At 49.0% G+C, this 143,767-nt stretch overlaps 1 protein-coding gene across 1 annotated transcript; it reads right to left on the bottom strand.

Moving 5' to 3' along the window:
* Window positions 1–10,712: 10,712 nt before the first annotated feature.
* DAP (death associated protein) lies at window positions 10,713–76,745 on the bottom strand. Its single transcript, XM_059173662.1, has 4 exons — window positions 76,562–76,745; window positions 66,221–66,317; window positions 14,207–14,249; window positions 10,713–12,682 (listed from the first exon to the last, which is right to left on the bottom strand). The coding sequence occupies exons 1-4, from the start codon at window positions 76,614–76,616 to the stop codon at window positions 12,569–12,571; spliced, it is 309 nt and encodes a 102-aa protein (XP_059029645.1). The 5' UTR covers window positions 76,617–76,745; the 3' UTR covers window positions 10,713–12,568.
* Between the last annotated feature and the right edge of the window lie 67,022 nt (window positions 76,746–143,767).

Genomic DNA, 143,767 nt, shown 5'->3' on the forward strand with positions numbered 1-143,767 from the left:
AAACCCTTTCCCCACACTCACTGTCCAGCTCCCCCACCTTGCTGGCCACTGGTGTCACCAGCCCCTTCTCACTCCAGGCCTGAAGGCCACGAGTGTAGAGGCCTTGTCTTTGTGGTTCACGGCCGCCTTCCAGCATCTGGAACAGGGCTTGGCTCCCGGCCGTCGTTCTGGTGGTATCTGCGGGCTGAGGGGCTGCACCGGGGCTTCCTGACTTGGGACTGAGGCCCTTGAGCATGGGGAGTAGGCGGAGTCCTGCTCTGTCCTCTGGGAGACAGCACAGAGGAGCCGGGAAAGCCCAGATACTGGGTCCGCTCTGCCCAACTCCAGCTGCCGAGCTCTGGGCAACTGGGACATGAGATATAACGCCTGCGCCGAGCCTGCTTGAGATTCCCTCTCTCCTTCTCCCTCTGCCCCTCCACCCCCAAATCCACTCTCTTCTCTCTAAAAAATAAAATAAAATAAAGTGGGGCTTTTTCTGGTTTGCAGGGTTTTCATGAAGATCCAATTAAAGGACACAGAAACTGTACCGAGATCTGTAACGAGGTTGACAGAGATGCAGCCGCTAACAAGTTGTTTCCTCCCTGTCTCTCCCTTTCTTTTTTGCTGTACTCCAGACTAAAACCTAAGGACCGTCCCAGGGACAGCTGCTTCCTATCTTTAGACCAGACTCCCAGGCGGGGAGTGCAGCTCTAACCCCCACCTGCCCCCGCACCATCTCCCACTTACACCTGCTCTCTTCCCGCTGGCTCGGAAAGCTCCTTTTTATCCCAGTGCCCAAAGAGTGGTCACGGCGGGAGCCTGCACCAAATGCCCTTGGTATCCCCCAGACAAAAGTCCCTCCATCCCACAGAGGCAGGAGCGAGAAGAAAGGGGCATCACTTCCCTCTCTGGTCCTGGTCCTGGGACAGCCTCGAGGGCTGAGCTGGAGCTTCCGACTGTGGGTCTTTTGGGATCTTGTGGCTTCCTTCCCCATCTCAGCTGCTGTCTGTACGCATCTCCTGGGGTCCCTCATGGGGCCTGCCCTCTGTGCTGGGAGGTGAGCAGGAGCTGGAGGGGGCCCCAAGCACAGCTGGGGCAGCCACCAACTTCCTCTCTTCACCTGCCGAGGTGGAGGGAAAGAACTGACTTGCCCCTGGCTGAGGGGGCAGTGGTGGTTCTCTGGGTACCAAATGCCTCTAGGGATACTGTCGATCAGGCCGTGTTGATGAGGGCACTGGTGTTCGACAAAAGCAATGTTAAATGACAGTTGAAACTAGCTCAATCGGCTTGGCAGAAACAGCAATGTGGGGAGTACCCTGCCTTATTAGATTCAACCTGGCTTTTCTCCCAGAAAAGCATACGGGATAGAAGATGCTTGGCTTGCTTAATTAAATGAAATGACAATATACATATTCTAGGCTGTGTGGGGAAAGGTCTTTGGAGACAGACAGACAGGGGTCTAGTCCTGGCTTTGCTCTATGTTTTCCTTTTGACCCTGGCAGGGCTCGTCATTTCCTTAGAGAACGAGCGTCTGAATGAACTCTGCACACCCTGCCTGTTGCCGGTCCTGGACAGAGTGCTGGGGGGCCACTCTGAACATAGACTCTTTGTTGATTACCTTGGTTGATAGTCCTCAGGGGTTCTCCATCTCTTCTCTGCCTCCATGACCTCCAAGTGATCAGGAATGCCTCTCAAGAACTCTTGTGATTCCCAGTGGGAGGTAGGTCAGCATAATCATTAATGGCTTACAGTGGGGGTGAGGACAGACATGTTTTACGTAAATGCTCAGTAAATGTGAGGCAGAGGAGAATGGTGGTGACGATGATGAAGATGCTGGTGGCGAGGGGGTGGGAAATACATCTACTTGGATGCCTTTGGGATTCTTGGAAAACTGTAAGTCTGGTAAGCTTGCATGGTTGAAACAAAGCATTACTTAATAAGTGCCCATTTATCCTTTTCTTATTATGTTCCAGGTCACCTACTTGTCCTCGAAGACAACGCTCGTTTATCACGCTGATGCACATTCTCTTCCTTAGCGCAGTGCTTTGTGCCCGCAATACCCCTTCGGTTTTGTTGTTGTTTCCTAGGATAACGTTTTTGGGGGCTCCTTTTAATATTCTAAGAGCCTCGATGAGGAGAGTAGAATCACCTGTGAAGCTGAAAACAACATTCCTTATTTTAAGGCAGGAAAAAAGCTTTAGCTCCGAAGGCAAACAACAGATGTGCGGAGGATTCCATCCGTTGTCTTACCTGGCGGGACGGGCTCAGCGTCGTGCTGGGGCTGGGAAACGTACGCGATGGGACAGCAGCCGTCTCTGAGGGGGTTTCCTGATTTTGCTTGAAGGAATTCTGACTCATTGTGACTCCAAACCCTGTTGCTTAGGTTGGTTTGTTTGTTTTGGATGTAACTTGTTCAGAGGTCCTTCCGACTAAAAATCTCCCTTCTCAGGCCCACGAAGAGGTGATGCGCGCCAGGGTGTGGTCTTCTCGCCTTGATCCCGCAGACGAGGACGGGGACTCGCCCACGGTGCTCTGATGTGGCGGGCACAGGAGGCCTGGGGACCACTTTCCGGGCTCAGGCCTGACACCGCCTCTGATGTTTGGCGATTCCAGGGGCCAGAATCAGCTCAAGTGCTATTCCTTTGTACCGCATGACTCCCGTAGCCACACGGGGCTTCGCCGGTGAGTGATGACTCCCTGACACACGCTGTTTCTAGAAGTGACCGAACCCGAGAGTTTCTAGCCAACTGACGTACAGAGGTCGAGGCCTCATTGGCCTTGACGGGGGAGAGTTCTGTGATGAAGCACGGGACTTCAGCAAACTGCTGTTCCGTCTCGTGCCCTGAAATGTGGTTCCTGTGTACCTTGGAGTGTGGTCTAGTTGCACGCGTTGCTGCTCCACGTCGAGCTCATTGGACGTCCTCCTCGTGGAAGGGTGGAGAGGATGTCACCTCTCCCAGTGCGTCACCCAGGTAGAAAGTGTTGCATGTCAGAAGCGGCCACCTCCTCCAAAAGGTCACAGATGACCTTAGTCCTTCTGTGGCCGAAAGCAGCGTTTGTGGAGGGGCTGTTGCTGGGGAGCTGGGGAGCTGGGGACTCTGCCAGGACGCAGGGGTACAAGGTGCCGCCAAAGTCCCTGCCTGAAGGAGATCTCCACCCACACAGCTTTCTCCTCCCCCTCATCACGCCTGGCTGCGGGCTGTGGCTCAGAGATGCCCCTTTGCCCATTTCACTCCTCACTCCTCTCCCACACGCACTAGGTCCAGGGTTAATCAGCTTGAGATGTACACGGTCCCTTTTGGAAAACAGGATGCAGTCATTGGGAAAGAGGTTTCTAGATCTTCCTAGGAGAATAGGAAATAGCTGAGTCAAAAGCCTGGGTGTCTGTCCTGTCTGTCCCGGCGAGTGTGCTGGGGAAGCCGCGGAGGGCACACTTGTCTCCTCTGCTCCTTGCCTCGGGGACCGGGGATGTCACTCTCACGCAACGTCACTCTCACGTTGCATGCTCTCCCTGAAGGAAAGCCGTGCTTTCTCGAAAAAATTCCATCCCAGCCGGGAGCCGAGCTGCATCCGGGCAATCTGCTGTTCGCTGCTGTGGGGACTGAAGGGCGTACCCAAGTTCGAGCTACTCTAGCTGCTCGTACCTAATGTGCCCTCGTCACTGAAACACAGGTACCCTTTTTTTTCAAGATTCTAGGATGCAGGCAATTCATCCCTAATGATGTAGTTGTTTTGCCAGATGGCATGGAGTTCTAGAACAGGACCATGACGGCTTCTCAGCTTTGCTGTTGTTGACACTTGGTCTGGATAATTCCTCATTGTCAGGGCTGTGCTGGGCATTGTGGGATTTTGGGTTGCACCCCGGCCTCCGCTCACCGGATGCTGCCGCCAGCTCCTCTCTCTTCCTCCCCAAAGCCCAGCTGGGACAATGAAAAATGCCTCCAGATATTGCCAAACGTTCTCTGGGGATAAAACCGCCCCCAGGTGAACACCACAGTCCCAGAGAAAACGACGATTGCATCGACTCTCCGAATACATCCCATGCTCTCGGCACATCTCCATTTGAAGAACGGCGCCAACAGGTTTCTGGTCAATCGCATGGAAACCGAGCCCTTGTGCGGCTTGTTGGACTCTCTCTTTCAGGGGACCCTCGGCAGCACGGGCTGGCAGTGCTGAAAGGTGCTGAAAGGCTCATTCCGGGCTTCTGGGGGCAAGTCCCGAATCTTCCTCACAAACCAGTTCATTAGATCCCATCATGTTGGGTCTTTTTCAGTTGACAAATCTGATTTTTTTTTTTTTTTTTTTTGAAGTGTAGCACTTGGATTTGTAAGAATATTTAGAATTAAAGGGGAGGGAGAGGGAGAAATCGTTTTCTCTTGTCCTGGAGACCTTACATGCATTTCAGACAGTCTGTTCAGAAGGGCCGCTCAGCTGCTCGACACCACGTTGGGAAGAGCTGCAAATGCTTCCGCGTGGCCAAGGCGGAAACAGGTTCGAGATGCTGTGAGGGGCCCCGGCACCGTGAGCGGCAATGAACGGTCAGGATGGTTTTTATGTTTTTGTTTTTTTTTTTTTTTTAAGATTTTATTTATTTATTTGGCAGACAGAGATCACAAGCAAGCAGAGAGGCAGAGAGGTGAATGGTCAGGACAGTTCATTTTACGTGTCCCCTTGGCTGGTCCACGGGGCCGTGGTATTTGGCCGAACATGATTCTGGATGTTTCTGTGACGCTCTGGCTGAGATTTACCTCGAAGCTGGTGGACTTCGAGGGAAGCAGGAGCTCTCCGTGCTGCAGTGCTCCTCACCCGGGCACGCGAAGGCCTGAAGAGAACGAAAGACGGACCTCCCCCAGCAAGAGGGAGTCCGGCCAGCGGACAGCCGTGGGGCTTGAACTTGGGCTTGAACTCTTCTCTGGGTGTCGCCCCTGCCGGCCCACCCTGCAGATTTCGTCAGCCTTCGTAAACGGAGGAGCCGATTCTTTAAAATGAATCTTTATTTCTCCAGCTAGCGATCAGTGAACTCTGGCTAATGCAACAATTGAGGACATTTCAAATACTCGAGTTTCACGGTGACCCAGCACCACCCACTCAGCCCCGGTCCACTCCAGAAGCATACGGCCGTCGATGCTTCCTGGGATGGTTATGAAACGCAAAAAAAAAAAAAAAAAAAAAAAAAGTTCTGTTTTGTTTTTGTTTTTCTGCTGCAGAGCCAGCAGGATACCAAGTCTCAGGGGAAAAAAAAATTTTACTTTGGGGTTTGTAAAAAGAAGCATTTAACCAGCACAGCAGCTGTGAAGTTAGAAAAAACTGCAGAGTGGCAGAACAGCACCGGCCACCGAGGCAGGAGACAGATGTCTTAAAAATAATTCATTAATTAAAAACCTGCTGGGTCTGGCAGTATCTTTCCTTTCCTTCTAGGTCCTCCCTCTAGCCCTGTGCCTTCTCGGGGGGCCCCCTCCCAGGAAGGGCCGTGCCGTCCACTTCACTGGTAGTCATTCCACGGTCTCTGGGGGTTCCCACCGTTTCTGGCTGGTTTTGGTGAAGCTGTGGGTACACATTGGCTCTCTGCCTCCCTCCCTAGTCTCTGGAAGCACCAGGACCGAGGATGGGGACCCATATTGTCTGGGTTGGGCATTGCTTGGGTGCCCTGGAGTCAGGCTATGAGATCCCAGTGCCTGAGGGTGGTTGAAAGGCCCGTTGCTGGCGCCCCACTGCCTTTGCCCTGTGTTTGCTTGAATTGGGCAGAATCTCATGGTGTCTCTGGTCTTGCATCATAAATGAATAACCATCACGATGATGAAGATAAATTAAGATCGACCGAATGCTCACCACCTCTGGAAAGTTCAGGAAGGTTCCTTTTGGCAGCGAGAAAGCAGAGGCCCAGAGGAGAAAAGCTAGGTGTCCGGCTCTGCAGGTTCTGAGTGAGAGTGGACCGTGACCTTGGAGGGCCTTCCCTGGCTTTGAGCTCTAACACAGCTCCATCAGGGGCTGGCCCTGGCTTGAAGAGGGGAGCTGAGGCCATCCCCTGTGGTGGGTGGGCATGGGTGCCACAGGTGTGGACCTGAAGGCCAGGAGAGCTTGGTTGTACGGCCCCTGTCTTTCTCCCGGACCCAGGGAAGGAATGGCCCAGGTGGAGACTTGTTGAGCGTAGGGACCCAGTGTCCCCAGACCAGGCCAGGGTGGCAGCAGTCCTCACAGTTGATCCAGCCTGGAGAGGGGGTCTGCTTCTCAGTCTACCCCAGGGCAGAGCACAGGGCTCTGGCTCCATGGGCAGCAGCAGCTGGATGAGGCGGCAGGAAGACCACGTGTGTCTCCCCATAACTGCCCAAGTCTCCCAACAACCAAGAACCCTTGTAAACGTTACCAGGGGGTTTCTTGGTGAAATCAGTCGAGGGGGTGAGCTTTGTACTGGGGCGACAGGACCCCCAGTTCACAGCATGTGGAAGCCAGGGGCGAAGGCAAGCCTTGTTGTCCTCCGGGTGACTTCTGTCCTAGGGGGCCCCTTGGGTCCCCAGGGTCCTAAGGATCTGCCTATCCCTGCTCTGCTGATCTTTACCTGGGCCCCTCTGGCCTTCTGTCCGGTCCCATGCTGTTGTTCCAGGACACAGCCTGGACCGGCATCGAGGCGGCCCTCCCTGTCCGCACGCTTCAGTGCCCGCTATCCCACATCTCTGCGCCCCACCCCTGCCACCGCCCAGGCTGGGGGCTCTGTTCCTGTGAAACTGGTATCAACCAGGGAGTTAATATGCACAATTGTTTCCATCCTTGCAAACCCTCTTTCTCTGCGTGCATAATGGCCCAGTCAGGCAGGTGGCGAACAGAGGACCAGAGATGCTAATTGAAGAGCCAGCCTCAGCAGGGGCGAGGTTGGCACCAGCTGGGTAAGCCGGTCTCCCCTCCCCAGTGCATGGCCCCCTGCCCAGGCCTTGCTGCAAGGCCCCCTTACCACCTCCCCCGTCACGGGGCATGTCTGGGCGTGTCTGCCCAAGACCCGGCTTCTGCTTAAGGCTCAGCTCCGCCCAGGGCAGCCCAGCCCACGCCTGCCCTGCCCTCCCCTTTCAAAGGTAGCCGCTAAGCCGAGCTTTTAGTCCCTGTGAGGTTTTCAGATCAGCAGTGGTCCTCATCGCAGAGCTTCTTTCTCTGTGCTTTGTGCCTTCTGCTTACCCTCACCCTGTGCCTGTCCAGACTGCTGGCACCCGGCCACCCTGGGACTCCCTGTCTCCCCCAGGGCTTCAGCGTCCAAGTCCTAATCCTCGGGGGCTCAGCACCTGGACTGCCCCTTCCAGGCCATCTCGTCTCCTTGCCTCCTCTCACTTGATCTTTGCCATCTCGCTGCCTGGCTTCCCCGCATTCCTTGGCCTGCCCAACCCTTGGCCATCTCCCGAGCCCCATGGGGCCCCCCACGGCATCGCCCTTCCCGGCTAGCAGGCCGTGGGGCGTCTCACTGAGCTCGCACTCTGTAGCCAGACAGCCTGCCTGCAAGTCCAAGTGCCCGAGCCTCCCTGGCCTTGCGAGCGGGTGCGATGATGCGGCGAGCCATCTCCGCCCTCCGGGACGGTCGAGAGGCTTGTGGTGGACAGTGCAGGGACAGCGCTCAGCGCAGGGACGGGTGGACGCCTGGCCCAGCACGAACACGCAGCAGGGGTGGCGGCCACCTTCCCCGGGGCGGCCCCCGTCTCCGCCAGCTCACGCTGCACCTGCGCCCGGAGTCGCCGCACCCAGTTCCACCGCCCATCCCTGTGCTCGAGTGCAGGGTAAGCTCTTCCTTCCCCAACTCCTCCCATCAGGGCTGGCGGAAGCCCCAGGATGTGATGGAATAATCCCACTAGAGACCCCGGCCTCTCTCTGGGTGTCCCAGCCATCCTTTCTGAGGCTCGGCAGCAGGTTCGACCCCCTTTCCTGGGTCCCGACGACCACCACCCCGGCTCTTCACCGCCCTGATCTGCAGCCAACAGGCTCGTGGGAGGCCGAGCACCTGCGTGGGCCGAGTGCGCCCGCTGTCCTCCTGACCTTGGTGTGATCGTCCTGGGCCCACATCGACTCTGTTCCATCCTCCCCGAGCGGGAGTTCCCGCTCTGGCTCACGGTCCCCCGTACCTGGGCTCCAGCACCTTTGCCACCAGCGCTCAGGACTCCTCCTGTCCTCAGTGCTCTGCGGCGCCCCCGCCAGCTAGGTCAAGGGAGTCTCTCGTTGGCTGATTCGTTGCTGATTCTCCTTCAAACCCCCTCTCCCCGAGGGCTGGGGTCTTAGCAGGCTGCTCCACTTCGACTCCTGGGAATTCTGGCTCTCCACTTCCCAGAAACCCCTGCTCTCAGGTCCCCGAGGGTGACAGAATCTGTCCCCTCCTCCTGTAGCTCCTGGTCCTCCCCAGTCTCTGGGTTCTGTCAGCAGAACTCTCAGGAACCCATGCCCGTGCAAGCCCCTGGCTTGCTTTCTCCCCTTGGCCTGGCACCCTGGGTTCCCATCTTCAGTGTGTCCCCAAGGGCCCCACAGTCTCTGCCTCCCCGAGCCCCCACCCCCCCACGGATGGGTGCAGGCCGCCCCCTCCGGCCCCAACACCAGTCCACGCCTTGGCCTCGGAAGAAATCCAGTTCCTATTCTCCCTTCCCCCCTGACCAGCCTGAGCAGCTGCTGTCTTTAGATAGTCTGGGTTCTGGACATTTCCCAGGAACAGAAACTTATACTACGTGGACTTTTGTGCCTGGCGTCTTTCACTGAGCATTAATGTGTTCAAGGTTCGTCTGTCTTGTGCTTGATGTTAGAGCTTCACTCCTTTTTAGGGCCACATAACAGACCCTTGGATAGATACACTACACTTAGTCAATCCATCCTTCAGCTGATGGACATTTAGATTTTCTGGGCCTTCGGGCCATTGTGCATACTGCTGCTACAAAGGACTGCGTGTGAGTTTTTGTGTCGACACGTGTTTTCATTGCTCTCCGTGGCTGCCCTGCATTTTACGCTCCGAATACCATGGCGTGGGGGTTCTGATTTCTCCATTATCTCTGTCAACACTTGTTATTATCTGACTTTCTGATTTTAGCCATCGTAGTGGGTGGGAAGTGATTGTGATCGACATTTCTCTGGTGACTGAGAATACTGAGCATCTTTTCACGTGCTTAAGGGGTACCTGTAGATCCCCTTGGACAAACGTTTGCTGACAGCAACTTCTGCCACCGGGCACTTGGTTTTAGTCTTTCCATCTGTAAAATGGGATCATCGTCACCGAAAGAACTCTTACAGAAAGGTGGGGTCTAGAAATGTGTGACTCTGGATGAAAACAGATACAGCTGAGAGCTGCAGCCCCATAAGCTGCAGGGACAGGGGACAGACACCTGGCTGGAGGCCCCAAGCATGCTCAAATCTCTCCCACATGTCTCCCCGTCTCCTGCAAGGCTGTGGCCGTTCCCGCTTATCTGCAGCCAGGAAAGCATTCTTACAGCCAGGTTTATTCAGAAAAGTGACATTCAGAACAAACAGTGCGTGAAACAGAGTGAGCAGGGAAGGAGGTTCTTGGCTTTTCAGCACGTGATTGATGCTCTGGGTTGAATTACGTTTCCCCAAATGACATGTCAGGTCCTAATCCCCGCTCTCTGTGAACATGGCCTTATTTGGAAATAGGGTCTTTGTAGATCTAATTCCTTAACGTGAGGTCATAGGGGATTAGGGTGAGCACTAGTCCAATGAGGGTGTCCTTAGATGAAGAAGAGGAGGTGGACACAGATGCAGGCAAAGACAGCTGTTGGATTTATCTTGCAGCCATCAGTAAACACTGAGGAATGCCAGCAGCCATCAGAAGGGTATGAGCCTCATCCAGAGCCTTCCCAGAGAGCAGGGCCCCGCTGATACTTTGATTGCAAGCCTCTAGACTCCAGAACCATGAAAGGATACATTTCCACTGGTGTAAGCTGGCCGCTTAGGGGTCCTTTATTATGGCAACAGTGGGGGAACAATGCAGGTGACCATCACATAAATAATAAAGCTCTTGGGGCAATTCTTTTCCACGTTGGTTGCATGTTTGGCATTTCTGGACTCCAGCATTTATTTATGGAAACTGCCTCTCCACCCAGTGGTACTAAAAATGACAGTCCCTCGTTTAGGATTCAGCGGAGTACCGCCAAGGTGCTTGCACAAACAGCGGCCCCAGAGAGGACACCAGGGACGAGGAACGGCCAGGTTTGTTGGGAGATGCTGACTCTGGCTTGTCGCCCCCCCTTGTCGCTTCCCCCCCTCCCCCAGTGACACCCAGGTCCTCAGTCGACGAGGGAGTCCCTGTGGGGGAAACCTCAAGGGACCCTCCCAGTCCGAGCCTACAATCTGGCTGGATCTGGAGGTCTGACAGTTGTACTCACCTTCTCCTCCCAGCCCTGGGGCTCCTGGACAGCTTTGGATAAAAGCAAATGTGTTTTCCATCAAAAGCTGCTTGCGGCACTCCTGGGCTTACTACTAATTCCTTCTTAAGTCTGTCCCAAAGCACCTATCTAGCGTAGGGCCAGCTGCTGGGCACAAGTAATATGTTTTAATCAGCCACATTAAGCTCTTCCATTTTAAGACATTTTAAAGTAGATGATGAGACTCAAAGTGTCAGGTGTCCAGCAGCTCGACTTTGTGGCTGGGCAACAATTTGTGAAAATATCCATCACACAGGCATGTTTGTGACTCTACTGAAACCATCTGGGAACCCCTGTAAAATGTAAAAGAAAAATCTCTGAAATATAAGAAAACACATGCCATGAGAAGAAATGCAAGTTTTATTACAATCATTATTATTCTCGAGGTTCACAACAGATGAACTCGTTCAGGAAAATATTTTGCACGTAAGGATTTAGAGCCCAGGGACACGTCTGAAGCAGCGAAAGGATGTGAACCATGTACCTTGGAAAACAGCGCAGAGCTTCGGGTTGCAAAACCAGAAAGTAACAAGGACGCATTTGAATTTCTGAATTTCCTAGGGGAGGGTATGGTGGTCCGCACAGGCCTGACCTAGCTCCAGGAGGTAGCTGGCTGGGGGCGGCTGCTGGCTTGCTGTGCTCCCAGGGCACGCTGTTCCCCCACGCCCAGTTCGCATCTCTGCAAGCCAGGTAGCCGGGTCATACCAACATCTCCCCATTTAAGGAATCCCAGGTGTGACCACAGGGTGCCTTGATGGTTCGACCCTGCTCCCGGAGAATCAATGAGAAGGGAAAGCAAACACTGCCTTTAGCATGTGAAACAGCGCTGTGTTGCTCCCTCGGGGAAGGGCGAGAGGTGGCTCTGATGAGGTCTGCATCGTTTTTACCAGTGGGCAGACGCGGCTTTGATCATGACGTGAGGCGGCCCGGCGGGACTCACGCTGCTGACCCGCAGCAGGTCGGGCTGTTGGCCAGTGGGACGTGGGAGCCCTACCTGCTCCAGAAGCACCTGCTCTGGAAGACGGCTACGTCTGAGGAGGGCAGCCCTTCGGCTTTTCAGAAAAGTAAAAGCACTCTCCAGCCGTGAGCCGGGGCGCAGTCTAGGGCAGCTCCGGGTAGGAAAGATGGGCTGAAAGCGTAGGACAATCGGACTCGCCCAGGTGGTCGCGGACCCGGGCAGACCTGCGCTTGCGCAGAAGGATTTCGGGGCATCTGGATGGACGGGGTTTTCCTAGCTGAAACGGAACACAGGGTTTCCACCTTTCTCGGTGGAGACAACGGACAGGTTCTTGTCTGGTCTTTCGCTGAGCAAATGCCCGAGCTTTAGTGTTCCAGAACTAGCCTTGTGTCTGTTCGGGGGTCACTTCTAGAACTCAGGAGCAGCTCTAGACGGGATTCGGAACCCCGCGGCTCTGCCTGATGGCCCCGCTGGAGGCTGTCTGCGTCAGGAGGCAGCGCCAGACTCCGGACGCGCACTGCGATCTCCTCCCGGAGATGCTTCTTCCGAGCAGACTGCCTGGATTCCAATTTTCCAGGAGGGGGCTCCTGAGGCTCAAGAGCCTTTCAACGATGGGCGCCTCTCTTTCGCTTCCCGGGACCACCTGGTACACCCCCACCCCCGCCCTGTGCAGTGACCCCCGTCACGGGGAGGGGAATCTGGGGATGCTGGTGTCACTGCCACCAAAAACCTTCCCTGCCCTGCCTTCCTGCAACCCGCCCTTAATTACTGTCCCGTTCTCCCCTAGCTGTGAAGCCACAGTGTCCTGTCACTGAACAGCATGGTACCGGCGACAGCATGCTGCGGGCGACGTTTCCTCTGGCCTTTATCTATCCTGTCCTCCCAAAATGTGGCCCTCTTGTTTCTGGGACCACACGCAGGGCCTTCGATGACTGCTGACAGAGATGTAAAACTGAGCTCTGGAAACTTCCCTGGCTTAGGTCTGGGCAAAGTTCAGCTTCTGGCCCTTACAGGGAAACCAAAGGCCACCAATCAGGGCCTCTGTGGACACAAGGCTAGGGGGTCAGATCCTTTGTAGGTTCAGATACAGAAATTTAAGGCAAAGGCAGGGGCACTTGGCTTGGTCTTAGATTTCCCAGAGGAGCAGTATTGTTGAAGAAAATGCTGGTTTTCTCTGCTGAGGAAACACGAAAGATTGGGAAACTGAGGCACTGCTGCTGGACGCGCTGGGTCCCGCTGCTCACTTGCGAGGCTGCTGGATGTGCTGGGTTCTCGGGGACGGGTGCTTGTCTATGGAGGCGTGGGGCTTCTGGTGAGCCACCTGCGCGGCCGCCGGAGGGAAGTCCTTGTCGCCCTGTCAGGAGACAGAAGGCATGCACTCACCCAGGGCAGACAGGGCGGGGTGACAGGGAGGCCCCCAACACCACGTCTACCAGCTTCCCTGCAGGGTGGCTGATGACAGGGGGGGGACCTGCCGGTGGGCAGCAGGAGGTCTCCTGGCACTTCAGGGGTCCAGAAGCTCTCTGGGGAGCAGAAGGGGGCATGAGGCTCGGGCACCACCCTGAGGGGGAGAAGGCTCACGCTCTCTGCCCCCTCGTCTTGAGCTCAGGTCACCATGGGGCTCCCTCAGAAGTAAGCTGGGCTTGGGTGGCCTTCCTCTGCTGGCGCTGACCTCATGACCCTTCCAACTGGGGCAAGACAGAGCCAACTCCAGTCTTCGATTCTAATTTGCTGTCATAGCCGAGTCAGGGCACTGGGGAAGGAGACACCCACGGTGGGGTGGAAAGTTGGGAAGTGACGCCAGAGCCAACCCCCTCCAGTTGCAAAGGTGGCGCCGGGATCTGTCAGGAGAAGTGCCTTCCAGTGCCACCATGCAAGTGTGGTGGTGGCCGGGCCGGGCCGCCGCGAGCTGGCTGGAGCCGCGGCGTGCTGCGGCCGAGTCAAGCGACCCTGGGCTGACTTTGGACTTGGACTGCCATGCAGTTCTCTCTCATGTAACAGGTGTGCCACCCGTCTGTCCCCGGGGCCCTGGGGCGAGCTGTTCTGAGCAACCGCAGGGTCTAACTCATCACACGCTGAGGGCGCGATTGGACCGAGAGCCCCAGGGCTGTGGGCGGACGCACCCGGGGCCTCCCTCAAACGCACGTTTGCTGACGGGCGTTAAAAAAAATATGTTGTGGGGGGTGCCTGGGTGGTGCAGTCGGCCAAGCATCTGAATCTTGGTTTTGGCAGGTCCTGATCTCAGGATCGTGAGATCGAGCCCCACCTCGGGCTCCGCACTCAGCAGAGCTGGCTTGAGAGTCTCTCTCTGCCTGCCCTTCTCGTGCTCGCGCGTGCTCTAAATACATAAATAAATCAATCTTGGGAAAAAAAAAAAAAAAGAAGTTGGGTCTCACCAGAAAAAGGGGCTCCTAAAAGGTAAAGGGCGTGGCAAATACCCGTGAGTTTAGTCCAGGGGTTGGCGAGCATTTTCTGTGACGGGCCGGGTCACAAACATGGCTCTGCGGGTCACTCCCTGCCACTGCGGCAGGAAGCAGCCACAGACGCACCGGCCCGAGCAGCCGAGGCTGGGTGCGCTAAGACCTCACCTGTGGACACCGGGATGTGAATGGCATGTAATTTTCACGTGTCACAACCTATACTTCTCATTTTGAGTTTTCAACCATTTAAAGATGCAGAAACATGCTGAGCTCACAGGTCACCCAGAAACTGCGGGCTTGGGGGTGCCCAGCAGCTCCGGCTCCTGGGAGCACGCCACGCGGTCACCGTTCCACACGGGCGCTCGCGACAGACGCGACACAGCACGGGGACCCCTGGGTCCCCGACAGGACGGGAGGAATCCAATCCCGCGCCAAGGGTTTGCCAGAACGGCTCTTACCCGGGCAATGACACCAGAGATGAACACGGTCGGCTTGGGCGGGCTGCAAAGACAAGAAGAGAAAAGGCGACGTCAGGGAACAGAAGAGCAAGGAGACAGGCAGAGGGAGCGAGCGCGGGGCAGGCAGGTCCACGGGGACGGAGGAGACGGAGGAAGGGGAGCAAACCTCCTCTCCTGAATGATTTCTTCTCCCCTGGACCAGTGGGGTCCATCTCCTGAGGTGAGTTCAGGCAGGAGCCAGGACTAGCAGGCAGCAGGTGGGTCTGTGTTTTCTTTGTGTTTTTGGCGGGGGGAGGGGTGTCATCCTCAAACAGTGGCTGTTAGAGCAGTTTTTGTTTCACGAGATTATGGACAAGGATGCCTCCCGAAGCAGGGAAGACGTGAGGTCGCGGAACCGGGAGGCGCCCACCCCAGACGGATTCTCGTCCCCACCCTCGCCGCGGCTTCTAGCAGCTTCTAACAGGGGGAAAGCCCTGGGTCGGTTCAAAGCTCCTGGCCCTTAGGAGACCCAGGTATTAAAAATGTAGGGTCCTCGTGAGGCTACTGTCATTTCTTACCACCTGAAATCCTATGAAGCTACCCGCGTGTCAACCTCCCCGGGAGGTGGGAGAAAGGGCCCAAGTCACACGCGTCCCTTGCCGGAAAGCACAGAAGTGCAAACATGGTCAAGTCAGCTGCCACCGCACCACATGGAAATAATCAGTTAATACACGGTTCTCTGTCCAGCCTATTTCTGGACAGATGGACGCACTTGTTTTCACATCAAACTTTTTTCTTACAGTAGACTCATACTGTTTAGTGCATTTAGGAGATGCTGACCACACTTTCACGTTCGTGTACACTCGCCTCTGCGTGTTTTCAAATGGCTGCGTGTGCACCGTTTTAAGAACATCAGAACACCGATCTGGGGGGTACGCAGACGCACACCCCTGTGAAACGCCCCCATCAGAGCTAAGGGGACCTGGGAGCAACAGGTGAATAATACAAGGCCAGCCTGGCAGGGAGAGGGCCACGGGGTGGGGGGGCAGCTCCAGGAGGCATTAGGTTGTGGTCAAGGCCAGTGCTGCTGGGCAGATGGGGGGCGGGGAATCCGTCCTGCTGCTGCCCAGCCCCTCCCACCTGCTCTGCTGCTCTGCTCTGCTGCTGGGCATCAGGGAGGGAAACCACTTGTCTTTGTTTTGCTCCGGGCAAACGCCCCAGGATTCACTAAGTTCACTGTTCATCTCCCCAACAGTTTCGCTAAAATACCTGAAATTCTCCCAAGTGATTTCTGTTACTCTGGGAGATTAAGAAACTTCAAGTCTTACTAAGCAGTAGAGAGATGTCCCTACATGACTGGTTTTATTTTTGCTTTTGTCGCGCAGTGAACCGAGTTGGATTTTTTTCTTCAATTACAAATATGATTTGGCTACAAGGTCAATAGCGCAACGGCCGGCCAGAGACGAGTAGGTTCAGCTCGAGGGGAAGTCCCCCACGTGGTAGATTTGGAAGCATTTGCCATCCAGACACTTCCTGCTGCGAGGGCTCCCGACCACCCACAGGGTGGGCCCCCAGGGTGTTCACGTCCAAGGGTTTTGCATCCCAAGCTGCGGAACCGTGTTCCGGATTCTAACATTTCACGAATGTTTTAGAGAGGACTATGGAAATGGTACCCCAAGACTTTCTTACATTTTGCATGTTCCTTTAAAAATCTAGGGAAAGCCTGAAGTAGGGAGGGCTCTGTTTTGTGGACTGATTATGTAGCATCTCCTTCCAGGCCATCGTTTGGTGCCCAGACGGCAGGATTGCTTGCATTGTGTCCACTGCTTTTAGTTTTGTAACCTGAGTCAAGGCATTCAAAGGCAGTAAAGACAGCCCCCCACACCTCCACCACCCCCAGCAAGTACTTGATAAGAAAGTCACCCACAGAGAGTGAATCTAGTCAAAATAACAGTCGAGTGACTCCCTGCCCAAAGGGAACCCTAAAAGGTGTCCCAGGAAGCCCGAGCCATTATATATGTAAAACACGCATGCTTGCTTCCCCTCCTGGTGTGTCTGTATACATGTATGTACACCTTCATTGCTGAAAAGCAGACAAGCAAAAACAATGTCAAAATCACTATATGGCTGTGTGTAGGAAACACACAAACGCACATTTTTCACAGAGAACTGGACTGTGGGAATACGGCGGCCCAACCGGCAGAGAGCGAGCGCACCTGGGCGAGGCGGCGTCCGACTCTGGAGAAAGAAGGCCGAGGCGGCCGACAGCAGGCAGGGAGGAGCAGAGGCCAGCCTGCCGCAGGTCCCTGCGTCCTGAACCCCTCTGGCCCCCAGCGCCCTTCCTGCCGTTCCCCGGTGCACCTAACCCTGCCGGTCGGCAGCCCCTGCCCCTGACTTCCAGGAATCTGGTTCTCGGGGGGCTGGGGCAGCACCCGCTCCCCTCCGTGTGCAGGGAGGGAGGGTTCCCAGACCCCAGGAGCCCCATCGGGTCCCACGCTTCCAGCCCGTGGCCGCCACCGCCTCCTCACAGGTGACCCTTCAAAGCCTGGCTATTTCCGTCCAGGTCAGGCCCTGGGCCCCTCCCACATTAAACATGAATGTGGGTTCCAGGCCTCGCTTTCAGAAGGTCTTGGGAAGTGTGTGCAAATGGTCACGATCAGAGGCCATTACTGACCTGGGTCCAGCCCCAGCGCCACAGAATGCACGTGCAGGGGGACGGCCGCTAGAATCCAACTCCCAGAGCCTCCCCCGACATGAGCCTCTCAAGGACACCTCACCACACGACCGCGGGGGCGGCCGTGGAGACTCTGGGGACTGAAGGAGACGCTAAGATGAGAACGTTCCAGCCCGGCTCATTCCCTGAGGGGTGTCCGGGGACTCTGGGTGCAGAACTTAAGGCTCCCCGCAGGGACAGGGCTGCAAGATGGTCCTCCCCTCACTGACCCCGTCCTCCTGAGCAACCTACGCTTTGACGTACAGGCCTTAAGCTTTCGGATTTTCACGGCTTACTGGATCCTGCTCACAGTGGAAAAGCGTGTCGGTGAAAAGCAAGTTGGGTTCAGAGTACAGACATATGCTCTGACACCCGCTGGGGTGGCGGGGGGGCGGAAAGCTGGGTGCTGGGGCTCTGAACCAGATGTTCCATGGCCTGTGTATTCTGTCCAAAGGGGCTCCTTAGGTTTGAGATGGTGGTGGGGGAGGTTTCTGATACCTTCTCCTGCAATTCATGAACCACTGCTTGGTTAGCGGTGAGAAGAGGGACACACGGCAAAGCTCCTGGGGCAAACCCTGCAGATATACGCACAGGGCACGTGTGTCCCACGGTCCCTCGGGAAAGGAATACAGATGTGGGAAATAATACAAATGACAGAAGTAGGTACTAAAATATCGTATTAGTATAAATATTAAAAAATAAGTAAATACTAAATAGGGATTAAAAGTCCAAATAACCTCTTATCCAATCTTTGTTCTTGTTGTTGTATGAAAAAGTACATAGTGCTTTATCGGTGCCTGCCCATACCACGTGTTCACGGATGGGTGCACAGCTGGACCCTCACTAAGATGCTGGCCCACTGGGGCATCGAGGGACCCGTGCAGGGATGGGGTGCGGCCTAAGGAGCCACCGAGGCCACACCAACCCCATCTCTTGGCCATGGCAGGCCCCATCCCCGCTACCAGGTATGGTGTTTGTGACTCATCCTTGGTCAAAGAGACACAAAGTAGCCCTTTGCGTACTGCAGAGGGCTGATTCTGGACCCAGGAGCAGGCGCAGTCAGTGGCCTTCAGGTCACAGCAGACTTCAGGACCCAACCAAAACAATGCATATGCTGTCCTTACGCTGGGGGATGGGAGCGACAGTAAAGGTCCCAAGGACTTGACCCGCATCCTCGTTCTCCAGGGCCTCCATCTCTAGGTGCAGGCAAAACACAACAAAACAAAATGAACACAAACAAACAAAAAAACAAAAACAAAAAAAAAACCAAACCCCACAAATAACAAAAATGGCACTGAAAGGAGTAAGGCTAAGGCCCTGTAGATCCAACACATTTTGGGGGAGGTTCTTGCTTTAAGATTGCACTTTCTAATTAAAAAAAAAAAATTCAGATCAAGTAGGATTTATTCCTGGGCTCCCGGGGTGGTTTAATATTCACAAATCAATCAACGTGATACACCACATTAATAAAGGCAAGGATAAGAACCACATGATCCTCCCAAGAGATGCAGAAAAAGCATCTGACAAATTAGAGCACCCATTTTGATAAAAACCCTCAACAACACAGGGATAGAGGGAACATATCTAAACATCATAAGGGTCATACACGAAAGACCCACAGTTGACAACATCCTCAATGGGGAAAAACTGAGAGCCTGTCCCCCAAGATCAGGAACAAGACAGGGATGTCCATGCTCACCAGTACTATTTAACGTAGTACTGGAAGTCCTAGTGTCATCGATGAGATAACAGAAAGAAATAAAAGGAATCCAGATCAGCAAGGAAGAAGTCAAACTTCCATTATTTCCAGATGACATGACACTCTACATAGAAAATCTGAAAGACTAAAATTGCTGTAACTAATATAGGAATTTAGCAAAGTTGTAAGATTTAAAATCAATGTACAGAAACCTGTTGCATTTCTATACAGCAATAATGGAGCAGCAGAAAAAAAAATCAAGAATCAATCTCACTTACAACTGTACCGAAACCAGTAAGATACCTAGGGGTAAACCTAACCAAAGGAGTAAAAGATCTGTACCCTGAAAACTATACAACATTTATGAAAGAAATTGGAGAGGACACGAAGAAATGGACTGGAAGAATAAACAGTGTTAAAAAGTCTATACTACCCAAAGCAATCTACACATTTAAAGCAAATGCTATCAAAATACCATCAGCATTTTTCACAGAGCTAGAACAAACAATCCTAATATTTGTACAGAACCACAAAAGATCCCAATCGCCAAAGCATCCTGAAAAAGAAAAGCAGAGCTGGAGACATCACGATTCTGAATTTTAAGCTCTATGACAAAGCTTTAGTCACCAAAACAGTATGGTACTGTCTCAAAAACAGACAAATAGACCAGTGGAACAGAGTAGAAAACCCAGAAATGGACTCACAAATAGAGGGTTCTCTAATCTTTGACAAAGCAGGAAAGAATACCCAGTGGAAAAAAGACAGTCACTTCAACAAATGGAGTTGGGAAAATGGATGGCCACATGAAGAATGAAACTAGACCGCTTCCTCAGAGCATACACAAAAATAAATTCAAAATGGAGGAAGGGCCTAAATGTGAGGCAAGAAACCATCAAAATCCTAGAGGAGAACACAGGCAGCAAACTCTCTGACCTTAGCCACAGCAGCTTCTTCCTAGACATGTCAACGTGGCAAGGGACACAAAAGCAAAAATGAACTATGGGGACTTCATCAGGATAAAAAGCTTCTGCGCAGCAAAGGAAACAGTCGGCAAAACTAAAAGGCAGTTTGTGGAATGGGAGAAGATATTTGCAAATGACATATCCGATAAAGGATTAGTATCCAAAATCCATGAAGAACTTACCAAAGTCAACACCCAAAACTCAAATAATCGAGTTAAGAAATGGGCAGAAGACATGAATAGTCAATTTCCCAAAGAAGACCTCCAGATGACTAGCAGACACATGAAAAGATACCGAAGATGACTCATCATCAGGGAAATGCAAATCAAAACCACAATGAGATACCATCTCACACCTCTCAGAACGGCTAATATTAACCACACAGGAAACAGAAGATGTTGGCGGGGATGCGGAGAAAGGGGAACCTGTTTCCACAGCTGGTGGGAATGCAAGCTGGTGCAGCCACTCTGGAGAACAGCATGCGGGTTCCTCAGAAAGTTAAAAATAGAGCTACCCTAGGATTCAGCAATTGCATGAGTAGGTATTTACCCAAAGGACACAAAAATACCAATTTGAAGGGGGTACACACATCCTGATGCGCTGTTTGTAGCAATATTACCAGCGACAGCCAAACTATGAAAAGAGCCCAAGTGTCCATTGAATGATGAATGGATAAAGAAGATGTGGTATCTTTCTCTCTCTCTCTCTCTCTCTCTAGATATATATAATGGAATATTACTCAGCCATAAAAAAGAATGAAATCTTGCCATACGCAGTGACGTGGCTAGAGCCAGAGGGTATTATGTTAAGTGAAATAAGTCAGAGAAAGACAAATACCACGTGATCTCACTCATAGGTGGAATTTAGGAAACAAAACAGATGAACATAGAGCAAAAGGAAAGAAAGAAGAAAGTAAACCATAAAAAGACTCTTAATGGCAGGGAACCAACTGAGGGTTGCCGGCGGGGGGTGGGGAGCCGGCTGGGGGACAGGCTACAGGGGGGATCAGGAAGGTGCTTGCGATGAGCGCGGGCTGTTACACGGAAGTGCTGAACCACTGACTTCTGCCTCTGACACCAGTATAACTCTATATGTTAACTAGAATCTAAATAAAAACTTGGAGAAAAAGTATTAAAAAAACAGAAATCATTCAAGGACTGTGCGGCACGTGCGAGCTCTTAGCTGGCCGGGAGAGAACCGGTGTCTGCTAGCTCCACCTGCCCGCCCCACGTCAGCAGGCTCCCGAGATTGGAGGGCCTTCTCCCCTCCTTGCCGGCTCTGCTCTAAACCCTAGCTAGCTCAGCAACGAATTCAAAAAATCCTTGACCATTTTAACCGTTTTTATTTATTTATTTTTTAAAGATTTTTATCTATTTGAGAGAGGGAGAGCAAGCGAGCATGAGCGGGGAGGGGGAGAGGGAGTCTCAGGCAGACTCTGCACTGAGCACGGAGCCCAATGTGGGGCTCGATCTCATGACCCTGAGATGGGGCCTTGAGCTGAAACTGAGAGTCGGCAGCCTGACGGCACCATCACCACTTCAGCGATTTTTAACTGCTCGGTGGTAGACCTGGTGGCAGCAAGTACACGCACGATGTTATCCAGCCATCGCCGTTGTCCGTCTGCAGAGCTTTTCAGCAACCTTAGGAGAAACAATTACACAGCAACGCCAGTGCCTCCAGGACCCCCTCCTCCAGCCTCTCCCACAGCCCCCAGTCCTCTCCTCAGCCGCTGGCAACTGCCGTTCTTCCTTCTGTCCTAATAACTGGACGACTTGGGCACCTCAGACCTCAGATGAATGGAATCTTGCTTATTTCCTTTAAAACACAAGTTTCACCCATGTTGTAGCATACGTTAGAACTCCCTTCTTTTGGGGCACCTGGGTGGCTCAGTCGGTTAAGCGTCTGCCTTCGGCTAAGGTCATAGACTCAGGATCCTAGGATGGAGTCCCCCTTCGGGCTCCTTTCTCAGCGGGGAGCCTGCTTCTCCCTCTGCCTGCCTCTCTGCCTACTTGTGCTCGCTCTCTGACAAACAAATAAATTAAAAAAAAAAAATCTTTGCAAAAAATAAAAAAAAAGAATTCCCTTCTTTCTCAGGTTGAATTATGTGCCATTATAGGGGTAGGCCACATTCTTTTTATCCACTTGTCGCTGATGGACACATGGGTTCTTTCCACCTTTTGGCCACTGTGACAAACGACACGGTGGACACTGATGTCACAGGACCTGTTTGTGTCCCTGCTGTCAAGTCTCTCGTGTATTCACTCACAAGGGGACCCCTGGGTCCTGTGGTCGGTAAGCCCACATTCAGGTCTGAGGAACCACTGAACGGTTTGCCACGGAAGCTCCACCATTTGAGATTCCCATCAGCAAAGCCCGGGGTCCCATTTCTGCACGTCGCCCATTTTTATCATCGTCCGGGGCTTTTTGATAGCAGGCATCTCAATGTGTGAAATGTGCTATATCGTCATTGTTTAGACTTAGCAACTGAAGTTTAGGAATAAGGTTCCTTGGGGCGCCTGGGTGGCTCAGTCAGTGAAGCGTCTGCCTTCGGTTCAGGTCATGGTCCTAGGGTCCTGGGATCGAGCCCCGCATCTGGATCCCTGCTCAGCGGGGGTCTGCTTCCCCCCCTCCTTCCTCCCCACTGCTCCTATACGTATGAACTCTCTCTCTCTCAAATAAATAAATTAAATCTTGGGGGGAAAAAAGAGCTTCCTTGCAGCAGGGAATAAAACGTATCAGTGCGCACTGATCATCGGCCACGGTCTTTAGGACACCACGCCCCCCCCCCCCCCCCAAGTGCTCTCCCCTCTGAAAGGGAAAAGCCTGTCATCGGCTGCAAGGACATCAAGGGAGCCGCCAGTGACAAGGTGACGGGAGGCTGACCTCTCGTCGCAGAGAGACACGGATCTGCACGGAGCTCCTGCTCGGCCCAGGCCGCGTGGGGGTGGGGTTTTCATCAGGCTTGGCCAAAGCGCCCCTGGTTCCATGCCCTTCTCCACCTGCCGCGCACAGCCCCTCCCGCTGGGAACCGTCTGTTCTGTTTGTCGAGCAGAAACCCAGCCCGAACTCCTCGAGCTCCGGCAGCCGCGACAGAAACTCAAACGAGAACCGTGGCGACGAGTCTGCTTACCAAGCTGTGTTTGCAGAAACACACAGATTTTAGACTGCATTAGGGTTCCGCGCAAAGCATAACCTACATTTCCAAGATTCTATAAACTGTGATCGTGGCTTTGAGGATTTAATTATTCCGATGGAAATTGCTCTGACAGATGTTGTGTTGAAGATCCAACACTCCTGTCTCTCAGGAAACAGAGACGGGGAAAAAACCAGCCCTGCCCTCCCCACTTCCTCAGGCTTTTCCAGTTTCTAAAACCCGCACTTCTCTAAACTTCAAGGGACAGCAGCGAGGCGGAATCAGTGGGGATTAGTGCCCCAGCAAGGGCTTCTTCACATGTCCGCAGCCCTGCACCTGTCACACCCGCCCCAGGCAGCGGCCGAGTGTCTGAGGCACGGAGTGCTCCAGGCTCCCCTGTTCGGGACCTCACAGTCGCAGCAGGGTCCTCTGGCCCAAACTACATTTTCTTAGTATTTATTCTGTAAGTTTCCTTGATGGATAACGTTTATGCTTTCCTGGCACTCCAGACAGGCGGGATCAAATGCTTAGGGAATGAGTGACCCAGCAGAATGGAGATGGCTCTCGGGACTGGGTTTGCTGGTCTCATCTTTATTTCCTTTATTTTTTAAAAGATTTATTTATTATAGAGACCGAGAGTGAGAATAGGAGTGGAGGCAGAGGGAAGGAATCTCAAGCAGACTCCCTGATGGGCGCCGAGCCCGACTCGGGACTTGAACCCACGACACCAAGATCATGTCCTGAGCCGAAACCAAGAGTTGAACGCTCAACAGACTGAGCCACCCAGGAGCCCCGGTGATCTCATCTTTAAAAAAAAAAGAAAAAGAAAAAGAAAAAAAGTCCCCAGGGCCGAGAAAACAATTCACGTTCTTAAAACTCTTCTCAAATCGAAAATAGCAACTACTGAAATAAATATCGGTGTTTTTAATTTAACTCAACCTACCCCAGTGACTAGTAGGCCAACATGGGATCAACAGAAAAACCATCGAGGTCCCTTGATGGCCTGAGGTCTCCCTACCTGGACTGTCACAGTGTGGGTCCCCTACGACGGGCCATTTTCTGCCCAGCTCTGGGGGGTGCAGCTCGGCCGCTGGGCTGTGAAGGAGCCTATAGCCACGACTTGGTCCAGTTTCCCTTCATGGGGATGGCTGCCTGGCCTGTGCTGTGGTGGCCCTGGCAGGCGAGGACCTCCAGGGCCCTCAGGGTGGCCTCTGCGCTGTCTCCAACCCCTGGCATTTTGCCAAGGGGCTCCAACCTAAGATGATGGCCTCTTCTAACTCCCTCTTGTGGGACAGGACTGCGATGTTTGCGGAAGCTACCACAGGCCTCTGGGACACCCCCTTCTTGGACTCCGGAACCTGACTGCAAATTCGCTCACTTTCTGGGGCCCTCCTCCCACTCCGATTCCAGTGTAGTTTCTAGAGTTTTGCCCAGAACGGCATGCACCGTCCACATGTGCCCCAGCAGCCCAGGGCTGTGCAGCATGCCGACCTGGTCCAGGACGGTGAAGCCTGTTCTTGCTCAAAGCTAAGCCTGGGGACAGGATTCTGGGCTCCCTGGCAGGGGCCGAAATGCTCCCCTTCCCAGGACTGCTAGTGACAGGAAACAGGGTCAGCGTGTGTTTGTATCAACCCTGCTTTCCCAGCAAGTTCTATGGGGTCCTTTCTCTTCCTGCTTTTACCTCGGGTCGGGGGGTGGAGAGCCGTTCCACTCTCATCCAAAAACAGGCTTCTAGGAATGGGAGGAGGAGTTCAAGGCCACTGGAGCCGTGGGCCTCTGCTTCCCGAGTGTCTCACAGAGATCAGGGTTCTGAGCTGCTGTGTAGGAGCACGCCGGGACGGACACACACACACACACACACACACACACTGATCAGTAGGACTGGGGATCCAGTCAAGTCACCCCATCGCACTGCAAGTAGTCAAAATGGCAGCAAAGACATTACTGGAAAGTTTTAGTTAACAGAATCATTTCCATGTGAGTGCTTTTGATCTGAGTTCCAGTAAGTCCACCAAATTACCCTCTGCAAATACTTTCTCCTCTTCACGAAAATGCACTCTGAAAATATCAGAGGGAAGTGTTCATACAGAGATGGGGCCATGGGCCTTTAATGCATTGTTTCTTTATTTCTCAAAAGGATGGGAATAGCCTCAGATGATAACAGCCCTCTGTGTACGCATCACTCACCAGGGGCCAGGCACTGAGTTGGGTGCTTTACCTAGAATTATTGTACTAACCCCCTCAAACTTGTGAAGTAGGATTATGTCCACTTTATAAATGAAGGAATGGTAAATCAGAGAGGCTAAGTAATTTGCCTGAAGGTTGCCCAGCAGAGAAGTGCTCAGAGTCAGACTTGGAACAAAGGCAGGCCACAGCACTAGCCTAATGCCCTCCTTTTAGGGCTGAGAAGTGGGTCACTTGGTGGCCTCTATTTCCAGACTGTCTTTTATGTACAATTTAAAGATGCAGATTTTTAAAGTAAGCAAGCTCACTGTAGTCACAGAGTCCCTTACTTAACCAGACAGATTGGAACAGATTCACATCTGCCTTTCTGAGCTGATAATGGATTTTTATTTTCCTTGAAAACTATCATTTATGTCTACAGCCCCTCACTAGGGTACAGAGCACGTCCCCGTAAATGAACTCATCCGATTCTCTTCTGTAGGGTTGTCTTTATTCTACGGACGAAGCAATGGCAGATGCAACAGGCTGAAATTTGTTCGCGGTCCTAGAGGCAGAGCCGGGAGGGGCGTGGGCCCCCTAGCTCTCAGCTCAATGCTCTTTGCTGGGTCATTGCTGGCTCTGCCCCAGAGAAGGTTTCAAACTCTCAAGCCAGAACACAGTTGACATGGTCCACGAAGGCGGCCAGGAGGAGAGGGGGCAGGTGGGCCCAGCCAAGCATGGGTTCTGAACCCCGATGTCCATGTTCGCCTCCTGGCTCTGCCCATGACCGGTTTGGTGGATGGTGTGTGAGGGCCTCTGGGTTTAGCATCCTCCTCTGGGCTATGGGACGGCTGCGGACCCGACCCCGTCAGGTGATCGGCCATATGCACGGTGCTCAGACTCTCTGCCAATGTCACGTGTTGAGACAGTGACACATCCCTCCCCCTGACTTCCCCCCTCCCTCTAAACCCTGCCTTTGGTTTCCACTGCCAAGTCACACCCGGTTCAGTTCTATTTCATCCGCCACGTAGAACAACACTGGCCTTGTCTGGGACACGAGGGCTTCCGAAGTGAGTGGAATGGCCTGTGATAACACAGACATCCCCAGCCCATACGCTGGACTCGGAGAAAAACTCTCTAGTTCCTCTAGAGTAACACAACTCTCTAGTCCTGCCCTTCATCTATTCCGTTTCCATGCTGACACGACCCGGGCGGCTTGTTTAGCTTCTCAGCCCAAGGAAGCCAGGAGGGAACGGTCGCGAGGCAGCCAGGGACCATGATGGGGCCACTGGCGCTTCCAGCGGAGGCTGGCATCTCTGTGGCATAAGGCTGGGGAGGAAGGGGTTCCAAGTGCTTGTGCTGGGGCCGCCAGCCCCTCCTGCACCCACAGCTCCTGGCCCCAGCCCACAGGTGAGGATGGACGGAGGCCTGGCTGGGATGCTGGCAGGGGCTGGCAGAGGCCGGCCGCCACCCAGAAAAGGCGCCATCAGGACTGGGAGGGTGTCATCGGGTGACAGCCCCCCCTTCCTGGTAAGAAAGCAGTGTGTGCTCAGGAGGGGATTCCCCGCACCCCCCCAAATCTCCCTAACTGTCAGATCATCTGGTGAGTCAGCGAGCGGTGCTCACATAAACTCTCGGGCCCAAAAGCCTGTGTCAAAGTTTCGATTTCATTTTCCCACAAGCAGCTAACATTTCCACGAGGCCTCCCTCCCCATGAGGCCACGTGACAGAAGCACTGCCCCATGTAACCTGCCGCCCATCACAAGGGGCACCGAGCTGGTCCCAGACCACAGCCTTTCAGGGGTGTCGTGCGTGGTCCGAGGGGGAGGAAGAGGCAGGATCTCTCCAGACGCAGCCCCGCAACTGGAAACACGGGCTGTGAGGGCTTCGCTGAGCCCTGCCTGAGGCCAGAGCGAGAACATGGCTGCCCCCTCAGGGGGTGACCCAGCCCGGGAGGCCGGGTGCAAGCCCAGAATTAGACCTGGTGGCCAGCTCCGGGAGAACGTCCAACAGGGTCTCTCCAAAGGGCGGGTGGGGTGGGGGGGGTCAACGCAGACCCTGCCAAGGCGATGTCTAAGTTGGGGCCCGCAGGTGTGAAGGGAAGGACACGTGCTGGGCCGCAGTGAGCAGAAGGAAGGGGCACAGCTGGATTTGCTTTTGCCGGCACGAAGTCACAAAGTGGGTGAGGTCCGAGGGGGCCTCTTCTTGGTCTTCTGCAACGATGGAGGTGGGGTGAGGTGGGTGCAGCCCAGCTCGCGGGACGGGCCTCCCGGTGAGAGGGTAGAGCTCTTCAGCCATCTGGAAGCAGATTCTGTCACTGTCTTTTGACTTTGCTCTAAATCCACGGATTCATGTTTTCACGGCGTTTACAGAAAAACAGATTCCCACCTGCGGTGATGTGTATGTATGTCCTGAAAACAGACGGAAAACAAATCCTCCCTAGCTACTTTTTCTTGACATATCTTCCTGGCTGGCTGTTCATTTATTTGGGTTATTAATTTTCTAGACACCAAAATAACAATTAGCGTGGCTGGTGACCGCAGGGAAACCGCTCACTTGACTGCACCCAGACATTCCTTTGTCACCGTAGTTCCTCACAGACGTGTTGGCTACCGGCAGCCGGAGCGCAGGGCCCAGAACATTCCCACAAGATGGCGCTGCGGGTCCTCTCAGCTGCTGGCGGTCGGGTGGCCGAGCTTTGGCAGGTGCCCGGTGCACAGGGCGGCTGGAGGCTGGGTGTCCCTGGTGGGCCAGGGTCACTGGCACCTCAGGACAGGTGTGTCCCCCTGTCCTGTGAGTCTGACTAAGGGCAAATAAAACACAACCCCTGGGCTTTCTTTCTTTCTTTTTTTTAACCCCCGTGCTTTCAATAAAATGCTCAACCTGAGAGAAAATCCTCTGGAAGCCAGTTCCTCCCCAGTGTGGTACATGGAGTTTGTAAAACCATTTTCAAAGGGGCCTGAGCAAAGGTCCTTAACCGGTCTCCTCACTTTCAAGGCGAGGACGGAGGCTCAGGGTCAGCAATGGGGTCCTCTCCCTTCCTGGTTCAGGCCTTGGGACAGGCCCTGCGCCCGGCCTGCTCCTCGGAGTCTGTCCTGGAGACGAGTGGGGTCCAGTCCCCACGTGGGAGGGCTTCTCGACAGGCTTCTCCAGCGGGCACCCACGCGTACGCGGCTCACCGCTGGCCCAGACGCCAGCACTCTGCCCGCTGTTAGTCTAGTGTGAGGAGGTGGGGACCCCCCAAATCCCGAGAGCAGGGCCAGCGCAGCTTCTGCATAAACCATGTGTCCCACCAACACACAGGCCCCTGGCAAGAGCTGCGGACGGTCTACCCAGGGCCTGGAAATGCCACTTGACCCCTCAACCCGTGTTTCCAGAAAGCTCCTCTAAGCTTAGTGCTTGTTCCGTACAGAGACATCCTGGTGTGGCTTATGACCTTCCTCTTTTCTTCCTTCGTCCCTCCCCCTGGCCCTCTCCCCCGCAGGCAAAGGCAGCAGCGACTCTGACTGTTAGCTCGCATCCTACGGGCTTAACACACAGGGGTCGTCCTGGCCAGAGACGGTCTCTGCGTTCATGGCAACAGAGGGGCGACCACACTGGATGACAGAAACCCGTGCCACGCTTCCTGCCGGGTGTGCACGGGCGCTGCCCGGTGCTGGGCACCTGCACGGTGGAGAAAGCCCACCTCGTGTCCGCATAGAGCTCGGGGAAGATCCAGAAGCAACGCGAGCAGGGTGTCCTGGAGCATCTGGGGTCCCCGGGCTTTGGAGACAAACAGCTCTGGGTTCCAATCTCCCCTGAGGTGAGCAGCCCCTCCGAGCCTCCGCGTCCACCTGTGTCATGGGTGGACAGAACAGCTGCTACCTGGAGCAGAATAATGTACCTATACTGTGCGCAGGGGGCCGCCTCCACCGACAAAATTATGTTTAGTGGCAAAAGACAATGAATTGATTTCCTATATAAAGACGGGACCCCTCGTTGCTATTTTGTTTTCTAAAGTTGTCATTTAAAAATTCTTTCCTTCTCCCTCCCCTGCCCCCCCGCCCCGTAATAAAAAGTTCCAGGGTTTCTCGAGCTTTTTTTTTTTTTTTTTTTTTTAAAGATTTTATTTATTTACTTGAGACAGAGACAGTGAGAGAGAGCATGAATGAGGAGAAGGTCAGAGAGAGAGGCAGAGAGGCAGGCAGAGAGAGAGAGAGAGAGAGAGGGAAGCAGGCTTCCTGCGGAGCAGAGAGCCTGATGCGGGGCTCGATCCCAGGACCCTGAGATCATGACCCGAGCCGAAGGCAGCAGCCCAAACCACTGAGCCACCCAGGCGCCCCTCTCGAGCTTCTTTGAACCTTGTTTTCTCATTCCTTGTTCTGAGCACATACGGTGCCGTGGGGGGTAGGACTGGAGGGTTTTGACAGAGAGGAAAGGTCCCAGAGCTGAAGAATTTGAGCCCCTGCTGGCCCCACTCCCAGCACCCTGTGTTGTTCAAACAACACAGGGAAGGGGGAAAAAACAAAACAAAAAACAACAAGACCCCTTCATGTCACTAAGTGTTCTAGGGAAGATACGTCTTAGGAAGGATGTAGATGACCATTAAAGGCAACGGCTAAGTTTTAAAATTTAAAAAAAAAAAAAATCTGTTTTACCACGTGGTAATGTAAGGGAAGCTGGAAAACAAGGTTTGTCTGTGGGTTAGCTCCAAAGCTACACTGTCGGGTGCGGTCTGCAGGGGTGACCTGTCACTCGCAAGTACGTGAAATCAACGACAGGGACAGGCAGTGCAGAGCGGGCGGCCGCTCGAGTTAAAGTACTTACTGCCTGTAGTGTGAAATCGGATCTAGTCGGCTGTTTCAGGGTCATGGGTCATGTTCACGATGATATGAGCTTGGGAGGAGGGTGTCCCTGGTTCAAAGCACAAAGTAGTATTTTCTAGAGCGCTACAGCTTTAAATAGGAAAATGACTGTGTAAGAAGAAAATCTGACAACTGCTCACAGAACTTCCATCAGAATGAAGTAACACGGACGTTAAATCAAATACAGGCGCCAACAACGCATCTGGCCTGGGTCTCCTTCCATTTCCAGATGCACAGGTGGTCGACCCCGCACGGGGCCAGCCAGCGCCAGGCGGTTTTTCGTGGAGAACCTAACAATAAAAGAGGAGAGATGCCAGATTTCACTTGCTCTCAGGAGACTTTCGGCCATGAGAGCTTTGCATCTAGCAAAAGTCAAAACACGCCGTGGGAGGACTGAGCACGGCTTAGGTTAAAGTCAAGTACACGGCATGATGGACAAGAGCTTTTGGATTGCTCTGTTGCTGGATTCGCCTGTAATTATATCCTTAATCCACCCTCCAAACTCCTGGCAGGGAGGGATTTGGTAAGCCGCGAGCGGCAGTCCCAGCCCCGCCAGCCGGGCGGACGCGATAAGCTGCTGCCTTCAAAGGTCTCCAGATCTGCAACGGCAGCACTGAAAACACGAGCTCTTGGTCCCTCTTCGGGTCGCAGCACGCGCTCATGCATTTTCAGGAATTAACAGATAAAGAGGAGCAAGGTCAAATGCACAGAAACCTAAACCCACCTCTAATTCGGCTTTACTCTTACAAGCCAGGGAGGGAGCGAGTGCATTCAATCCAAGAACCCCACCCTCGAACATCTGTTTCGAGCAGATGCTCCAGAAATACCCGAACGGCTCGGCTGAGCGACAGGGACGGACTGTGCCATGGCCCAACACAGAGTCCCTTCCGGGCGGGAGAAGAGCACTCTGGGCCGTGACTCAAGTCCTCATTCATTCCCCGACAGGGAAGAGTCATGACTCTTCATGGCACTGGTCTTGGCAACCAGGTCCCTACCTGGGAAAATTGATAGATTCGGGGCCCTAAGGTTTATCTGTGGTTTATCTGTCGGCATCACCTGTTTACTCCCGCAACAGACAGATGTCTGAAAGCACCAAGCATGCCTCAAAATGAGGCAGCGTCCAGTTTTCTATCTGGCACATCTCCCGCGTCCTGCTGTCCAGTAGCGGGGGGAGACACGGGGCTCGCCGCCGCTCCCCGTCACCATCTCTTTTCCACTAATGAGAGTTTGGGGCTCCTCTGTTGTCCAGAACCCCGCACTAGGGTCTGGCTAGGATGAAAGATGACAGAGCGCTGGACCCAGGGCCCCCTGAATGTCATCAAGAGGCCCACAGGGCACGCCTGTGAGGTTTGTCAGAAGCTAAAGTGGGACACAGATCATAGTGATTTTCCAGAAACGAGTCATCCCTGTTTCGAGGCGGCGGGTCTCTGTGGCAACCAGAAGAAAACAGAGCGCGCCCTTGTCCTTAACGATGGGAAGAACTTCCATGGGCTGATCTCTGTCAAGGATGCCCGAGGCCCCGGGGGCTGCTCCCGAGGACGCGAGGGGAGTCAGAGAAACTCCCTGAACTTGGCGAATAAGGGCTTCAGGCGGCAAAAGGAAGAGCTGGGGCCCGAGACAGAGCCAGCGGCCAACGTGTGCTGCCCTGGGCCCCCTGCCCGAAGCTCCCCTTACCGCCTCCTCCTCCCAAATGCTCCCTCTGAGCCCCTGCTTCCTTTCCTTCCACGGAGACAGCCAGATAACTTGCTTTCCCCACCAACGACGCGCTCACCGTGCCTCGTCGTAAAAAGTGAAGCAGGTAACTGGACGGCGAGCCGGCTCCAAGGGGCGGAGAGAGAACCGGGCGGCAGAGGGAAAGCACACATCCGAACTGACAGCCGGGGCCAGCAGGCACCCGAGACTCAGTTTCCTTACCAGAAATAAGCGGCTAACTACCCCCTCCGGAGCTCATGGGAATTGGGGGAAGGTCAAGTGAGCTCCCCCCAGTAGGCACACTGTGCACACAAGGAGTGCCTCAAGGAGGGAGCCATTACTAGGTAGTGTGGGGACCCAAGCGGGTCTTTCTAGGCCACGTGACAGTGGGGACGGAGGCCTGGGTGGCTGCTATCCCACGTGTAAGCAAGAGCGGAGGAACAATCCTGGTGCCTGGAGGACGGCTCCTGGCAAGCCGAGGCTGGGCTCGAGGACCACGGTGTGGATGTGGCCAGGTGGGGTCAGGATGGGGACCAAGGAGACACGGTGCCATGGCCATAGCCCTAAAGAGAGAGGCCCCAGCCGAGACACCCTGGTTGACCTATCGGCAGGCTAGATGTGACGTGTTTCGAGGGGGTAGAGGGAAGTGCAGGGGGGTCAAAGGGAGAGTTTATAAGGCTCGCGTGGAGATGGCATGCCTGAACAGAGCCTCATACCAGAGCCTGCCTTCTCCCACCACGGACGGGCAAGTAAATCCCCACCTAAGGCCCACCTCTGCTGAGGGAGTGAGGCAGCGTGTAGGAGCAGCCTGGTTCCGGTTCACAGCAGCGTAAGCACTTCCGGGTCAATGACAGTGGGGGTCACTGACAGCGGCGGATCACAACAAACGTGAAAGGTCTAGAACGCAATACAAACGAGGCTGGGAAAAGGAAGGTGGGGCCTTTCTCTCTTCTTCCTCTAACCCTGCTGGCTCCGCAGGAAGGGGAGTTTGTTAGGGTTGAGAGAGGTGGACATTTCAGTTGAAGAGTCGGTGCTGTCTGGGGAACTCAACTGGATGCAGCTGGGGTCAGAGGCCGCACAGAAGCCAGGGGCATGGCGGGTCTGTGACTGCGGGTCTCTCCACGCTCCTGCTGTGCCTGGGCCCCTGCACTGAAGAAGCATTTTCTGAGCAACCACTGGTGCCAGCCACAGAGCTGGGTACTCAGACACAGATGGGGCCCAAATGCATGAGGGCCCCCAGGTCTGCACAGTGGACTGCAACTCCAGACTTGACCTCTTTGCCAGTGAACCCAGGGCCCTTACCCTATAGGCAGGATAACCCACTTGCTTTGCATTTTGTTATCCAAAACCAGAACACACTGCCTGATGAATGGAAATCCTCGTGGACAGTGGGAGAGAATATTTGAAAGCAGGACTATTCCAGAAACTTTGTGGCCCCTGGGGTAGCGGGTGGAAATCCCGTGTGTTCACACGGCTCCAGGGCCTCAGGGAAGCATCTGATGATCAAGCCGTCACCCTGGAAACCAAAGGGAAGGACCCCAAGGAAAGGTGACACCCAGGCAGAGCAGGGAGCCCGCCGGGGTGAGTGGAGGCATGGCAGGGACCTAAAGCAGCCAAGGAAACAAAGGTGCAGTATTTTAAATGAGCTACGTGGCCGTGAGCGAAGCACCCAGATCAAAACCATTTGCATCGATGGTGCCTGTTTCACAAAGGCAGGTGCAGAGGGAGTGGGAGCACTAACCTGGAGCACCACCTTAAAGAAGGAAGTTCCATCGGGTATAAAGAACCGCAAAGGCGAGTTCTTCTCCAGCTCAAGATAGAGTTCGTCCCTGTCCCTCAGCATTTGCCTCGAAAGAGTGCTGAGCGGGGTGGAAAGGAAAAGACAGCATCTTTGTGGTGCGGTAACACGGCTGTGAGACAGTCCTGAGCCACTCTCGGGGACATAAGTACAAACATTTTCTGCAATGCAGTCTTCAAAAATGATACAGAGGCTGATGGCATGATGTTTGCCTTCCTATCCTTTTCTAGGAAAAAAAAAGGGCAGCTAACCACCTGCTGTCTCCTTCTTGACCAGTAGAGGGGAGGTGGAATCCACCCCGGTTATCACTGGGATACTGGTGTGTGTGTGTGTGTGTGTGCGTGCGTGCGTGTGTCCCTGACTTCTGGGTTGGCTGTCTGGCTCCGCCCCCGTCCTAATGTAATTACAGGGAGCAGCACCACCTCGCACCCTCAAAACACCCGTCCAAACATGCTGCATCGTCACTCCTTTTTTTTTTTTTTCCTTTTTAAAGATTTTTTTGGGGGTTCCTGGGTGGCTCAGTCGTTAAGCATCTTGTCTTCAGCTCAGCTATGATCCCAAGGTCCCGGGTTCAAGCCCGGCACAGGCCTCCCTGCTCAAGCAGGAAGCCTGCTTCTCCCTCTCTCACTCCCCCTGCTCGTGTTCCCTCTCTCACTGTGTCTCTTTCTGTCAAATAAATTAAAAATCATCTTTTTTTAAAAAAAGATTTTAAAATTTATTTGATAGAGAGAGAGAGAGAGCACCAGCAGGGTAAGTGGCAGGCAGAGGGAGAAGGAGAAGCAGGCTTCCCACCGGGCAGGGAGCCCGACACGGAACTCGATCCTGGGATCCTAGCAACCGAGCCGCCCAGCCGCCCTTGCCTGTATGATCTTGACACTGAGCCTGATGGTAAATACTGCCTCAAGGGCCTGCTCCCATGTTCTCTCTCCCTTGCCTTCCGCGATCCACTGGCCGTAGCGGGTTCTCAGCAGTGTTCCCACAAAGACTGCCCACTGCTCTGTGCAGCCCAGGCTCTCGCATGCCCAGCTCCCCTTCGAGGTCGAGGACAGTGGTGGGACTTTGCTGATTACAGTGCCTGCAGTGTCCAGTGCACACAGAGCCCGGCGGATGCCGTTCGTGCCCCACGCGTGGCCGGCCGGGTCTGCAGGAGCGCGTGAACCAGGCGGATTAACTGTGGCTGTAGGCTGCTCCCGCCTCAGAAATGCGCGGAGCTCCTGGTGTGGGGAGAGCCTCCAAGGCTCCCAAGGGAGCGATTAGAGAGCAGGTGGCTTTATTTTTGTTACCTCCCAAGGTAGCTGCGTCAGACCAGCAGCTGATGGGTCGGAAACCTGGGGTTCCTGAGCAAGTGGGCCAGACTAATCTCGAGCTTGCACGCGGTTTTCTCCCTAGTAAGAAAGCACTCGGGCCAAGAGGCACTTCTTCAGATCACGGCACGCCAGCCCTGAGAACGGGGTTGGGACCATCTGCTGAATCTTCAAGCATCAGCGTGCTGGGGCAGGATGAGGAGGACGGAGTGTACGTCCTCCTCACAGGGTCCGTCCGTTTTTGGGATCTGAATTAGGAAATTATCAGAAAACGCCCACCATCTTCCTATACGGTGATTCCTGGCAACAAAGCCTCGATTTCTTTGCAGGACTCCTGCCATACTTCCCTAAAAATCGAGAATGGTTCAGAATGAACACGTGACCAGACTGAGGCCCAGGCTCAGAGGCAGCCGACCGTGGAAAGAAACCAGCGTCTTCTTTATGAAGTGTGACTTCAGTCCTGGCAAAAGCCCAGCTCTGTGCCCTAGAGACTCTACTGTCCTAGGCGCTGTCTCGGGAGCTTGGAGAAGATAAAGATGTGTGACCACCATCCTTCCCCTCAACATGGACAGTCTGGCTGACTCTGCCTCCACAGCTGGGCTCTCGAATGCCTGGAGGACCCAGGGCCTTCTCCCTTCCCTACAGCTGTCCCCCAGCGACCAGGTTTTCTCACCCTTGAGTCTGTAGTAGGACACACAGCTGGCTTCTACTGACTTCCTGTCATCACCAAGCACTGATGGGCATTAGGGGCATGGGGGCTCTGCCCACTGTAGGGCAGCAGCTCGCACCTCACGAAGGAGAGGGCTTCATGTGCAGAGTGGGCATGTCTTTGCACATGGGAAGAATTTTTTTCCCCTTAGAAACAGTATTCGTGATGTCACACCCTTGTAACCATGTAACCCAAGTGTTGGATGCTCGATGCCAGTGACCCACGTCTTGGCACTGGGAGGAGCCGGGCTGGCTGGCTTCTGCAGTGTGGCAGCCCCAGGGGCAGGCAAAGGGAGGTAAGCGCTGCCCTCCAAGTGGTTGGGGAGATCTGCTGTGTTCCAGAAGCATCACCGAGGGAGGAGCCCAGTGAAGTCAGCTCTAAAAGGACTCTCTTTCCCACCAATTGAAAGAAATCTACCAAAGGCTCCATAAGGGATGAGTAAATTATTCAACCATCAAGAAGCTGCTATAAATATGCAGTGTTAATTCAATAATTTATAATGGACGGGTGCACCGAGATTTCTGGGGCTCGGGAAATACCGCTGGCCTTTGGCGGTAGCCAGCTTCCCGGGGCGTGTGCCAACTGCTTCTTTACTGAACAGCCTGGGTGAGCGGGTCCCAAGAAGCCTTCTTCCCGGTGGCCCCGGTGGAGGAGAGCTGGGTCCCCACCACCCTGTTCCAAGGCCTGGCACCACCTGGTCTACGGCTTCAGGAGGGAAGCCACAGGAGGGAGGAGTAAGGCATCTCACCAGGGCTACAATGGTGACGGGCGTTCCTTCGGGTGTGGCTGCCTGTCACCTCCAACCAGCAACAGTGTGACCTGCCCCTGCCCGGCGAGAGTGCCATTCGTTTTCCAATGTGCTTCTGAGCTCAAGTTTCCATGACAGCCCCTGACCTCTTACCTGGAACCCTTGGGGCCAGACAGGTTTCAGAATTCAAAGTCCCCCCGCAAATTTTATAAAGACAACATGTTACAGAGATCCTGTATAATGACCACTCCCAGAGGGCTCTGAGGCAACACCCCGTATTTAAACCCATTAATATCTTCTACAGCAGAATGTATGCATGTTACACGAAGTAGGATGAATAAGGGCTTAAAATAGCCTCTTGTCACTTCAATTTTTTCCACTGTAGGAGTTTTAGCATGAAGACAGAAAACGTTTGCAGTTTCCCGAGGCCTCTGGACTGTGCAATTTGCCTGTCCTGGGGACACCTGGCCACTTTCTGATGAGGGCTTCCCACCGAGCTCTGGCTACCGCTCCTTCCAGCACCAAGAAAGAGAAATGGATTTGGAAGAAACAAGACAGCGCATCTGTCAAGGGGTAAGAAACATTACAGGCCTTACTCCGGATGGCACGGAGCAGCTGTGGGCAGCTCTATACATTTATCTCTACAGAGCAAGCATGATCCACGTGCGGAAGCAAAACCTTCTGCCAGGCAGAAAACAAACGCCAGCAGAGACTTCCCCACAGTGGGTCAGCTCCTGCAGGGCTTTCCTGGCGGAGGGAATGGTGTACAAACACTCCGACTTCTACCTGCAGGCCTTTTGCTGATCACAGAACCCATTCTGCTGCGTCCAGCGTCTTCACTGCGGGGTGTGCAGGGCAGCCGGCACAGGGGAAACTCTGGCCTCCTGATTTCACACGAGAAAGTAGCAGAGAGGCAGAGGCGGCCACGTCCCCCCATGGTCAGGGGGCTGGGGAGCTGGGACAAGAACCTGGGTCCTCAAATTCTCTAGCAAACTGTTTCCCTGCCACCTGCCACACGCACGGCCCTCGGGACTGTGGTCCCGCGTCTCATCAGCCCGTCTCCAGTCCTGCAGCGTGATTTGCATGACCTTGGTTGAAGGAGTTCTGGCTCCATCATGCCTGTATCTTCTTCCCGGGAATTAGATGCCCTTGAGATACTAGGGCCCGGAGACAACTTACAGAAAGAGGATTACTTCACTGAACCCGTGTTTCCTGGATGCATTCAAGTCTGGAACCCTTTGGGGGCAGACTAGCGCACTCTGGAACACTGATTAAAGGCCCGATCTGCTGTTGAATCCAGATTTGATGCAGAGTCCAGAGCAGCTTATCCGTTTGGGAAAGTGTTCTACCTCGAAGGCTGCGACGGAACCATGGGGTGATCAGGAGACCCTGTCCGAGGAGCCGAGTTCCCCGTCTTCCTCCCTTTCCTCCGGCACCAGCGCCGGCTCCCTCCGAGCCACGGGCCAGGGGTCCCTGGATGGGCGAGGCTGAGCAGGCGCCGCTGCTGTCTGAGAGCGGGCCCCGCGCCTTGTCATCGCTGGTGGGACGAGAGCGTCACCTCCAGGGCCGATGCCCTCGCCGGCCTGCACGGTTTGTGCGAAACCTGGTGGACAGCAGGCATTCTTAGTGAAGTTAGGAAAACTCCGCTTCGGTCTAAAAACGCTTTCTGCTCTCCTCCGATTTTCCTGTCCAACTCAGTACAGCTTTTTATGAGCAAGGGGATGGGAAGGCAGACTTAAAAGTCAGGGGACGTCAGACCTCTGCACTCTGACTCCCCTCTGCAGTTCTTCAATAGACGCACATGTTAGGAAATTCCAGAAGTTCTGAAATCCTTGGTCAGGTGGGACAGCGAGCTGCCCATAGTGCCCCTGGTGGTAGATCCGTTTCGGGAGCCAGCCCTAAGTGACATAGTTTGGGCAACGACTGGATTGAAATCCCGTGAGCTCCCTGCAAACAAAGCATTTCTGAGACGTGCATCGTGAGGGGGGACGAGGGAGTAGCCACAGTCATCCCGGACGGCGCCCTGGGAGCTGGAGCTCGGCATCGGCAACTGCATGAAACTTGCAGACACGCTGGGCCTTCAACATTCTAGCCTCTTACAGCCGGTGAGGTTACCTTAGTTCCAGGGTTTTGACTGTAAAATGAGAGACTGAGTCATAACGGATTACTACTGGCGAGAGCTAATATTTCTCTCTTGCTCTGTGCCTCCAGGTGCCGTCAACGCAGTGACTGAAGTCATCTTCACGACAGCTGCTCAGGTAAGTGCTGTCATCACTCGAAATTTACAGGTGAGGACACCAAGGCACAGGGAGGGTTAGCGAGCTGCCCACGGCGACACAGCCAGTAAGAGAGGGAGCCCGGATCCCAGCTCAGGAGCGTGGGCCCCTAACGGCAGCCGGTGCCCTTCGCAGCCTAAACTCTGAACACCCTGGAGGCCTTTTGCGGCTAAGGCACAGCTGTGTGAATTCACCCAAACATTGCTGGGTTTACAAGAAAGTCAGACAGGCTGGTTAAGACTGACTTTACTAATCAAGGACTAGGCAGATAAAAAGAACATTTTTTTCCAAGGAGAATCTCTTTTAACAGTTTGTGAGACAAAACCATCAGAGAATTTTATCCAGAAAATTAAAAGTAAAAGTATTTTTTCCAACCTGAGAACAGCCGCCAGGAGCACGAGGTACTTGTCCGAATTTAGTACATTAGATTGCATCTAAGAGGTGGCCGGCTGTGTGACATCAGCCCCACACTGAAGGTCACAGGGCAGGTGTGGGGAAAAGCACCGCGAGGTCAGGAACCCCGCGCACGGACGGCATTCTGGTCTTTCTTCGGCAACAACAGGGTGCAAACCACCCCATCTTCCCCTAACCACGGAACCTCGACCACACGATTTCTCTTTTCCTGATCGGGATTCCCACAACTGTAAGATGCAAAGGGGTAGGCTAAGTCCGAAACCTACACAGAGAGGTCAAAGGGGGCTTTAAAGGGCAGCCAGTGATGGGCCTGGGCAGTGGGCCGGGCTGCGCACGTCTTCTGAGGCAGGTGGGGGCCAACGCGGAGCAGACAACGTGGACTTGGAGGCCTACATTCATTCAGGCAGAGCGGGGCCGGAAGGACAAGGTGCCACAGGAATGTGAGCAGCAGGGGGCGCTGGTTTGGAAGACAGTGACATTCCGCAGAGCTCTGAAAGGAGAGGACTTCGACGAGTGAGGGGGGTCTAGGTCCAGGTGAGCAGCACACACGGGGTGGGCGGGGCCAGGGAAAGAGGACTGCAGGCGGCTCTGTCTTCTCGGGTCCTGAGAGCTGGACGCGGCCCCGAAGCACGCATCAGCCTTCCGTGGTGGGAAGGTATTCCACGCACGGCACCAGCCTGGAGCTGCTGGAGCTCTTTCAGCAGGTGGGTCACCAAGCGTGGCACTGCCAAAGCCCAGAGAGGATGCAGGGCGTGGGGGCCCCAGCATGACATTGAGGAGGACACGTGTCATCTTACGTTAGTCACCGTCCTCTATCCGGAGCTGCTTGAGCTGTGTTCTTTCAAACGGCTGTCCCGTATTTTGACCATGACCCACAATAAAAATTTGCGTCTTTTAACGCTGTGACCCAGTGCACGGACAGACACACATACATAAAACACAGTCTGACGCTTATAGCCTGGAACGCACTCTGATCTTTTCTGCTCAATCCTAGTCCATTAAAAAAAAAAAATGCTGGTCTCCACCTACTGACCTGATTTCATGATTCACCCACAGTTTGGAAAACAGTTTTCTCTGATGAAATGCATTAAAAGATAAAGCCTCCCATGCTTCCATTTTTTCCCTGTAACTGTAACCAATGAGCGAAAGGCACAGCAGGCTCACACAGGCTGCCCTCGTGTTACAGGTCAGCTGAAGGAACAGGGTTTCGAGACAAACAGCTAAGGCTCTGATCACAGTCACACGTCCTCAGACCATAGATGCAGGACAGCGGCTGGTGGGCGCTGGGGCTGCTTGTGTGTGTTCGTGTGAGTGGTTTTCCCAGTAGTTGGGCTTCACAAGGTGACATCTGTGTTCATCAGAAGAAAGGGGGCAGACACACAGGCAACAGAGACGAGATGGCAGGGAGAATATTAACCCCTTAAGCAAATAAGATTTTGGGAAGAAACCCAAAACACCCTACAGTGAAAGCTTATACACCAATAATTGATATGTTTGTTGCAAATAATCTCACTTAGGCATTAAGTCATGTCTCTGTGATGAGAATTTATTGGCAGCACTAATTAGACATGTCCGAGTTATGGGATGATGACGAAAGTAACAATACCCAGTTCTTTTAAATAAATGTTTTATAATTTGGAAATTTAAAAAAACCTATCACACGACCACTTGCTAGAATTAACACAGACGGGTGAGTTTCCTTAGGTTTGCTACTCAGACTGGGCACACACGTGCCTATGAAGTTGGCAAATCACGGGGTAGGACCGATGACCAAAGCCTAGTTTCATGAGCTTCCACAACAGTCTGGTTAAGACACAGTAACGGCTGCTCGAGGCTGAAGAGCCACACAGGATGTACGCCCAGAGAGGAAGGGATAAAGAGCTAATGTGCTCGAGAAATCCCACCACTGGGGAAGGTTTCCTCTCCCACCCCGCTGGCCAGCTGTCTTCACAGACGGGCCATGGCGCAGTTCACAGCAGAGCATGTGGGGTTGCGTGGCCCTCTCCAGCCTGGTCATAGGTTCCCAGTCGGGGACCACAGATGGATGACAGCCTGACCTCTCCGACCATGGGACCCGTGATCCGAGTATTTATAGGACGGGCACGCTAGGAAGCAGGCTTTGAACAATGCCGCCTGCACTGTTCCAGAGCTCACACTGCCGCTGATGACGTGGCTGACAACATCAGCTGACATTTAGCTACTTGTGACAAGTCCCAGGTGAGGCCTTCAAAAGGGAAGAGTGGTGTCTCCAGGCAATGCACAGACGTGCTGCTGGCGTCCTGGAGGGCTGGGGTTCCAAGTGTGGTCCCTACCCAGAGGTGTCGGTGTGCCTGAGCGTTGACCGGAAATGCATGCTCTCGGGGCCCCCCCAGACCTACTCAATCTAAACCTGGGGGGGGCATGCTGGCGAGCTGAGTCTCAACCCCCTCCCCCAAGAGGTGCTGGCAGGACTCAAGGCTATGCCTGAAGGTGGGAGGGTTGTGGGAGGGCCAGCCCAGGAGACCTGCTCACGTCCCCTTCAGAACAACCTCGGGGCGGGGCGCCTGGGTGGCTCAGTGGGTTAAAACCTCTGCCTTCAGCTCAGGTCATGATCCCAGGGTCTTGGGATCAAGCCCCGCATCAGGGGTCTCTGCTCAGTGGGGAGCCTGCTTCCCCCCATCTCTCTGCCTGCCTCTCTACCTACTTGTGATCTCTGTCAAATAAATAAATAAAATCTTAAAAAAAAAAAAAAAAAAAGAAACAACCTCCGGAAAACTCATGACCATATGCTGAGGCAATTCAGACAGGCAAGGCAATGGTTTTTAATTTGCATTCACACACACACACACACACACACACAGTGCAAAAACTACGCCCCATGCCCATCTGGAACAATTCAGTCAGAGGTCTTAGGGGGAGCAAAGCACATTGGTATTTCCCGAGTGCTGCGACTGGCCAGCACCACGTGGAAACCATTCCCCAGCCTCTAGGACATGAAATCCTGTAAAAAATCCTCTGAACGAGGTGTTGCTGCCCCTTCTCCAAGATGGGAAACTGAGGCTCAGGACGCCACAGGTACGTGGCCAAAGCCACAGGGTGACCCTGGCCGAACCAGGTTTAACCATCCCTCCTCCGATCCTGAATGCCACTCACGGCACCAAGATGCTTCCGGGAAACCGGTCCCCACAGCCACAACACAGAACCCTGAGTCATAAGGGTCTGCTAAGGGGTTCACAGGTGACAGGAGGTTCTTGGTGAGATCAAGCTGACTTTTACTTCAGGTCTTAAAGCCTCGTGGGGGTGGGGATGCTTGGGAGAGGGTGGGGGGGAGGGAAGCGAGACCACGACCTGGCGGTCAGGGGCAGTGGCGAGTGCAGGTGGAGGGAACACAGCCTGGGAAGGCCGCATGGAGGAACACTTTGGCCGAGGAATGTGCACTGTCCCCTGGAGGTGATGGGGGGCCCTTGACAGCCATAGGGCTCTGCCCCTGGTGGGTCAGAGACATGGCGGACGGTGCCCTCCTACTTCGCCTGCTGGGGAAAATGCCCAGACTCGGCTACCTTCCTGCACGCGCTCAGCCTGTCCCAGCCGCCGCGCCTCCGCAGGGACTGACTGCCCGCAATGCCCATAACGCCCGCAACGCCCGCAACGCCGCCCTCTGGGCTTCCCCCCGCAGCCCAGCACACGGAGTATTTGAAGGAGGGGGGAGAGATCTTAAAAACACAACCTCAACACTCTGTGGCCTTAAGGGGTAGAAGCAGGGGCGCCCCACCCCAGGCACAGGCGTGAGCAGGAGCTGGTCTGAAGAGGGAGAGGGGGTTGCCAAATGCCCCTCTGCACCAGTGCCCAGGAGAGAGGAATGCACAGGTGGCAGAGGCCCGCCTTTCCTGGGGGGGCTCTCACCCTCCTGAGGGGCTCAGACCGTGAATCACACAGAGCTCTGCCATGAAATCAGGAGTGGGTCACGTCATCTAGGCTGTGTGATTTTTCTCTAGAAACATCCAGACTCTTGCCGATGGGCACAGAGTGGAGGTGAGCGCAGCCTGCCTGCTGTGTTCATGCTGGGTGCGGGGCGGGGGCAATAATAAAGCCACCCTCTCGGGCTTTCCCGTACAGGAAGGGGACGGGCCGATGGAATTTTGTTTGTCTCGGACATCCAAATGGAGATGCCCAGCTGGCGGCGAGGGCTACAGAGCTGGACCGGAGCTTAGCGGTGGATGCGCGGGCGGAACATCTGTGAGTGGGGACGAGCTAATCCTGGGCACACGCTGAATGAGGAAACAAGGGACAGAGGAAAAATCGAATGGAGCTGATAACAATTGTGACTTTCACTTAAATGGGAGAGGATGTGAAACGCGACGTCTTTAAGTATTTGAAATTGTCAAACATGACGTAACCGCTGCCGGGGGTACACACTTCTAGGTTCTGGAATGGGGGAGCGGAAGGCTTAGACTCGATGTTTGCTGTAAGGGGAAAGGTGAGGGCAGGAGGGGCCGGGGATCCATCCGGGGGCCCAACGACACTCGTGGCTCCCAGCTGGCTGGCCACCCGGCCAGCCTCTCACCCAGCTGAGGCCTGAAGCCTTTTTTCTTTAGAAATGGGGGCTCTGGGGGAGGGACTTGGCCTCCTCTCGGGTTTCCTTCAGCACTGCAAATTCTCAGCACCCTACGGCACTTTCCCTTCTCTATTCTTGGCGCTTCTCCCTGCCCTGCCCTATAGCGGTTAGGCCCTGTCTTCCCGGATTAATCCTTATGGAGCTGATTTGGGGCGAGGTCCCTGTTTACATGTTTCTCACGCTATACTCCGGGTGAGGCCTCCTGCAGGGCTGCGGGAGTGATCCAGGCCCTGATGCTCCCTCATGAGAAGACTGTCTTTGGGAAACACAGAGCACGGGCAGGCAGGAAGGACGCGGCCGGTGACGACCACACATGCTAAGGGAGGGGCTGTTGCTGGCTGCACAGTGTCCCCCAGTCCTAACCCCAGAACCTCAGAATATGACCGATGTCCCCCAGTCCTAACCCCAGGACCTCAGAATGTGAGAATATGACCATGTTGGAAGACAGGGTGCTTCCAGAGACCCTCTGGTTAAAATGAGGTCATTAGGGTGAGTCTCAATCCACCAGGACTGATTTCAGAAGAAGAGAGAAAACTACTTGGACATAGGCATGCACAGAGGGAAGACCGTGGGGAGACACAAGGGGAAGACAGCCATCCACAAGCCAAGGAGAGGGGCCTCGAGAGAAACCAGCCCTGCCGACACCTTGATCTGGGACTTCCAGCCTCTTGAACTCTGACATGACTGGTGTCAGAGTTGTTTGAGCCCCGTGCCTGGGGCACTGTGTCAGCCCTGGCAGACTGAAGCAGAAGCACACGGAGCTCATGTGTGAAGAAGTCAGGTGGGGGGCAGTCCCCGGGGGCTGCAGCAGTGAGGGAAAGCTCTGTGGAAGAGCTCATGTGGGTCTTGAAGGCCCGGTCCGGCTCCAGTGAGCGAATGGACAGGGCCGGCTTGGGCCCGGGGTTCAGGGAAACGTGGGGGGAGAGGTCTGCAAGCAGGGTCCGATGCAGTGAGGCTGGGTGGGGCTACACAGAGGAGGGGCCCACAAGGCCCCAGGAGCCCCCGGCCAGGGCCAGGTAAGCGTGAGGGTCTATAAATGAGCCTCGAAATCTTGGCTGAAGCAGCCCTTGGCTTTCCCAATGATCAACCAGTAGCCGTCACTCAAAAAGTGCCTTGTCGTGTGAGAGCTGGCATCTTTTCACCCTGTGAAAGCGGTGGGGGGGTCATCATTTTTACCCCCATAGTATCCCCAAGGAGCCAAGGCTCTAAGAATTTAAGTATGTTTTCCACAATCACACAGGCAGCAGGTCACAAAGCTAAGTGAAACCCAAGTTTTCTACCCCAAACTGAGTTCCCTGTGCTCTGTGCCACTGCAGAGATGAGCAGAAGCCCGCCACCCTCCAGGGCTGGCCCCCAGCCAGGAGGCAGCTCGGGGCAGGCAGCCAAGCTGAGGCGAGCCGTTCAGAGGGCAGCCATCATCAGGGCTCAGGCTCGGGCGGAGGATATGTATGTTCCCCAGTGGGGAACAGGAAACAGCACCAAGGTCCGAGGGCTGAGCGTCAGGAACATTCCTTGAAGGAGGTGAAATTTCATGGGTCTGCCCATGCGTGTTCTCGCTGTGAGAACGAAAACGGTGACGGGGACTGGCAGCAGGGCACGCGCAGCCCAATCACCCCAACTAAGCCTGGGGCTCTTTCCCAGTGAAGCCACAGACTATGGGATCTCCCTGTGGGGGGCCAGGGATCCCCCCCGCCCCCTGCGGGGACTTCCTGCAGTGCAGCCTTAGCTCACACCAGTAGTGAAGGGAATGGCAAGCACGGGAGCTGAGCTGGCCATGGGGCTGTGAGGTTGGGGGGGCTCAGTGGCAAAGGCTGCAGAGACTTAAGCCACCGTAGCCTGCGTGGTGTCCCCGGTTTGCTCCGTAGAAGGATGCTGCTGCATCCAACAGGACAGAGCATTGGAAGGCACCGGAAGGGCTCTAAAGCCACCAGGAGTAACTCCCCCCGAACCCCACCATGTGCTGTTAATGTCTCCTCCCGCCTGCAGGGGGCGCTCAGCCAGCTGAGGCCTGGCCCTGTTCCACTCTCGGAGACCTGGGGCAGAAGCCCCCGTGAGTTTGTGGGTTCCCAGAGCTACAGCCTCTGAGTCTGACAAAGTCCGGCAGCTGACGCTTGTTTGCCGGACTTGTGGGCTGACACGCAGCGCCCGAGGGCCGGCGTATAAAGCCAGTGCTGGGTGAAGGGCGCCCCTCCGGAGCAATTCCCCAGAGTTCATCTGGGGAGCGGGCAGAAGGAAAATGCTGGGAATTGACACACCCGCCAGCAGGTAAATGGGTTAAGGAAGGTTTCCAGGCAAACAGGCCGGGAAAGCAACAGGGCAGGCTGCTGGAGGAGGGGCTCTCCCTGTCCCGTCCATCCTCCGAGCCGCCGGCCGGCCGCGAAAGCTCCAGCGAAATTCTAACCGTGGGGCTGCACCGAGGTGCTGATCACCTTACACGTCAGGGTGTCGCATGCAACGATTAACTGCATGATCCCAAATCGGACCCGACAGGAACGTTCTTGCGGAGGCAGCGGGCCCGGATTCAGCAGAGATGGACACGGCTGTTCATTCCTCCCGCAGAGGATGCAGGACGGCGGGGGTCGCTCTCGGACATTTCCATCCCGCTCGACCCCGCGCCCGCCCCACAGTGACCGCGCCCCTCTGCCTGCCAGCTGCGGCCAGTTTTCGGAAGCGCGGCGTCCCAGCGTGCCTACCGGCCATTCAGTTGTCAGAGACGACAGCGTGAACGGGAGCAGGAGAAAGCGAGTGCCCTCAGCGGAGAGTCAGGGCAAATGCGGCTCAAAGCCTCCCGAAGTCATGTCCGTAGGGAAATCAAGTTTGATTAAGAGAAGTGGTGATTTATGATGAATATTTCAGAACACATCAACTGCGCCGAGTAAACTGCTTCTGAAGCCTGTATGTCCCCGGACAGCAGCAAGAAATCTTTTCTGCTCCCTCCCCCATCCCTCGCACAAGCAGCTGTCAGCTCTAAATCCGGGCCCGGCTGCCAGGGGACCGGCTGCTGGCTGCCACACCCCACCAGGCCCAGAGGCCAAGAGGGCGCACCAGTCACCCTAAGGAAAGCCACTGGGAAGATGTTGACGTCTACATGGCAACACTTACCCCCGCACAGCGGTACCCTGCTTCCAGCCGCCACCCAGCAGCTGAGGCTCATGGTGATTCCTTCCTGCAGTGACTATCCCCCACCACCCTTTACGCTGCGGTTAGAAAGCCCACAGAACTGAGTAGCTATCCCAAGCTGCGAGACAAGACACCCAGTAATCAACGTTCCGAAAAATCCTCTTTGCACATCTTCACGCTTCTGGCCATTGGGGCGACAAAGTCCTGGCCACTACAAGGCATGGTCATCCTTCAGAGCCAAGTCCCTTGATCAAACATCAATGCCCAAGACACACAGACAGATACACTGTACATACCTGCAGCCTCGCCGGCCTCCACCGCCACAGTCCCCTTGAAAGGGTAAGCATTTTACGAAAGAAAGCAAGCTAAACTCTCAGTCCCTTGAAAACAGCATTTATGGACACCAACTCTTAAGCCGAGAGGAGAGGGAAGATATAGTACTAACAGCCCATTAGTTGCAAACAGACGACAAAAATGTTAAAAACTATGGAAAAGAATTCAGTCACCCTTCTACATACGTATGGATCTCCTCTCCTAGAGATATAACTTGAGTTGTGAAGCTCGCTCAGCTAGGGAGCAGTGCAGCTGGCCCAGCTCAGGTCTCCCGCCTGGGTCCTTCTCACGCATCCTGGTGTTTCGTAAGAACAAGCCCGTGGCTACGGAACGCTGGAAATATACTTGGTGCCTCAGGGGCCTCCTAGCGTGAGTCCTGTGAAGCCCATGTCCTGGGGACTCTTGGGAAGAATGAACAGATGATGGATGGAGGCACATATAGGAATGATCCTTAAGAATACCCAGGCAAGAAATAAAACAAAGCAGTTCTCAAGCAATTTTAGTAAAGAAAAGCACAGCATGCTACCGTCCCTAATTAACACACGGATGGCGGGCTCTGGGCCAGACACAAAGGTAAAGAATAAATGTGCGAAACCAAGCTCCTTCCTCATTAAAAATCTTGGTCTGAGTTGGCCATCCATTTTATTGTATGCCATTATCTTTCTCCTCATTATACTGTGACACCTTCAGCAGCGACAGAGCTCGCAAGGAAATATGAAAAGGAGACTCGTCCCTCTTGCTCTGCATCTTTGTCGGGACTGTGTGTTATCTGAGAGCATTTCCAGGGTGTTCATTTGGAAGATTACTGAAGCAAATACTGAAATACAAAGGATGCATTGTTTGGGTGCAGGAAAAAAACCCAGAGAGTACAAAAGAAAACCCAAGAGATTTTTTTTCCACGAACCACAGCGCACCGGCAGTCCATTTCCTTGTGCTGTCCTAAAAATGTCATACAGTAATTCTTAGTAAAAACTCTAAAAAGATTTACAGGCGCAGCACCTTTAATCCTGTTTAAGTCTGAAATGAGTCATTACCTACCCAGGAGCCACGCTACCACCAACAGAGTGCAGATGGGCCTCACTGAGGGCAGGTCCATCTGCCTAGGGGTCTCGAGGGCTGACTTGTGTTTCCTCATCTCCTCCATTGTCCAGTGAGGTCCCAGCCACGTAACAGGAATTCCATCAGCGCACGACTGTTATTAATTCACGTGTGCTTTTCATTATCTCCAAAGCCTACAGATACTCATTCTCCCTCATTCGGTTTTCATCATCAAGGTCCCATTAGAGAAAAGGCTTATCTACAAATGTCACGCTACAGATAAGAGCCAGGTCCCAAAGGTGAGTGCTGTGCCTGGGACCACCAGGAGCCCTGGGCCAGGACTCAGGGAGCCCAGGCTCCATCCCCAGCAGGAGGCTTTTCCCGGCCAAGCTGCTTCATGTCCATTTCAGGCAGGCAGTGGAAGGCTGAGTTTAGGGGACTCCATGTCCCTACACTTGTGTTTGGTGTAGGTGTCACAGTCTGCCTGGTATCACAGTCCTAAATATGGCCTAAGATTAAAAAAGAAAGCTACCAAGGCCAACAGATAAACTACCAGATAAAAAGCCCGGCTGAGTTGGATCAAGCTCAAGCTTCGGGTGGAAACATTTCTCTTTCCTGGTTCTGTTGTCGCCTAAGGGAGGCCGGCTCAGTGACTCAGTGACTCAGTGACTCAGAGGGAGGAGCCCTCATGCTCACCGCATACCCCCTTCCTGCCCCGGCGGGTGTGGGTTTCCAACACCTCCCATTCAGGGACCTCAGCCAGACCCGCACAGTCTCGAGCTCCCGGTGCCCAGAAGATGCTGGAGGGTTGATGGACTCTTGCTGCCCTGAGCCTCCTTCCCCTCAGACTATTGGCTTCGGGGTCCCCGCGGACCCAACAGAGGCAACCAAGGCATTTCTCGTGGAAACCCACCCCACAGGCTCGGCCGTGCCAGAGCGGGAAAGGGTTTGCCTTCGTTTCTATCTATAATCGCATTCCGGACCTCTGGCAAGATGCAAACAGACCCTCCCATTCTTTAGCAGTATTTTTTTCTGGGCCCATGCGGCACCACCCATTTAAGACTTTTTATTTCTTTTTTCCACTTAAAGTCATAATGAATTCAGTAGCCATGAGTCATCGGTTTTACCTCGATGCCAACTTCCTCTGATTTGAGCTTTTCGGGTCTGATTTCCTCTCTTTGCTGACTTTAGGAGTCTGTAATCTATGGCTTGTGACATTGAGGTGGACCCAATCCTCGGGCTCTGTGTCTCCGTTCCAAGGCCGGCGGTCAGACTCCCAGCTCTGCGGGTCCCATCACACAGATGTCAGCACTTGCAGGAGCAGAGCCACCATCCTGCCACCCGAGGGAGTGGGGGACGCCCCCGTGGGCAGCCCGGCACTGGGCTTGGACAAGAGCAAAGCCTGAGCTGACAATGGGGCTCGAAGGAAAAAGAAATGACAAGAACTCTTCCATCTTAAAGGAGCTTGGATGGAAACCAGTGTCCAGCAAGATAACCCTCAGGCTACAGTTTACATCTCTGAACTTTAAAATTCAAAGTAACATTTTAGGCTGTCATTTCAGTACTCCCTCCCAAGCACTTTGGGAAAAGAGGGCTGGTTGCTACAATGTAAGCAGTGGGCCACAGAGTGGCCAGTCTTTGGAATCAGACAGATTTGGGTTCAAATCTTCCTTGTGTCACTTCCTACGGGAAAGACACCAGGCATGGCATCGGCCTTTCTTGGCAGACTTCCTCATCCTTAAAATGAGGGACCACTGCCTCCCTTTGTAGGTGGTGAGGACAAAGTAAGACTAAGGATATAAAGCACCTGGTCTAACGTGGCTTGTACCTGTCATCCTCTGGCTGTTAGACTTGATCTGGCAGGAGACTTTCTGAACGATGCTGATCATTGTTTGACAGCCGGGCCAATCACCTGAGCATCTTCCTCCCCAAGGCCCAATTAGGACGAGACAGATCAGAGACTCAACAGGTGGAATGGCGCTCACATTCCAAATAGATTAAAGTCCCATAAAAAAGTCCTATACACAGGTCTCACTTTTCCAGTCTCCCTTCTCCTCCCTCGAGTACTGACAATACGGGGTCAATTAGGAAGTTAAGTTTATAGAGAGCTAAAGGGTCAATTATTCATGTAACATTCTCTACATTTTACATAGTGTTGATACATTTCTGAAAGCACATGGATGTCATTAGCATTACAGAGCCTGGGACAGAGTCTCTGTACTCAGTGTGGTAGGAGCACGCAGTGCCAAGCCCTGGGAGCCTCTGAGAAATGGAGTCTCAGCTGTTCCCGACCCCCCCCCCCCCAACCGCCGCCTGGGTGATTTGCAAACACACTGAAGCTGGAGGGGCTCTGCTCACTCCTTGGGCACTCACAGGCTGTGGGATGGGACAAGCACTGGCTGGGGACTTGGGAGACCGGGAGCTTGCTGACTGCTACGTAGACCCTGCCACTTCTGCTTAGCAGAGTGCCACTGGGCAATCACATCACTTTATGTACTTCTCTCTTCCATCCCCCTGCTAAATCAGGAACTGGAAAGGGTCGGAGCTTTTATCTCACCTGTCATTTAACCAGGTAGCCTGCCCCTGTGTGTGTGTGTGTGTGTGTGTGTGTGTACACGTACGTGCACGTGCATGCATGCCCCCACTCCCAGACACAGACCTCTGGGATAATTCCAATTCCACAGCTAACATAAGATTCAACAGTGAAAGACTAAAGGCTTTCCTGCTAAGATCAGAAGCAAGACAAGGACACCCACTCTCAAAATTCCTAGTCAACAGTACTGGAAGTCCTAGCCAGAGCAATTAATTAGTCACGAAACACAAATAACAGGCATGTAAGTCAGCAAGGATGTATACAGATGATATGATCTTAAGAAATACTAAAGGCTTTACCAAAAACTGTTGGAACTAATAAACAAATTCAGTAAGGTTGCAGGATACAAAATCAACATGCAGAAATGGATTACTTTTCTAGACACAAACAGCAAACTAGCTGAAAAAGAATTTTTTAAAAAATTCCCCCTTACAAGAGCATCAAAAATAAAATACTTAGGAATACATTTAGCCAAGGAGGTTAAAGATCTTTACAGGAAAAACTATGAAAAGTTGATGAAAGAAACTGAAGATGCAAATAAATGGAAAGATAGCCTGTGCCCATGGATTGGAAGAATTAATACTGTTAAAATGTCCAGACTGCTCAGAGCAATCCACAGGTTCAATGCAATCCTTATCGAAATTCCAATAGCACTTTTCGCAGGAACAGAAAAACATGATCCTAAACTTGGCATGGACCCAGAGAGACCCCAAAGAGCGAAAGTGACCTAAGGAAGAACAAAGCTGGAGTCATCACTCTTCCTGACTTCAAGCCACAATCCAAAGCTACGGTCATCAGAACAGTATGGTACCGACATTAAGAACATACACAGACCAATGGGACAGAATCAAGAGTCCAGAAATCCGCCGCCTCCCACACCCTTAAGATGCCGGGGAGCAAATTCAGACTTAGCCCAAGGGACTGGCAGAAAAGACAATGAAGAGCTTTGCCTTGTTTTCCAGCGCCGCAGGGACATGAGATAGAAAGAGATGATGTATGGAGTGGAAGATTCTGCGGTCAAGAAATTGAAACAGTGACACTGGTGTGTAGTCTTACTGATTTACGAATGTTCAAGGTTTCCCTGACCTGCCGTAAGCCCAGGTAAATGGGTATCAACACCACACCCCCAGGTTCCAATTAGTGGCAACTCGGGAGAAACCTATCTTGCCCGAAGACAGAAGTCCAGGGCCATGGCCCACCGCACTGGGCATGCGCGCCCCGGCACGCCTTGATGCCGCCTTGGAGAGATGGAGCCCTTGTGCCCAAGTCTGTGCGAGAGAGAGGGATGCCGAGAGGACGAGGCGGGGGCGGGGTGCGGAGAGCGAGCGCAGCCCTCCCTCCAGCGTCGGCCAGCTCATCACTTCCTTTACCTTTCTCCAAATGCTCATTCACATCGTCCCCCTGACTCAGACTCCCCGTATTTCTGCTTATCACATTTCTGTATGTGCTTCTAGGTTCAAAGAATAGCATCTCTTCCCTGTTAATGGAACAGCATGTTAATTAACAGCATGCATGTGGTTAACAGTCCTAGTTTTTCTGTCAACTTGCAGAGTGACCCAGTATCGCAGGGGAGCAAACACCCTCTCCCCGCAAAGGGGGGGGCTTCGAAGGTCCCAGATACCCCCTCGTGTCCACTTCCTCCAGAATCCTCGTGCGCGAAGAGCTGAGCTCAGCAGCAGAGGTCAAGCTACGCCGAAGAAAGGGCTGTTGTTCCATCAGTGGAACGGATTAGTACTTCCAGAACCAAACTTCCACTTCACACTCAACTGTCATCCTGGGAAGGAGGCGCCCACGTCAGGACGTCGTGTTTCTATGCTGCCGTCCTAGCTGTCCTTCCCTTCCTTCCCACCTCCCACGACACCCCCCAAAACAGAAAACAGCAATTACTCCTCTAAATTTAGTCAGACTGGCCGAAGACGCTCTAGATCCCACTGTCATCGCGCTTCGAGAACCTGCTCTACGAAGGAACCTTAACAGATGTCATTTATCATCTTTGCTCACCCAGTTCTCAGCTTTCGTCCTGACATGCATATTCAAAGTTACCTAGAATAAGTCAGTGGTGGCAGTCTCGCTTTTGGACACATTCTGGGACTACCCCAGACACACTCTTTTCTCCAGTGCTATGGAGTTGTCCTGGGGAAGGGTATACTTTGCAGAAAGCCAGGGAGGCCACAGAACGTCACCTCTCAACCAGCACACCCAAGAACCCACCACTGTGCCTTATTTGCAAAATCCTTAACCACAAGCTCGACCATAATTCTTTAAAAAAATTAAAAAAAAATTTTTATAAACATATAATGTATTATTAGCCCCCAGGGTACAGGTCTGTGAATCGCCAGGTTTACACACTTCACAGCACTCACCATAGCACATACCCTCCCCAATGTCCATAACCCAGCCACCCTCTCCCCCTCCCCCAGCAACCCTCAGTTTGCTTTGTGAGATTAAGAGTCTCTTATGACTTGTCTCCCTCCCTTCCTACCCGCAAAACCCCCCACGTTGCATCTCCACTTTCTCATATCAGGAAGATCATATGATAGTTGTCCTTCTCCGACTGACTTACTTTGCAAAGCATAATACCCTCTAGTTCCATCCATGTCATTGCAAATGGCAAGATTTCTTTTGATGGCTGCACAGTATTCCATTGTATATATACACCATATCTTCTTTATCCATTCATTTGTTAATGGACATCTAGGTTCTTTCCATAGTTTGGCTATTGTGGACATTGCTGCCATAAACATTCGGGTGCACGTGCCCCTTTGGATCACTACATTTGTATCTTTAGAGTAAATACCCAGTAGTGCAATTGCTGGGTTGTAGGTAGCTCTATTTTCAACTTTTTGAGGAACCTCCATGCTGTTTTCCAGAGAGGTTGCACCAGCTTGCATTCCCACCAACAGTGTAGGAGGGTTCCCCTTTCTCCGCATCCTCGCCAGCATCTGTCATTTCCTGACTTGTTAATTTTAGCCATTCTGACTGGTGTGAGGTGGTATCTCATTGTGGTTTTGATTTGTATTTTCCTGATGCTGAGTGATGCGGAGCACTTTTTCAAATGTCTGTTGGCCATCTGGATGCCTTCTTTGCAGAAATGTCTGTTCATGTCCTCTGCCCATTTCTTGATTGGATTATTTGTTCTTTGGGTGTTGAGTTTGCTAAGCTTTTTATAGATTTTGGATACAAGCCCTTTATCTGATATGTCATTTGCAAATATCTTCTCCCATTCTGTCAGTTGTCTTTTGGTTTTGTTAACTGTTTCCTTTGCTGTGCAAAAGCTTTTGATCTTGATGAAGTCCCTTCATTTTTTGCCCTTGCTTCCCTTCGACCAAAATTCTTGAAGCAATTTCTATCAAGATCCTGCTCTGGCTTCCCCTTAGGAGAAAACTCATCCTTCCAGAAATGCCATGACAACAGTGCCTGGTATCTTGGTGACGAGCAGGGGACTGAGTGAGCTCAGACCCACTCATGAGCTCACGGGGACAGTCTGAGCAGCTGGGTCCTGGGACAGAGATACAGTGTTGATCTCCACGTCCTCTCTCCTCTCCGTGAACACCTCAAGCCCACTGATTCTGAGAGGGCTCTGGCTGCCATTAATGGTGGCCGAGAACATCCCCTGAGCTGTCCTCCAGGACAGGGGATGAAGGACGCTTGAGGCCCTCCTCCTGCTTTTTCTTCCTAGCACTGGTGACTCCACCTGCTATAGTTTCTGCTCAACTGTGTGTGTGCAAATTGTCTGACACTCCCACTTGAATGTGAGCTCTGTGAGAAGAGGGTTCTGCCTTGTTCACTGATGTATCCCAACCTGGCACACAGCAGGAACTTATAGGTATCCAGTGCACAAATGAATGCTGCCAGCAGGAAAGTGCACTACTTGGATGTGTGTGCACTGGGAAACCAGCTCATGGCTGCCATTTTGAAAAACAACTGCACACAAATTCTCTGCCTCACAGAAATCTGCTAGAAGAATGGGGGCCAGTGCAACTCTAGTAATTTAGCCAGTGTCCTCTGGTAGTCTGGATGGTGTCTGTAGATTATTCACAATAAGACAATCCCTCAGGTTTTATGCTAAATGTGTATATCCACGACTTGTGCCAACTTCCAGGTTCAAAGACACAAGCTCTGGGGACTGGATGTGGCTTTAAGAGGGGGCTCTACTGACAGCTCTTGGGGCTGGCTGGGTGCCAGTCCTCACTCAGACCCTGGGCCTGGCTCTGACCTCCTGCCACCAGCCTTGCTGGCCTAGGACCCTGCTGCCTTGTCCTCCAGGCTCTAGGCTGAGGTCCTGACCTCAGGTTCTGCCAGCTTCCCTGGCCTTCCCTCCTCTTCTGTGTAGACCTGGGGCACCTGTTTGCCTGTGTGCTGGCCACAGCAGGTCCAGCACTCACGTCTGGAGGTGAAGGCATCTCCCCCCTTCTGTGGGGGGATGCTGTTCCAGGAGGAAGGTGGAGTAACGAGATGGGGCACAGAAGCCCGGGGGGCCTCTCCCCAACCTGCAGCTCTTCTTCACAAGAGATCACGTGTGTCCTAGCTGCCCAATCTGGTCTGGGCTGGTTTTGCTGCTGCTGTTTGCAGGGGAAAGCATCCCATAATGCCTCCCTCCCTGGCTCCCCCAGAAGCATCCGGGTGTCCCACAAATATCACAGGCACAACCCCCCTGTGGGCTCCTTGACTCATCACTTCTCTACATTCCCAGCTACAAAAACGTGGGAGTTGGATTTCAGTCCTGGTTCCCAACCTTTCCTGCGTGGGGACTATTTTTTTTTCTGTAAGTGAGACAAAATTCACGCATTACAAAATTCACCATTTTAACCATTTTGATGTACAATTCAGTGGTTTGTCTGATCCACTGACTATGTCATGCTATTATTCCTTTCTAATTTCAGAACACGTTCACCATCCCCTAAAGAAAGCCCATACCCATTAGGCAGGCACTCCCTCCTGCCCCCTCTAGTCCCCAGCCCCTGGCCACCAGGAATCTGCTTCTGTCTCTTGGGATCCACTTATTCTGGACATTCCATAGAAATGGATGGAATCACAGAATCTGTGGTTTTTCATGTCTGACTTCTTTCACTCAGCATCGTGCTTCCAAGGTTCACTCAGTGTTGTAACATGTGTCAGCACTTTGCTCCTCTTTATGGCTGAATAATATTCCACAGTATGGCCAGGCCATGTTTCCTTTATCCATTCCTCATCTGGCAGACATCTGGGTGGTTTCTACTCTTTGACTGTGGTAGATAATGATGTGATGAACGTTCATGGACTCGTTTCCATGTGAACACCTTCCGTGTGAACACCTGTTTCAGTTCTCCCAGGGAGAACTGCCGGGTCAGATGGCATGGCCACATTTAATCTTCTGAGGGGCCACCAGACTGTTTTCCGCAGCACCAAGGTCTAAATGTTTTGTTTATTCTTTATTTTTTTAAATTATGTTATGTTAATCACCATAAAAGACATCATTAGTTTTTGATGCAGTGTTCCAAGATTGTTTATATTATTGTGGTAAAAAACATACATGATAAAACTGACCGTCTTCACCATTCTTAGGCGCATAGTTCAATGGTGTTCGGGATATCTACACTGCTGTGAAACAGATCTCCACAACCTTTTCATCTTCCAGAATCAAAACTCTATGCCCACTGAACAGCAACTCCCTTTTCCTCTTCCCCCAGCCCTGCAACTCTGTTCTTTACCATCTCTGCATCTGCCTGCATTAGACACCGTGTACAAGTGGAACCACACAGTTTTGTCTATGTAGTTTTGTTTTTGTGGCTGGTTTATTTCACTTAGTGTTATGCCCTCCAGGTTCCTCCATGTTGTAGTGTGGGACAGGACTTCTGTCCCTTTTTAAGATTGCATAGTAATCCACTGTACGGACAGACCACATTCTGTTTCTCCATTCATCTGTCGATGGACATCTGGGTCTCTTTCACTTGCTGGATATTGGGAATAGTCCTGTTGTGAACCTGAGTGTGCAAATATCTCTTTGAGACCTTGTTTTCAACTCTTCTGGAGATACACCCAGAAGATGGCATGGGTTTCTTTTTAACATAAAAAGTTTTATGAGTCCCTATCCCACAGATGTTTTGCTTTTGGTATCTAGACCCTTGTAGATCTTTACTCAAATCTGACATCTTCCCTAGATTAGGTGACCTATCAGGTCATATCCAGCTCGAACTCTGACAATTCTGAGAATTTCTGTATTAAACACCATCCCTATGATTCCAGTCCACATTCATTTTACATTAACGCCTTAGAAGGTGTACACAGCCAAAAACCAAAGTAAATCAAAAGAAGTCCACAAGTATAAAGAATTTTCTTCCTCCACACTGACCTTACCTCACTGACCTCTTTCTCTAGCTGGGAAGTAAGAAGCAATTAAGTTAATAAAGTTGGCTAACTCTTTTGCCTTTAAAGAATCAAAGTCTAAGCTGTTTATTACTGATTTCACTGACGTATTTTCCGAGTGCTGTGCGTTTGAGAGAGTTGAAGTCAACAGAGTTGATGTAAACAGAAGGCTTAAGAATTTTAAGTGTAATCATTGTAACACAATAAACTCAATAAAGAGCTCTTGTTTCTATACAGTTATTCTTACGTGTAACCTTTAGAATGAAGTTACCGTTACACCTTTCATCCTATAGAACCCAAGCACTGGAGAGTTGACTTAAATTCAGTTCATATGTTTATGTAATAAGAAAACACTCTTGATAAACAGCACAACCCTTTGAGTAATACCATAAAAACAAGAGAGTCATCCATTCCGAGAGGCTGACTCCGGCGCTGATGCACGGCGCGGTGTCTGGAGGGGAAACTGATAGCTCGACTTCCTTGCTTCCGTCCTTCCATCTGATAAGAAGCGCTCCTCCAGCGTGGGGGGGAGCATGACAGCCTCGTAAGGAGCTGGAGGCCCGTGGAGGGAGAGGGAGCAGGATCGGGGCGCCCAGAAGCGAATCCATCACACCTGGTTTCTGCACGGGCGGGAGAACAGGACGCAGTGGAAGCATCACCCAAGAGTGCATCCAGGCGCTGGAGGAAAGCCGGGTCTCGAGCACCTTCCTTCTCGTCCCCAAACTGCAGGAGTCCAGCCAAGCTCTCGTGACATATGGACATCCATATGCTCCAAACCTCAGCGGGACAGGGAGGCTTTGATTCACGACCTGCCAGACTCAGGCGTTCCGCTAGTGCCTATCCACGTGAAAAGAGGCTCAGAGACTGAGTTCCTGGTGAGGCTGATGCCCAGGAGTTCTAGGACACAAAGTGTTTGGGTCACACACATCACGCTCTGGGTCCGTCTGGCGATTCCACGACTTCCTCGTGTACGCAGTTGCCCTCCTGTGGATCGCCCTAACGCACACAAAGCTACAGCTTTTGGAGGGAATGTTTCATTCATACCACATGTAACAGGAAAACCGGTACGGGGGGCCACCTCTAATCCATCAGCGACAAAGGCCATTCTTTGTGCTTAACACAGGGCCTCAGTGTTGTCAGGAAAATGTGATAAGCACGCACATCTCTTCTATTTATGTTTATTTTTTATCTGAAAAAACCCCAAACAAAATGAATTAAGCTTTTGCACTATTTACTATGTGGCTGCTCTGTTGGGGCCTCACAGTCCTCAAGGCTCTGGAGGAAGGAGCCGGGCCCCCTCCCACATACCCTGTGCCTCTTCAGCGGCTTCTAGCATCTTCCAAGATACAGGACACCAGCTAACGGGGTAACGAGTTCAATTCTCTAGTGTCATCCTCGATATATCCATACCCAGAACTGTGCTCAAATGTATTAGGAATGAATTTAACCTAACTTTTACAAAATGAACTTAACGTGATGGCTTAAAAAGCTCCCCACAGAAGAATTCCAGCGGCGGAGCCCCTACCCACAGAAGCCCAAGTGAACAGTAATAACACAAAAGGGCTCACCCTTCTCCTCCTCGTGTAAAGGCCTCATGAACCATGTTACAAACATCAACGGTCTCATAAGATGTGACAAGATGCGGCCCTCCCCCACAAATCCCAAGAAAGCCATTAGAAAGTTAGATTTATATCCTGAATCACTAATGAGAAAGCTCACCTGAAGGGTATTTGGACCCTGAGATACTAGCTTATGTTAATAAAAGTCACAGCGATAGCAAGACGTTGAACATACTGTTTATTTATCTAATATGCAAATACTCATTTTGGATCTAGTTTATAATTTATAAGACATTAGTAGAGTACCCATGTATATATTTAAAAATGAATATACATATACTGTGGGTGCGGGCCCCAAATTGATGGGTTTTGTGACCGACGTATGGGCCCCACATCCCTGGATCAGGGTGTCTGCCCAGTTGAGCAGGAATACCGCTGCAGTGCTCAACCTGGACAATGGTGCACGCTGGAACGGAGAAAAGAGACACTCGCCTTGTAATTGTCATGCTCAATAAATTAATACGCTGCTATTATTGTTGGTACATCGTTGGTGAAGCTGGGCACTGTCAACCGATGCTTACGGCACGACATGCTGCCTGCTTATTATGGGTTGAACTGTGTCCCCCAAAATTTCTAACTTAAAGTCCCCCACCCTCAGTACCTCAAGATGTGACCTTATTTGGAAATGGGGTTATTGCTGGTGTAATTAGTTAAGATGAGGTCGCCCTGGAGTAGAATGGGTTCCTGATCCAACAGGACTGGTATCCTCACAAGACAGGGGAAGCCATACAAGGATCGCCGTCATGCTGTGCCCAGCTAAGGAGCACCAGGTGCTGGGTCAGAGGCCTGGGATCCATCCTTCCCTGTTGCTTCAGAGGGAGCACGGCCCTGCTGACACCTTCCTCTCGAACGTTGGCCTCCAGAATTGCGAGGGACTTTCTGTTTGTGGGACTTGGTTCTGGCAGTCCTATGAAATGAACGCCCTGCCCTGCCTCTTAAGGAAGGGAGGCAGCCAGCCCACAGGCGTTCTGCCTGCTCTAACCCGGGGGATGTGAGCGTGGGCTCTTCCGAGCCTTCAGGGAGGGAGGGAAGAGAGCAGACATCGGGACAGGCTGCAGGCTCCGTGAACGCAGGGATGTGGGGACCGGCCCCCACTCTGCCACCTTTCTGCTGCCCCAGCTGCCTCTGGCGGAACAATCCCTTTCATCACCCCCTGCAGGTGTACGAACGCGAGCCTTTCATCAGTGCCTCATGCCGCCTGCAGACAGAGCACACGGAGCTACGAGTCTCATGGGGGCAAACCCGATAGTGAGAGGTGGCCGACGGCGCCTAGAATCTCCCCTATTTCTCTCCCCAAGGCAGTCAGGGCCGTTCCCCACCATTCCCTCCACTGCAGCATCGTGCCTCTCAGGCGTTCTGCTCCAGGCTCTGACGGCACCTTCAGGACGGCCTCTCCCTGGAGGAGGCATTTGTCCATAAGCAGGTGACAACCACTTAGCCCCTTCCCCAGGACATTCCATGTCACTGGATGCCCTACCACATCAACACTCGGCCTTGGGCCCAGGGCAGGGGTCTGTGGCCTGCTGCAGCCCAACATCTGGGTCACGGGCCCACCCACCAACACAGGGCACCCGGACCAGAACAGGTGCTGGGGGTTGGTGGGCGCTCAGCACCCCTAGCTCACTGGCATCTCCACACATCTCACAGAAAAGGACACATCTGTTCCAAACCAGCAAGAAGCCTGGACAGAAAAGATGATCTTGGAAGATAAGGATGGTGTTGAAATTGGATGATTACACGGTTTAACCAAATTTTAAGCACACAGATAATGGCTTACAGAAAAAATCCCTAGTATACAGGTTGTGCCATCTCCTAAATTCAGAGTTTTAAATTTTTATGTTTTTTTTTTTTAAAAAGAATTTATGTATTTATTTGGCAGAGAGAAAGAGCAGAAGCAGAGGGAGCAGGAGAGGGAGAAGCAGGGTCCCTGCTGAGCAGAGAGCCTGATGCACAACTCAATCCCAGGACCCTGACAACCAGAGCCAAGAGCAGACACCCAACTGACGAAGCACCCAGGTGTCCCTTGAATTTTTATTTTGTAAGAATTCATTTCAAGTGAGAGAACCATTAAACAAGGCCATTTGGTGTCTGTTAGGACTGAACTGCTTTCCCCCAAGAGGATATGTAAAATCCTCACCCCCCTGGACCTCAGAATTGACCTCTGTAGGAAACAGGGTCTTTCTAGAAGTAATTGAGTTAAATGAAGTCAATCGGGTGAGCCCTAATCCAATGACTGACACCCACAAAAAGGGCATCTTGGACACAGAGAGAGATGATGTGAACAGAGACAGGGACAGCACCATGGGGACAGAGCGCGGTGAGGCATCTAGGAGCTAAAGAATGCCAAAGGTTGCCAGCAAACCGCTGGAAGCCAGGAGGGAGCCTGGAACGGATCCTCCCTCGCAGCATCAGAGGGAACCAACCCTGGTGACACCTTGACCTTGGACTTTTAGCCTCCAGCACGGTGAGGAACTATAAATGCAGTATTTCAGCCCCCCAGTTTGTGTTGTCACGGTGGCCCTGTAATAATAGAGCATCCACAGGCAGTGGCTGTTTCAGGCAAGGGATGGGGGAATGGTAAAAGCAGCAGGTGGAAACCCAATGAGAAGCAGGGGCTCCAGCGCCTGTGTGCTGGTCCACAGATGTGCGCAGAGCAGTGAAAAACTGGTCCGGCTCCCACAGGAGGTTGAACATGATGGTGCTCGGCTTTCTTATTTCAGCTTTTACACTGCAAACAAGCATCCTTTTCAGGGTCTCCACTGTAAAGGTAGTCCTTGTTTAATTATTAAAGATACGGGGGGAAGAACCTGGGAGATCTTGTTTGCAACAGTTACTGAGCTGCTTGCCTGTGAATTATATTCCATTTCTCCCTCTCTCTTAAGATTTTATTTATTTGAGAGAGAGAGAATGAGTGGGAGGGAGTGGAAGGGCAGGGGGCGAAGGACAAGCAGACCCCCCGCTGAGCAGGGAGCCTGACACAGGGCTCGATCCCAGGCCCCCGGGATCACGACCTGAGCCAAAGGCAGACGCTGAACCATCTGCGCCACCCCGGTGCCCCTATTAATTAAAGTTCTTCTGCAAAGAGCTGCCCCTTCTCCTCATTCAATCATTCAATTGCTTCTATCAGGATGCACTCATGAATGTTTACTTCACTCTAAGAGTTATAATTCAATACTATCATTTCGTTGCAAACTGCTCTGGCATTGGCCGTTCGGAGCGCCTACGGCTCGGCTTCTGTGTTGTTCGGATAAGCCCCATCCTTTACAGCACATTTCCTCATATTCGGCACTACGAGCTGTCCCAGGCTCATCTAGATTTCTCCTGTCCCAGCCCTGGAATTTGCTGCTTCTCCAAAGAATCCTGGTTTCCTCGATGGAGAGAAAAGTGTTTAGAATCAAGGATCTGGGCTCTAGGGATGCTCATGCTTACACGGTAACTCACATGGGTTACACGTAACTTACACGGGTCCTCACGGGTGTTTCGGCTCTTTTGGTGAACACAGCAAGGGCGTCCCGGTATATGCGCCAGCCGCCCCATCCACCTCACCCCTGCACGGACTTACACGTCTGCATGTAGCTACTCTCCATCCATCCGACACTTAAAGCTGCGTTCAGACAAATACCGGTTCTGATCCAGCAGCATGAAGCCCGTTCCGGTCTTCCTCCTTTCTAGCTGTAACCGCTCTTGGGCCATGAGAAACTTGGCTCTCATTACCCACCACTGATTCACATACTTGTTGAACCCAGTGTACACACAAAGTCATTTCAGAATTGCTAACTCAAGCCCCTGTAAGAAACACATCGGCTAACCGGAGTAAACAGCATTTTTGGACAGTCTTTTGCCATTAGTCTTAGAGTCTCCGGTCAACACACTGTTTTCAAAAATTATTTGGGTAAGGTGTTGTCTACCCCGGTCCTTGCAATGGGTTACAGTAATCATCTGTGTTATAATTAAGCTCGTCTGTTACTGTTCGGAGTCCATTTTGGGTTTCTCCCACATGCTGGATAATTTGAATTGTACATTTTCTGGGTATGTGAGGTCCTTCTTCTTCTTCTTCTTTTTAAAGATTTTATTTATTTATTTGAAAGAGTGTGAGCAAGAGAGAGAGAGAAAGAGAGTGCACAAGCGGGGGGAGGGACGGAGGGCGAGGGAGAAGCAGGCTCCCCACTGAGCCGGGAGCCCGCTGGGACCTGAGCTGAAGGCAGGTTAACTACTGAGCCATCCAGGCGTCCTGGTACATGAGGTTCTAAGTCAGAGCTGAAAAGAGAGCCACACTCTAGAAGGACTGCATACTCTGTACCTTGTCATCCCCATCTCCCCGTTCCTTCCGCTGCTTTCCCACCAGCCCCAGTGCACACCAACCAGCAGCCACTCAGGAAGTACTGGGGAATAATAATGAAGCCCAGTCCTCTTCTTGGAGATGAAGAGCCATCGGACTACCGCTCAGCTCGACGGGAATTCTTGGGTAACATTTAAAAATTTCTTCTACTTCCTTTTCTCCTTCCTTTTTAAAATGTAGCATCTCCAAAACAATTTGGCAGCCTAGGAAATGATTTGTAAATCTCTGGAAAATTAAGTAGCACAAATATTTGCAGGGAAAAAAATCATTCCGAGTAAAGGTTGTGTTTTTTTGTTTTGTCACGTAGTAAGGCTCTAGCTGTTCATTTTCTCTGTAATCAGGATTTGGTTCTTAGACTAATGAGGAAGGAAGTCACCAGAGATGAGTCAGCGAATGTAAAGCCAGTTCTAGAAATCTGGGAAGGAAAGCAAAGAGTCTTGCAAATGCGGACCCAAGGAGGAAACTGGCATCTGAGACTTTACACTTATCCAGGGGACACTTGGATCAAAACATGAAAAATAGTAAAACTTTAGGATTAGGGTAATGTGGATGGTGAAGTCACATCCCATGACATTTCCAAGCGAGTAATTAAATGTGTGGCAAATTCTGCAAAGAAATAGGCCATTTTATATGTAAAGACATCTCCGTCCTCCACAACCTTGTACGACAACGCTCATGCCATCTACTGACAGCAAAGCCGCGCGGACGGACTCACAGGCCTGAGGATGTGGAAAAGCTTACGGGCGATCCAGAGTCAACAAGTTTAATTCATAGAGGGATCTGGATGGACATGCTACGCCTGTCAATTCGCGGTGTATTTTGTGTCACGTCAGGGGAGCCCGTACCCTAGTCGGGACACATGTCTTCAAGTCAAAACAAAACGGGGGCTGAACCCCGGCCTCCTCACGAACCGGCTACGTATCATGGGTCCAGGCAACCTCCCTAAACTCTGGTTTCTTCATCTCGATAACAGGCCCAGTGATACCGACCTGTGGGTGGCGTGAGCTCTGAACCTGACATGAAAAACTCAGTAAGCGCCCGCTGCAAATCAAGTGGGAAGCACGGCTGTGCGGTTAATAGTGAGGATGCTGGGCTCTGCTGGAGTGCTGGCCCTGCCACTCACTGGCTGTGTGACCTTGGAAAAGTCACTGAACCTTTCTGAGCTGCTGAAGAGGGAGCAGTAACGTGGAGTGGGGATCATAACCAATAACCAACTCAGAGCGTGTGGGCAGCACACCGAGAAGGTACAAGGACCCGGTGAGCTGATACCGACAGAGCACAGAGAATGAGGCCAGAGGTACCACACTCTAGAAGACCGGCGAGGACGGTTAGCTAGACTGATCCGGCCCGCCCGCCAGACGGACGAGGAGGCCATCGTGGAGTGGGTGATCTCTCACACAGAGTACTGGCCCGGTGCAGGTCTGGAAGGAGACCCGCTGGCCACCCCTGTCCACAGCTTCGGAGTGCTCAGAGGCTCACCCCATCTGTCTACGGCGTGTCCAGCGGTGTCCAGCCCACAGCGGTCAAGAGCAAGGCTGAAGTCACGAGACAGCCGCTGACACACTCACAAGGAACACATTACAGCCATTCGGCTGCAGGGAGAACCCCCTTGCTCGTGTGCTACACAAACCCTACGCTGCAGTCAGACTGCTGCAGAGTTCCTGGTTCCCCAGAGAACAGATCTTTGGAGGTGAGAGACGCAGGCTCTGGAGAGCTGGGGAGCCTTCTCCTTTGTCTTGCAATCGCTCATCCTCTGAAATATGTATTCAAATTGCACGTCTCGGATAAAGGCTGTATTTCACCTCATGAAAAAAAATCAATAGAAAGAAAACGAGTGGGCTGTTTTGTCTTTATTTCTAAACACGCTCATAAATTATCTACTCTCACTGTACTGACACTGTGTTTCGGAGGGAAAGAGCTTGCCCTACCTTACTCCACTTAAACTCACACAGACGAGTGTGTTCGTTAACTCCCCAGGCAAGGCTCTCTCTCTCTCTCTCTCTTGTTCTCTTTCTCCCCACGGAAGCACGGGATCCGCAGACGGGACCTCCCAGGTTCTCCAGCAGGGGGAATGACACAGACCCATACTCTCTTAAGCTTGATACTGAGATCAAGAATTTTCTAAAAACTGAAAACTTCCTTACAACTTGTATGCAGGCGAAAGTCAACCTGAACCGGCCCACGCCTGTAAGAGTGAAGAACCTACATCCCTTGCTGTGAGCATCACACACAGATCAAGTAAGACGCCCGAGGCCCCACTATGGGCACTGGATGGAATGTGTGCTCTTTAATTCTCATAAGCCCCCTTCCCCCAAATGTCCCAAATCTGACTTAAACTGGGTCCCAAGGTTTTCAGGTATGGGACTGTGGACCTCTAGAAGAGCTACAGATGCTGTTCTGTTCTGTACAGACGCTGTGTGCAAACAGCCAGTGAGAAAGGGAATTTCAGAATCTTCTCTTAAATGCCGCCTTCTTTTCAAAGCAGAACTTGCGCCAAACCACAGTGAGGATCTCGTGATTTTAAATGGGCAATAACCACTCAGAAAAGACTTTGTCCCCAATTTTCCTTGCCCCTCAGGTGACCGCACTAGAACTTACATCCTATAAGATTCTACAGAAAACACTCAGTGATATATACACACAGGGACACTCATGTCCTTTTACAGGACGCACATTCTTGGGAGCTACTCTTTCTTGGAAGCTGGGCCTCTTTGGACCCTGTAAGACCCTGGTTTAATTTCCCGATCCGTTCACTTGCAAGGCACTTGGTGTGAGCAAGTATATAGCCCCTGCAGACACAGATTCCCTTGCAAAAGTTGGGGAGAACACTACCTCCTGTTCAGGGCTATTGGACTAAAGCAGAATAATGCAAAATAATGCCCCTGGCCCACAGAAACACAGGTTAGCTGGTTTCCACACTCTTCCCGCACTTAGCTTCCTCCTCTGGTGGAGACACTCTCGGGACAAGGTGGAAGGCAGAGAGCTCAGCGGTCCCCTTCTCTGTGGCAAGCGCAGACAGGGGTACGCATTTACCTACGACGGGTGGAAGGAAATGGCTGTGTATGGAGGTTCTGGACCCAAACCTGGCACCAGAAGCTCTGAGGATAACAGGGAGTAAACTGAGCCGGGGGCACGTCAGACAGACGAGCTGTCGGGGACCAGGGGAGCCAGGGACAGAGATGTCATTTAAGGACACCTGGGCACTCATAAGGGCGTGGCCTCGCTGGTTTGGATTTGGGTGCCGAAAGGAAGAGTCCAGACGTGTGTGCACGGTTTTAAACCAAGTTCTCTCTCTTGGCTGCAAGGTGCCATGCCCACCCCAGAGAATCAACTAGAACGGCACGTTCGAAGGTCTCAAGGTGATTTCAACACTGTCGTGGGAAGTCGAGGCCACTGCGCACGGAGGGACGGCAGGTGCTCCAGGAGCCTGGTGTCTCCCGTCTGGGGGGACAGAGCCTCACTGATTAGGAAAGGAAAAACACACAGTGCAGGGCCCCACGATGGGAGAGGTTATCAGAAGCCCGGAGAAGAGAACAAACGTTAATGTTTAACCAAGTCGCGGCTGTCCGGAGAACAAAGCGGAGCGTGCGCATTCTCACCTGGGGCTTTCCCACTCCTGGTCGTCCTTGTCTTTCTCTTCTTTGGTGTCTCCTGAATGCGGGTGTTTCTGCACAATGCGCATTCCGCCAGCTTTCACTAAAATGAAAACAGAGGGGGGTGTGATGCACCTGGCAGGGGACCAGGGGAACAACCCCCCGAAGCTTTCAGTGGACCCAGAGCGCCAGGGATCCCAGTAGCGCTAGGGATGAACCACAGAGGTTCCTGTTGTTGAGGGACATTTGGTAGGATGTGGCAGTCCACGCGACCTTTTACTCCAGACCCACTTAGAAACCTCGTAAGGCTCCTGCTGGCTCTGTTTGTTTCTTACAAGGACTTCCTAAGAGCAGTACCAACCACGCGGAGAAAGTGGCTGCTTGCTTTAGGTTTTCGATACAACGGGGTCCCCCTTAATACTGCCCTGTGACCTTTTCTCAAACACCGATGATGCTTCTGATGGGGCGATACAGCCCCCTGGGGGGACACAGGACAGGCCCAGAGCCCACTGAGATGGCAGCCAGGGATGTCTGTGGCAGCCTTTCCCAAACTGTGTTGGCAAGCCTCAGTGTTGGCACGTGTTAACTTTTAAACATGGCCTTAGGGACATATAAATCACATACAATATGAGTCACTCATTTAGGGAGTGCAGAGCTAGGCTCTGAACGTACTCGGGGCTGTGCAACCGTCATCACAACCATCACCTCAATTAGTTCCAGCCCACTGCCATGAGCCCAGACAGAAACCCCATCCCCGTGAACGGTCGCTCCCCAGCCCCTCCCCCAGCTCCTGGTAACCCCTCCTCCGGGCTTGCCTGTTCTGCGTATTCATTTTTTTAAAAAAGATTTTATTTATTTATTTGACAGACAAGTAGGCAGAGACGCAGGCAGAGAGAGAGGGGGAAGCAGGCTCCCTGCTGAGCAGAGAGCCTGATGCGGGGCTCGATCCCAGGACCCTGGGATCATGACCTGAGCCGAAGGCAGAGGCTTAACCTACTGAGCCACCCAGGCGCCCCATTCTGCATATTCGACCCCCTTCTTTCACTCTGCATGTTTCCAAGGTTTACCCAGGGGGCAGGCCTTCAAACATTCCTTCTCAAGGCACAATCACAGTCTACTGCATGGACAGACCACGTTTTATTCTCCCCTTCATCTGTGGATAGACATTGAGGCTGTTTCTACCTTTTGACTATTATGCATAGGGCAGCTGTGAAGAACTTGCATACAAGTTTTTATGTGGATACATGGACATACACGTTCATTTCCTTAGGTACAGACCTAGGAGTGGAGGAGCTGGGTTACAAGGTAACTCTCTATCCTTCTGGGAAGCTGCCGAATGCCTTTCCAAAGCCACAGGATCATCTTACATTCCAATCCGTTGGAGCATTCCAATTTCTCCCCATGCTTGCCAATGCTAGCTGTTGTCCAACTTTCAAATTACGGCCACTGTAGTGGGAGTGGAATATTATCTTACTGTGGTTTGATTTGTGTTTTCTTGATGGCTAATATGTTAATACTGCTTTGTAAGAAAACTAACCAACCCCTGCCCCCCTAAAATGGGGATTCGAGGATCTCTTAGTGTTGGAAATGTGCAGTTGAACACATTATATGGGTGTCCTCAAGACATATTTCCTTGGCCTCTAGCATGCCTCTTAAGCTTTATGGGGGACACCGAGCGTACCGCCTTTCCCACAACTCCCCCCACCCCAGTAATGCTGGTTATTATTCTTTACGACTTCAGTGTTCCAAAGAATAGAGTTTGGAAATGCTGGCCTTGTATCAAAAAGCCAGCTTCATGTGACTGTCACCAGCATGGGCTTTGGGCTCGGTCAGCTAAAACCCGTCCTCAGCTATAGGTCTCAGACCGCTCAGTCCCTCAAAGCCTTGCTGCTTCATCCGCACAAAGGGGTAAGCGCTGCATCCTAAGATCTTTAGGTAAAAGAAGCTGTCGAAAGGCCTTTGGAAGGTGATTAGGTCATGAGGGTAGAGCCCTCCTGAATGGGATTAGGGCCCTTGTAAAAAAGAGACCCCTCCCTCCACACCCCCAGCCCCCCGGAGGCGCCTTGTCCTCTCCCCCACGTAAGGACGTGGAAAAAAGACAGCTGTCTGTGAACCAGGCAGCGGGCCCTCACTGGGCACCAGATCTGCTGGTGCCTGGACCTTGGACTTCTACCCTCCAGACGTATGAGAAATCTCTGTTCTTTACTGCGTTATAGGGAGTAAGACAGAGGTGTTGGAAGCTTCTGGGCACAGGTGAAAAGCAGAGCTGCGTGAACTGCATTCACTGGCCCCCCGGTTCGTGGCATCCTCCCTCCTGGGGTCAGCTACCCGCCAGGTGCCACAGCACAGCTCCGACCACGCAGCCCGCCAGCCAGCCTGTCAGGCCACGTCCTCGGCTGTGACCAATTGGGTTGGGCCCTGCCGCATTAAGAAAAGTCCAGGACTACGAGTCTCCTTCTGATGCAAAAGGAGGGAGAAGGTGGAAAACGCCCTGAGGCTCACTCAATTCGAGGTTGTCAGTTTTTCCATTTCCCAGGGAGGGTCTGCGGGCCCCTGCCTTCAGGAAGCGGATGGCGCCCATTGCGTGGCTAATGGTCCCTAGCAGCAGGCTGCTGCAAAAAATCCACCGCAGAGGACAGGGGACGAAAAGGACTCTGGAAAACCATGTATCTGTTGCCACCACTAATTCTTTTGAAGGAGACCTCCCGCTTCGGAAAGAAGGAAATATAATCCTGTTTGGTTAATTCTTCCCCAAATCTGCTTTTTATCCCATCTATTGATTTTTATTTTACATCATTTTATTTTCCATTTCTAGAGCTTTGATTTCCCTGTGAGATTCACCTCATCTTTATTTGATAGGGTCTTAGTCATTCCTCATGGTTTTAATTCTTTTCCATATTTAATGATTTTAGGCATACTGGTTTTGTAGTTGTACATTGGATTATTTTATGATCTGAGGTCCACTGCTTCTTTTGTCTGCTGAGTCTCCCTCTCGTGGTGGTGACTACAGATTCTGAGCTTTCCTTCGGTAAGGCTCTCTCTGCAGGGATCCTCTGGGGCCGGGAGCGTATGCAGCCTCCCTTTGGAGAGATGCTCGACATACTTCTGTCAAACCAGGAGTAGAGGCACCTGGAAATCCTTTTTATGTCCAATTTCTCCTGAGAAACAGGATCTATTTGAACCCACAGCCCACGTAAAGGGAGGCCTGCGTTGACAAAGTCTTAGGGAGACTTTCTCGTCCTGCTGCCCGGAGCCGAGGTGGAAAGAGATCAGAGTCCGTCCTCCCACTGTGCTGCTGGGCGCAGAGGCTCGGCCTCGCTCCAGACGCTCGGCCTCTGAGCCCTGCGCTGTACCACGGGGTCTCGGGTTAAATGAAGCCAGTTGGGGTGGGCCCGAACCCAATTGACTGGTGTCTTTCCATGAGGAGGAAGAGAAACCAGGTCACCCCCTGTCTCGTGTGGGCCTGCGATCTGGGCTAACAGTACTGAATTTCAGTTTCTTCCGGTGCGGTTCCTAGGGATTTCCCTCCCTCTGGGCTCAGAGTTTTTTAAAAGGAAAGAAAACAAAAACACCATTACAGGTGGCTTATCAAGGTATTTCCGGTTGGGTAGTCAGTCAAACCTCAAGACACAGAAACGGAAATAAAATTCTGTAGCTATGTTAAGATAATTTTCTACTCTTTTGAAATGTAAGTGTGTCTCTGGCCGAAGGAGGGGCTGGAAGAATTGACCTTACACTTTTTTAAAACTTCATTTCCTCCCATCCCTGCCACCCTTCGCACACACCCAGTAAGAACTGGTTAGAAGCACTGCTATGGGCTGAGCTGTGTTCCAAAAACTCATGGGTTGAAGCCCTCACCCCTATAACCTCAGACTGTGACTGTATTTGCAGACAGAGGAGAAACTGGACTTGTGGGCACCCTGATCTTAGTCCCCCAGCCTCTAGAACTGCAGATTTCTGTGGTTTAAGCCCCCCAGCCGGCGGATTTTGTTACAGCAGCCAGAGCAGACGAATATCCTTCAAAAGAGGATGTCCAGGGGCGCCCCGGTGGCTTAGTGGGTTAAGCCTCTGCCTTCAGCTCAGGTCATGATCTCAGGGTCCTGGGATCGAGCCCCACATCGGGCTCTCTGCTCAGCAGGGAGCCTGCTTCCCCCACCTCTCTCTCTGCCTGTGTCTCTCCTACTTGTGATCTCTGTCAAATAAATAAATAAACTCTTTAAAAAAAAATAAAAGAGGATGTCTGAATCATCTCAACTTGGCAGACCTCAAACTTTAAAACAACTCACAGACATGCCCTGTAAAGGGGCTGAGGGAAAAAGAGCCGTGTCACTAACTACAAAGAAGACCGATGATGAAGGTCAAGGTGACATTTGAAGTAAGCCTGAGCTCAGCACCCCCCTACTGACTACACATGTCAAGGCTCAGTCACCGCCCCATTAGTGCTTCATTTAATTCGGCTTATAAAAAGAATTAACTTCATCAATCCCTCACAGTGTGTGTGGTGATTAATGCCGCAATAAAAAGTGGCAATAACAGTAATAACTCAACGCCAAGACGGGTTCATCTGAACTTGCAACACTGCCACAATGTATGATGGTAACATATTTATCGTGATTGTTTTACCCGTCAGAGGGACTCTTCCTTGTGAAAAATACAAAGGCAGAGTTATTTCTGCAAAAATCTTAGCAGAATGACTTGCAAATGTAAGATAAAAATACTATTTTTATGAGACATTAGGAAAAAAAAAAAAAGAACTCGGATTGGTGTAGTGGTTGTTATTCAAAGAAGAGCTCTGAACTGAAAAGGATACCAAACGCTGGATCTAGTATTAGCAGAAATGCTTTGCAGACGACGGGGACATGGGTCCCGGAGGCAGACTTCCGGGCTCAAAGCCTAGCTCTGCCTGCCGTGTGCATGTGTGGCTGTGTGTGTGTGTGTGTGCACGTGTGTACAGCTGGGCACGTTGCTGGTGCCCTCTGTGCCTCCGGTGCTCCATCTGTGAAGAAAGGGTGACCGCGCTCTCCCCGCCAGGGGTTTGCCAAGGACCAAATGAGTTAGCACATGGGCAACGCTTCCCACCAGCACCTGGCAACTGGCAAGTTCTCGACTGTTCGTTACTCTTATTAGATGGTTTTAACAATCAGCATCTAGGACTTGGACCTCCATAGTCTGTGTCCTTGGTGCTTTCATGTCCCTCTTGACTGTTTCCTGGGGATGGCAGCAGGGACCTGTGGGGACGGAGGGGAGTGAGACCCTGGGAAGCTGCTCTCCCTGTGGCCCACTGACGTGGTTGGCTAAGCATCCCTAGGAGTTGTCATTGTATCACCAGCCAAGGGTAGAAGCTTCTGGAGAATCACAGATTCTGAATAATGCTTCGACACAGCACTGCTACGTGCAGACCCCTTCCTCACCGCCCAGCACGTGACTCTAGAGAGAGGATCCCATGCGGTGAAGAGGGCCGGCCACCCGGTCGGAGCCGCCCAAGCAGCCAGCCCGGAGCTGGATCGGACCCTGGCCGCCTGCACCCTTCGTCACACCCTGCAGGCCTTTCCTGGCTTGGACCTTCCGGGAAACCGAGAGCATCATCGCCCCTCCGAGAAACAGAGTGACGGCCAAGGGCAGGCTCTGGTGACTACGTCCCCCAGGAGAGGGAGAGGAGGAGTTTGACATTCAAAGCTCTGCACAACGGCTTCCTGCCTACGGGGTGAAGGGAGGGAGGAAGCCTCCTGCGTGGTCGGCCTTTGCCAGGTAAGGAGCACTGGGGAGGCAGCTGACTTGTCCTCCTGCGGCTGGGGCATCCCCTCGGTGTCAGGGTGTCCAGCTGTAAGCGGCTCACTGACAGCTTTCTCTGTCGCGTTCAGGAGCAGGCTGGAAAGATCCACAGCTGCAGGTTGGGCCGGGGGACAAGCAGGCTCCCCCTAGGGCTAGTCACGACTCAGCCCGGCTTCTGACCCCGAAGCACCGGCTGCAGGAGCCGCTGCAGGACCAGCAGGTGTGCGCCACCCTCGTTCTTACCGGGGAAGAGTGACCGCATGTTACTGGCGGGTCTCACCTCCCGGACGAAGAGAAAGGACAGTTGTGTTATTTTAAGGCTCTAAGTTTCTTGTGCTGTGCCTACAGCAGCCACAGGTAAGCGATGCAGTGACAGATGTAGGCCACAGGTGTCCCCATAAGCCCCCACTCACCATCTCCTGCACACAGGTCATGCAACGGCGGGCCTTGGCCTCTGCATTGTTCCTTGCAGGAAGGCTCCCGGGAAAGGAAACACACCTGCGCCTCGTTCAGCCCAGCCCCTGAGGTTCTGGTCGTCTGTAAACAAGCCCCACTGGACTCCCTCAGCTGACTGTGACTAGTGCTTTGTACTTGGATGTGACTGTAACCAGCACAGCACTTGACACAATCATGAGTGCTCCCTACAAAAACGGAAAGACTTCCCACATTGGGAAGGGGAAAACCTTCCCCAAATCACGAAAAAATGCACGGGGCAGCGTGTAGGATGGACAGAGCGCAGGCAGGAGGACACCACCAAGTACGGAAGAATGAAAACTCTAAGCTATATTTTAGAAATGCTGCGTTCCACCCCGACGGGAACTTTTTGAAAAAAATGCAGTGACCAGAAGGGTCTTTCTTTTTTTCTTTTCTTTTTTTCTTGGCATGTCGGGAGCAAAAGCCGAGTTTCCCACACTCTGTAAGCATTAGTCAGTGACTGGATGGAGGGACCATGCTTAGCAAATCTGTGACTGAACAGTTACTATAATAAAAGACACATTAGTCGTCCACTGCTGGCCAGAGAGTGGCCTAGACAATCTGAAAACCGTCCTGCAGGAGACGATTTAGGAAGAATTATCACCCACAACCTTTTAAATGGATCCTTAACTCAAATTTGAATGATTAATGTAACAGAGAATTTAATGATTCTGAAGTTACTGAAAAAAGTAATCTGTTTTCCATTTCACTTTAACTAAACACAATCGTGTTTATATTTCCACTTGTCTCAGTTCTGGAAGGAACAGAAAGTCTACTTTTGAAAGGGAACCATATGTAAAATTAGTAATGCACAGAGCTACCACATTAGACTTAGGAGAACTTTACTGACATATGGTTTTGGCTACCCTGGGAAACGGAGGGGAACGGGGCCAGCAAAATGTATTTAACAGACTTTATCCACGTTGTCACCACAAACTCCCAAAGACAGGCAGGCACGAGTAACAGCGTGGCTCACGGTTCCGTTCCCCATGCTGCCCAGGCGTCCCGGTCCTATTACTTGATAGAACAGAACCTTGCTCGCAAATTCTCACTTTGCTAATCTGAAATGGCCGTCTCAGCCCACTTCTCCAAGGATGCTTTGTAGTGGAGAGCAGTGGAGGAGTCTCAGGTCATTAAGACGTCAGGACTTTTACTGAGAGCCCCGATGACAGCGCCCTGCGGGGTGAGGGAGAGCCTCTGGCCCCTTTAGCTCAAGCTGGTACTCAAGGTGGTGGCCTGGGCCATGTCAGGGAGTTACTCAGTTTCCTTCTGCCTCTCCCATGAAGACAGGAGGCCCACATGTTACTAAACTTCTGTTTTTCTCTAGTTAATCTGCCACGAGTCTAGAAGGGTGGAGGGAAACACCAGCCGCCACGAGTCTAGAAGGGTGGAGGGAAACACCAGCCCGCTGCAACACCTAGTACCCGTCAGTTACTACTTCCACCACTAACATGCTACCTGAACTGGCCGAGAGCCCCTTGCGTCACTAGTACACACTGGACAGGGCTCAGAAGTAGAGGGACGGGTGGACCCCGCAGGCTCTGAGTACAGAGTCTGCCTGTCCCTCTCCCTCTGCTCCCACCCCTGCTCCCACCCCCTGCCCCGTGTGTGTGCATGCTTTCTTTCAAATAAATAAAATCTTGAAAAGAAAAAAAAAAAAAAAAGACTCAGCCAGGAAGCAAGGAGAAGAGAGGCGAACAGGTGGAGGTTAAGCGTGATAATAAGGCAATGGGGTGCTGTGGGGATGCCCAGGAGGGCGCCTGGTTCAGACAGCAGGAAGGGGAAAACATCAAAGGACATGAAGATGGTTATGAGAGAGCATTTTATTGTTTCCAATTGAGGATTTAAGCACAAGTCTTTGTTGCCCAGCTTAAGCACTTAATGAAAGGGTTCCCAAAGTTTTTAAAGCTGTTATTTTGATTTATGAACTGTGCTCTTGGCTACCTTTAAAAGGTTATTCTTTATTATAGTGGGTTGTCGTTTTTTGGTTTATTTTTTAATAACATCTACTCCGCAGAACTGCCTCCTCGCTGGTCATGCCAGAGTAGGCACAGACACCCTGAGCTTTCCTGCTGGAGCCTCTATGATACAGGGAAATGCACTGAGGGGCAGTGCTGGGAAACAAAATGCTTCAAGCAGCAAAGGGGCCTCTTTCCAACCTGTACCCCTGGGCCAAGATGCCAGGCCCTTCCTCCAACTCTGGCCAAGAGTGACTGGTCTTGTCAGGATGACAGTGACAGATCCTTATGTAGCATCTGCTTGACTGGGGCCCCACAGGCTAGGGGGCCTGTACTGAAGTCACTTGAAGAGTTCACCTGTGGGATTAAACGCCCTTTTGGAGCTGGTCCTGAGTCTTTCCCGGAGGAAGGTCAGCTGGGCCAAACCTCCCGCTTGAAAGAATAGCAAAACTGAGCCCTAGCGAAAACATGGGCCTCAAAACTTAGAATCCAAGTTCATTGCTCACCAGCACAAATAAGTTGGTTCCTTGATCCTCAGGACATAAATAAGCTATTTAATCTGTAATTCACAAAGCCTGGCTGTTACAATTCAAAGGCAATCTGGGTCCTTTATGAGGTTTCTCCCAGGGAGTTAATATGTACAGTTTATACCTCTGATCTTAAAAGTCTCATCTGGATAGCCATCGCACATGGATGTGTCTCTCCACGCAGTTTTATTACGGTGACTCTGATTTGGTATGGCTCCACCTTTAATGCCACTCAACAGCCAGGGACAGGGGAGTCATGGCAGACTCCTGCCACGTAGTCCAAGGCCGTGCAGTGTGACTAGAGGTGTTTCCTCCCGCAGGACGGCCCAGGTCAGCGGGCAGCTGGGTGTGGATCAATAGCAGTAGAACTAAAGGTCAGAGTTATCTTAAAAGAAATCCCTGAGCTTCTCTCCCTTTTTTGTAACTAAAGCAACGCAAAGAGCCCCAAAGCACAGCAGAGCGGTCTTCGCAAATCCCATGCCCTCCCTGCCAGCCCCTTCCACACGGGTCGGCGGTTCTTCTTCCCTGTGTCACTCACTCCTGCGGACAGCCTCCTGCACCCGTGAAAAAGTACCACCGACTCCGGAATGCAACTAATTTAAAAGCTGCTTTGCTGTCCCTGTTGAGACGGAGTTAGAGCCCTATGGTGGGGAGGGCAGAGGGCGATCGCGCCCTCCTGTGTAACAAGAAGGGGTGCAGACGGGGGGGGGGCGCCTGGGTGGCTCAGGGGGTTAAAGCCTCTGCCTTCGGCTCAGGTCAGGATCCCAGGGTCCCGGGATCGAGCCCTGCATCGGGCTCTCTGCTCAGCAGGGAGCCTGCTTCCTCCTCTCTCTCTGCCTGCCTCTCTGCCTACTGTGATCTCTGTCTGTCAAATAAATAAATAAAATCTTAAAAAAAAAAAAATAAGGGGCGCAGACGACCCTCAAAGCAGCCACGTTTCCCCGGGGCTTGTTCCCGGGAGACCGAGCGCAGCACTCGCGGTGCAAGCAAGACCCTTGAATGAAGCCGCAGACATCGCGGGGCTCGCCGGGAGCCGCGCTCGCGGAGGCGGCGGCCCGGACACGCAGCCTGCTGAGACTCGGGTACATTTTTAAGAGAAATGGCTCTTTCCTGGGTTTGACTTCCTTGGCTCCGAAGTCTAGGACTTGAAGAAAAAAAAAAGGAGCTCACGGAGAAAACGCTTCGGAGAAGCTGAACGCGAAAGAGTCAACGAGGGGGCGCCGCAGCGAGGGATTAAGGATTAAAACTCTTTCTGCGCCTCTGGTTCCCTCGTCGGGACGACACGCGGCCGGCCCACCAGCCGTCAGCCCCGCGACACCAGGGCCAGGACGGTCGTCGCTCCGGCGGCTCGCTCCCCGGGACAGCTGCGACCGGAGCGCGCGCGGGCGCAAACTTTTGGGGAAGTCGGGCACGCGGGCTGCTCCCCGTCGCGCCGACCCGCACCAGACGCCCCCAGGCGGGCGAGGCTGCGGACCCTGCGCGCCCGGGGTCCAGGCAGCGCGGGCCGAGCCGGGCCGCAGAGCCCACGGGCGGCCCCCGGAGCCCGCCGCCCCCTCCGCGCCCCGCGCCCGCCCTCGCGCCCCGCGGCAGGACAGAAAGTGGGAACGAGTCAGTACCGGCGGGCGGGTGTCCGGCTTTCGTCTCTAGCTTCCCCTCGGGAGGCGAAGACATGATGCGACCGTGTGTCCGAGGGGCTGGGACGGCGACGACGGAGACAGCGGGCCAGCGGGCCGGGCGACAGGAGCGCGCGAGCGGGAGCGCCGGACAGCCGGGGAGGCGCGCGCGGGAGGCGACGGGGCCGCGCACGGAGGCGGTGACTGCCGGCCCCGGTAGGGGGCGCGGCCGGCGCGCGCCGACGTGGCGCGCCCCGCCCACCCGCGGCTGCGCGTTGTCGTCACTGAGCCTGGCCCCGCCCCGCCGGCTCCCTGCGCTTGCAGGGTGCTGAGCTTGCGCAGTGGGCAGCGCCACGTAGGAAGCGGTGGCCCGCGGCGCGGGAGGAGGAACGAGGGCGAGGGCTGTGTTTGTGGTCAAGGAGGCGGGGCTGGTACTGGCACGAGTTGCTGGCGGAGGTTGAAATGGCCCAGCTGGAGGGTGGCACCTTCCCGGAGCTTCGTCCACCGACCCGCCTGATGGACGGTGTCGGCGGTGGGGCACCGTCGGGGGCAGGTGTAGGTGATCTGGGGACCGGCCCGTCTGCCAGATGCCTTCGTCCAGCTCACGCTGGGAGCGACTAATCACGTGCGGAAAGGAGAGCCAGGGGGGACCGACCAGGAGTCTCAAGATTGCAGGAATTTGTTAAAAGACGGTGCAAATGGGACTGCTCCCCCCCCCCCCCCGCCCCGCCCCCGTGAGAAAGACAGCGCTGTGAAGCCAGGAGTTCTTGGACTGTTGCGTCCGTGCCTCCGGGTGCCGTCTTCTTTTGTGATGGATCTCTTGATTCTGTCCAAAGCGGATCCCGCGCCCTCCAGTCCTGGTTCGCATCCTTCCCGCCTCCTCAAGTGCTTTACAAGGATCAGATCTCCCCTCCGGCACCATCAATCGCTCCTTGCCAAGTTAGCGTCAGACATGCCCAGTGTCTTTAGAGAAGGAAACACCACCATCTCTCTTGGCTCTACATCTACTTTTGACGATACAATTGATGAAAGAGGTTGAGCACCTCACCCACTCTTATCCCTCAGTCCAAATCCGTCTGGTGATCCCCCAGCTGCCCAGAGGCTGCCGCCAAACAGGGACTTTTCTTTTGTCCAGGTTACTTAACGACCTCAGTGCTGCCTGGTCCAGTGGTCACTCTTTCACTCTCACCCCTCTTGGCCTCTCCGCAGCACTTGACCTAGGCGACCCTCTAGCTCCTTAGCTTTAGGGATGCCACATCCCTGCCTTAACATTCAGTGTTCTGGCGGGTGGTTGGCTGCTAATTCTGTGGGGTGTGTTGGCTTTTCTTCTTGATCATAAACACTTGGGTATTATAAGGCTCAGCGCCAGCCTTCTTCTCTGAACTTGGCTTCAGTGGTCCCCTGCAGGCCCAGGCCCATGGGTATGACCGTCATCCATATGCTTATAAATACCAAATCTGCAAACCCATTTCTTTACCCTTGCGCCTTCACTAAGCTTCACACTGCCTCCCTCTGGATGTCTATCGCAGCACTGCCCAGCTCCCCATCGCAGCCTGCCTAGAAGTGCACGTTCTGCCCCTGTGTCCCAGGCTTTCTCCCCACGTTTCAACAACATTAATAGCAAGACAGCTGTTGGCCAGATGACAGTCACGATATACTTGTCATTCCCTTACATTCATTCACATCAAAACTCACAGACAGGTGTCAGCAGCTTAGAAGAAAATCTAAAATAAATAGCAGAGCACTCTTTCTAAGACATGCTGCATCACTAACACACTTAGTGGAACAGAGTGAGAAAATCCATGGACGCTACTAATTTGGATTCTGAATGGAAAGGCCCTTTAAGGATACCTAACCAATTAATTGTGTGAATATTTTGTTTTTTATGTGTGTAATGAGTGCTGTATCATTTAAAACTCATGTTTTACTAAGTCTAAAAGAACCATTTCTAAGAAGTATACCATTTTTAGGTTTGAAACATTTTGTTATAGTTTAATTGGCAGCATTTTTGCCGTTAGTGATATATAAAGTCGCACGTTGAGAATGATAACATTTTCTCTCTTGTGACATGTGGTGTTCCTAGGGAATCCTTGGGTAAAAGAAGGAGCCTTCTGAGGAGGGAGTCAAGATACCCGTGGGCCTTGCTGGCCCCGCTGGGCTGCCCTGAGGCCTTAGAGGATCCATTTCTTTGCCTAAGGCCTGTTCTGGGTCTACACTGATTGGAACACTTTGGTATAATCATCAGGGCTAGTTTTACTTGTTGAAAGCAGAATTCCTGATTCACCCACCTACCTCACAATACTTTCGCACCTAGAATAGCATCCAAACTACAGTGTGGGGTAACTCCCTAATCAATAGGATTGCTATTGAAGAAGGTGTGGTTGTGTAAGCAACTTGGCTTGGGAAAACCACCCATGCTTCCCAGCCTCCCTTGTAGCTGGGGGTTGGGGGCAAATTCTACCACTGGAGTGTAAGTGAGAATTTGTTGGGAGATTTCTGGCAAATTTTGCATGTTGAGGGGCACCTGCGTGGTTCAGTTGGTTGAGTGTCTAACTCTTGATTTCGGCTCAGGTCACAATCTTAGGGTCTTGGGATCGAGCCCTGGGTCAGGACGATGCACTCAGCACAGAGTCTACTTGAGATTCTCTCTCTCTCTCTGGTCCCCCTTAAAACAAATAAAAAATTAAAATATATATATATATATTTTTTGCGTGCTTGATATGCAGACTACCCTTCCTCTCATTGACTTCACTGTTCATATCGTCTTGAATTCAGACAGAACGTGGAAGGCAGAGGAATCACATTGCAAGCAGGAGGCAAGTAAAGCTCTGCATGCCAAATGACGATCAGAGGCGTGTGGCCTGTGGGATGTGAGGTCCCATGGAGGCTCTGCAGAGCAATGGACCCCACTTCTAGACTACTCTGTTGTGTGGAAGACAAACCCCTCTTAGATCAAGTCTCCTTGGTTGGTGTCTTTAGATGTAGCCAAATGCAGCCCCCAACACATGGTCTCCCAGGCCCTGCATGATGGGGGCCATGCCCACCTCTAGGAGCTTGTGTTTCTTGCCCCCTCTGGCCACCCTGGCCTTTCTGATACTCCTTTAATGTGCCAAGCCAATACTTCCCTCTGGGTCTTACCATTAACTGTTCCCTCCACCAGGAACCACCTCTCTCAGATCCTTGCACAACTCGCTCCTTCTTATTTGGAGTCACGTTTTCTGTAGGGCCTACCCTGCCCACCAGATCTGAAGAAGCCAACCCAGGTACTCGACTCTCAACCCTCGTGATCACAGCACTTTGTCCTCATCCAAAACTCCTCTTCCATCTTCTGGGCATTAGCTCTCTGTCTCTCCTGACTATAACACCGGTTGAGCATCAGCCCCACGAGGGGAGAGACCTTGTCCACTTTGCCCACTGCATGGGCAGCATCTAAAACCAAAGAGCATTCAGTGTGTGTTCTCCCCCATAATTCCAGAGCCTGGATGCATTTAATTTCTCACAGCTGTTACCAAAATGAAGAGCAGCAAATTAGGACTATGCAGAGAATGAAAATATACCTAATATGTAGGGTACCGTCACTACAGACGGCCACATATGCTTTCTAGCATTTACTTCCACCATGCACATGGCTGTGGACGCACATGTGTATGTGCGTGTGTATGTGTACGTGTGGGTGTGTTAAGCCCCACCAGTCCCAGATGCTGAGGAAAAATGCCAGGTAACATCCATGGGAAGGTTCCCATGCACACCCAGGTTTTATTAGAATTGCCAAGTGACTAATCTTATTTGAAGCTCACTCTAATTCTGAGAGCAAGGCAGTTTCACTTATTTTACCAATGGTGCTGAATGTGAGATACTTCTGAATGTGAATATTTAAGCACTGGGAAAAGTATTCAAGAAAGGAACAGAAAGCGCACATCGTCTCCTCCGTGTATGTATGTTGTACTCTGGGCCACAGCACTGACTCTCTGAGCCTGTCTCCTCATCTGCAGGACACATCAGAGACGTGAACTCTCACGGCCCCATTTCCTGATGTGAGTTCAGGATTAAGTGCTGCCTACAAGTTGCATCGCTCTTTGTGGTCACATTAAGTGCCCACAAGATCTTGAGACCCAAGGGCTTCTCTGTCCTCACTGATGGAGAAACCCAGCCTGTGAAAAGCCAAGCACAGGGACCTGTGGCGGGTGTGGGGGAGACCTGAGAGAACCCTGTGCTTGTCGCCATCCTGCTCTGTAAACCGTAACATACTGCTGCATGTAGTGTTACTACTGCAAAGGGAGTTTTCATTAGCACTCAGGAAATACATGAATTGTCCTGGGGAGTATTGAAAGAACCCCACCTATCAATCAGTTTGATGAATGTTCCCTCCGTATTCCAGACTGGCCCATAAGTTCTGTCTTCTTGTGGTCTTTGTCTGACGGATGAGGATTTTTATGACTCACTACACAGAATTGCTCTTCTGTTGTTGATTTTGCTCAGAAAGGGAGGGCAGTCTTCTTGACTTTGTAACATCCAAGAGATTTTTTATTTTATCATGGAGGGTTTTTAAAAAAAAGATTTTATTTATTTATTTGACAGAGAGAGTGATTGCAAGTAGGCAGAGAGGCAGGCAGAGAGAGAGAGAGGGGGAAGCAGCCTCCCCTCTGAGCAGAGAGCCTGATGTGGGACTCAGTCCCAGGACCCTGAGATCATGACCTGAGCCAAAGGCAGAGGCTTAAATCACTGAACCACCCAGGTGTCCCTATTATAGAGTTTTTAAAAGAATATTAGTTTAAAGATAATTTATGTGACACCCACACATACATGTACAGTACTTGAGGAGAATATGCATATCCTAGAGACAAAAATAATAGAGTATCATGTGTCTCACACACACACACACACACACACACACACACACACACACACACGGGAATCCTTTGGGATTTCATTGGGCTTTGACTTGTCAGTCAGTCACAGGATAATCTAGAAGCACTTTGGGGCATTTTTCAAAAGTAATTCAATAGTTAATAAAGGATATGAAGATCAATTTTGGTCACATGGGAGGTTACCTTTTCGCTAAGGTTATTTGGAGGAAAAATAACCAGCCTGAATCTTGGCAACATATTCTTCTTATCTGTGTTTGGAAGTGAGAGATAGAAAAGGCAAAAAGATGAGAAGGCTACGGCCACGAATGCTGATTTCCCATGGAACACAGATGCTGTAGGAGCTGTTTATGAGAAATGTGTTTTAGCGGAGAGCCATGGTGGGGAGCAGGGATAATTTCATTTCTGGTCAAATCTGGAGTCATGATTTGACCTTGTGCAAAGCTACTTCCACATTCTGGGATTATTACTCCATAGTGAGGCAATAATACAAATCTTACTCGGGGATTCAAATAGTTATTCAATATTAGTCTTAGCATGTATCACCTTATATAAAATTCTTACAAGGGTATATGAATTTCTCTACATATAAAAAATAAACATTACAAAGATCAAGAATGAAGAGGCTTTCAGCAAGATAAAATCATCTCAAGGGACTCTGAAATTGAAGAACGACATATATTGCTTAGTTTCTTTCTTTCTTTCTTTCTTTCTTTCTTTCTTTCTTTCTTTCTTCTTTCTCTTAATCTATCCAGGTTCAGTGGTACTAGGACATTATTTTACCCTCTTCCCATTAAAAAATTTTTAGAAATTTCTCCAAGGGTGAGTGTGTCATTTGTAGAAAGCTAAAGTGAAGGACAAACAGGACGTTGAGGGGCTGCTTCTGCCTTTCAGCCATGAGCCTCTGCTCAGACTTTCCACATGGGATCAGCCTGGGAAGGGGAATCTGCGGGTGATGGAGGGCTGGACTCAGGCGACTAGACCAAGGTTTGAGACCCAGCCTGATCACACTGGTGTTTGACGCTGGGGAAATGCCATCCTCTCTGAGTCTTGATGCCTCCCTCCTCTTAAAAAATGGGAGTAATAATGCACCTTTCTAGAAGTTTTACAAGAGGTGTATATGATAGCATGTTGGAGTTGCTGGGTAAACTTTAAGGAACTAAATACAAGTCTACCCAAAGCATCCTACTTGTTAGAGATTTTAGAGAAATGGCAAAACACACATGACAGAACATGATGAATATTCAAGGTATACGTACACAAGCAGAACATGATGGGAGAAATAGTCTGGAACAATACGAGGTTCCTACTGGTTTGTGGATGGGTAGGAATGCTGGTAATGAGCTGGTTTCAAGGGATAGGGGACATGGAGCTGATATTGGCAGGTTGAGCAGGATGCCTTTCCAGGGGGCAGGAGGCAGGAGGACATGCCACATGGAGGAAGAACAGAGGAGAAGCTTGGGAGACAGTGGTCCATGTGCCCAAAACAGTGATTCCCCCAGCCCGACTTGAGGGCAGGATGGGCATGCGAAGGTAATGGAAGACCGCAGGTCCCGGATTAAGGTCTGGCTGAAGAGAAGACAGTGGAATTCTCATCTCTGTTTCTTGCATTCAGTCTCCTGCAGTATCACATCCTGTAGCCTCTGGAATGCTTCCTTGTACTTTCAAGAGGGAATGAAATGGCAAAAAAGCATAAAGCATTTCAGTATCATAAAAACAAAAACAAAAACATAAACAAAAACAAAAAAAACCCACAAAAAACCAAATAGTTTTGACCTCACAGTTCCTCTGAATGGGTATAGGGAGCCTCCCGAGGTCCCTGGTCCACATGTTGAAGTTTGCTGTTTGAAATAATTGTTTAGACACATACTGATTTAAGAGTAAGGATAAAAAAGCATTTGGGTTAAAAAGAAAAGCCAACCATCACTCTGTCATTAGTGAGGACGTCAGCCCTACAATAGGCTTGGACTGCAATGCCATCTGGCATCCCCCCAGGGTGGTCCGGATCAGCAGGTGGACACTCAAGGGTTCCCTCTTTTGAGCTGATTCGCAGGTGCTGGGCCAGCCGGGTCAGACGGGAAGGTGGTGGGGATCGGCTTCCTGAATGACAGACGGAGTCCCCACTGTCTGGGCTTCCCTGCTTACCGCAGCTGTTTCCAGATCCACAAAGCCCGCCTGCTGTGCCGCTTGCCTTCAAAAAGGCAGTTTGAGCAATCTTAGAATGTTGATAGTCTTATAGACACGAGTTTTCAAAAAAGCTGTTTGCACCGGCTTTTCAAAAGAAGGAGACAGATAACATTGTACCAGTATGATGTTGATTTGATACATTTATATATTCCAATATGATCACCATCTCAGGATTAGCTAACATCTCTATCAGGTCACATAATTATCCTTTTTTTGTGTGCGTTGGGAACATTTAAGACCTAGTCTCTTAGCAACATGAGATTTACAATATAATATTATTGACTATAATCGCGGTGCTATGCATTAGCTCTCCAGAATGTATTTGTCTACTAGTTGCAAGTTTATACTCCTAAACATCTCCCCAATTCCTCCAACCCCCAGCTCCTAGTAACCACCAATCTACTCTCTGTTTCTATGATTCAGTTCTTTTAGGTTCCACATATAAGTGATATCACACGGTGTTTGTCTTTGGATGATTTATCTCCCATAGCATAATGTCCTCAAGAACCGTCCCATTCACAATAACATCCAAAACAATAAAAGACTCCTGGGCAAATCTAACTAAGGAAGTGAAAGTTCTGTACAATGAAAACTCCAAAACTTTGACAAAAGAAATGAAAGACACCGGAATGTCTGGGTGGCTCAGTTGGTTAAGTGTCTGCCTTCAGCTCAGGTTCTGATTCCAGGGTCCTGGGATCGAGCCCCCCATCAGGCGCCCTGCTTGGTGGGGAGCCTGCTTCTCCCTCTCCCGCTCCCCCTGCTTGTGCCTGCTCTCTCTGTCAAATAAATAAATAAAATCTTAAAAAAAAAAAAAGAAATTAAGGACACAAACAAATGGAAAGATAACCCATATTCATAGATTGGAAGAATTACTATAGTCGAAATGTCCCCCAACATCCACCCATAATCCAGAGCTATCTATAGATTGAATGCAATCCACGTCAAAATTCAAATGGCATTTCTCACAGAAACAGAAAAAACAACTGACGGGTTTTTAAGCGAGGAATGGCAAACGATCTCAAGAGCCTGCTGGCCGTTTCTTTCCCTTCAAAACTGCGTGTTGTGACTTACCTCAGCAGGCATAGATGTTTTGACTACTACATAGTAGAAGGGGGACTTTCATGTGAGGATCACTCTTTACGAATACATTTAAAAAAATAAAATTAGGGGCAGCCCAATTTTGCTTAACAGTGGCTCAGCCATTAAGCATCTGCCTTTGGCTCAGGTCATGATCCCAGGGTCGTCGGATCGAGCCCCGCATTGAGCTCCCTGCCCGGTGGAAAGCCGGCTTCTCCCTGTCCACCCTCCTCCCCCGTACGTTCCCTCTCTTGTTGTCTCTCTCTCTCTGTCAAATAAATAAATAAAATCTCTAAAATAAATAAATAAATAAAATTATTATGCTTTAGAAAACCTAAATGACAGAGCAGTGTCCAAAGGAGAAAGCACGCCACCACTTCTCAATAATCCTGTCAGCCTTTGTGTGTGCCACAGCTGACATCTGGCTTCCAGAAAAAAATAGATCAGGATTCTTCTGAACTCTCTCATTAGGTACACTGTCCCTCAGTTTATGTTTGTCTAATGTTTCCCTCATTGTTAAATAGGGGTTATGGGTTTTTAGAAGAAACGCCGTAGAAGTGAGGTGTCATTTTTGTCACATAATTTCAAAGGCACGTGTTATCAATGTGACTTACCACAGCGGATGTTAACCCGGATTATGTTGTGGATAGAAAGGGCTTTAGTACGGTTATTTTATGGTTTTAAGTTAATTTATTGGTGATTTCAGCTCTTAGGAATCAGCGTGAACAGGGGCTAAGTTTTTCGCATCGTAACCTTCAAGTGATGAGCCGGTATCAATAAACAAACGCAGGTCCATGATTCTGGAAGATACCTTTGGCCACTTCTCTCTCTCTCTCTCTTTCTCACTCGCGTACTAGTGAGAGGGAGTCAGTTTTATTCTCTCTCACTCTTCTGAAGTTAGAGATGGCAGATAATTTCCCTAATACTCTTAGAGCCTATTTCCCTGCTAAAATTACCCGGGTCTCTTTTTAAGCCATCTTTCTTCTCAGTGAAATGATTTAAGAAAATTGATTAATTCTTTCATTCAGGCTCAAGTGTCTGTGTGTGACTTTGCAGGCTGCAGCAGGCTGTAAATCAGGATTTTGGTGGATGCCCTGCTTCTCCCCCTGTTTTCAGAAAAGCCAGTTCTGATCTTGCACGATTTTTAGGAAAATCTCCAAGCTTGGGAAATACAATTGCGATTAATCCAGATAGGAACGAATCTCAAGTCCATCCTTCTGGCTTGGAGGGACCCTCTGGGGTACCATTCAGCCCATTTTACTGACATAAATTAACAAAGTGTCTTTGACCATGGAAAAGATAAAAGGAAATATACGAGTTTCAGTAGCTCGGTTAAGACTTACAGCGCCACTACTCATCCTCTTAACAGAGCCACGGCGTGTTTGGGTACAGAAACGCTACCCTTGGGCTATTCCTGGATGGTCCGTGGAAAAGGTGAAGCGTGATGTGACGTCACACCCACAGATAGCAGAGAGTAACACGCTGGACTGGGCTTGGGTGCGTTTGGCTTATTTTTTGCTCCTCGTCAGCTGAGGATGTGATTCTCCCTTCTCCCTTCCTCGCCTCTACTCTCCCCTCCTCTCCTCAGATGAACCTAGTCTGAAGAGTTACTGGAACACATGTGGGATATGGTGGAGCTCATCGGACTAAGGAGAGGGTGCCAGTGGCTTCGGGAGGGAGGCACAGCAGGGGAGCTCTGGACCCACGGAGGGCTAACCTCTTTGGCCTGCTGTTGGAGGGCGACTCCGTGCGAGGGTGCATTTTGTGTGTTGACTTGGCGAGGCCGCTGCACCCAGATATATGGTCAAACGTGATTCTTGATGTTTCTGTGAAGGTGGTTTTTCATTTTACTTTATCTTTTTAAAAAGATTTTATTTAGTTGAGAGAGAGAGCAGAGAGAGAGAGGGAGAGAGAGAGAGAGCACACACGAGTGGGGGTGAGGAGAAGGGCAGAGCTAGAGGGAGAAGCAGACTCCCCGCTGAGCAGGGAGCCCAACGTGGGGCTCGATCCCAGGACTCCAATATCATGACCTGAGCATGACAGTTAGACAGTTAGATACGCAGACAGTTAATCAGCTGACCCACCCAGGTGCCCTGAAGGTGTTTTTAGAGGAGACTACCATTTAACTCAGTAAACTGAGTAAAGCAGATCACTCTCCATGATGTGGGTGGGCCTTATCCAACTAGTCGAAGCTTTAATAGAAAAAAGACTGATCTCCCAGGAGGAAGAGGGAATTTTGCCAACATACCACCTTCCAACTCAATCTGCAACTCATCCCTGGGTCTCTAGCCTGCTGGCCTAGCCTACAGATTTTGGACTCATCAGCTACCATGACTGCATGTGCCAGTTCCTTAAAATAAATCTCTGCCTCTCTGTCTTTCTGTTTCTCTCAGTCTCGATCTATCATCTGTCTATCTATCCATCTATCTATCATCTCTCTATGGAGAGACAGTGAGACATCCTACTATTTCTGTTTCTCTGGAGAACCTTGACTCATACCCTGAGCTACAACTGTTTTATTTTCCATCTTCATTGGAGACCTGATTCAGAGAACAAGAAACATCCTTTGGTCTCAGGCTACTTTAACTCAGGTGTTATGTTTTCAAAGACCTTTCTGGGTATTGTTAAATAAGGTGAAGGGGATAGAACATTTCCAATGCAGCCAGCTAAATGAGGAGGCCTGTTAACTGACTAACCAGGCTGAGAAGAACTTAAGTAGCATTAGGTTTGACTATGCTCTGCTACCTCTTGTAAAATGTTACTGATCCTCTCTGACAGGTTTTTCCTGGAATTTGATGTCAAGAGATAGGAACACTCCTGTTTTCCATTGTTTATTCATTGTGACTGTAACCCTTTAGCCCCATGCCTTCCATAACAGCAAGAATTGCATCAGGTTCTAAAGCTACCGCTTGCTGGGTATAGCATTATTATGCCTACAGTTAGTGACTCCAGCTGCAAAATGACCTCACTGGCCTTGGATCAGTTTAACCAACGACCATAGAATATATGTATCTTACATAAAATCTCTTGCTCGTCAGAAGATTCTCAGACCCTGGGGTCTAGTGTTTCTTCCTTGCACACTTACGAATTGCACATAAATTCAAAGCACTGCCTCGGATGGATTCTTCACACAACAAGAAGTCTCGCTCTCCATCCCTTTCTCCCTCCCCCGCTCCCTACCCTCTCCCTTGCTGTTTACGTCTGATACTGACGTCTGTCCCATCTCTTCAAACCTAATGCTCATTGCAGGCTTTATCCATCAACCTCCCTAGGCTCTCTGCTTTTATCCCAGTCTCCCTGGGCTTCATTTCCAACTTCTCCAACTTTCACTGAGGTGGCTGGAGAACTGAGGGCTCCTTGAGACTCTAGGGAGCAAGCTGGGTCTGCTGAGGTAGCTGAGAGACAGAAAGGAGCCCTGTCCTTATCATCAACGCATGTGTTCATCCTGGGAGACAGATCCTTCCTAGGGTCCCTGTCCTGTTCCTACCATCCCAGGGGAAGCACTATTGGCTACCAGGCTCTGAGGGTCAGTCTAGAAATCTCAAGATTAGTAAGTGATTTATTGCTTTTATAGACTTTATTTCACTCAATAACTATTTTTTAAAGATTTTATTTATTTATTTGACACAGAGAAAGAGATCACAAGTAGGCAGAGAGATAGGCAGAGAGAGGGGGAAGGAAGCAGGCTCCCCACTGAGCAGAGAGCCCGATGTGGGGCTCGATCCCAGGACCCTGGGATCATGACCTGAGCCAAAGGCAACGGCTTAACCCACTGAGCCACCCAGGCACCCTCAACAACCATTTTTGAGGCCCTACCTGATACCAGGTACTTTTCTAGAAATTGGAGGTAAGGTCTCCGCTTTCTCAGAGCTTACGCTGTAGTCTATTAGAGGCTGAAACTGTGCATAGCGACAAGCAGCGGAGGTAGGCTTCCTCATTCTCCTCGAAAACAGGCTGAAATGCTGAACAACTCTCCAGTTTCTGAAGCTGTGCAATGTCAATATCCTGGGCTGTTTCTGAACAAATATTTCATAGAGGTCCTTGGGACACATTTTAAAAGACAAAATGCAGGTGTCATATCATTTCTGGTTCTCTGTTCCTCTGTGGGTAAGATCCTTCAGGAAGAAACACAGGCTGGGAGAGATTGTCTTGGTGTACCCCTCCCCCTTTCAGGCATTGTTTGTGCCCTGGGGTCTAGGGCACCTCTGGTGGTAGGAGTCCTTCATCCTCTGCGGCAGGGATGGGCCAGCTGTGGCCAACAGACCGACCCCAGCCCACCAGCTGTTTTGTACATTAAGTTTTACTGAAACAAAACCCCCCGCATTCGTCTGTGTACTGTCTACGGCCACTTTCCTGCTACAGTGGCAAAGTTCAGATACGGTCTGGCTGGCAAAGCCTCAATATTCATTATTTGGCTCTTTCAGAAGGTCTGCAGACTCCTTCTCTAGAGCAGTGGTTCCCCAAGTGTGGTCCCTGTTCAGGAACATCGGCATCCCCCGAAGCCTTGTGAGGAAGTGCACGTTCACATGCCCCGCCCCCCTGTAAAATATACTCGGTCGGAGAGTTGGCTGGGGCCTAGAAACTGTGCTTTAGTAAGCCTCCCAGGGGATCCTGATTCGAGCTAAAGCTTGAGAATCACCCAACATATGATTTTCCCCTATGATTTTAAGGAGCCATACATAACCTACCGGGTAGTCAAAGCCAAGCAGCAGTTTTCACATTCTAGATCTCTCCCTATTTTTTCATGGGATCACTTAGGAAGGGAGCATCACACACTGAGATGCATTGGCTGAGGCATTTTAAGAGAAGCCATATCGAATGGCATTATGATTAAGAACGGTGTTCACGGCACAAAGGAGCATTAGCTGAGTTTATAACACTTGGGGGGGGCTAATATTTAGCTCATTGATTTATGAACATCACATCAATGTTCCTTTTAAAATTAAATCTCTTTAAATTAATTTTTGATCACTGTTGAGGAGAAGATGCTGACTGATTGCTGGTAGCAATGCATGCTGGTCATCATCCCCAGGGGGACCGACTGCTGTGCGAGGCCTGAGAAGGGCGTGCAGATGCCGCCCCTTCTTCCCCGCGGCACCAATACCCTGTGGTGCTGCTGACTCTTGCCCACTCTCGCCCTCCTCTGAAGAGGAAAAAACCCTGAGCCCGGGGGCACATGGATTTTATATGTCTGGGATTTCTGAAATGCAGGTACAATGATGAAATAGAAGGTACGAGCTGGGAGCCCTCAGCCCACTGCTCAGCATTTCTCTAGGAACACGAATCAATTACAGGCAGAAAAAATGTCATCTGACTCCCTTGAACTCGTGGCTGGTCTTACTCTGGTTTCCAGATGCTCAGAGTTGAAGAACTTGACTTGAAGAGGAAGGCTCTTCCTCCATCTTCACTTCAGAGTCAGAAATTATGTTTATGAGCTTTTCCTTCCATTTAGATTATCTGTATCCGCCTAACAGATGGGATGTTCATGGCCAGCCCCATGTTCTTTTGTTGTGTCATTAAACAAAAGAAATGAATGGAAGTGCTGTTCCAGGGGATTAGGTAGAAGTTCATTAAGGTGGTTAAAGAAACTGCCCGTCTCACCCCATTGACTCAACAGCCGCACAACTACTAATATTCTAGATGACAAGAGAGTTTGCAGGTCACACGTTCTCTACCTGGATGGTGATTGCCTATATGGACTCAATATTATTTGCATGTGTTTATGATGAAGCATTTCATACATGTGTCACCTGAATGCCTTTGTCAGAAATAGTAACATGTTAGTTCTCCTTTTTTGTTGCTAATTTCTGTTTTGTTCTCAAATAGACCGCAGGCTATTTTCTACTGCACACTTGGTAAACTACAACCTGTGAGTACAATTTTGCCTGATGTCTGTCGTGCGAATAAAGTTTTATCGGAACACAGCCTGGCCCGTTTGCTTACAAATTGCTTAATGCTACTTTTGTGCTATAATGGCAAGGTTGAGTGGCTGTGGCAGAGGTCATAGGGCCTTCTAAGCCAAAAAATATTTACTGTCTGATCCTTTGCAGTAAGTTTGCTGACCCTATAGAGTGCAGGGGGTGGGGGGAGTAGAAGCAAAGAGATTTGCCACCCAGTAAATATTTTGATAATGGACTGCTTTAGGATTTTCCGTGATTTATTTTAAGCCTTTATTTCTTTTGTGTTTAGAAATATGACCCAGATCCTTCGAGGGAGTGCCATCTTTCCTACCGGTGACATGGTGATATGAGCTGTAAGGAAGAGTTTATGGTAGAACGGATTAAGACGTTGTCCCAGGGCCATGCTGACATTCTTCTTTGGGTCAGAATATGGGAGGCAGCCTGCGAGATAATGCCCCCACCCCCTCCTCTTGCGGTCATGTCCTTGTGTAAGCACGCTTCCCTTGACTGTAGGCTGGATCGGATGACTGGCTTCTAGGAAAGAATGTGGCAGAAGGGACAGATGTTGTTTCTGAGATTAGCTCATGAAAAGACCGTGACTTCTGTTTCCCATTCTCTCTTGCTCCCCTGGTTTGCTTACCTCTGGGAGAGCTGGCCCGTGAAGCAGTCCTGTGAGGAGACCTGTAGGCAAGAGACTGGGCCCTGCCAACAACCGCATGAGTGACCTGGAAGCTGAATCAGGGCCCCCACCTCAGATGAGAGCCCAGCCCTGTCCCACAGCTTGCCTGTAGCCTCCTGAGAGATGCTGAGCGGCAGGAGCCCAGCTTCGCCACCTTGGATCTCCACCCACAGAGACAGTGAGATAACAAATGATTGTTGTTTGAAGCCACTACATTTTGGGGGTAACTTGTGACGCAGCTATAGGTAACTATTACCGGGAAAGGAACACCAGAGCTGAATTAGGAAATGATACAACTTTGGCGGATGTAACTTTTTCTGTCTGCTTTATTTAAGTAAAATGAAATTGGAAAACATTACACAGGTGTTGTGAAGATAAGATTCACGGCAGCCGCACTCTCAGTTTCGAAGAGGAAGATCACATTATGGATGTTATAAAAATCTCATGGAGACAGAAGAAAAGGGCAGTCTAGCCTCGATGAGGGCAACCGTGAGCAGTGAAGATTTAAGAGTTACAGCAGATCAGGGGCTTACAGCATCCAACCTCATCAGCGGGGAAAGCCAGTGGGAAGCCCCTCATTAGCTATGGGGACCCCCCCCCCCCCACTAGAGACAGCCAGGCTAGAGTCTCGATTCAGAACCTGGTTGGAACAGCTTCCCCTCAGGTGAGACTTCCAACGGACCGTCTCCTGACCATCTCCGTGTGGGTCTTTTTCATACTGCAAATGACCGGGTCAGAGGTTAAACAATTGCGTGCTGACGCGCAGTTTGGAGCGAGCTGCATTCCTATGTTATCACGCCTTGACCTCTTCAAGGATGATGGGTTAGGTGTGTTTGCCTTCTCTCCCGGATTCCATTCCTCCAGGCTGGGCTGGAGCTGGAGGGGACAGTGGGCGAGATGGACAGCTCTCGGCATCCAGATCAGAAAGGCCATTCGTGACCCGGAGGCCAGCTAATGTCAACTAACTGGGCTCCCGAGGTCCCTCCTGTAGCACAAGTCTCAGGGACAACATGCTTTAGCCTGGCTGCCTACGTGCCGGTCAGGTTATGCAGGACACATCACAGAAACCCCCACCCATGCGATACAGCAGGTAAATGAGTGCTCCTTCCACGTGCACTGCTATTTTCCGTGGGGTCAGATGTCCCCATCTAGTAGCCTTCGTGTCTTGGTGTAGGTTAGCCTGCTGCTCTGGGGCCGGCCAGCCCGTGCAGGAGGGTGTCCACCGATCTTCACGCCCGGAGCTGATGCCACAGCTCCTGAGCAAAAATGGTTTTGATGTTGGGACGCCTGGGTGGCTCAGTTGGTTAAGCAGCTGCCTTCGGCTCAGGTCATGATCCCAGCGTCCTGGGATCGAGTCCCACATCGGGCTCCTTGCTCAGCAGGGAGCCTGCTTCTCCCTCTGCCTCTGTCTGCCATTCTGTCTGCCTGTGCTCGCTCTCTCCCTCTCTCTCTGATAAATAAATAAAATCTTAAAAAAAAAATGGTTTTGATGGATCCGAACTGCCCAATATGTATCTAAACCAAGACACCAGAGAAGTCTCAGTTTATACAAAGCTACTAGTTCCTTCTTTGAACATGAACCTATGGCATATCACAAATACAATCTGGACTTGGTAAGAATCCGCACTTGGACCCATAGGCATGCTGCGGGCCAGCCTGGGCGCTCTGGCCGCTCCCAGGACCCGTTGCGGTCCGGCAGAGGAGAGGTGAGCGGCCGGCACTGACCGCCTGTGGCTGCCCGGGCTGGTCCTGCTGGGGCTGGTCCTGTTCCGCGGCTGCCCTGGGGCCTCGCGGCTGCTCTGGGTCGGGTGGCAGCGGCGTCCGGGAATGCCGGAAGCCTGCCAGAGGGAACCGTGACCGCGGCAGAGGCAGGACCGCTGCTATGGCTACTGGGGTCTGGATGGAAGCCAATTTGGGCAAAGACAAATCCATTGGATTTATATTCTTTACCTTTTCTCACTTACGTTTATGGACTCTGGAAATGAGGCTTCTTTCTGAATATGGACATATGCTTAGGACACAGGCGTGGACACATGGACACACACACACCTGTGGGCACACACACCTTTCCTTGTCATGCTTTGCCTCTTGGATGGCAGACAGAGCTGAAGAAAACTTTGAGGCTTGTCCAGCCAGAGGCTCTAAACCAAGCCTCTGCTCACTGTACCTTGGGCCTATTTTCCAAAATGAAGATTTGGGGTCCTGTCTGGATCTAATTGAATTAAAGTGTCTGGTGGTGGGGCCCAGGAGTTTGTATGTATAACAAATACTGTTATATTGTATTACAATGTAACCGTACTGTTCACACCCCCTCCCCTGCTCACTACCCCCCTTTCTCCTGTTGGGTGAGTGAGGACCTGTTTCGGTTTCCTAGCCCCTCAGGAACAAAGAACTGCAGACCAAGGGCTTAAACCACAGACATTTATTGCCTCCCAGTTCCGGAGGCTGGAAGTCTGCCGTGGGAAGGGAGAGTCTGCTCCAGGCTGCTCTCCGTGGCCGGCAAAGGCCATCTTCTCCCTATGTCTCTGCAAGCCCGACTTCCATTTATGTGTGTCTGTGTCTACATTTCTCTTTTGATAAGGGCATGGGTCGTATTCGATTGGTCAGCCCCATGACCTTAGTTTAATCAGATTTACTTCTGTAAATCTTTACTTTACTTCTGTAAAGACCCTGTCTCCAAATAAAGTCCTAGTCTGAAATACCAGTGGTTAGAGCTCCAACACATCCTTTTCCGGGAGACACAATTGGATCCATAGCAGTACCCCTTCCCATAACAGATGACTATGTTGTGAACGTCCCATGATACTAACACGATCAGAGCTAATGTTTTGGGGTGCTTACGACCTATGTTAAGTGCTTTACATATACTATTTATTTATTTATCTAAATTCAATTAGCCAACATACTCATTAGCCATCACTAGTTTCAGATGTAGGGTCCAATAACTTATCAGTTGTGTATAGCAACCAATATTTAATCTTAAACTTCATGCCTGACTTTAAAGACGTTGTTATGTTTCCCAATTTGGAGACAATGAAACTGAGGCTTATGGAAACTAGCTAACTGGCCCAAGGCCCCACCAGCAACAGACGGCAGCGGAGGAATCATGTCACACTGCATGCTTTTCTTCTGCTGTATGTTCGGTTGTCAGAGGTTCTAACTGTTGCCCAAGTCTCTGCTTTTTTTTTTTTTTTTTTTCCAAGATTTTATTTATTTATTTGACACAGAGAGAGAGATCACAAGCACGCAGAGAGAGGGGGAAGCAGGCTCTCTGGAGAGCCAGATGCGGGGCTCGATCCCAGGACCCTGAGATCATGACCTGAGCCGAAGGCATAGGCTTAAACCACTGAGCCACCCAGGCGCCCCCAAGTTTCTGCTTTGAGCCAGTATTTGCTCCTCTATGGCTTTGGTCTCATTCCTTTGTCCTTTTTTGGGGGCAGATTGACAGTATTCCTCTTCTTTGTTAGAAGCTTGTAGAAGGTTCTAGGCCCTTCCAAGCATTCACTATTGTAGGGTACACACCCTGTTCTTTCCTGGGTGACACACCCCGAGTCCTCTGACCACGGTGGCTGCACGTCTTCGGACCTCTCCAGTTTGCTGATATACCTTCAAGTGTTGTCTACAGGGTAGCCTGGAACTGGGTTTGGACGCAGCCATACTCCAAATGTTGGTTCATGCTCATTGTACACAAAAATCTCCAGCTACACGGTTTTAGTGTCTTCTCAAGACAGATGACATGCTGTTTCTGTCCCTTCTGTGGAAGTGTATCGGAATAGAGGCGAAGCACGCACTGTAAGCCAGAACTCAGTGCCCACTTCCTATCAGCTGAAAGAGTACGTTCTCACTCTCTAGACCAGGGCAAAGTTAGAAACCAAGGCTTGCAAACCCTAGTGCTCGGGACAGAGCAAAGGACCCTTCTGTTAGGACCCTTCCCCATGTTTCCAACTCATGGGGCTGTGCCAATATCAAACATCCCCCCCACCCCACCAAGATAGGCCTCTCACGGCGAGCAAGCCGGCAGCGAGGCTTGGTCTATGGTGTGCTGGTTTTCTCCCTGCCTCCATGACTGCAGGTCTTCTGTGTATCTGAAACCAGGAAGGACTTTCCTCTTCTCCGTCTTCCTGTCTTGCTTTAGCTCATGCTGTTGCCCTTTAGATAACTTCAGAGTTCAGAGACGGTCATTGTCCCAGACTGGTGGTTTTCTGAACGACTACAGATGAGGCGGACAGAGACTCCGGCTCCAGCCCTTTTCCGTCCCTGGTTCCCCTTTGCTCCTGCTAAGGCCGAGAAAAGACCAAATGGCCATCCCATTTGGCTAAGATAAGATAAGAAGTCATTGCTCCTGCTGAGACAGAAGAAATAGACCAGATGCCTGTCCTGTTTGAATAAAAGAAGAAAAAGAAACCATCCCCGGGGTGATTTAACACTCTCCTGAGACACCTCCACGAACATTATACTGCCACATGAAAGGGCCATTTGGCCTTGAGAGACTGGTTAAGCATGAAAACACCCCGTTACCATCCCCCATTACCCGTAACCATAAAAACTCATTCCTAACCCTGTCCTGTGCTCAGCCTTCGGGAAGGAATCCCGCTGAGCCCGCTGGCATTAATAAAGCCAAGTTTTCCCTGCTCTCCCGTGTGGCGCTTGAGTTTCCTCGGTCGCTTCAGATTTTCTGCAACAAAGAGGTTGACATCACCACGTTGATTGTGGCCGTACAGCCTGGCTGGTCTCCGTGTTTACTATGGGACAGGTGCCTGACCGCTAAGCCTTCCCTTCCTCACCGACAGGGATGGGCTCTGGTTCCAGGCATTGTTCTAGATCCTGGGGATCCTAGGGTTGAACAAGACAGACAAGGTTCCTGCTCTCAGGGACGTTCTAATGGTGGGTCACCTGGTGGCAAGCAAGAAAACCAACGAAGTATGTTCAGTTGTGATAACAGCCGTGTTGAAAGTGGACAGGACAACAAGGCATGTGCACACGTGCATGTGTCTGTACACGAGTGTATATCTGCGTGTGCATGTGTGCGCATGAACCTCCTCCCCCCAGGTTCCTCCAACACTAATCTTTCCAGTTTCTGGCTTAGGCGCCAGTAGCAGAGCTACATTCTCTTGACACACCTTTATGTCCCCCCTGGGTCACCTCTGTCACCTCCCATCATTTGCCAGGTAAAGATCGTGCAAAGTAAATTTTGAATTTACCCCAATAGTGGAATTAGAAGTAATTAAATATGTACTCAGCCAACTGAAAATTACAAGTGGTTCTTGCCAGTGTTCTTGTTGAGTTGTGTGTGATTGTGGACCCTGGGTATGAAATGACCTGTTTGAAAACGCCTCTGTCACGTGAGCATCAGTGGACGCAAAGTGGGGCCTGGAGAAGCCGGGGCGTTGAGCGGGGGGTCCTCCTTCCTGTTTCTCTGCCCTCGTCTCCTCGGTGAGGCCCATTTCCCCCCCGAGCCTCTTCATCCTCCCTCCCTGCGTGAGGCCCATCCCCCCCCCCCCCCCGAGCCTCTTCATCCTCCCTCCCTCCCTCCCTCCCTTAACATCCTCCTTCCACATTTTAGGTAAACGATCTCGTTTGTGAAGTGGAAGGCCCTGGCCTCGTTAAACAGGCCTCGGTAGCAGACGGAACAGCTGTTGGGGGAGGGTATGGAGTTGCTCTGAGCACAGCCTCAGGTCCCTCTGAAATCTGACCCTGGGTTGGAGCAGTCCTCAGAGGAACCTCCCAGGCTGCTCCTGAGTGGCCTCTGGCTGGGGTCAGGTTCACTTGTGAGCCATTGCTGCTGCCTCCAAGTTTCTGCACACGTGTCCCCAAGCGTGGGCTGGGGGCGGCTCGGCTCCCTCTGCTGCAGCCCAGGACTGAAGCTACCATTTCCTTGGAGCTCTGCCCTGTGAGCTGGCCGCCTCCTTCCTGGCTTTCCCCCACTGGCTCCCTCCGTTTGTTGCCATCACAGCAGCGGGGGCTCCCCTTATTAACTTTCCTTTAGCCCTGTTCTTGCCTCCCCCTGGGTCGAGGGTTCCAGCTCTCCAGAGCTCATTGCCTGTGAACCTTCTGTCCAGGCCTCTGCCTGGGTTTCCCACCTACTCTGAGGCAGAGGTGCCTGCAGTCCATCATTCCTGCTGCTTTGGACTTCTGGCCAAAGCTAAAGCAGGAAGTAGGAAATGGGAAGCAGGAAGCAGGAAGTGGAAAGCAGGAAGCAGTTATTTGTGCTGTTTCAAGTGTTCTTCCTCTGGGGTCCAAGAAACTTTAGCCTGCCCAGGGGCAAGGAGACGAGTGATGCAGAGAATCCTGCCCTTGCGGCTAACCTGTAGAGAACATTCAGGAAAATTGTTGACCAGGATGCTGATGTCAGCTACTAGAGAAATAACAGTGAGAAATTAGAAAAAATAAAAAAATACTGAGAACTCTTGTAGAGATAATTCCACTAACTGTTATTTGAATGAAATGCTTCTCGCCCAGGCCTGTTTGTCACGGGGCAGATAAACACTCGTGTGCATTTAAAAAAGTCTACTTAACTTGGAGGCAAGTTCTCTTCAGTTATAAATAGTCAAATCTCTCTCATACGTGTGCCACCGTCCTGGTGTGTTTGGGTAACACAGTCTAAAGAACCGTGCGAGAGACAGTGACTCGAGAGAAAGCAATGACCGCAGAGTAGGAACCCCGCTGTGGACATTTTATCAAACGGGCTACTTGTGTTTCTTCTTTTCCAGAGTTGATGCATCATGGAAAAATTGAGCGCAAATGAAAACTTCCCATCATACAGGATTTCAAAGGTCCTTTAAGAGCTGTCTCTAAAGCGTGCATTCTCAATGGAGCAACATTGTACTCAAGAGAGCGTGAAAATCAGACTCCTTTATTCAGTGTTTATGTAGATTTTTATGTGTAAAGCATAGATATACATTCAATACATGAATAAATATACAATATGTCTTTAATATTAAAATTTCATTGGGAGAGGGATTTGGGTAAAAATGTCTTAAAACATTTTAAAAGGCTCATTGTGGGATATGGAAAAAAAGGTTGAGAAACACTGTCCCAATGGGTACTTTTCGTATTCTTCTATTTTATAGTATTACCTTCTAATTAGTTTTTCAATAGAAAGGTTGATTTTCGTATCTTGAGCTTGCTTAAAGTCAGACAGATCTATTGAAAATCTGTTACTGCTAGAAGGCAACATTCATCCATCTTAGCCATTGTACAGCTGTCCCCAGGAGAGTCTTCTAGCTGGGAAATCTGCTATGCTATTATAAAATAATAAGGCTGCTTATTGTCCACAGCTCGTGGAAGCCGTCTCATTATTATTTTATGGTCAAATCTCTGGCGATAATAGTATTGATAATTACAATGCCATATTTCATCAAAGCAATCCATTGATTGTAAGATGTGCCATTAAAATCTGATACAGTCTTGGATGCTGTAGACTGTCACATGCACTGAAGAAATGTTAAAATGTAGGAAAATGTGCATATGAGGATCAATGAAGAGCAGAAATGATACCTGACAACCTCTGAATCTTTCGCACATGCCCGGTTTCTCTCACTGAACACGTTCAATGGGGTGATGCCTATTACATGCTATGATACTTCTTCTTATCCCCATTTTTTAGATGAGGACAACTGAGATTCAGAGATGTTAAGTAACTTGCCCAGGGTTGCAGAGCTCCAAAATATTGGAAGAAAGATAAACTCCAGGGCTCTTAGGCCTCAGCCTTCTGGTGAGCACTAGGCTGTATCTGCCTCTGCTTCTTTTCTACTCCCAGTTACCCCAAAAAGCAGGTGCACCTCAGTTCACTTAGCATACAACTTTCTAGAGAGGGCACAAAACGAGAAGTTTGTATTTTTCAAATTCATAAGGGGAATTTTATTTCTTAAAGAGGGGCTGTGGAAAGAATGCTTTGTTATGTAGTCTCCCCATGCCCTCCTAATCTGGTAGAAGGAGAATTTATCCTGAAGCCAGAAGGACGAGGGTCTGGTCCTCCCTCCTGCACATACCTGCAGTGGTAACGTGGCTCCAAGTTCACCTTTCTGGTGTGCTGGCATGAGTCTTGAAGCATCACAGATCCAGGCTCTCATAGTCACACAGATTCATTAATAAACTCCTGAGGATGAGATGTTAAACTCACACTCCTAATAGGTTTAGAGCTTACTGCTTGGAGGTTGCTGTCACGGGAGGTGTTCTATTTTTATCTCTCTCTTGCCTTTGTTCTGATTGCTATTCTGTAAAGGATCCTGGCCATCCAGAGTGTATTTAGTTCATTCGGCTGGGACACTTCCTTAATGGTATAGAGATAGCCAATTGCACAGTTTATATTGGCATTGAGAATTTTGCCTCCCTCAAGAATATTATAATCTTAACTTATTGTTTGAGGCTCCATTGCTTTTGGATAAATACGAAAATGTGTTTTCTCTTTCTCTATTCCAGTGGGCAGTTTTTCAAATGGACTGTAACAGAAGCTTCTCTGTTTGCATTGGGAGTCATCTCAGGTTTATATTCAGAAAACGGAATAAAAATGTGGGCAGCAAACAACTGAGCTAAAGCAGAGGAATGAAAAGAAGTTGTTTGACGAGGATTTGCAGAACAATGGCACAGACCGCCCTTGCAGGAGGACTTGGAGGTTTCTTGGGAAGGTGGGCGTTTGTGTCTGCTCACCTCAGTCGTCATTCCCAAGGATTCTGAGGACCCCTCATCCCTCAAGAAAACTACATACATAAGGCAGAGGATCCTTCCACACTGGCCTCACTTAGATTGGGGTGTCCTTCCATCAGTTCTTCTTTTCTGACTTTATGTGCTGTTTGAAGTTATTTAAACCAAACCCAAACAGACCAAAAAAATTTCCATAGAAGTTGTTGGCTCCTGGAGCTTACCCAGTAATATTTATTCTGCTAATCTCTGGACAGAAAAATGTCCTGCATTTGTTAACTATACATTTTGCCAAACGCCGAATGAAAGTTTTTATTTTTCCCCCTAATATTTCTCCATAGTATTGAGTTAGCTTGAGTAAGTATTGTCAAATGAACAAATAAAGTTTGGCCTGTAGTTGGGGAGGTGAGCTGTTTCTGTTCCTTCTTAGAGTTTGGTGTTATGGTCTTTGGGAAGGTAAGTTGTTCCTGTGATTCATACTGTTGCTTCCCTAGCAGCTGAGTGGTTGACAGGAGTCTATTAGAGCTGCTCATATTCTTGTCTCTCCCAACCTGGCTTTCAGCAATGTCATGTTGGTAGCTTGAAACCAGGCTCGAAGAAGTATTTACACCACAGAAATTGACACATCGTACAAACCAGGGCCTTCTCCCTGCCCCTTTCCCACCCTGAGATCCTATTCTTAAATATTTGTGGTTCTCCAGTGTCTATGGCTGTTGAATCTTGGAGACAAACCCTAAAAGACACACTATAAATGTTGTCCAGACCTATAAGAGACTTATTTTAGACCTAAAGACACCTATAGATTGAAAGTGAGGGGATGGAGAACCACCTATTATGCAAATGAATGTCAAAAGAAAGCCAGAATAGCAATACTTACATCAGATGAACTAGATTTTAAACCAAAGACAGTAACAAGAGATGAAGAAGGGTACTGTATCATGATAAATAGGACTATCCAACAAGAAGCTCTAACAATTGCAAATATTTATGCCCCTAACTTGCTAGCACCCAAATATATAAAACAATTAATACCAAAAATAAAGGAACTCATTGATAATATTAATAATACAATAATAGTAGGGGAATTTAATACCCCACTCACTGAAATGGACAGATCATCTAAGTAAATAATCAACCAGGAAACAATGGCTTTGAATGACACACAGGACCAGATGGACTGAATAGATATATTCAGAACATTTCATCCTAAAGGAGCAGAATACACATTCTTTTCAAGTGCACATGGGAAATTCTCCAGAATAGATCAATACTGGGTCACAAATCAAGTCTCAATAAGTGCAAAAAGATGGAGTTCATACTATGTGTATTTTCCAACCACAATGTTATGAAATGTGAAGCTAACCACAAGAAAAAATTTGGAAAGACCACAAATACATTGAGGTTAAAGAATATTCTACTAAAGAATGAATGGGGCAGGGGAAGGGAGCGTGGGTGACTCAGTCAGGTAAGTGTCTGACTTTGGCTCAGGTCATGATTTCAGGGTCCTGTGATGGAACCCCACATCGAGCTCCATGCTCAGCTGGCATCTGCTTCTCCACCCGGCCCCTCCCACTTGTGCTCTCTCTCTCTCTCTCTCTTTCTTAAATCAATAAATAAAATCTTTAAAAAAACCAGAATGGATGGGTTAACTAGGAAATTAAAGAAAAAATTTTAAAAAATACATGGAAACAAATGAGGGTGAAAACCAAAATAGTCCAAAACCTTTGGGATGCAGCAAAAGTGGTCATAAGGGGGAAGTATCTAGCAATATGGGCCTACCTCAAGAAGCAAGAAAAATCTCAAATATATAATATAAATTCACACCTAAAGGAGATAGAAAAGGAACAGCAAATGTAGCCTGAAGCCAGCAGAAGAAGGAAAATAATAAAGATTGGAGTAGAAATAAATGATGTAAAAACAACAACAAAAACCCTCCAGTAGAATAGATCAATGAAACTAGGAACTGGTTCTTTGAAAGAATTAATAAATCTGGTAAATCCCTAGCCAGATTCATTGAAAAGAGAAAGAACCTAGATAAATAAAATTACAGATGAGAGAGGAGTGATCACAATCAACACCACAGAAATACAAATAATTATAAGAGTATATTAAGAAAAATTATATGCCAACAAATTGGGCAATCTGGAAGAGATGGATAAATTCCTAGAAACATGAACTACCAAAACTGAAACAGGAAGAAATAGAAAATTTGAACAGACCCATAATCATCAAAGAAATTGAGTCAGTAATCAAAAATCTCCCAACAAGCAAAAGTCCAGGGCCAGATGGCTTCCCGGAGGGATTCTACCAAACATTTAAAGAAGAGTTCATATCTATTCTCAAGGCTATTCCAAAAGAACAGAAATGGAAGGAAAACTTCCAAACCCATTCTACAAGGCCAACATTACCTTGATTCCCAAACCAGATAAAGACCCTACTAAAAAGATTTACAGGCCAATATCCTTGATGAACATGAATGCAAAAATTCTTAATAAAATACTTGCAAATCTAATACAACAAAACACTAAAAAGAATCATTCATCACAATCAAGCGGAATTTATTTCTGGGCTGCAAGTGTAGTTTAAAATTTACAAATCAATCAATGTGATAAACCACATCAGTAAAACAAAGGATAAGAGCCATATGATTCTCTCAAGAGATGCAGAAAAAGCACTTGGCAAAGTAGAGCGTCATTTCTTGATAAAAACCCTCAACAAAGTAGTAATAGAAAAAACATCCCTCAAAGGCCATATATGAAAGACCCACAGCTAATATCTTCCTCTCTGGGGAAAAACTGAGAGCTTTTTCTCTATGGTTAGGAACAAGACAGGAATGTCCACTCTCACCATTACTGTTTCATATTGTACTGGAAGTCCTAGCCTTAGCAATCGGACAACAAAAGAAATAAAAGGCATCCAACTTGGCAAGGAAAAGTCAGACTTTCGCTATTCATAAATAATATTGCTATAAACATCACAGAGCATGTACCCCTTCAAATCTCTATTTTTGTATCCTCTGGGTAAATACCTAGTAGCGCAATTGCTGGGTAGTAGAGTAGCTCTATTTTTAACTTTTTGAGGACCCTTCATACTGTTCTCCAGAGTAGCTATACCGGATTGTGTTCCCACCAACAGTATAAGAGGGTTCCCCTTTATGATTTAAAGGGGGAACATGCTCCCTGATGTTTATAGCAGCATTATCAACAATAGCCAAATTATGGAAAGAGTTCAAATGTCCATCAACTGATGAATGGATGAAGAAGATGTGGTGTACATATACAATGGACTATTACTCAGTCATAAAAAAGAATGAAATCTTGCCATTTGCAATAACCTGGACAGAGCTAAAGAGTATAATGCTAAGTGAAATAAGTCGTCAGAGAAAGTCAAATACCATATGATTTCACTTACACGTGGAATTTAAGAAACAAAACAGATGAACAAAGGGAAGGGAAGGAAAAATAAAAGCAGACATAAACAGAAAGGGAAACAAACCATGAGACACTCTTAACAAGAGAACACACTGAGGGTTGCTGGAAGGAGGTGGGTGGGGGATGGGCTAGATGGGTGATGGGCATTCAGGTGGGCGCTTGTGATGAGCCCTGGGTGTTGTATGTAAGTGATGAATCACTGCATTCTACTCCTGAAACTGACATTCTTCTATATGTTAACTATCTGAAATTTAAATAAAAAGTTGAAACAAAAAAATAAAAAAAAATTTTTAGTTGTTATTCAAATGAATATTACTTAAATTTAGTAACTGTAGGCTTAGATTGGAATATTTTGCTTCCTTCAGAAATATTTCTGTCACAATGATACTAGCCATAAATGAGTTATATTAAAAAGAAAAGCAGGAAAGAAAGTCACTGTCGAAGAAACTGGTCTGGGCTTTATCAGCAGATGAGTAAGCCGGGCACTCCTACTGCCACCTCCTCCATCAGTCACCTGGAAGTTGTTGCTGTACCTGTGTGTGTGAGCCTGTGTGTGTGTCTGTGTGTGTGCATGTGTGCACGTGTGCGCATTCATGCATGTGTGTTTGATTGACCCTGTGTGTGCACAAGTGTTTATGTGTGTGTGTGTGTATGTACTTGTGTCCTGAGGCTCCTGCCAGCAAGCTCACAAAGCAGCCCCCACTGGATGGGGCTGGGCATTCATTAGCCAAGGCAAATAGCTGCTCAGGGCAGTACATGGCTTTGTGGGAGTGAGGAATGGCTCTCTAGGAGAATCGGGGATGGGGGCAACTCCCATCCCATTCTTCCCCTTCTCTTGCCTATTGCTCTTTCCTGTCTGTTAAACTTAACATTCAGGAAATGGTGGCCAATGGGGAGGTTGGTGGGGTAGGACAGGCGGGAGCGCTAATGCTGCCTGTTTACTTGGCAAGATGGGGAGTTGTGGGCTGTCCATATGTCAGAGCCTTGGGGCTTGTCTAGAACCTTCCATCTGGGCTTCCTCTTCCTCCCCAGTGAAAACTAAGACGGAACCCAGGAACCTGTGGCCTTGTGCAGTTCTTGGTTGTTTTCTGGTCACTGTAGCTACTGTTTAGTCTATTAGGCCTGAGTGACCACCCAGAGTTAGAGATGTGGGTAGGAGCTGGGGCTTCTTCTCATGCCCCGAGGCTGGCTTGCTCCAGCCCCTCCATGTGCTTATGGTTTGCCTCTTTGCTCTACAGTCTTTACAGAGGGATCCACTGGGGTAGGTCCCATTTCCCCGTTGGGCAGACTGAGGTCCCAAGACATGAAGTAACTTGCCCCAAATCTAACAGCCAGAAAGTAGCAGAAGCATAGGTGAAAGCCAAAGTTCAAGTCGCATTTCTATTTTGTCCGGGGGCCAGAAGCAATTTTTTTTTTTTTAGCTTCTTTGCAGGTTTCTGATCTTAGACATGGTTCTCTCTTCAGCCCATTTTGTACGTCAAGCCCAACCATCAGAATCCTTCCTTCCCAGGCTAACATGAGGATCTTGGTGTGGAATTCGTTACGCAAAGGTCTGCTTCACTGTGCGGCCTTTGCCTCTAGCTCCACTCCACGCCCCCAGCTTTGGTGGGAGACGGCCCCTTGTTGAGACTTGACAGACAAAGCTGCAGGAGGGTGTCCATCCCTTCATCCAGGCCATGTTCTACTGTGGGGGAAACGACAGCCGAGGGAGTGCAGAGATCTGCCCAAGGTAGAATGTGCTCCACCAGCTCAGCAAAGGCCCATCTTGCACCCTTGCCTCTACCTGAAAGTACAGAGCGGGCTCTGCTCGGGGTGGAGGGTGGGTGCATGGAACCCCTTGCAAGGTGACAGGGGATTATCTCTGCAGAAGAACCACAGGAATGCCTGAGAAGAGTTGCAGAAATGGCCTGGTGCTTGATGGGGCTGCAGAAGCCACGTAAATGCGGGCGTTGTTGACGTGACCCCAAAACCAGTGACTGCTGGGACACGAGCCTCTTGTCCTCCCCAGAGAGCCTAGACTTCACACAGCTGTGGCAGGGGCCAGCAAGAGATTTTTACCTCTGAGGCCATGTTCTGCAGAAAGTAGATGCTCCGAATGTGTGGTGACAGATGAAGAAGGCAAAGCAGGCATGTACAGCAATGAGTTTGACAGCTCATCGGTCCGGCTGCCTTCATTGGCTTATTTCCCCGGAAGCAGAAAATTACCAGCCAATATCCTGGATGCCGTTTTAATGACTCTGACCCTAGCAAGGATCAAATAGCGCCTATGGTTGTGTTCGTTTTCTTAACTGGAATTTCCTGTTTGTTTGAGCATGGCTGTCATCTTACTGCTTGCTAGTAAAAGCGAATATGCTAAAATTTTATAAGTTTATGAATTTCATAAATTTTTGATTTTTAGCATTAAGAGATGTCCATTTTTGGCCCACTTGTTCACTGTTCATGGATGTCACATTGAGTCTGATCTTTAGCATTCCATGAAGATTTTGACTACCAGTATTTAGATAATTACAAAAATATATTTAGAATACTAAGTTTCAGATATTATATTTTTCTAATGGTTGATTTTAGCTTTGAGCAGAGGAATGTCAAGCCTTACCATACTCTATAGCTCCGAGGGGCCTGGCTGGAGATAATGATGTTCTCTGTGGAACACAAAGTGTAGATGAGAGCTCCCTTTTCTCTTTGCTCCAGTTAAAGAAGTTTTCTTGTGCAACACATCTCAGATGTACCTGACATCTGCTCCCTCCCTCAGGGTTCTCACAAGTATGCTGAATAAAACTCAGTAAATCACAGCATAGTCCTTACTTTTAGATGTTGTGGGAATTACATGCAACAATGTGTGTAAAGCCATCTTCAAATGGTGAGCACAGGCTACTGGATATGTGAGTGTTCAAAACCTCTCAAATGGCATTGTCCCCAGGTGCTGACAGCCCTGACCTTGACCAAAGCCATTGATCTTGGTCTGCTCTTTAATTTCTAGGTGCATGGACTGCCTTCCTCTCTCACGCAAAAATATCCCCTTGACCTCGCAGTCACCAGCCATGTCTCAAATGATGCTTTTCTAGTGGTCCTACTCTGTGTGCATTAACAGGTCATGGGACCAACCTCTAATTATTTTGCACACGGTAGAATTAAGACAAACTTGTAAATGGTTTTTATCTCAGCTTTCAAAATTCAATGCATGGAATGGGCCTCAATTCCTTACCCCTCCTTTTTCCCAAGCCCTTTGTGAAGCGACTGCTTATCAAGGTGTGACATCTATTCCCCCACCCCTGCGTGTGGGCTGCCTTATGATGTGACTTGACCCAGAGACACAGTGGATGTGACAGGGTGACAGAGACATTGCGTCCTTCTGCTCCCTTTTCATGCTACTCTGTTTTGCCATAAGGACATGCCTAGGCTAGCCTGTTGGAGGACTGTCCCAGCCAAAGCCATCCCAGAGCAGCCCGTCCCCAGCCACCCCTACCCACTGATCACAGACTCATGAGCATGCCAGGCCGACAACATCCTGCCCCAGATCCCTGGAACCACAGAGCTAACTCAGAAATGATAAATGGTTGTAGTTTTAAGGCACTGGACTTTGGGGGCATTTTGTTACTCATCAACAACTTACTGATACACTTGGATCATAAGTGTTTGGTACATGTTGCTGATATTTTCAGTTCATAGCAGCTCACCAAGGAAGTCCCGGGAGCTCCGCGTGACTCTCCTTCCTGTGTGGCTCTCCTGTCCGGTCGCCGTTTACCCCTGCTCTCTGTGCCAAGCGCCCACTTCATACACAATGACCATCCTCCACTTCCTGCCTTTCATTTCCCTGTGTAGCACCCAAGAAAAAACACACCAAAGACCTTCTTCCTAGTAGAGGAAAGAGCAGAGTCCATCAAATTCCTGGGACCACGTTACATTTACATGACAAACACAAAGTGAAAGGTGACTCGTTTCCAAGCACTGGCGTTTGGCATCAGTTGAACCTCCTTCCCTGTCTTTTAAGTGTGGCGTGACATAGTCCTCATTCTCACGGTTGAGGGAAGACTGAGTAAATACCTGTGGAACAGAGTTGGGTTAGACGCAGAGATACTCCGTCTAGCTGGATTCGGATCCTCCCTGTGCCAGCTAACTGCCAGTTCACCTTGGCCCAACCGGTCATCCTCTCTAAACGTGTTTCTCTTTCCATAAACTAGGAATAATTCCATTTGCTCTCCTTATGTCATCCTTCACCGCAGGGATTAAATTAGACAACACGCGTGGAAATGCTTTGTAAACTATTAAGAACTGTGCTGTGCGTTGTAAGGCACAGTTACAATGGCGACTATTTCAGGTCCGGCAGGGATCTTGGATCTTGGGGAGCCTGGCAGAAAGCCCAGGGTTGCAGGGTGGATAGGCCGAATTGCTTCTTTATCGGCAGATAAAGTAGGAAAAGCATTGTGACTTATATCAGAAAAGAAGCCTGGCAGACACTAAGAACATAGTCTGGAGAAAGCTGATGAGCCCACAGTTGGAATTCTGCATTGGGGTTTAGAAACACGAGCACCAGGATGCCGAAATCTTTGGAAGGAGTCCAGGGAAAAGCAACGGGAGTCACTCCAGAACAGAAGGCCCAGCTTGGGAGGGAGTCAGCATGAAATGTGTGAGCTTCGGCTACCAGGAATTTGTACTTTTTCCCCCAGCTTCTTCCACGAGGAAGCTGTTTCCGGGATAGGTGACTGCTGGTGTATGGAGCCCGGCCCTGGGGACCTCTAGACTTCGCTCCTAATCTGGGTGAAGGAAACAGATGCACCCCGTGAGGAGGAGCCAAACCCTTCCACATGGACCAAAGACGTTATACAGAGTAGGGTGCTTTGGGCTGGAAGCCATGAATAAACTAACAACAAAATCAACTGGGACTCAGTTCACCCCGCCTGCTCTCCCTGCTATACTTGGTGGCTTGGCTTGTCCTGTTAGGCTGCCTTCCTTCACAGTTCAAAGAAGGCTGCTACAGTTCCAGCCATGCCACATGGATGGCAGCTGTGTCCTTTTTTATGAACAGTGAATAATTTCTCAGGTATTTCCCAGCAGATTCCCTCTCTCATGGCACTTGGCCATGACTGCATCCCTTCCATACTGTAAGCAGTCACCTACAAGGGGTATAAAATGGTAGTGACTGGCTTAGACCAATCAAGATTTATCATGGAACTGGAGAGAGAACCTGGTCCTTAGAAGAAGCACAGGGCCTTCTACCTCCTCAACACAGTTGAGATTCTGATGGCCAGTAAGGAGGGGAGGAGCTTCTGGGGGCATCAGCCAGGGAGAGCTGTACCCTTTTGGTCCATGTGACCTATGGACAAGGTTCCTCCAAGTGTGATCCATGATAGATAGGATGCTGTCAGTGCCACAGTGACCCCTAACACGTGTCTGGCAGTTACTCTACACTGGGAGAGGGCTAACAACTGTAGGGGTGTCATGCCATCTACCCAAAGCCCCCTTGTAATGAGTTTTTTTTGGAGGGAGAGATGGAGGGACCTTTAGTAACTGAATCTCCTTGGGAGAGCTCAGGATTCACCTTCCTTATAGCCGTTGCTCTGTCCAAATAAGTGTTTTGTTGTGGTTCTGGTCAGTTTCAACTTCTTCTGGAAGTTGACCTCACCTTTCGCCACTATGATTTCTTCCCTGGGTTGTTTTCTGGGATGGCATCCTCAGCGGACGTACCTGCCTGGATGTCGGGGAGAGAGTCCAGCAATATGGAGAGCCAGCCAACGATGGGAAATCCTTTGAAGTTTCACGATTAATGGAAAATCCTTTGACGTTTCACAGTTATTGATTTTTTAAAATTTTGTTTTTGATTTTTTGGATTGGTACACATAATTTTTATAAAATCCAAGCAAAACAGAAGTATTGTTAAAAGTAAGTTTGCCTTCCACCCTAGTTTGTGCCCAACTCTTCTCTCTCCCTATCCTGTTCCTGCCTTCCACACCCTCACTCGCTCCCTCCGCATCTTCCCTCCTTCCTTCTTTCCTTCCTACTTACTGATGAGCTATTATATGCGAGGGTCCATGCCAGGTTCAGATCTACTCATGGCAGCTCATGGGGTTATCTTTGGTTCCTTACCGCCCTCCCCAACAACTGATTTTCACAGAACTTCCCCAAGTCCTACCCCTTGGTCCACTCATTGCTCCTCACGGACACATTGTGCCAGCTCCCGGCAGCCTCCCGTGCTCCACGGCCTCCGTGCTCTGTTTTGTCTCTATCCTCTTTAAGGGAATTCTTTACATAGACTGTGTCATGGGCTGAATTGTGCCCCACCTCCATGCACATGCTGAAGCCCCTAGTGTCCTTAGGATGTGACTGTGTTTGAAAATAAGGCTTTGAAAGAGGTGGTTAAGTTAAACTGAGGCTGTTGGGGTGATCTTAATCTGACAGATCTGGTGTCCGTATGAGAAGAGTAGAGTAGGACACAGAGAGGTACACACAGGGAAGAACATGTGAGGAGACACAGGGAGAAGATGTCCATCTGTGGCTGGAGAAAAGACAAGGAGGGAGACCTCAGGAGAAACCGACTTTGCCCACAGCTGAATCGTCAGGCCTCCAGAATGTGAGAACGTTTCTGTTATTTGAACCTACAGAAGTCCAAAAAAGGAGCACAGACTACATATAATCAAGTCCCTCACTTGTTCAAAAAGTTTTTTAATGGTTTCTAGTTTCTTAACATTAAAGCAAAATTCTTCTCCTACACCTTTAAGGGGTCTTATGACCCAGCGCTGACCTATCTTGGCTGTCTTCACTGGTTTCTATCCATCCTCCATGTTTTGCTCATACCAGATTGGCTTCCAAACAGTGGACACGGCCTGTGTCCCCCTACTCTATTTGCACAGGTTGTCCCTCCATAGAAAATATGTTTGTATTTTCCAACCACGTCCCTCCCATTTCTAACTGTTGAAATCACGGCCATTCCTCAAGCCCAGCCTCAGTGTCTCCAGTGGGTCTCTCTTATCCACCCCTACATCACTTTGCAAATGTGGGAGCAAACGTGGCATCGTATTCTGACCCCCAGTCTACTGAGGTGGTTTTTGATTTACCTCCTATTTGACTGTAAAATTGTTGGGTGTAGGTTCTCCGTCCTGCTCATCTGCAGTCTCCAATCTAGGATGGTTAGACAAGTAGCATATTTTCACAAGTATGAGTGGAATTACAGTGACAGGCCAGATTAAAAAACTGGATCAAAATTAGGGCACAAACATGAAAACCATGTATATAAAAAAATAAGAAATAAATAAGACGGACTAAAATAGTGTCAATGTGGGGATGACCCAGAGGAAGGAGTGAAATCCTGGCACAGAGAAACCCGGACAGTAAAAGGACTGAGTTCCTTCTCCTAATATTGCAGCTGTGTTTTAAAACAGAGACGACTTAAGATAGAAGTTTGGAGGAATATTCTGGAATGTTTCCTGAAAGGAAAACACTTGATCTCTAGAAACAACTCCCCAGTAACTTTGCTTTGGAAAGCTGGCTGGACGGAGGAGCTTCTAGATTCTTTGTACTCTGGAATGTACTCTGACTTGCCTTTGAGATGCATTGCTAAAACGTGCACAGTGGCATTCAGCGGGAAGCAGGCTTCCAAGAGAGAGCCTACGCCCTCACAACCCTCCACTGCGCAAACATGTGGAAACCATTTATAAATTGTAAGCGTGGGTTTGCCTGGACCTGCTAAACCACCATCAAAGTGAAGTGATTTATATAATCTCTCCTTCCCATGTGCTATTAGGGCTCTACTGGAGTGAGGAACCCAATCAATGTTAAAAAAAAAGAAAAAGGAAGCCAAAACACAAGAGTCTCCCCCCCCCCACCCCCCAGATACTGGCAAAGTGAGAAAAAAATACCTTCTTCTCGTTGCAACTGAAAACTGGGAGATGAAGCTGTTAGCCACGAGAAATCTAGTGGGAAAATGGGTGGATGTCTTACCCCAGTGAATCTTAAAGCAGGAAGACTTTTCCTCCCTTCCTTTTCTTTTTTTGCTTTCTTCCTTCATCCATCACATTAGTGAGGCTTGAAGACAAGGACTTGAACAGCTTCTGCCATGATCCCCGGGCATCCCCGACGTGGTGCATATTAAAATGCACGCAGGAGCCGAGTACCTGGGGAGGGTGGATAGCAGCAGTGTGACAGTTCAGTGGGGACCGTATGGGCCGACGTCCCTGGCGCTCTGCTTTGCAGCTCAGTGGAATGGGTTGGGGGGGTGCGCTTTGTGTCCCTGGAACTTGCCCAGTGGTGTTGGATGTTTGGGGCTCACCCATGTCCCAACTGTCAAAGCCATGAGGTTTCTGGGAGGAAGGGAAGTCAAGCTGGAGACAAGGCGATGGAGGGTGGGGGGCTGGGGGGGTGGAGTCCGGACCTGCCTCGATGGTGAGGTCGAGGTGGCGGATGAGGTGGTGGATGAGGTGGCGGTGGTGACCAGAAAGATCTCCACCCACCCAGACACTGTAACTTCATTGCTGAGTGTAAAGTCAGGCTCCCTCCTCTGCTGGAGGCCAGCTTCAACCTGATCCCGTGGAAGGCTCTAGAGCCTGAGTCATGCCTCCCAGCTGGCTTCTTCTGAGGCAAGAAGGCCAGCCTCTCGTATTTCCATCTTTGGTCACTGATCACCAGTCTTGAGGGGGGCAGTGCTGGGGAACATCCGCTCAGACCACAGGGATCCTCAGGAGAAGAGGCAGGAGCGAGTTACTCTCTCTGTTTGTTTGTTAGCATTTTCATCAAAGAGACCGGAGGGCTTAAACAGCAGACATTTATTGTCTCCTGGTTCTGGAGGCCAGGAGTCTAAACCGAGGTATCTGCAGGATTGGTCTCTTCTGAGGGCAGTGAGGCAGGATCTAGATCTCCTCCAGGAGATCTGTCTGCGCCCAGATCCCCCCTTTCCAGAGGACACCAGTCGTATGGGGTGGGGGCCACCCTGGTGACGTTGTTTTAACTGGATCACCTCTGTAAGGACCCCATTTCCTATAAAGTCACAATATGAGCTCCTGTGGTTAAGAGTTCAACACAGGACTATTTTTGCAGGAAAGGGAAACACAAAAAACACTGGCCAGCATTTGTTCAGCAGCAGGGGGTGGGTGCATCACCTGCCAGTAAGTAGGATCTGGGCAGGGCCCCCGGGCCCTACCCTACACGGAGCCCGGAAAGCAAGCTCCAGAGCTGGGTCCTTTCAGTTTTGCCCACTGGTTCCCCCCCCCCCCCCCCCCCGCCCCGGCACCTGCTCTGCAAATGCAGCGGCCTCTGTGGGTGATTCTAAAAAACACTAACAGCTGTTAAACACACAAATCTTAGCATGGGTTTGGTTTGGAAGAGCAGTTTTCTCTCCAAAGATACCAGGTGACTAAGAAGAAGTGTGGGGCGGTGTGTGTGGGTCGGTGGGTGGGGGGCGGGGGAGGCGGAGTTGGGAGGAGAGGACAGGGCTTTTCGGACTCCCCAGGGTGCCTCGGGCCAGCTGAGGGGATCACGAAGCAGTCTGGTGCTCCTGCTCTGACGGGAAGGGACAATGAAAATCTGGGTCTGGGGAGAAACAGTGTCACTGTGGAGACGAAAAGTTGGAAAGTTGAGGATCAATGTTCGCAGTGGGATGGAGAGGGCTGGCCTCAACGGGACTCTGAGTACCAAGGCACCAGATCTCTCCCTCTGTGGGTAGAGCTGCCCAGCTCCCCAGTCCCACCCGCTGCTTCCGCCCTGGCTCTCCCTCTGGCTTCTGTCTTTGCCAGATCCCAGGGTGGTAACCGAGGAAGATCTTGGCAGCAGTCATGGGAATCCATGATGAAAGCTTTCTTATGGGCTTTGCTCAGTTCATAAACACGGGACCCCGGTAACCATGGCCACCTCGGAGGGTCTGAGGGAGGTTCTTGGGCACAGTGGGCACAAGCAGATTCTCATGGGCTCCTATTTGATGTTGATCAGGTAGAAACGGCTTCCCTCTTCTTTCAGGAGAAAAAGGAGCAGCATTTCTGATTGAAGACAGTCTTGGGGGTTTGATTTTTGCAGAGAAAAGATTCTCTTTGAGGGGGCCTTTCTCGGTTCCTATTTGGTGAAAAGGAGACCGTAGTGGATGGAGCATGTGGGAGCGAGCAAGGGAAAGGCCACCATCGGAGATGGGTCAATGTGGTACAAAGGTGCTCACAGCTGTAACAGAGCTGGCCTCCCAACTTCAATGACATGTTAGGTGTTTAAAATAGGTAAAGTATATACGTGTGTATTGTACGTCATGTATCATCACCCCTGAACAAAAGTAACAGGAATGACTTTGTATCAGGAATGACTTAGGACCATTACATTCCTAGGTCGTGCTCCTTGCACTTGCCCAGCCCCTGTGCATTACAGATGTGTGTTTCTTGTTCGTTTCAGTCAGGATGCTAACAAGGCACAGGGGCGGTATCGGTATCTCTCCTAGGTCGGTGTCATTCCGCTGGGTTTCCCTGCAGTTCTTCCCCAGTGCCGCTGAGGATTTATCCTGGAGGTTCTCCAGCAGTCTGGCATTTGGGGACTCATCCTCCCTGGGACATTGAACAGGTCCCTCTGTCTGCTGTCCTTCCTGTGAAGTGGTAGGAGGGCGGAGTTGGGAGGAGAGGACAGGGCTTTTCGGACTCCCCAGGGTGCCTCGGGCCAGCTGAGGGGATCACGAAGCAGTCTGGTGCTCCTGCTCTGACGGGAAGGGACAATGAAAATCTGGGTCTGGGGAGAAACAGTGTCACTGTGGAGATTTGGTTTATTTGGCAAGTTTGCACCTGTGTGCTGGGTCCGTGAGCTCTTTTGTACCGGAAGTAAGCAAAATTGCCCTGGCTCCTTCTGGTGCTGGACACCGGGGAGGAAGAGTCTTCGTGTTTTTTTCTTTGACAACAAGTACAGCTGGAGGGCTGTGCGAAACAACCCTCAATTAACAAAACCCGTTACTTAATTAGAGCCTGTGAAAGGGTGAGGGTCTCACTCTTCACTCTTCATTTATTAGCTGGATTATTTCTATAAAGTAAAAGTTACCCCTTATCACTGATTTAATAACCCCAAGGGACTGTTCGTTTAGGAAGGGCAGGATAAATGCTTGATTTTTTTCTCTTTACTTACTGATTTTAATAATAAGGATTTCCTAGAAGTTTTTTTTCAAAGACAGTCAACACTTTTTTAAAAATATCATTATGAACTAATGGGTTTAACCGCATTTCACATGTTTTATTCCAATGTATTGATTGTCCTTATTGAAAATTGAATTTGGCTGTCTTTGACCAGGTTGGCCCCTGAATTTTTAAAATAGCTTTATTGAGATATATAATTCACATGCTGTACAATTTATCCATTTAAAGGTTATAATTCAATGGTTTTTAGTATATTCAGAGTTGCACAGCCATGGTTACAATCCAGTTTAGAACATTTTTGTCATCCCCAGAAGGAAGGCCTGTATCCACTGGTAATCACTCCCAATTTCCCTCCACCCGTGTCCTCCCTCACATCCCCAGATCTAGGCGACCACGTTTGACTTTTAGCCTCTATGGATAAGCCTAGTTTGGACAGTCCGCATAGACAGAATGATACAATATGTGGTCTTTGGTGCCTGGACTCTTCTACTTGGCAAAATGTTTTCGAAGTTCATTCATGCTGTAACAGGTTTCTATACTTTGTTTCCTTTTATTGCTCAATAATATTTCCTTCTCTGGATATCCACATTTCATTTACCCATGCATCCCTTGATGGACATTTGGGTTGTTTCCACTTGGACCCCAAGTTATTTTGCTGGAACCCTAGCAGTCCTTAATAGCTTCCTTGCTTTCCTGGTATGATAAGATGTTCGGACTCATCTCATACAATTCTGCTCTGTACCTATAAAAGCCCATTTTCCAAGGGGCACTTATTCTCTTACGAGGGAAAATTGATGTCAAGACCAAAATCTGGGTGCTGGAGATTCTTACTGCTGTTGGGCAGGTCATGGATTCTGAGACTTGCAGTACACAGAGATAGGAAATATTCTGTGTGCTTATTTGCTGTTTAAGATAAACTCTATCCAGAGTTCACACTGAAACTTCCAATTCAAGTTTAGGGCCAGGATGTTTTTCATTAGCCTCATCAATCTTACATTCAGATCTATTCTTCGATGCTAAATTTCAGGATCTCAGTGACACCAATGCAATTAGTCATTTGCATTATCCCATAGCACACACATACACATTTCAAATCACAATATCAGCATTTGCAGGAGCAATTTATTTCCTGAAAACACTTTAAGATTTGTTTGGAGTTATTTTTGCCTTAGAGAGTTGTCACTGGATTGTACAGCTGGGAATATTTTTAACAGCATATGGAATAGTTCCTTTATGTGGTTATACTATCTACCCAGCGTCATTTAAGTTCATTTGGTTCACTTTATTTTTGATTTGATTCTTAGGAATTGTAAGTTAATTTTATTTTGTAACTATGCTCTTAAGTCTAACAATAAGAGTTAGTCAGAGACGTCTAGCGTTGATCTCTATCCCGTCTGTCTTCTTCCTTCTACAGGCAACCATGATTTTTTTTAAATTTTAAGCGAATTCCTATATATATATTTATAGTACCCTTTATCACTTCAGAATGGAAATCTTCCTGATTTAAATTTTTTTTTTTTTAATAATCCAGAGTATCCTAGAGCATTATAGATCTACCTGGTTAATTCACTTTGCATCTAACTGATGGACAATTGAGATCCTCCAAGTTTTGCGCAATCTCACAAATAGTGCTGAAATGAATAAATAGAGTTTTCAAATTTTTGTCAGGGTATCATTGGGCTAGATCCTAGAAGTGGGATAGGTCGGGTAAAGGAGAAGCACAGATTGTCCGGTTTGGGAATTTTGCCAATACATTAATTCATTAGGGGTTGCAAAAGAGTGGTATTTCAGTTCCATCATTGTTCATGTGTTAGTTGGGATGGTTCTGTAAAGATAAAATTCCCTTTATAAGTTCTTTGATTATATTGAATGACACTCCCTTTAGGAAAGGCGGGATAAATGCTTGATTCTTTCTCTTCGCTTGCGTTATTTTCCAGAATGAGTTGCTTCTCAGGTATCCTCTAGGGAGGAATAGGGAAGACTTTTTGCCGGTAAGTGTCGTTATGAACATATAGATGTAACCATATCCGATGTGTTTCAATCCAATGGTATTTCAGTATAATTTCAATTTGCATTTCCCTTATTATAAGCAAGGTTGAACATCCTTTTATCTAAGAGTCAGTCACATTTATTTTTCCACAAACTATCTATTTATACACCTAGAATACTTTTTGGTAGAGTTGTTGGCCACCCTCCACTTATTTTTAGAACCTCTTTATGCATTAGACTTATTGACTCTCTAATGTATCTCTGTGTGTATCATTTGTCCTTCCACTTGTCTTTCCATTTGTCTTTCCATTTGGCTTATGCTTTTTTTTTTGACATAAAAATTTTTCCTTTTATAATCAGATGAATCAGTCTGTTCACTTATTGCTTCTGGATTTTAAATCATAATTTTAAAAGTTTTATTCACTATGGGGTTAAAAAGGAATTCACCCATCTTTTCTTCTAGAGTTCTGTGTTTTATTTTTTTAACATTTAAATAAACACCATTTGCAATTTATCCTGGTGTACAGCGTAAGTAGAGAATTTTCTCCCCCAGATGGCTCTGCAGTTATCCCAACACCATTTATGAAAAAGGCCATCTTTTCCCTACTGTCTTAAGATGTGGTCTTTATCGTATACTAAGTTTTCATATTCATGTGTGTCCGTTGCTGGATTTTCTATCCTGTGTCATAATATTTATTCCAGCACCAATAGAAGGCCTTTATTTATTATTTATTTACTTATTTAAAAGGGGGAGAGCAAGTGGAGGAGCAGAGGGAGAGGGACAAGGGAACCCTGAGCTGAGCGCAGAGCCAGACACGGGGCTCAACCCCAGGACCCCAAGATCATGACCTGAGCCAAAATCAAGAGTTGGTCCCTCAGCCAACTGAGCCACCCAGGCGCCCCTAGAATGGCTGTTAAATCATCGAAGCTTCATAGTGTGTTTTAAGATTGGATAGGCCCACCCTCCCCTCCCCCATTCCTGTTCTTTCTCAGAGTGGTCTGCTTGCTTCTTTGTTATTCTAGAATCAACTTCTCTCTCCAGAGGAAAAAAATCTGATAATTTTTCATATTTAAACCACATTAAATGTACACATTATTTGAATGACAACTGGTATCTTTTTTGATGCCAAATCTTCTATCCAAGCATGTAGAATGTCTTCCCCCTTGTTTGACACTATTTTGTGGTGTCTATTAGGAGTGTTTTCTAGTTTTCTTCACATGGGTTTTGGACATTCTTTGGCTAGATTTATGTTTAAATATTTTCTTCTCTTTTTGCTATCATGAATGGGGTCTTCTTTTATATCTTCGTACTAGTGTTTGTTTATATGTAATGGGTATTTATTTTCCTTTGTTAATTAAACAAAACCACTACCTTACAAAATCTCTAATTGTCACAGTAGCTTTTCCTTTGATTCTTTTCAGTTTTCCAGATATGCAATTATGAAGTGAACTTTTTTATATTAACCACTCTGAGGAAATATTTGAAATCCAAACCCCTGAGAGAGCGCGGCTCTTACGAAGTATGTAAATGGAATTAAAATAATTCCCACAACTTGTTGGCAACCAGGAAAAATCTGCAAAAAAAGAAAATATAGCTTTTTAAGTGTTCAAAACTGGCATCTTGACATTATAAAGTTGGCTTGGGCATCGCAGAAATGTGGTTCCCCCCCCCCACTTCCTTGATGGCTCTTCTCCAATGCCTCTTCCTTCTCTCTGTCCTAACCCCATTTTCGTACATAATAACATGCATCCAGAAATGCTTTTCCTGCACAAACGCTTACAGGTTTCTCTCATGGCCCTTCAGCCCGTGTCTCTGATTCCTTTTATTGTTCTCTCTCAATCTCCCTTTTGGTCTTATTCATTTATTTTCCACATTTTCTCCTTTATAATTCCATTGGCGAACACACTGGAGTGTAATTAGGACTCAACAAAAAAAATACATTCCCACTTAGGAAATGAGGTTTTAAAAATATTATATGAAAACTTTTTACTGTACATGCTTAAGGCTTTGTTCCTAGAAAGGCTGCTATTTGTGTGTAATGTAGAGCACACAGTACATAATTTAGCTTATCCTGCAGATCCTTGATGGTAAGAATAAAGGTGAAAAATCTCCATTTAGTTAGCAGCTCCCATGTGCCAGATATTGTGCTAGAAACTCATCTCTTCATTTAACAAATATTTTTTGAGTTCCAGGAACCATTCAAACTGCTGTGGATAAAGTGTGAATTCTCAGTCCTCACTGAGCTTACATTGTAGGAGGAAGACAGAAAATAAATGACATAAGTCAACAAAATACATAAGCTCCATCTTCGTTCTGCTCCTCCATGAAGGAAAGGTTGAGGCCAGGGTGGGAAGAATATTCTCATAGGGACATTGGCTTTTGCTTGGCATGAGGTGGGAAGCTGTTGGAGGGAGGTCTTAGAGCAGAGGGGTGACATTAATCTGACTTACGTTTTTCACAGGATTGTAACCTCCGTGCAAAGTCAGTGATTCAGGCCCCAGAAATGTGCTAATTTCCTGACGGTCACACAGGGAGAAGGTGGTAGAGCCAGGATGTGAAACCAGCCGCTCTCACTCGGAAGTCCTTGCTGTCTCTACCAGGGGTATTTCCTTCCAAATATTTTAGTTGCTATGTTTTTATTCTAAACATCCCATTAATGCCTCCTTTCAGGCCTGCATATTGATGGAGAGTGAAGTGGTGTTAAGTCTGGGTTCTTTCACTCCTTCCAAAAGTCTTTTTTCACTTCCTGCCCTGTGTATGGCACCATAAATTCCGCTCGGAGACATAAATGAGGGGGAAGACAAGTCTCTACTCACACGATGTGTATAGAGAGCTATAAAGAGAAGACAGATTTGTATTTAAATTATTTAAATCCAGTGATTTTTATTTGGGAGGAGGTTCTCACTTGTTTCATATAATCACTAAAAGAAAATTGCCTTTTTTTTTTTTTAAAGAAAAGCCTCATCTAAGAACTGGAAACAGACAAAATATGGGATTTCCTCTTCGATTTTATAGATTTTGACTTCCAGCTTGACTACTCAGTTAGTACATGAAAAGATGACTCCTCCACCTCCCAAGCCTAAGCCTCCACAAATCCAACTTGGGACCCAAAAACCCAGCTGTGCACCTGCTATGTCTCACCTCATTGCCAGGAATGAAGATTCAGCAACCCCTGCCCAACCGACAACGTTGCCAGGGACACTGAGTCCAAGTAAAAACCAGCTCTGCAGTTGTGCAGCCACTGGAGCTGCTGGGGCAGAGCCCAAGTCAAAGCAAGAAGTTCCCTGGGCTGCCTTTGCCTCCCAACACCTCACTGGGCCTGCGGGGAAGAGCTTCCATCACAGCGGGCAAAGATGTTCAATATCAGAATCTGCCCTCTCGCTTTGATAAGAAGATGTGATAAGGCAAGTGTTGGACCAAATGACCGCTCTGTTTGCCTTCGGCCACTGTACCAGTGGTTTTCCGGACATAAATCTGTCAGCCCTTCCCCTGGCCTTCCTGCTGGAGACTCCAGAAAGCATTATGCTTTAGAGAACCGGCTCTGGGTATAGACTGAACATGCAAGGGGTTGAGGTCTGCTGCCCCTGCATTCTGTCTGGAAATTGCGCAATCTCCAAGAAATGATTCATAGAGTCATTTAGTTTTTTAAGGAAGTCATTCAATTTAAGTGATCCACATGAGCTCTATTTAGGTCTTGTCAAGTCCACAATGGGAAGCCAACAGAACTGTACCTGGGCCCCGTAGCTCATAAAATATTCCAGTTTAAAAAGTCCATCTGGATTCTGGTGGAGTTTGCCTCCTGTTCTGTGGAAACATGCACAATTTCTCTAGCTTTACAGATTAGAATACATCCATGACTTCTGCTGGAAACAAACAATAATCTCCATCTTTTCTAACTTTTTCTCAGATAGTGTGTCCTTTTAAGTAGGTCTTCACACTGGTTTCTTAGAGCTGTTAATTAATGTCCTATAGGCCTGGAGTCCTTTGCTTACCATAGCCGCTTCTTTCATGGTCATGCAAGTCATCTGGTCATCCGTATCTCTGTCTAGTCAAGGAATAAACATTTTTAAAATTTTTTATAAAGATTTTTATTTATTCATTTGACAGAGAGAGACACAGTGAGAGAGGGAACACAAGCATGGGGAGTGGGAGAGGGAGAAGCAGGCTTCCCACTGAGCAGGGAGCCCCATGTGGGGCTGGATCCCAGGACCCTGGAACCACAACCTGAGCCGAAGGCAGCCTCTTAACCAACTGAGCCACCCATGCGCCTCTCAATGAATAAACATTTATTAAGAGCTTGTTACTTGGGGCGCCTGGGTGGCTCAGTGGGTTAAAGCCTCTGCCTTCGGCTCAGGTCATGATCCCAGGGTCCTGGGATCGAGCCCCGCATCGGGCTCTCTGCTCAGCAGGGAGCCTGCTTCCTCCTCTCTCTCTCTGCCCGCCTCTCTGCCTACTTGTCATCTCTGTCTGTCAAATAAATAAATAAAATCTAAAAAAAAAAAAGAGCTTGTTACTTGCTGAGTGTGATGAAATCTGGTATCCATCCCTTCGCTTTGGGAAGCTGATGGTTCAAGGGATTCATACTTATACTATTTGCTTCCTTATTTGAGTGTCTTTGCTCTGGTAAGTCTACCAAACAGGAAGTCTTCCAGGGAACTATGGTTTTTTTACTCATCAAGTTTCCATACCTTAGAAATTCTCCAAGATTTGGCATTAGAAGTCATTACAATCAGGAAGTCTTGATTTATTAGTATGGAAATATCTACATAGTAATGGCGAATTTTCATTCTTCTTCCCCCAAACCAAAAAAGATAGAAATGATTTTTTTACGATTACTTTTAAGTTTTTAAAAAAAGATTTTTTATTTATTTCATTGATAGAGAGTGAGAGAGAGAGCAGGAGCAGGGGGAGGGGTAGAGGGGGAGGAGGAGGGAGAAGCAGGTTCCCCACTGAGCCGGGAGACCAACGTGGGGCTCAGTCCCTGAATCCTGGGATCATGACCTGAGCCAAAGGCAGACACGTAACTGACTGAGCCACCCAGGCGTCCTTAAGTTTTTTTTTTTTTTTAAAGTAAGTTGTTTGCTCAAGTTCCTCTTGGCTCCAAAAATAAAAGCAATATTGGCTTCACATTTTGAAATAAGTCTGAATATAGGAGTGTTATAGTAACTAGTTGGAAATATACTTGAAGCATGCAGAATTGAGTCTGCCAAATAGTTTCGCATTGATTATGAAAAAAATTAAATTTTTTAATGTGTAGCAATTGAATTTAGATGTGGATCTACCAAAGAGTATACAAGCATAAGAATTTGTTTTTTTCCAATTCTCATATCATTTCACTTTGTCATTAAAAATGTATTTTTACTGTCAATTCCCATTCAAATTAAATTGTGTGTGTGTGCAAACTGAGTATTTCAATGAAAGTGACATAGATTGTGGTACTAGACGGATCATGAGGCTTGGGCTGAAGGGTTTAATGGGGTTTGCACTACATTATCCTTTCCAGTGAGAGGAGCCCCAGGGCTGCCCTGAACCAGCAAGCACTTTCAGATTTCCTATCCTGCTCCTCTGTGTGTGTCAGTGGCAGTGTAGTGATAGAAGACAGAGCAGAGGAGAACGAGATGCAGGAAGAGTTGAAAATGCCATCTCTGAAATGAGACTATGTCTTACAATCGATGTTTCTTAGATTTGTTGAAATACGGTTATCAGTGGCTGGAATGCAGAAGTCTTTTTAAAAAACATTTATTTTTTTTATTTCAGAAAGAAAGAGAGTTGGGGGACCAGGGGGAAAGGGAGAGAAAGATAAGCAGACTCCCTGTTGAGCAGGGAGCCTGACATGGGATTCTGTCCCAGAACTGAAACTGAGTTGGAGGCTCAACCCACTGAGCGGTCCCTTGAATACGGGAATCTTGATGCCGACCAGCTGATCAAATGCAGCAGTGTCTGTCTCAGCTTGGAATTCCCACCGTCCCTAGCACAGTGTCTTATGCACCCACAGTAGGCTCTCAAGCATGCGTTATTAAAGACCAAGATTGAAGAGCTATGGCTGAAGAATTCTAGATGACCGGTTACTCTAGAGATTGGTGTTAGCTAATTTAATCCATACAAATAGAGGGCCATTTCTAGAGGACATTGATAGTCCCATTCAAATACTCTTATCTGTAAGTGGTCCTTCATGGACTAACCGCTTATGGACTCGGTATTGAATGAAATGTACTCATGAACACGTTTCCACACTTCCCTAACTCTGAAAGTCTTCCTTCAACTTCCAGGGGATTCCCAGGTATGACGACTCCTGAGAAGCCAGTTGGTTTCTAGGATCACCCAGCAGGGAGAAAATACTTTGGATTCTACTGGACCCAAGGATGGAGAGAGATGACTCCACAGGGTCATCAGGTCGCTTCCCCAAACAAGCATTTTTTGCATGCCTCCCCTGTGTGCTAGGGATATAGCAGTGAGCAAGACAGATGACGCCTCCACTGTGACGGAACTGAAGTTCTGGAATGCACGTAAATGCTTCGTAATGCACATAAAGACCTTCGGGCACTACCCAGCACTGAGCGGGAATGCCAGGTAGAGCTCCCAAGCTAGAAATGGCAGTGAGGCCTTCATCCCCCCATTCATGCTCTCATCTGGCTCTTCAACGTCCTGGCATTGTTTTCTTATAAAAAATGCCTGCCTTGGTGCACTAGAGAAACACATGTGGTGGCTGCTGATGGGATCCTGTCTGGAAGCAGCTGTGGCAGACGTCCTTAGACATATTAGTCTAAGAAAGTGTTCCCAGTCCTTTAAGAAAACCATTACTTGGCTCACTGCAAGCTAATTGCATTTGTTCAGTCATTGTGAAATGGATGCAGATGGAATGAGGGAGCTAAGAAATATCCTACTGTGAAATCAGAAATAAAGCCACTTGCTCAGGAGACACTGTTGCTTGGGATGAGCTTTTCACCGAGAAGTGGGAAATTGCTCGGTAAATTTCTTTTTTCTGCTCAAGCAACTCTTTTAATTAATTTTTACTGACCGACTCCCCCTTTAGCACAAAAAAAAGTGTGAGCGTATAAAGAATTGGGCTTGTTGACAGTGCCTTACAGGGTTAGAAGGTGAAGATGAGGGAGACAAATCTGTTCCTTTAAGTCTGGGACAAAGCTTTGCTGTGTTAGGCTCTGCAACTTTCATAACGAGCCACAACGGATGCAGTGTTGTCTTATTATCTTATTAAGGCTGTGTGAGTATGAAAAGATCTTACTTTTTAAGTAAATACCATTATGGGAGTAACAACCCAAAACCAAGAATCACATATTAATGGGAAGAAGCACATAACATTTTGATAAAATACATGAGATCTCTCTATTTAAAGGAGACAGGTTAAAACTGTAGCATAGTGGGGTGCCTGGGTGGCTCAGTCGATTAAACATCTGCCTTCAGCTCAGGTCAAGATCCTGGAGGCCCGGGGATTGAGCCCTGCATCGGGCTCCCTGCTAAGCAGGGAGTCGGCTTCTCCCTCTGCCCTTCACCCAGCTCATGCTCTCCCTCTCTCTCTCTTTACCTCTCTCAAATAAGTAAATAAAATCTTAAAAAGAAAACCGTAGCATAGTTTCTTCTATCCCATAAAGGCATCTTACCTATTAGTTTGATCAAATGATGCTGTATTGTTCTTTTCATGAGTTACTTAACATAAAAGTGTAGTCTCATTTAGTAACTTACTTCCCTGCGGTAGGAATTCTAAAAGGGTTTCAGAGTTTGGGCAGTGAAGTTAATCCTATCGGGGAGTAACTGTTCTAGAAAACTGTTGTTCACTAATCTTATCATATCCCTAGCCTGAAGAAAAATGTCCTATTGAAGCTTTAGATTATTGACTCAGGTTGCCCAGTGTCTGAGACACACAAGCTTATGAAGGTTATTAGAGAGGAGCAGGGTTAGCAGCACGCAGCTGGGAGGGAATGATACAAAGACTTGGACTCTTGGGAAAAGAACCCCAATCCAACCTATCAGTTGGCTGGTCAACCAGTTGGCTAGTCAACCACATAGGTGAAGTTTGTCAAGGTTAGGCAGTGCATCCGAGCAGCAGCAGGGCAGGAACCTAGGTCTTCTGAACTAGACAGGGCTGCCTCCACCTTTTAAAAAAATGTTATGGTCACGCCTCTTAAACATCCTACAGGGCCTGTGATGAAGAAACATTCAGAAGCCTTGTTAATTTCCAAGTTTGCTTGGGACTGGTTTATGGACTATGTATTCTCTCTTCAGTGGTTTGGCTTCCAGCTCCAAATGGAAAGTAAGCAAAATTCCTATGTTAGGAACAGGGGATAAATGGGTTTGCATGGCTTCCTTAAGGTGCCAGACACTTCTATCAAGAAAAAAGGCTCTATTGTGAACGATGGTGTGACAGACATGAAGGTGTCGACATCTCTTCAAGATCTTGGCTTCACTTCCTTTGGGGTATACCCAGATGTGGGATTGCTGGATTGTATGGTCATTCTATTTTTAATTTTTTAAGAGCAACATAGATGGCCATGGATGGCTTTGCACTAAGGGAAATGTCAGAGAAAGATGATTACATATGGAATTTTAAAAAGCCAAACTTATAGAAACAGGGAGTAGAAATGGTGGTTACCAGGGGTGGGGGAGATGGGGAGATGTTGGCCAAAAGTACAAACTTTCAGTTAGAAGATGCATAAGTTCTGAAGATCTAATGCACAGCATTGTGATTATAGATGGGGATACTGTGTTTATAAATTTGAAAGTTGCTAAGAGAGTATATCTTAGATGTTCTGACTGCATAAAAGAACTAGCAATTATGTGATAAGATAGAGGTGTTAGCTAAGCCTGCAGTGGTAATCACATTGCTATGTATAAATGTATCAAATCAATACTTACATCAATTGTATCTTGATAAAGCTGGAAAAAGACTCTATACCACTTATGGCAGCATCTGGAAGGGTTGAGCCTAAGGCTCCTGTGGCTAGGGTAACTATCCATCCTGGTTTGCCTAGCATTGAGAAATTTTCCAGGAAACTGGAACTTGCCAGTGCTAAAACGGGGAAGGTTTTGGACATACTGGGGCTGGCAGCTCGCCCTGCCTGTGGCGGGAAGGAAATCTACATTTCGCACTGGGAATTCACATGCGCCCGCGCACACGTAAGATTCGAGGGTCTAACCCTGGCACGTTAACTAGGTAGTTAGCATCCTAGATACTGTATCACACAAAAAATAAAAAAGATCCTAAAAACACTTTAGCCAAAATCCTGTTCAAAGTTTGCAAATACACAAATGTCTGTTCTCTGTTCCATGATTTGAAAGTGATGAAGGTTTTCTAGGACTAACAGCATGAGACACAGAGCACCCAAGTTCCTGGAGCACAATTTTATCATTCTTGAAGCTTCTCAGAGTTTTAACGATTCAGTAAAGGAGACAGACTCTCCAAATTGCGGCGTGGCTAAAAATTCTTCCTTCCAGGGTAGCAAAGCCCATCTGTCTTTAAACTGTGCAGGAGCTGCTACCACTTGCCTAGGCTGTTGTTTTCCTTACACTGCAGGTGTCTGAAGTGACCCTTCCCCTCCACTCCTGCTTCCCAGAGCGCAGTAACCATAACTACCTCTTATTTGGGAAAGTGCATGTGGGCTGCTCCTCTCCTTGATTAATACACGGAGTCAATATTTTTGCTGCATTTTATGGCGTCCCCCTGGGAGGCCAAGAGGCTTGACTATTCATGTTCTCCTCTCTCTTTCCCTTCTCTCCTGCTGGAAAACAGGGGACCCTAGACATTCTCTTTCTAGTAGAAGGGAGAAACTGGTGTTTAGAGGACGCCGTGGTTGTTGTTTATTGATAAGATTTCTGGGCATACAACCTGCCATGTCCACAGGCTCATTTATTACTGCAGTTCTCGAAATGAGGCAGAACAAGGGAGAGTCAGTGCTCAGTTGCTTGATTCTTTCGTGAAGAACACCTCCTCCTGAAATTTCAGCTTCCTTCTCGCGCTCTCGCTCTCTTTTTTTTCTGACTTACTGGTTTTCCTGCAGATCAACCTCCCTTGATCTGGGCCGTGAACTTGTATCCCTTTTCTTTCCTACTCCTGCTCATGGACATTGGAAACATACCCAGCGTGAGGGGCTTTAAACGTCACGGGGAGGCTGAACCACTGCATCTAGAAGAGATTGCGGTGGGGGACAGTGTTCACAGGAATCATCAGATGCTGGAGTTAGAGTCTCAGGTTCATGCTCTTGTTACTCATGTGTTTCTGTTTTAGAGATTTCCTCCTTTTACTTTTAACCACTGTATTCAGAAGAAAAGTGAGAGACGTAAAATAAACTGAGAAGTGGAGTGGCCTTGGAGAGAGCAGAGAAAATGAGAGCGCCTGTGTCTCTGAATGTTGGGGTCTTCCCTTCTCTTCTTGAGCTTCCTTGTTTCCTTCCTCTTCACCTGGTAATCACAGCCCGCACTCGCCGCGGTGGGGGAGCCTCCGGCTTAGGTGGTGATGAGGGACCCTCCAGGCGACAGGATGGACAGGGAGCACGTGGGAGGGGTTCCGGAGATCCGGGCAGGTGAAGGGTGGGACTTGCCGGGAGAACCTGGATCATCTCATGGAGCAGATTTCCAGAAGGACATGCCTGCTGCACGGAGGCAAGTCCCCTGAGTGTGTCTGGGGGTGTGGGAGTCCAGTGACTGGAGAGCCAGCAAAGCAAGCCCCAGTCTAACAAAAACTCATACAACTAAACTCGTGGAGTTCTTACTGTTTATTCCCAGTTATCATGAAGCCCAAATATGGGTGTGGTGCATTAGATTTACCGTGCAGCAAATTCGCTTTGCAGGGGACCGTTCTAATGTGTCTAGCTCCTGCGTGTATGCAAATGCACACGAGTCTCCCAGATGGGTGGACCCCAGGGATGGTGGACTTTGCAGGCTCAGGGTCCACACGAGATTCTTCACACGCCCAGAACTGCACCCACATGTCCCGCCCTCCCAAGCCTCTGGGTGGGAAGGGGGATTCAGAGAAAGGGAGGGCAGGGGGTAGGGAAAAAGTGCAACGTTCCACATTCCCTCTTCTGACCCAAACACTTTCTGACTTTCTGAACTGACTAGCCAGGTTGTCCAAGGACATGGCTTAACAAGTGTTGGAAGAATATTCTTTTTGCACATCAAATCTCCACTCTTAGCTTCAGCCGAAACTCCATTTGTCTGGATTAGAGTAGACACAAAGATTTGTTACTGAACTATAACGGGAGACCACGGGTTGGTATAAAAGGTGTCACGCCAAGGTGCAAATGATATAATCAGATCCATCATTTGGGGGAGAATGAGGCACTGCTTGGACAGAAAGGGGGAGAAAAGAAAAAGTGGAGGTGATAGGGGTCTCAGTCAAACTTCAAGGATCCGGCTCTCTTCTCTTCCCCTGGCCTGCCTTATTGATGTTTAAGGCAAAAAGTGACCTCAAAGGCCAGCTGGTTCAATACAGTCATTTTGCAAGCGAGGATCATGTGCCCCCAGAGGTCAATGCTTTGCCTAGGGTCATCAGGCCGGTCAATGTCAAAGTGCACCAGAGAGCAGCGACCTTGACTGGCAGTCCTGTGCCCTTTTCACCGCAATATGTCCTTTCCAGTGTCCGTGAGGGCAAAGTGAACACCAGGGGCCACATTCCCTGCCAAGGCTTTGCACAGAGGGTGGGCCCCTTTGCAGGGAGGGAAGGGTGGAGGGTAATGAATTACCAGCTGTCCCTCAGCTACTTCTTCCTGAGAATCCTCCCCGGGACCCTGCACCATCTACAAGTCTGCTTGGGGCTTGCTGTGGCCCTATTTGCAAACTTCATGATTTCAGTGTTCTCATTCTGGTCTAGAGTTGATATTTGGGGGATATTCGTTGTAGCTAGAATTTTTTTCTTCTTTAATTCCGATTTTGTCTGGACGGTTGTGTTCTGCCTATCTTCCCCATCTTTCCTATCTTTCTTCTTTCTAAGGTGTTCTGTTAGGTTCAAACTCAGCCGGAATCTACCACTTCCCCCACACTCAACCCTGTCTGTGTTGAGAAGCAGTCTCGAAATGGGGCATCAAATGAATGCAGACCTGGGCACCACAGAGCACATGGAGAAGACGCCTTCTCAGGCCAATGCACACTCTTTGTCAAGTGATGGATGCCTCTGTCTGGGTCCTGAGGTGGCTGTCCCCTTGGCACTGTTTTATCACGTGACAGGAGGCAGTGAGCATATACTCTCCGGGCCTCAGGCTCTTCACTGAAGAGTGATAATAGCTCAGATATTTCTGTTCAGCTCAGTGTTGGGAAGTTAAAATGTAGGTAACAAAACAAGGTCACCCATTAAAAAGCGCTGTGCAAATACTAGATAGAGACAGAACAGGGTCCTATGTGTTCCTGCTCTGAGAACCTCAAAGGTCTGTGGAAAAACACTTAAATTTAACACAGATTTTATTTTAGAAAACAAGCTATTTCTTTTCTTTAAAGAATTCATGTTGTTGAGAAAAAAACAAAAAACAAAAAAACAAAAAACGAGATAGCCCATCCTTTCGGGCAAAGGAGAAAGGTTCTGTTTTAGAATTCTCTAGTTATCCTCTGCCTCCTCCGAGTATAATTGAGTGCTATAATACTGTTCATTGCTCTCTGTTCCTCTGGGTGTTGCAGTGTATTGAGTGAATTGACAGAGTGCTAGGGAGTAGCCGGCCCCTTCACTGGGGTACAAATGAGAGGATGAACAAGCTGCTTCACTGCCCGTTTGTTCCAGGGGCTCCCATTATGGGGCCATTTTGACGAGTCTGTCAAACCAGGAGCGTGGTGGAGCAGGCAGCTGCAATTCGTGCTTCAGAGACACATTCCGCTTCTGGATCCCCGCCCTCCAGGTTATTTCCATGTTGTAAGAGCATCACATGGTTTCAGAGTTGGTAGAATCATCAGATGATGTCTGATCCACGTTCCTTTCAAGCCTACCGAATGGAGGTGGAGAGGGAGAGAGAGAGCGCAGAGTCCCGCGGAGACCGCAAAGCTGCAGTCCTCACCCCTGAGCCCATCTCCTGACGGCGCTTTCATGGATTCAAGGACAGAGCTGTAGCCTTTAGTTTGGGGATATAGGAAAATACTCCGGAGTGGTGGTTCTCAATCAAGGGGCTTTTATTTTGACCCCCTTTACCTTCAGCAGATGATTGGCAATGTCTGGAGACATTTCTGCCGTGATTGCGTAGTCCTGCATCCTTGGATGTGGGGGTCCAAGGACAGGATTGTTGTTTGATATCCCACGGTGCCCAGGGCAGCCCCCACAAGAAAGCAGGAGCCGGCTCAAAATGCCAATGGTGCTGAGGCAGAGACACCCTGGTCTCGATGATCTCTTCACTCTGGAACTGGAAAGACTTACACTCAAACCCTGGGTCTGTATTCTCTGTCTTCCTAAGTAGGTTAACTAAGCGCTCTGTGACTCAGTTGCCTCATCTGTAAAAGGAGCACCGTCATAGTGCCTCTTGCATAGGATTGTCAGGAGGGCTACATAAAACACTGCACATAAAGCAGAGGAAGTGTCACGTGTTGGTGCTGAAGAACTGTTAACTAGGATAACGCGATGCCTGTTGATAAAATCAAGCCGCGCCGTGTCAACACCTGAAGGCACTCACAGCTTGGTAGGGCGGACGGATCCTTAAATTCTGCTTCCAGAACCCCGAAGGGAGGGGGCAGCCCAGTCAGCCTGGAAACGCTTGGAAGATGAGAGTCGTCTCTTTCCCCTCCCTGTCCTCAGGATCTAGCACAGGATCTCACGAACTGGTGAGCAAGTGAGTGAGTGAATGGAGGAATTAGGGAAGCTTCTAGAGAATGTGCTCTTTGCTTGAATTGGGTAACAGTAACATAAAACAAATAATAAATGCTAACATAAACAAGAAACCATGGGAATATTATCTACGTGTGAATTATCTGAGCGAGGGGAGATGACAGTGTGGGCCAGGACCCAGTGCTCACAGAGCTCTGGCCTTGAGCTCCTCAGGGAGCCTCAGGTGCCCCAGCTGTGACCTTTTCATTCTTGAATTTTTACGGAGTGCACAAAGTTGAATCCAGAAAAATGCCTCTGCTCCTCTGGTCTTTAGCTGGTGACACGACAACCATACGCTCGGGTCACCCAGCTCCTGGAGACTGATGGGTTTAGGAATACATGCTTTTTGGAACCTAACCTGCTTTCAAGGACATGGCCTTTGGCTGGGCAGTTCACTGAGGCTGAAGATGTACTCGTGTGGGAGTTTGAGGGGTTAGGACCAGAAGAGAGGGCAGATGGTGAAGGCTTAGTTGCCAGCCCAGGGAGATTAAACTGGACCAGAGGGCTGATGTTGTCCCGTTGCTCTGTATGAATCAGTGATGGCTAACATAGGCTTGCATATGTCACGTAGCGATGGCTACCCTTCACCAAGCAGGCATTATTTTTTTCCCTTGGTTCACAGAGGGGCCAACTGAGGCACAGGGGTTCAGTAGCAGCTGGTAAGAAGTGGATCCAGGATTCGAGCTCTCACATTCTATTCCGAAGTCCATGCTCTGAATCCCTATGCTGTCCATGAATTTGGGAATAGTGCCCAGTGCACATTAACAGGGCTCCTGTCAGCCATGGGGAGAGGCAGGAGAAAGGTTTGGGGCACTAGCATTAAGGCAGGGGTGGGGGGATGATGTGGGGAGGGAGCCCGGAGCAGGGGCTCAAGGGTACTCTCCCGGCTTTCAGCAAAGAAGATCCTGGTTTGCTACTTTGATTGTATTTTTCTTACGGCTGAGAAGTTTAATGGCCAGGGTGAAAGTTCCTCGACATTTCAGTGGTGAAGGGATGGAGTCATCCCCAAGGGAAGCTGGCTTGGCGTCATCACGGCAATCTCTGCTCTGGCCTCGCTCTCGGGCAGCCCGTGCATCTACTTCAGCGACTGTGATGCTAAGGCCACCCGGGGCCAGGGGCAAATAGACGGAAGGAAGGACAGAAGTTGGCAGACGAGCCACTCCGTGGACACTCCCGTCACAGCAAGATGCCCACAGGGCAGGTCTTTTCAACATAGAGCTAGGATGTATTTTGGTCCTTGGCTCCTACTATTTAAAAACCCGTTTATTGTTCATGTGTGAATTATATGATTGAGTTCTTGACAAGCTGGGTTTACATTTTTATGACGCCAGATCTGTGGATTGTGTTGTTGAAGGTGCTTCTATTGCTTTTTTGTTGATTAGAAAGTGATTCTTTGTGCAGATTCATTTTTTTCTCATACTTTCTTGAGTTTCATGTCTCTTGCATATGTAATTCTTGAGGACATCAGCAACCTTTTCAGTATGAAGATTTCTGTACCTGATTTTCTCCGAGTTCCATTTATCGAGAAACCGATAGCCCTTTGTCTCTTTCCAGCATCTGCTTAAACTCTACGCCTCGCCTTCCATTCATCTGTTTAAATCTTTCACCACACCTTGTTTTTCAATGTTTATAGTTGAAAATATGTTTTAATATTTATTAATGAAAGCCCCTCCCCCTCACCTTTAAAAAATTTAATTACGAATGCTCATTCTGTTGGGCTTTCATATTTTCTATTTTTCATATTTTTATTGGTGTTATATATTATTTGTAAGAGCTATAGGTAGGTAGAGTGTAAGGATCTGATCCCATGGCTTGGGTATAGATGGATGAAGGAGCAGTTCGGGGAGCTCCCGGGCTCCTCACTTTGTCCCTAGGAGGAAGGTAGGACAGTTCCTAACTGAGAGCAGAAAGGAGACCAGTTTGGGGACTGGGTGGACCCAGAGGACTGGGCAGGAGGATGTGGGAACTTGGCTGGGGGACACAATGTAGTCAGTTTTAATATTTGCTAAATCATCCAAGAAGAAGGTTTTATTGGGGAGTCCTGGACAGACATCCAGGTTTGGGAGACCCCAGCATTCAGTGAAGCCCTGGGTTTGTATGGAATTCCTCGCCTGAGCACAGAGGGCTCCAGGGAAGGGCTCTGAGCAACACCTTGAAGAAGCCAGTGGATGAAAAGGATCTAAGGAAGTAGACTGAACACAGCTACGGAGAAAAGCAGGGAGAGAGTGGAGGCACCAAAGCCCATGCAGGACAGAGGCTTAAGGTGTTGGCCAAACCTGCCTCCAGGACAGACGAGACAAGGAAGGAAGAAAGGCTATTAAATACAACAGTATTGTATTAATAGCTCTGAGGCTTTGGTTGGGGGCTTCAGGGGAGTGGTGCGCGTGGAAACAGGTTATCAGTGTTGCGGACAGAGGGCAGAATGAAGAGAGACCCAGCTGGGAGTGAGGGGCAGGCGAGTCAGCCAGCCAGGCAGCCACCTAGACGCTGGCTGGATTATAAATGGAGGGCATTCCCATCTCCTGGGGCTCTTGGGTGATCAGTGCCTTCCGGACAGAAGTCCGCCTTCAGAAGGCTACTTTTCTGATATGGTCATTGCCATGCCAACTTCCTTTTCCTTATTTTCAGCTTGCTGTGTCTTTCCATCCCTTCCCTTTCAGCCCGTCCGTTTTTATCTCATATGCTGTATTATGTTAGAGTTTCTGTATTATGTTAGAGTTTCTGCACAGGCAGGCGTCTGCTGGACAAGTGCAACAGTCGAAGTCTGGTAAGCTGATGGTCTCAAGACTCCTCTTACTTGACCTTTCCACAAATGTCAACAATATTTTCCATAGTTACTCACTCCTTTATCATGGAAACACAGCCTGGGCGTCTGCGTGGGGAATGGGAAAAAAATTATAGGCCTCTTAAGAGAAAGTAAATCTTTTCCATAAAGTGGCCTGACTACAGCATCCAAACACACACTCTTGATGTGGTTGAGAAATCCCAAGCTGAGAGATTAGTTTAAAACAGATGCCTGGGCAGCGAACCTTCGGGATGCTCAACAAAACAAAGGATAAGCCACTTGGCAGGGACATTTCCACAACCCAGAGAAGGTGGGAGTTGCATGGGAGATAAGCTCATGATTAAGTAAAATGCAGAACGCAGGGAAAGCGATCTTTTGCAATAGGTGCACTTGACTTTATCTTGCAGGAGTCTTGGAGAGCTTTTTTAATCTGAACTGCCGAGTTCTTAGCCAGTATCTTTCAAAATGTTTTATCTGCCCCGTTTTCTCTATTTCTTCTTCTGAAACTATTTTCTAGACATGTTGGACTTTCTCATTTTGTTCTTCATGAATCCTAATGATGTGTATATATATATATATGTGTGTGTGTGTGTGTGTGTGGGTCTGTGTGTGTGTGTATGTAGTTTAAAATTCATTTTTTAAAAATTCACTTTTGTTAAAGTAATATATGTACACTATTTAAAGCCAAATGGTTCTATAAGACTTGTGACAACAGAGGGAAGTAGATTCCAGCTTCCAAATGCAAGCATTTCTAACTCTTTTATTTCTTTCTTCTGATATTTGCCTCTGTATTGCTATAATACAATATCTAAACTGGAGGGAATGAGCTCTTTTTTTAAGAAAATTAATTTCTTTGATATCTTTCTCTTCCTTCTACTCTCTTTCAAACTTGTCATGGAAGTTTTTCTTTCTACGGTCATATTTTCATTTTCCAAGAAATTATTTTTTCCCCCTGGTGTTTCCTTTTTGATTGGGTCCTGTTCTTGTTTAATGTATGTGCTGTTTTCTCTTATAGCTCTGAGGATACTAGTCATAGTTGTGTTTTTTGTCGTTGCTTCTTCTTTTTCTAGTCGGCTTCTGCTCGCCGCTTTCCTTTTCTCTTCCCTCCCTTACCCTTCCCTACTCGTCCCTTCTTTCCTCTGCTCTCCTTCCCTCTTTTTGACACACAGAGCTTCCAATTAACTTCGAAATTATGAGTCTTGAATATGAACCCAGCCCCAAATGACCAGATTATGAGAGGAGAGCATTTTTTAAAAAGTATTTTATTTATTCATTTGACAGACAGAGATCACAAGTAGGCAGAGAGGCAGGCAGAGAGAGAGGGGGAAGCAGGCTCCCCGCTGAGCAGAGAGCCCCATGCGGGACTCGATCCCAGGACCCTGAGATCATGAACTGAGCTGAAGGCAGAGGCTTTAACCCACTCAGCCACCCAGGTGCCCCTGGAGGAAAGTATTTTATATAAAAAAGAGTAGTTGCTTTCTCTGAGGCTGCTCAGTTTCTCAAAGGGCACATCATGCACTTTCCCTTCTGAGGGGCAGACCTTGGCTGCCAGTTTTCAAACTCAAATGTGGGCAGGGGCCATCAGCCCATCTTGCAGTATACAGAATTTCACTTACTCCATTTATTAAACATGGTCTTTGCCCAAGGTTGAGCTGAGTTTTGCTGAGTCCAGAGTCTGTCTGGTTCAACTTTTCCAGAGAGTTTTCTGCTAAGGAATGAGAGGAAACTGGATCCCAACTTCTCTGATTCACTCTTCCTGCCAGTTCTATTTTGAGTTCTACACACACCACTGCTCTCAGAGGTACCAGAGGCTTCACAGTGTGAACCAGCCTGCATTTGGATTTTGCCACTGTTAGCTTAGATTTGAGCTTTCTCTGGACTAAATATTTATTACTCACATTAAAAAAAAAAAGTTTTTATTTAAAATTCTGGTTAGTTAACATACAGTGTAATATTACTTCAGGTATACAGCTTAGTGATTCAACATTACTCACATTTTATTACTGCATCTTCTCTCCCATTCCGTTTGTCCTTTTGAGTTCCTGCTTTCTTTTACCACTATCACTTGAATGGAATTTTCAGAAAGCAGGGGTGATAAATGTTTATGTTAAAGCTGCCATTTTTAGCTAGAGATCCACTCTCCCTCCATTTCTGGAAAAGACCTCTTATCTCTCTTCTGCATTCTGGATAATTTGTCCAGATCTAGAGCTTTCAGTTGGTAAATTCTTTTTTTTTTCTTTTTTTAATTTATTTTTAAAATTTCTTTTCAGTGTTCCAGAATTCATTGTTTATGCATCTCACCCAGTGCTCCAAGCAATATGTGCCTTCCATTATTGTCGCTCTCGCCAGCAAGAACGACACGGAGACACGCGTGGAGGCAAACTTCTTTAATGGCTTCTTTTATCTTCTTCCCCCTCTGGCGCAGCACAGCGCGCAGCTCCCGCCGCCCCGCTCGGGCGCCGCCGCCGCCTCCAGTGCCCCGCGCCGCCCCTCGGCGCCCGCCGCCATGGTCCGGGCTGCGGCCCCATCCGGCTGGCGCAGCTCGGCGGGGCCTGGCTGCGGGCGGGCCCGCCCCTCTACAAGTACATTCAAGCATATATACACCGGCAGCTTAGCCCGCCTAGCCAATCACCGCAGTGCTCATGCACCTCCCGCGTGAGTGGACCTAAATGAACAGCCAATCATATTCAGTCCCTTACAGCTCTTATAGTAGGCCTCCTGTACTGGCTCCCGACACATTATACCCACCACCAGGCTCACCCAACCTTCCACCCCCTGCCCCTCTAAAACCCGCAGATTGTTTCTCAAGAGTTCACAGTCTCTTATGGTTCATCTCCCCCTCTGGTTTCCCCCAACTCCCTTCTCCTCTTCATCTCCCCATGTCCTCCATGTTATTTCTTATGCTCCACAAATAAGTGAAACCATATGATAATTGACTCTCTCTGCTTGACTTATTTCACTCAGCATAATCTCTTCTAGTCCCATCCATGTTGATACAAATGTTGGGTATTCATCCTTTCTGATGGAGGCATAATACTCCATAGTGTATATGGACCACATCTTCCTTATCCATTTGTCCATTGAAGGGCATCTTGGTTCTTTACACAGTTTGGTGACTGTGGCCATTGCTACTATGAACACTGGGGTACAGATGGCCCTTTTTTTCACTATGTCTGTATCTTTGGGGTAAATACCCAGTAGTGCAATTGCAGGATCATAGGGAAGCTCCATTTTTAATTTCTTAAGGAATCTCCACACTGTTTTCCAAAGTGGTTTCACCAACTTTCATTCCCACCAACAGGGTAAGAGGGTTCCCCTTTCTCCACATCCTCTCCAAAACACTTTCTTTACTGTCTTGTTAATTTTGGTCATTCTACCTGGTCTAAGGTGGTATCTCAATGTGGTTTTAATTTGAATCTCCCTGATGGCTAGTGATGATGAACATTTTTTTCATGTGTCTGTTAGCCATTTGTACGTCTTCATTGGAGAAGTGTCTGTTCATGTCTTCTGCCCATTTTTCGAAATGGTTATCTGTTTTGTGTGTTGAGTTTGAGGAGTTCTTTATAGATCCTGGATATCAGCCCTTTGTCTGTATTACCACTTGCAAATATCTTTTCCCATTCCGTGGATTTCCTCTTTGTTTTGTTGACTGTTTCCTTTGCTGTGCAGAAGCCTTTGATCTTGATGAAGTCCCACAAATTCATTTTTGTTTTTGTTTCCTTTGCCTTTGGAGACATATCTTGAAAGAAGTTGCTGTGGCTGATGTTGAAGAGGCTACTGCCTATGTTCTCTTCTATGATTCTGATGGATTCCTGCCTCACGTTGAGATGTTTTATCCATTTCAAGTTTATCTTTGTGTATGGTGTAAGAGAATGGTTGAGTTTCATTCTTCTACACATAGCTGTCCAATTTTCCCAGCACCATTTATTGAAGAGGCTACCTTTTTTTCCACTGTATATTTCTTCCTGCTTTGTTGAAGATTATTTGACCATAGAGTTGAGGGTCCATACCTGGGCTCTCTACTTTGTTCCACTGTTCTAGGTGTTTGTTTTTATGCCAGTACCATGCTGTCTTGGTGATCACAGCTTCGTAGTAAAGCTTGAAATATCTATGCAAAACCCACAGCGAATATCATCCTCAGTAGGAAAAAGCTGATAGCCTTCTCTTTGCGATCAGGAACAGGACAAGGATGCCCACTCTCACCACTCTTGTTCAACATAGTATTAGAAATCCTAGCAACAGCAATCAGACAAAAAAGAGAAATAAAAGGTATTCAAATTGACAACAAAGAAGTCACATTCTCTCTCTTCACAGATGACATGATACTTGATATGGAAAACCCAAAAGACTCTACCCCCAAACTACTAGAACTCATTCAGCAATTCAGTAATGTGGCAGGATACAAAATCAATGTACAGAAATCAGTTGCTTTCTTATACACTAACAATGAAAATACAGAAAGGGAAGTTAGAGAATCGATTCCATTTACTATAGCACCAAGAACCATAAGATACCTGGGAATAAACCTAACCAGAGAGGTAAAGGATCTGTACTTGAGGAACTACAGAACATTCATGAAAGAAACTGAAGAAGACACAAAAAGGTGGAAGACCATTCCATGCTCATGGATCAGAAGAATAAACATTGTTAAAATGCCTATACTGCCTAGAGCAATCTACACTTTCAAAGCCATTCTGATCAAAATTCCACTGGCATTTTTCAAAGAGCTGGAGCAAACAATCCTAAAATTTGTATGGAATCAGAAGAGATGCTGAATTGCTAAGGAAATGTTGAAAAAGAAAAACACAACTGTGGACATCTGTTGGTAAATTCTATCTTGAGTTTTATATCTGTAACCTGACCACTAACTTTTAAATTTTAATGGTCATGTTTTTATTTTCTTTTCACTTATTAGAAAATTCTACCTCTCTCCCCCCATGTTTTCTTGTGTTTTTCATTATGATTATTTTCTTTTATCTTTCATCTGTCTTCTCTTTTATCCTTTTAACAGATGTGCTTTATGATCTCTTTAAGACTTTTCTAATCTCTCAAGCTCTTGACTCTGCTACTTCTGATTTCCTTCTTTCTTTTCTTCTGCTTTCATGATTGCTGAATCACCATTATGGTGAACCAGGTCCTCCTCTGTTCTTTAATTTTTGACAATGAGCTCATCTTTAGTGGAGGTTTCTTTCTTTCCGTGGGAGGCCCAAGTGTCCTGAGTTATAAAAGAGCTCCTGCTGAGTGTCATCAGTTTGTTCTTGTGGGTAACCATGGAGTTCACTTGTCTGAGATTTTTGTTATTTGTTGAGATTCCTGTATTATTCAAATGGTTACATTTAGACCCCACATCTATGCCATGTACAAAACTACTGTTTTGGTTTTTCACTGGAGACTTTGATACTATTTTTCATTCAGATCCCTAGGTAGAGATAAGCCTTGCCACCTTCTATTTATTTATTTATTTATTTGAGAGAGAGAGAGCTTGTATGCTGTTGGGGGATGGCCAGAGGGAGAGGCAGAGAATCTCAAGCAGATTCATGCTGAGCATGGAGCCCATGCTTAGCCTGATGCAGGGCTTGGTCTCACAGCACTAAAATCATGACCTGAGCCAAAATCAAGAGTCAGACACTTAATTGATTGAGGTACCCTGGTGCCACAAGTCTTGCCACTTTCTTAGGCCAGGAGGAGAATATTTTTTATTGCCATTTTTGCTGGTTGTTCAGGTATGGGCTTTTGGCTTTAACCTCCTGTTTCCATATTCTGTTTCTGATGCTGGCAGTGGGTTTCTGCAAGCTGCAGTTCCCCTCCACCATCTGGCTATCTTTCAACTTTTGTCAAAGGGGCTTCACAGAGAATAGAAGGCAGGAGGAGAGAGAAAATACTTCCTGTTTTCTCGCTGTTCCTGAAGCATCATTTTGGCAATGGTTCATCATTCCAGTGATCCAATGGTTCTAGCTTCTAGTTTCTTTTTCTACCACCAGTGCTAGTGTCACCCCAAGATACCACTATCAACTGGGTAGCACTTCTTCCTTCAACCTCTGGGTCTTAGGTCTGCAAGGATCCTCCTCCAAAATTCTAAGTTCTAATAACCCCACTTCTGGGCAAGAGTATATGGGTCCAGACCAATAACTATGTTAATTAATCAGTTTCTAAGATGATCCCCAATCATCTCTGTCTTCTGATATTCATGGCCTTGTGTAATTCCTACCCTTTGAACATGAGCTAGACCTAACAAACAAGGAGAATGCCACAAAAATGATGAGATGCCATACCTGAGACTGGTTATAGAAAGATTTTGGCTTCTATCTTACTTCTCCTCTTTCACTCTCTTGCCTTCTTTCTCTGTTGGAAGTAAGCTGGCATGTTTCAAGCTGCCCTAAAGGGAGACCCAGGAATGAGGCCAATATCCAACAATAAACTGAGGTTCTCAAGCTAACAGTGTATGAGAAACTCAATCCTGCCAACAGCCACAAGAGTGAGCTTGGAAGCAGATCTGCCCCCACCTGACACTTCAATTGCAGCTTTGTTGAGGGACCCTGAGTCAGAGGACCCAAGGAAGCCACACCCAGATGTCTGACCTACAGAAACTGTGAGATAAAAAATGTTTGTTGTTTTAAGCTAAGAGGTTTTGGGGAAATGTGTTAGACAGCCATACATAACTAATTCTACCTCATTTCTTTCTTTCTTTCTTTTTTTAAGTGTTTTATCTATTTGACAGAGAAAGACACAGCGAGAGAAGGAACACAAGCAAGGGGAGTGGGAGACGGCGAAGCAGACTTCCCACCGAGCAGGAAGTCTGACTCGGGGCTTGATCCCAGGATCCTGGGACCACGACCTGAGATGAAGGCAGATGCTTAACAACTGAGTCACCCAGGTGCCTCAATCTATCTCATTTATGATAACAGAATAACTTTTTGAGGGAGCAGAAGAGCTCCAAAGGTGCTAGCACTTCCAATTTTCTCTAACTGGAGAGGTCCCAAGGCCTCACTACCTCTCCCAATATGATAATCAGCACCCTGACCCTTAGGTGTTAGGGTTCATATTTAAGATCCACATACACAGCATCATGTCTCTGCAAGCTCCCACTTAGTTTCTGACAGCCTGGGAACATTTCTCTTATGTTTGAACTTAACAACGTACTTCAACATATTTTGTAATAACTACCCAGGAGTTTCTCTGTGTTTGAGGGAGAAATGGACATGCTCCTCAGTCCATTTCCCCTTGTTGCCTGAAGTCCAAGGTCAAGGAGAAGACGTTGGATTTTTACATATAAAATTGGGATGTCTTTGTATTTTAATTCTTAATATTTAAACAGACTGATCTTTACCAGTTGTTAAAATACAAACTCTAGTTCATAATATGAATGGCCTCCCAGGATGAACGCCATTAGGGCAATCTGGTGGCTTAATTGCTTCCTCCCTGATGACTTATGACTTGGAACAGCTACAAAAGTAGGGTATCCAAACAAATACTAGAAGGCCAAGGATAAAAAATGTTAATAATTAGTAACAGCTAGAAGCGAAGTTAATTCTCAGTGGGCCCATAATGCCAGCTATTTAATGTAAATTAACAAATGACATCTTAATGTAAAGCACTTGAAAGCTAATATTTTAATTTTCTATGTAAGATCAATAATTCAACAAACAATAATGTGTTAGAGGAAGGAATTTAAAACTAGAGTGATAACTTCATTTCAGAGATCAGTGAAATGCTATATGAAGTTTATATTTGTGGATCTAAAATTAGACCAGATTAAGCTTAGGTGCCACATGCATTGGAAAGAAGTCCTCGTAAAAATGAAAAGTGCCAGCAATAGCTGATCACAAAGTGATAAAATTGGTCTTATAATGCTAGATAATGAGGCAATCTCTTATTATTTTTTGAAAGATTATGAAGGATCATTCTGAATTAAAGTGGTGTTGTTTTGAATTCTTGGGTATTGTGCTTTAGGTGAAAGTTTAATAAATGAATAATGGACCAGAGTTTGAGTTTTTGCACCAGGTTGCACTGGATGAATAACTGTGACTTGAAGTGCAAAGACACAACCCTGTATTCAGACTGGATCCTCCCTGTGGCCAGAAGTGGTGGTGCTTTTGTGGCTGGTTTGTACAAGATGTTGAAAGAAACCACTCAAAGCTGATAACTTCCATTTGTGAAGGGCCCTGGCAGTTGACAAACATCTTCCCACATTTTCTCTCATTTGATCTTCTTCGTCTTCTTCTTCTTTTTTTTTTTTTTTTTTTTTTTGAGAGAGAGACAGAGTATGAGTGGGAGGGGCAGAGGGAGAGAGAATCTCAAGCAGGCTCCATGCTCAGCGTGGGGCTCCATCGTACACTGCGCTGAGCTTCCGGCCCCATGTTAGACTTAATTCCATGACCCTGAGATCATGGCCTGAGTTGAAATCAAGAGTCAAAAACTCTTGACTGGCGGAGCCACCCAGATGCCCCTCATTGATCTTTAGAATAAGCCTGTATGGTTGGGTATTCTTAGCCTCATTTGATCAATGAAGGGATTGATAAATTATGATTTGCTTGGGGTCATATCACGAGCAAATGCAGAATTCCTCCCGGGACTTCAAGTGCATTACCATATTCTAAGTGGTTTTCAGGGCCCCTGGAATTACACTGTTTTTTTTTCAGATCTGTCTGCATTTTGCTCTCTATAATGGCTGGCAAAGCCACGCAAGTGGTCTCCGTTATCATTCTTCAGTGTTTTGGAGTGTGTTCATCCCCCAGCTATCTTAACATTTGCTTACTGTCTTTGATTTTGAATTATTTTTTATCAGACAGAATTCTAAGCAACTTCAGAGACAGTAGACTGAGAACACCTTTCGTGGTGAGCTCTGCCTTCCTCTTCTCTGGGTATTATTTTATCACTCTAGTTAAAGAAAGGAAAATTTTTTCTCAAAGTATATCCTGTATATAGAAAAATTTCACATGACAAACTGTTAACAATGGGGCATGCCCCAGTATTTGGCGTTCTGAACAAGACACAGGAAGTTTCCCCAGAAACTCCTCCCTCCCAGGGCCTGATTTCTTTCACACACATTAGCTTTACCTACTTTCATACTTTGTGTATTGAAATCTCTCATGGCTGGCTTCGCTTGTTTTCTAGTATGTTTGAGAGGCTCATCCATGCTCTAGAACGTAGTTGTAGAAGATTTGTTTTCAGTGCTGCATAATATTCCATGGTGTGGACTTTATCATTTTATCACAGTGTTATTATTATTCTATGTAAAGTAATATCTTATAGTGGAGTCTCAAATAATAGACTAGAGAAATATTCTAGAATAGCCGTGTTCATCCATTCCACTTGATGGGCATTTGGGTGGTTTCCTGTTTGGGCTATTATTAATAGTCTTCACCTGAACATTCTAGAATGGGTTTAATGAAGAAAATGGTACACAGCTTTTTTTGACAAATATGACCCAAGTTTTGGATCCCTGACATTCCTCTACTGGCTTAAATAAAAAGATATAAAGAGTAGAATTTTCCATTTATGCATTTTATGTTAATAATTTAAATCATAATTTCCAGAAAGTTCAGATCCCTGATGGAAAACATACTTCATTTATGTAGACTTTGTTAGTTTAAAATTTATAATCATTCAGACTAGATCTCCACCGACATCTCTTTCATTGTGCAAACATTTTCTTCACAGGTAATGTCAATTAATATTTCAATATGAGAATATGAGAAGTATATTTCAGACTCAAGATCTAGTCGTCAGATATCTAGGAACTACATTTATTCTATTTTTAAAAATTAACATACAATATATTATTTGTTTCAGGGGTATAGGTCTATGATTTGTCAGTCTTACACAATTCACAGTGCTCACCATAACACTTACCCTCCCCAGTGTCCATCACCCAGCCATCCCAACCCTCCTCCCCTCCAGCAACCCTCAATTAGTTTCCTGAGATTAACAGTCTCTTATGTGTCTCCCTCTCTGGTTTCATCTTGTTTCATTTTTCCCTCCCTTCCCCTATGATCCTCTGTCTTGTTTCTCAAATTCCTCACATCAGTGAGATCATATAATAATTGTCTTTCTCTGATTGACTTATTTCATTCAGCATAATACCCTCTAGTTCCATCCATGTTATTGAAAATGATTTCATTTTTTTGATGGCATAATATTCCATGGTATACATATACCACATCTTCTTTATCCATTCATCTGTTGATGGACGTCTAGGTTCTTTCCATAGTTTGGCTATTGTGGACATTGCTGCTATAAATTCGGGTGAATGTGCCCCTTCAGATAATTATGTTTGTATCTTTGGGTAAATACTCAGTAGTGCAATTGCTAGGTCATGGCTCTATTTTCAACTTTTTGAGGAATCTCCATACTGTTTTCCAGAGTGGCTGCTCCAGCATCCATTCCCACGAACAGTGTAGGAGGGTTCCCCTTTCTCTGCATCCTCACCAACACCTGTCATTTCCTGACTTGTTAATTTTAGCTATTCTGACTGGTGTGAGGTGGTATCTCATTGAAGTTTTGATTTGTATTTCCCTGACGCCAAGTGATGTGGAGCACTTCTTCATGTGTTTGTTGGCCATTTAGACGTTGTCTTTGCAAAATGTCTGTTCATGTCTTCCACCCATTACTTGATTGAATTATTTGTTCTTTGGGTGTTGAGTTTGAAAATTTCTTTATAGATTTTGGATACTAGTCCTTTATTTGATATGTCATTTGCGAATATCTTCTCCCATTCCGTGGGTTTGGGTTGCCTTTGTTTTGTTGACTGTTTCCTTTGCTGTGCAAAAGCTTTTGATCTTGATG

Source organism: Mustela lutreola, chromosome 5, assembly GCF_030435805.1.
Source record: "Mustela lutreola isolate mMusLut2 chromosome 5, mMusLut2.pri, whole genome shotgun sequence".
NCBI lineage: Eukaryota > Metazoa > Chordata > Mammalia > Carnivora > Mustelidae > Mustela > Mustela lutreola.

Excerpts from the sequence above, each read along its gene's own strand:
- DAP (XM_059173662.1), bottom strand. The coding sequence starts at position 76,616 with ATGTCTTCGCCTCCCGAGGGGAAGCTAGAGACGAAAGCCGGACACCCG. Across the intron at positions 66,318-76,561 it reads AGCCGGACACCCGCCCGCCG|TGAAAGCTGGCGGAATGCGC; the intron begins GTACTGACTCGT and ends TTTTCATTTTAG. Across the intron at positions 14,250-66,220 it reads CAGGAGTGGGAAAGCCCCAG|CCCGCCCAAGCCGACCGTGT; the intron begins GTGAGAATGCGC and ends TTGTCTTTGCAG.